Source organism: Trifolium pratense, linkage group LG2 (assembly GCF_020283565.1).
Source record: "Trifolium pratense cultivar HEN17-A07 linkage group LG2, ARS_RC_1.1, whole genome shotgun sequence".
NCBI classification, from domain to species: Eukaryota; Viridiplantae; Streptophyta; class Magnoliopsida; order Fabales; family Fabaceae; genus Trifolium; species Trifolium pratense.
The window spans coordinates 61,101,220-61,223,115 of record NC_060060.1 but is presented as its reverse complement, the minus strand read 5'-3'; the positions used below and the strand labels follow the sequence as shown (position 1 = coordinate 61,223,115).

The following is a 121,896-nucleotide window of genomic DNA, read 5'->3' as shown; positions in this document are numbered from 1 at the left end:
CTTTAGCTAGGGCGGCCAATTCTTGAACTAGTTTCCATAGATTTGATATTATTCCTTCATGTATTGAACTTTTGATAATTAATGAAATGCATGAAGTTTGTTTGGTTAAAAAAAAAATACCACCCTGTGTATGCTTTTTATTTTATGTGCAGTGTTTGTTTTAACTTCAAGTCCACATGTTCGAAGAGTGTGAATGTTGTTTATAAACTATTCTTAGTTTCCATTCATGAGCAACGTGAGACTTTTTTTGTGTGCCAAAATAGTAGTCTCCCATCGAAGCCAATGTTCCGACCTCGAGTTCGCAACATTGTTGGTATTGTATACTTTAGACCTCGTTAAGTTGAGGAGTATGATTGTTGTTTATAAATTACCTTTAACTTAACACGGCATATTGTTAATTATAGCTTTTGTCACCTTCATATATCGTATCTATTATTGTTGAGTGCCTGCAATGAGAAAGACGGTGTATTTTTTGTCTCTACTCTTATGTTAAAGTGTAAACTGGGAGTCTGGGACACTAAAGCAGACAGAGAAGTTTCCATGTTTAGTTGCGCGTGATTATGGTGCAAGGTAGCTCCATTCTCTCTAGGGCATAATTGGGTTAGCTTGAAAAATAATGCACTTGAATGTTACAGGAATTAGAATTGAGGATAAGACAATGAGATGCATGGGATGAACTTCATATTGTCCGGAGGTAGCAAGCAACCTAGATCATAGCTTCTTCCGTGATTACATCATTCTGAGTGAGAATGTAGAACAGCATAATCTTGGTCTGCAAATCTTGGGTTGAAAGATGCAACTGGTTATCTTCCATTAATCACTGACCGACAGTTGAGCCGCTTGCTACTCTTCGGCAAGAACAGCCATTCTAATTGGCTGATCAACACATTGGTCTAAGAAGCTGGACCATGGAGCTATGCAAGAGCTTCAAATTTCCCATGAATAATCATTCACTCCTTGTTTTGCAACCAGATTATTTGAATAAATCTCTGGCGCTTAAAAGAGATCTGACATTATTGAAAACACGAGTCAATGAAATTAATATGAACCATATACATATGGGTATATGCAATATATCTAACAGCATTTTAATCGAGAACTAAGTACACACATGGACATGTCCAAAGGTTTTCTAAACACAACCACAAAATGGACTCCTCAAGCTAAACCAGATGAACATTCATAATTCATAAACTCCACCAACATAAGCAATGGGGACAAGATATTTATCTCAATACGACCTATTATTGGGTTTGGAAGATGAAGAGGTTTTCGATTTTGCAAAATCGACCAGATCTTTGAAAAGGGCATCTTCTGGTTTCTGTTCTTTGGTTGGGGTGGATGAATTCAGAGAGAGATTTTGAGTTTGTCCCACCAAGCTGTCAGAAGACGAACTCGACCCATTACTTGAATGCGATGAAACTTTTTGGTCAAAAAACTGCTGTCTCTGATTATACTTTGAAGGGGGGGGTGGAATAACAACAGGAGCTTGTGTATCCCAAGGAGCTGGAGGCAGCTGTTCTGAAGACTTCATGGGAGATGGCTCATCATATATAGGCTGCTTGTCAAAAACTGGTGATGGGGTGGTAGTGGCATGAGGATAGGTTGAGGACTCTGTTGGAATAGTTGATGGGGCCGGATTAGGGCTAGAATGAATAGGAGCTGCATATGAAGTTGGTTCTGAGTTTCCAAAGGATCCTTCTGCCTTGTATGCATCACCACTAAGATAGTCAACCACGCCAGTGCCAGAGTAGACTGGCTTCTTTGATGCTGGTGGGGGAGGAATAAATGAGTTTACCCTCACTGGCTCTGGTTTCCGATTCTGTGCATGAGCATCTCGAGATGACCTGAAATTGAAGTATTTAAATCATTAGAACTATGAATCTAAGAAGAAAGAGAAAAAGACAATAAGAGGGAAGGGGAGGGGATCACGGGAATAGAAGTTTTTATTTTTATGGTTACAGGGGAATAATGGACATATAAACAATGAAGAGTATCAACTAGAGAGAAAATATATGCCAGCTATTGACAGAAAACCTATTTATATCCAAAATATATGTTTGCCCACTGCCCACTAAGAAAGATGAAGTAACTATCAACAGGATTTAACATAAAACAAGAACTTTTGGGGTTCACCTATGGGCTAATTGACCAAAATCATCGTCCGAGTCATCATCTTCATGGTTTACATTAACAAGCGGCAGAACTGGAGTTTCTACTTCTCTTGCACCTGAATTAGCAGTTCCTTTCGCAATATCGTCGTGTTGACGGAGTACTCGCTGAAGGCTGTCATTCAATGCCAGTCCCTGACCTAAAAGGTCCTCGTCCCTAAAATAAAGCAACCCAAGTAACCATTACTATTGTTCTTAATTACACAAAGAATATAGTTTAGTCATTATAAAACTTACACAGTATTGTTCACAAGAAGCATGACACGTTTCTGGTAAGAACGGCACTGGTCAACAAGATCAACAATCACTTCCTCCTTCACGCCCTGACATATTTTGTCCAGAATATTAAGAAACAACAACTTGAAGCAATATTGAATATCAAAGAAAACTAAATCATCAAGTTTGTATTCGGCATGTGCATATATTTATGTCTCTGGACACTACTACATACCCCATCTGATAATAAGGGAAAGATTGAAGGAACATAATTTTATTAGAGGATCTGGTATTAAGGGAAAGATTGGAGGAACATAACTTTATTAGAGAACTCCTTTGTATACAACACTCTGCAGATTCGACAGCGCTAACCTCTCGTACGTCCTAGCAAATTACGAGTTACTCACTGATTCCTTAATACCTAAATATAGACATCATCTCCTAACTCCTTTACTAACTAACTAACACTTAAACAAACAAACTAAAGGCATATCTATCTATTAAGAAACTTAAAGGAATCTCACCAAAAAGACACATTTCAGCAGGGCCAGCATTGAAAAAATGCATATTTTTTAAATTCTTAACTAGAATTTTCCAATCTCACAATGACAGCTTACTTTAATTTTGCTAAAATGGGATAAATCCCAGATCCAAAATTCCATAATGCAACACATCAACTAGCAGAACATGAAAATATGGATGCCAAAATATAGCAACTTTAAAGTTCAAACATATATTTCCCTTAACAAGAAAAACTAAACAGAGGTAACAGATTGAACAGAAATCGAGCAATAATGAAAACATAATATCACCTCGGGGTCTTTCGGATTCAAGGCACTGAGCATTTCTGTCAAAACATCGGCTAACCCTTGAGCATTTTTAATCTCTAGTACACTGATGATAAACAAAATTAGTAAGAGAGAGAGAGAGATAAAGTAAAACTAGTGGATTCTTTTTATAAAGGAATAACTTTGCCAGAAAGAAGAGTACAAAAAACAAACTGGAAAAAAAAAAGGACAGCATTAGCTCGAAGGAGTTTCAAAATTCTTGTGCAGATTTAGGTCCCCCAAAATTTATTTCAACACTTGCATATCTTAAACCTTGGCCCAACACCATGGGAAATTTAGACACCAAAATGCACCAGACCAATAGTGGGATGAACCTGGCCATTATGACTTATGAGGGATGAGCCTTTAAGGTTGCTAATGCAGAACTTAAATATCCTAATTGTTCCACCCATTAACAAAAACAAAAGGCAACAACCACCATCACATGCCTAAGGAATTAATATGGTGAACATATTTCTGGTTTGATCCCTACTTTGAATTGATTAAAAAAACCTTTGCTCCAAAATACTATTCTACCATTAAACAGGAGAAATATCCTATGGCAGACGCTCCCATATATGGACTAAATGAAACATGGACATCATAATCAATCTTAAATACTCTGTTAATTTCTTGCACAATGTATCTTGTACAATAACACTATTTCCCCACACAATAAACACAAGAATTAGAACACTAAGTGTATGATGGAGTTCAAAAAGCACCTAAGGTCAGATGCATCTGACTGAAGAGAAGCCTGAATAGCAGCATCATCAAATTCTACAGCAGAATGAACAATTGGCTGAGTTTGAGGAGGTGTGAAGAATGGTACACTATTTTCTTCTCTTGGTGGAAATTCAACTCCAGCAGACTGTTAATCCAAAAAGCAACAGCTCAATTAGATGTTAGTTTTGAGAAGTAAAATTTTAATATATTGTGTTTGACTATGAGGTGAAGGTTCAATTATTGTTTGCCAAAAACTCAACAATGCAAGTACACACAGTTGTTATGTAGCTTGTACAACAATGTAATTATTAACCAGCAAAAATACCGGATGGGCAGAAATAGAAAAATGCACAACGATGACCACAGACTAAGTTAGTCAGCCATGGATAAATGCACAAAGAGAAAAATTTGCTCCAGATGGGCAGAAAGTATTAGCATGTGTGTGTCGGTGTGTGTGTGTGTGTGTGTGTGTGTGTGTGTGGGTGTGGGTGTGTGTGTGTGTGTGTGTGTGTGTGTGTGAGAGAGAGAGAGAGAGAGAGAGAGAGAGAGAGAGAGAGAGAGATGTTAGTGCTTTGTAAGTTGTAAAGTAATCTTAGAAAAGAAACTAAAATCTAGATGTGCTCGAGCTATTCACCTTTAGTTCATTATATGCTGCATAGTATTGGGGGAAAACTCCACTTGGGCCTCCAAAAGCTTCTTGCCATGCATCAATTAAAATCAGTATCTTTTCCCTCACACTTAAGTCAGGCTGTAAAATTAGATTAAAATAATGCAGCAATGATTAAGAAATTCTTCCACTTCCAGAATACAGTTGCAGAAGGGCATTGGTGATAGATAAATAAATATCCAGTGTCGAAAATCAATAAATACCTTCTTCTTCACTATCTTAACCATTTCATGCAATATATCACGCTCAATGATCTGCTGAAATACACTTTCACCACAGTTTTTACTAAGGGTCTCCAGTACCTACATCAAATACAAAGTGCACATGTCAGGTAACCACTGCTTTTCATTACCTCCACAACATATATTTCCAAATGCACCTAATATCTTTTAACCACGAGGATTTTCAAATAACTTACATGTGATAATATAGAAATAATAACACATAATTTAATCCATGAGTAATGCTAGTAATACACCCTTTATTATTGGTTTGTTCTCTAAAAAATCATATTAGTTGTCTCGTAAAATTATCATTTTTTAAAGAGTGTGTTAGTTGACTTTGTAGAGAATGGATCAATAATGTGTGTTAAAGAGTATGTGTTGCTATTATTTCTCTTTAACTCATAATAATATCCAAGTAGATGAAATAATCAATAATTATCCAAGAATAGAAGAATATAACACTGACAAAAAGAGCCAGCAGCTGTGTTTTGGGATTTTTACTGCCCAAACGCTTCTTAAGTATCTTCAATGCATCCTTTGCTTGCCTGCAAACATAATTAGGTCAGCAGAGAAGATCAGAAAATTTGATAATATGAATATGAATACCGATGAGATAAATCAGAACACAGATAAATTACATCAATAAAATACTTGAGATCCAAAACTTCAAAGCAAGAACAAATTCAAAAATGGCTTTGTAAGTTTGTTTTATTTCTAGTCCTCCTATTTTCATAAAATGTTGGTTTAGTCCTACTATTTAGTATTTATGAATGCAACAATATTATGTCCATAGTATTAAAATTGATAGAACCAAATTCCTCATCAACTGCTGACGTTATTCTATTTGTATTCAAGTGACGTTGTTGTTTGTTGAATATGATACAACTACAAGTACAACAATCGAAGTCTTTTTCCAATAGGTGGAGTTGGTTGCATTGATTAAACACATCTTTTTCAAAGCCTTTGGCTTGACCCTTTTTCAATCTCCCTCTATCTAACTATTGGATTGCTCTCCACCTCATCTACCCTCCTAACCCATACTCCTATGTGTCTTCTCAGCACATATCCAAATCAAAGAAGATGAGTATTCTCTAAATGTCTTACGTTAATAGTGGTCCCATCAAATCGCCCACCTTTTGAAGAATGTTAACAAAGCCCCTATGGCCTGGGAAAACGGTATTATGATACTCCTTAAATGGGAAAGAAAGGGGATATCGACGGTAGAGATCGCTATTTTATTCACAAATAGTTCAGTCCTTAACATAACTAGCTTCTAAGTTAAGAAAACAATAAATGATGTACAGATACACATTTAAAGGATCATTCCGTCAAATATGACAGCCCAAGCAATAAACTATTTAAACAATCTAAGCAACCGAGAACTCTTTTATCGCAATGCCAAAGTGTAAAGTGACAGAAAATCAGAAACGCAAGTAAGCAGAACAATACCTCGGGTCCAAGTTAATTATATCACACAATTCTATGTTGATTGCCCAATCTGGTCCAATGAGCAAGTCACTAGTTGCTCTCTCAGCACACGCAGCAGCATTATTAGCCATGTCTCTAGGCCTCCAATGAGTCAAATCCTTTAGTATCAACCTTCTACAAATCCAAACCAAAAATAAAAAAATCAAAAAAATTAATCACAAAATCCTATGTTATCAATCTCAGATAGCGGCGCTGGCCACGTGGAAAACCCAAAAAATGGAGCTGTGGCGCCGAATACGTCTAATATATACTAATAAACACATAACATAGTTGCTGAATACTAAAATAAAAAAATCCACTCATAAACATCATAATTCATAAAGCAATATAGTACATCCTTTCAATTTTCATCGGCGTGCCTCGTACCAAAATAACCAAAATAAAAACATTTAATCTGATCAGTAATCTAGAATTTAAAATACAAAAATCAACAGAATCAATCAATTGAATAAACAGCATAATAAGAATTAACACTACAAAAAGTCGTTGATTCTACTACTAGCTGATCGAAATCATGCTTTATGATAACAATTGAAGAAAACTAAATAAAAATAAGAATCCAGAAATGTTGACATAAACCCCTAACTAGAAGAAAGAGGAAAGTAAAAATATAAATATAAAACAGTGAATGGTTGAAAAATGATCGTGATGAATAATAGATCGAATTGAAATGATCGATGAGAGAGTAAGTAACCTAAAACCACTGTATAATCATAGATAAGAACGATCGATGATAGAATTATGAATCAGAAGGGAACGAAGAGAAGAGAAGAGAAGAGGTTAATTTACCTTTGGTGTGAAAATAGAAGAATAAGATGAAGATGAAGAAGAATTTAGAATCAGAATTAAGAAGCGATTTTGGATTGAAGATGTGTATAGAGAAAGAGAGTGAGATTGAGAATTAGAAGAGAAGGAAGGAGAATATGAAGAAATGAGATTGAAGACCGACTACTACTACTTTTTTGTTTCTGCTTCTGGAAACATTAGCTTTTTTCTTGCAATCCCCCCTTCCCCTTTTTATTTATTTTTTTCCAATCACTACCCGTCAATTTTTGCTCACTTTTTAATATTTTTCCGCCTAAACTATACTTTATCTCTTTTATTTCCTTAAACAATAAAAAATATAAAACAAAAAATAATATTCCCTCTTGCCTTAAAATATAAAAAACAAAACACTTTTTAGATTGATTGAGAAAAAAAAATTTGTTTTGGCTTATTTAGAAAAATAGTCCCTTAAAGACATTTTTGGTTTTAGATTGATCCCTTAAAAAAAATCTGAATAGGTCCATTAAAGAAAAAAAAGGTCTGAATAGGTCTCTAAAGACATCTCCGTTAATCAGTTTGGTCCCTAAAAAAAGGTCTGAATAGGACCAAAATGATTAACGGAAATGTCTTTAAGGGACCTATTCGGATTTTTTTTAAGGGACTTATTCAGACCTTTTTTTTAAAGGACCAATGTGAAACCAAAAATGTATTTTAAGGGACATTTTATTAATTAAATCTTTTGTTTTTTAGTTTATGGTTACATACCAAATACATCCACTTTTTAAAGAATCTAAAAAGTATTTTGTTTTTTTTTTTAAAAAAAAATAATATTTTATTTTTTATATTTAAAATTGGGGGAGTACTAAACATTTTGTAAAATAAAAAAAATAAAAAATATTAGTATTTTGAGACTTGAATTATAGGTAAGAAGCATTAGTTTTTTTCTCCAGGAGTTTAACTAAATTGGTAAAGGACGTTGCATTTTATATATAAAAGTTATGATTTGAATCACACACTTATCCACTTTAAAAGTGGATTTTCTAGCCAGTTGAATTTCTAATGTATTGACTTCACACATTTTCATAAAAAATTGATAAAAACCTAGTTAAGATGCTTAAAAAGTACCTCAAAAATACTACTCCCTCCGGTCCTTTTTATAAGGAACAATTTGGAAAAAAAATTTGGTCCTTTTTATAAGAAACAATCATTAAATTTATTCTTACAATTCCATTTCTACCCTTATTAAATTATATCCATTCCAAAGTTATGTATTAATTAGAGTGCATATTCCCTAAGAATAAATTAATACACCAAGGTTAGTTTTGGAATAGATTGTAAAATTTTAGAATTTTTATTAAGAAAGATAAGGTTTCTTGGTATGTGTGTTTTTACCAAATTGTTCCTTATAATAAGGACCGGAGGGAGTAGTTAGCAATACCCATGACTTAAAATGGATAAAGTTAAAATCTACTTGTAAAAGATAAAATGCATCCGAAAGTAATATGAATGACTTAAATTATAAATTTAAAAGACATATTTCTTACTTAAAAATATTATTTTTAATACTCCGGGAAATCGATTAGCATCACCCTTAAAAAAATAGAAAAACTGATTGTTTGAAATATTTGGACAGGTTTCCTATTTTGACTTTGGTGAGGGACGGAATAAACTATCTAAACGCGAAAGCGCGTTTTTCACTCTTTGTTTTTTTTGTCTTCATACGACTTGGAATTTAGATTTTCTTTGGGGTCAATGACTCGATACGATTGGCCATTTGGAATCATGGGGGTGCAATTGGCATTTGAAAGGTCAATGACATTCATAGTACCTATAGTCGTCTCCAAGACTCCAGATTTTAGAAATGCACATGAACAATAATCAATCGTTTATGGCATCAGGGAAAGGGATTTACTAATCAACATACAGTACTTACTTTCATCATTTAAGAAAAATTGTTGCAAATTTGCAATGTTAAATTTGTTACTAGGCGGCCATGCTAGCTTTTGCATACTATTCTGATATATTTTCTTTTGTTAATAATAGGTCATCTGTTACATTGTTGTTAGTTGATAAGCTTCAACTAATTTGGATTGAAATTTCTTTGAATTTGACATTTTTAAATTTTTAGGGTTACTTTTGTAAAAAAAAAAAAATTGAGTAAAATCAATAACTATTTTGTTCCACCCTTAAGTACGTCACATTATGTTCGAGGTATTATCCACTTTGGGTTGGGTGTGAGTCCTTACAGTTTTGTCATTTGTAAAAAGTGTCTCGTTGGGTTTAGAAGTGAGTTTTGTATATAAACTACTCTTAGTTTTGATTCTAAAACAATGTGAAATTTTAAGGTGTACCGAAATAGTAGCTCCCCCGTGAAAATCGTCAATGTTCTTCTTCAGACCTGATATATGGATGGTAAGATTGTTTCGAGTCGTTGAATATGGATTGTTGAACGGTGAACCCCGTTGAGAGGGGTGGTACTTGCACACACTCTAACGATTAAATCAGTAGGTGTTGAATGTGAGACGTACTAGAGTTTATGTAACATATTTTGGTCTATACCATAAGTTAGACTTTTATAGATAGGGAATTAGGGTTTTAGAGGCATAGAAACTTCTCTTGGATTACATGCTGGATGAAATCTGGCGTTTCACGTGTCTTGGTGGATGTAATTTCATGCACTTTAGAGCGTGTTCACGATATGGTACGTGCAACTTTACTAAGTTTGGGTGATCAGGTCCAATTCGCAAGTGGACCTTGATAGTTAAGTGTTTGTATAAATAATTAAATGAGTTGTGTTACATGTGTGACAGTTTGAAATTAGAAATATAAATTTGGCAGATTAGATTAGCTCCATAACTTGCTATAACAAACTTGGTGTTGTGAATGTCTTGTGTCGACTATGACGTGTTTTATTTTAATATATTCATCTTTTGCCGTTTTGAGAAGAAAAAAAAACTCGATACGACAGAAGGCATAAGCTAAATATATTCAGCAATGAGACCCCAAAATTCCTCCACATTGTCCTCAAAAATATCAAAGGATGAATATGAAACATTTCAGTTGTCCAAGTTGATGAAAGATGGACTTCAATGGTTATAAGACAATGACAATTGGTGGGGCGATAAAGTAGGAAAGAGGGAGGAACATCCACTAATGTGCCCTATATAGATGACATTCTTATTCATTAAGTAGAAAGCCTTCTGCCAATTTTAACCTAGTTTTGGGAATTATGGCTGCCACTTCTATTCACCATTCCACTGTCAATTTCATACACTTCTTCTGAAGACCATTGAAGCTAAACTTTGGAGAAAAATAATCTGAATATATGAGCTACAAATAACCTGTGACAGAGTCTGCCCTTCAATTAAAAATGATATTTGTACAAGTTTTTTCCTTAAACATTTTTTAGTAACTTCCAAAACAAGCTTGTCTAATTCATTTGAAGTTACAATGAAACCAAGTGGTAGTTCACAGATGACTTGCAGCAGAGTTTGTGAGGAGTTGATATGAAAATAAAGTTTGCAAGTAACATAACTCTGAAATCACATAGTATACGTGTTTAGATTGACTGTGTCTTAAACGAAATTACAGTGACATTGTGATTTTCTTGAAACTATAAGTTGTAATTTTTATCAAAATTACAATGACACGCTGATATTTTGTCAAACTCACCGTCAATCTTAACATGCACACACGTACTTTGTATCATATGTACTTATTGTAAAAATTTATAGGACTACTTATGATAAGTTGATAAGTTATTTTCAGTTTATGAAAACAACTTATAGTTTATTAAAATTACTCAACTTTAATTGACCTTATATTATAGAAATAGAAATAACTTATAAAATTATGATAAGTGTTTATGCTATAAGCGGAAAAATAAATTATTTATCCAAATAGAAAATAAGCACTTAACCACATTTCAAATCTACACACCAAAGGTAACGATACAGGTCACTGCGCCAAAAAATTATTATTTAAAGAGACAACACAAACAAACAAACAAATAAACCAAAAATAGTAAACATTAACTACTGAAGGTACTGCATGAAATTTCTTGGTTTTGAAGTCATTAAGATTTTCAAAATAGTACAAAATTTTATTTGAAAGAAAATCTAGTTAAAATGCAGTCACATCCAAATCACAATGAAACTAGATTTTCAAAATCAATTCTTGTCTTTCCTTATGTACTAAATGAGGCTGATGTTTCAAAACTCAAAAGATATTTCATTTAGGTGTTCTTGTTCTACATGATTTGAAAAGAAAGAAAAATAAGAGAACTTGGTGAATAGTCTAAAACAATTCATCATTAGAAGAGGTAGAAAAATAGAGGTACACTGAAAAAAGTAGCAAACACAGAACCAACACCAAGTCACCAAAACATAGAAAACCAGATAACAAATCAAGAAAAAAGAATGTCAACAAAAACCAATGTTACAAAACTGAAGATGGATGCAGTGAAAGATTCAGGTAACAACAAGATTCTTAAATGCTCCAGACATTCTCAGCAGTGATACTGCATAAAACACTCAGACACAGCCTCCAACAAAAACATAAACATCATGGGTGTGGTTATGGTGCATAACCTTCTTTCTTATGCAACATGCATAAACAATGAAAAGTACTCCACACACCCCCATATGCCACCATGTTACTCGCGCGCCCCCCATATGCTACCCCAATTACTCGCGCGCCCCCATTTACTCATATGCCCCCCCATTTGCTTAGCACACCCCCCAATTTTTTTCCTTTTTCTCCCTTAGATTTCTTACGAGCCCCCCATTTTTTTCCTCCCCCAGATTTCTAGCGCGCCCCCCAATTTTTTTTTCCTCCTCCAGATTATTAGCGCATCCCCCAAATTTCTAACGCGCCCCCCATTTCCAATTAAATAATAACTTTTGTTCCTTTGAAGTACATATTATAAGAATGTATTTTCAATTAATTGTGTTGGATGATTATATAGTCATATTTTAATTTAAAATTACATATTAAAACATGTCCTGTAATTATGGTTTAATTTATTACAATTAACATAAATCATTAGACGAAACCATTGGTTTTTTGTTTTATTACAAAACCATTAGACAATTATTTTGGTTTCACGTAGAAAACTATCAAAACCATTAAACCATACTTATGGTTTCAGTAATAATCAATATTTAAAATCATTAAACCATTTAGTGTAAAACCATTTTACAATACAAATGGTTTCAGTGTATAACTATCTGAAACCATTTAACCAGCATAATGGTTTCTAGAATATTTAAAACCATAAAAACACAATATTGGTTTCAGTAAACACATAAAACCATTTTACAATACAAATGGTTTCACTGTTTAACACTTTGAAACCATTTAACCAGCATAATAGTTTCAAGAATAATATTGCATAAATAGTATTTATATATATATATATGCTTCTCTCACCTTAGTATTTATATAAAACCATTTAACAATAGTAATGGTTTCAGTGTATAATATCTTGAAACCATTTAACATACCAAATAGGATGAGATTCCGAAAATACCAAATAGGATTAATATTAGTTTGTCTAGCTTTATCTTTCGATTATTTGAGGGATGAGCGGATGTAAACCCGTCGGTCCCCTTTTTAATCCAATTTTATTTATTAATTTTATTTGCGGAAGACAAACAATCGGTAGACAAAGCGCATGACCAGCATTCGGTCATTCGAGGGATGAGCGGATGTAAACCCGCCGGTCCTCTTTTAATCCACATTTTATTTATTACAATTTATTTTTTAAGTTTTTATTATTTTATACTGTTTGGTTTAAATTAAACAAATTATATGAATAAATAAATTAAAATAAATAAATAACATCGCAGGGGTGCAAAAAGTAATCAGGAGGGGTGCAGCTAGCAGTGAAAGAATACAGACCGACCCACATCGCAGGGATGAAGAAAGTAAGCAAGCGGGGTGCAGCTAGCAGGAGGGGCGCAACAACAAACAAAAATCAGGGGATGATATGGGCCGTCTGATTGATCAGACAGTCTTGATGAGATCAGGATGCTGCAGAAACTTGGCTGTCTGATGGAAATTAACGGCCTGTAACAAGAGTTCCGCGGTATGCGCGCGCACTGGATTCGCGTCTGATTTATTAATTTTTTTTTTTGGCTTATGCACCATGCATAAGGAAATGCCTTATGCACCATAACTTTTGCCTCTATATATTATAGTAATTTGTGACTGATTAATTATGCATTAACTAGTAAAATTTTACAACTAAAGTCCGTAAAGTTTAGTTCAATTGACAGCGTCGCCTATATTGTTAGGCTGAACATTTTTATGCGGGTTCAAATCCGAAATTTCACAATTATATATATAAATTTCAAGTTGTATTTATCATTTTGTCTACTGAGCAAAAAATAATTCACAATTAAATAATTGACAATTAATATATAGTTAAATGATAGCTAGCCTCACAGGCAAACCATGAGAATGATGGTGGTTTATGTCACCATTCAAAAGTTGTGTACAAAAAGTTAGAATTCAATTTTTTTGCTTGTATGTGTCTCATGGTGTCTGCATCAAGTAACTGAAGGATTTGAAGAAAGTTAGGCCTCTTAAGTTATTTGTTAGTATCAATTAGTGGCGTAGGATTTGAAGTAGCTGAAAGTTTGCTTTAAAATTAAGTCGATGTTCCTCTTGTCTCTCTCTTTTTTATGGAAGATAAGGATTTCAACGAACTATCATATCACTTGAGATGATTCAGTCTCATGTTATTTGAAAAAGAGCACGAGGAAACAAAGTTGTAGTGCTAATAGTTGTGAAGCACCAACACAGATACGACATCTAACATGTAATCATAAGTGTCAGTGTCCAACATCAGGACAGTCCTAATATGAGGAGTATTCGTGCTTCATAGGCTGCGAGAGCTAAACACATTGCAGTATACTACTACATGAACAAATTGTTTACACGGCCTATTATATCATGCATAAATATAATTTATTTTGTTAGGACCTTCAAATAAACATATAAAAGAACATATGTCAAAAATTACAAAGCTGGGATTGGCAAAGGATCTCCCATGCCCTGCCATTAAACATGATGATATTTGTACAAGTTTAATCCTTAAACATTTTTTTGTAACTTCCAAAACAAACTTGTCTAATTCATTTGAAGTTACAATGAAACCAAGTAGTAGTTCTCAATGACTTGCAGCAGAGTTTCCGAGCTGTTTATATGAAAATAAAGCTTGCAAGTACCATAACTACGAAATCACACAGTACTATATGTTTAGATTGACAATGCCTTAAATGAAATTACAGTGATACCATGATTTTTTTTTTGTTGACAGAGATACCATGATATTTTTTTTTTTTTATCAAAATTACGACGATCCACTGTTATTCTGTCAAACTCACTGTCAATCAAACATCCATGTAGTACTTTCTTTCATCGGAGATGTCCATTGTTTACTTTTTCGTCTGGATTTTGGGTCTGCGAAACATAGCCCAGCAAAGACCTCCACCCTTCTCACGCCTGCATTTCATCCAAAAATTAATTAGTACCGTAATCCAATCTTAAATATAAACAAAAAGACACATCAATTTTGTTCAGATTTCTCAAACAACACAAATTATTTTCTTAAAATTCTCCAAATCCAACATGGGATTTGATTTGAAGTCCTTTAAAGAAACATTAAAATGTAACAAAGTAACAACCATAAACATGAAAATTTTATGATACAACTTAAAAATTTAAAAACGCATGTAGTATTTCCTAAGAAACAAATAGAATTGAAGCATAAACAATTGAATATTCTCATGTGATCTGACTAATAATTGGAACCCAACAACCAAAAGAAAATTCCACTAGCAAGAAACCAATCAACAACAAAACATGCTAATAAAATTTTCATAAAAACTAATCAAACCAGATGGTTGCTCTTCGCCCCTCCTGAATTGCTCACATCAGAAAATACACTACCGGAATATATCTTCCAGTAAGATTTGATTTAAATTACCGGGACATATTTCCCGATAAATTTGCACTACCAGGAGATATCTGCCTATAGCCGGGAACATGGTGGGATTCCGATCAATTTAGGTGCGAAGAGCAATCATCAAACCAAACATCACTAAAAACAAATCCAAAAGAAAAAAAAAAACTATATGATTTGAAATCGAAACATACCTTAGTATTATGCTATTACTTCTCAATCTTCTGCTTCTGCTTCTGATACTGCCATTGCTGCTACTACTAGTAGAGCTTTTGATGCTTCCATTACTAATCATACTTGATGCAGCACTATCATCACTCTCTTTATAATCTGAAGAACCCTTCTTACACCATTCTTTCTCCTTTACCTGTCCATCAGAAATTGATGGTCTAGGTGAAACTTTTGACTCTTTTTTCTTCTTCTTTTTATCCTTAGATCTCAAACTGAAAAAGGGTAACCCCATTTTCAGGTAGAAACCTTGATCATGATCAATTTTCCCATTTTTCTTTATCTCTACCGTCTTATTATCAATCTTCTTCCCACTCAAATTCTTCTTCATCATCTTCTTCTCTTCCTCTTCTGTATTTTCTTCTCTGGTATTAACAACCCTATGATGATGTTCCACAAGATCTTTCAATGAAAGTTCATAGTTTGTTTCCGGCATGTTCCGAACCATTTCCATTAATTCTTTCTGTCCTCTGACTATAGCCTCTTTTCTTGAAACAGGGGAGAGGCTTCTGTAATGTGGAGAATTCATACTCCATCGAGGTTCATCATCATCTAAACCCAATTGGGGTTTTTTTAAAGGCCAAATATTGTTATAATTTGTAGCTTCCGATGTTTCATGTCTTGTTTCATCGTACAAATCGAATGAATTGTTGGGTTGGTGATGTTTCTTTGTTGGATCAAACATAGTAGTTGTTGTTGTTCTGTGTTTGCTCTGTTTCTTTTGCTCTGTTTTGTTTGCTCTGTTTTTTGTGTGAAAGATGAGAAATGAAAAATGTGTGAAAGTTTGTGTGTTTTTGAAAACAGGGTTATGACTTATGGTGATGTGTTCACCGACGTCAAAAGAGTGTTAATTAGTAAATTGTTGGAAATAGAGATTTTTAAAATGGGCAATTAATTGATTGGGTTGGGAATTAAATAAGGCAATTTAATTTTTGAACTTTAAAGTCAATGTATTCTAGATGGGGGAGGTGGATATGAAATGACACCCTTTCACAATTCTTTGATTTTCTTTTCTTTTCTAATGTGTAATTGTACGTGGCTTTTTTTTAATGGTTAAATTTAGAGGAATTTATTAACTACTTAATTAAAAGATAATAATTTAAAAAACAAAAAAAATTATTGGGTTAAGGACTTTATGTTAATTATTATTATATATAGGGATTTAGCTCCTTCTGCTATGACTTTCTTGTGTCTACTTTATTCGACTATAAATCATTGATGATGAAATTAGAAGAATTAGAGATGTCAATTTGATTTGTAAATGCGAATTTTCGTAGGGATTATCCTGTTTGTTGAATCAAATACGAAAAAAAATTTCGCAGAGATGAGGATGGAGGAAATTTTATTTCCAGGACAATGAAGACTTTGTCCCCAACACTTTATTAAAATAATTTTTATGTGTATATTTAAATACTTTATATGTTATATTTATTTATATTTTCACACAATACGTGTGCATACATTTATTTTTATGTGAAGTTTATTATTGTTACAACTAACAAGACTTACAATAATATCTTAATTTTCTATTTGTTTTACGATTAAACTTTTATCCGAGCTAGTTTGATAAAAATTTGATAAATTTTTTTAATTTGATGGATCCCCACGAGAACTATAGGGATTCGTGGATATTGGGATGGAAGAAGAACACTCCCCAAAATGAAGAATGGAGACAAGGATGATGATGTTTTAAATGGTGGAAAATTACGTGGTAAAGTACTTCCCGCTCATTCTTCGCTCTTATGACATACATAGCTAACATATGTTCTTAAGTAGAGGCATTCTCATAAAGTTTGTGAAAATTTTAAAAAGTGAATTAAATGCATGAATTATGATAAAATATTTCTTTTTTTTTAATAATTATTAATTAACGCGTGTCCTTAGGACACACTTTAGCTTTTCCAATAGTTTTGAATAGTGTTCATTATTCCTCTCGAGTTGGAGTATATCTTAAATAATCGGACCCGCCAAATATCACATTATTACATTTATATTTTCAAAATATTAGTAATGACAAAAATGATGGTAGATACTTGGGTCCCTTAACCATTTCGTCCTGGGTTCGATCCCTGGCCGGTGCGTATGGAGAAGTATTTGTTGGGAGAGGTCAACCCCTTAAATGAATCTCAGTTACCTCGAGAGAATTAGTCTCTGCAGTTGCGCGCGGAGGATAACTTTGGTTTACAAAAAAGAAAAAAAAAAAGTAATGACAAAAATGAAGAGGATAAAAAATGAAGTATTTTGACTCAAGAAACGCGGACCAACTAATTAACTTCAAATGTTGCATTTCTTAACTCCTTTATAATGAAAATTTAACTTGAAATGTTTGATATTTTTTGTTATCATGATATTGGTATGAAGTTTCCACTACCATTAGCAATAACTAATCTCCGCCAAAAAACGTGTGACACATACAAGGTGAGTTCTCTCCTCCCAACGTAATTTTATCCACACCCTTATTATTTTTATTGTTATTTTTTAAAGACCTTTATATTTTTCTTCAAATTATTTTTTCCATGTTAGACTAAATGAACTTACTGGTATAAATTATGAGAGATTTTTTTCTTGGGTCATGCTAACCGGTGCCTCTGGTCTCCGGAGCACCGGTTAAGGAAACCAAAAAAATAATATTTTAAATTGAAAATACTCCATCCGTCCCAAAATAAATGACCTAGTTGACCACTGTCGCTTTTGTCAATGTACAACTTTAATCGTTAATATCTTAAATTATATTTTATTAAAAATTATAAAAATTATATATTTTGAAAATACTCATCTAGACAAATCAAACATCTCATATGCTAATATTTACATTTATATATTAGTAGAAAAATAGGGTCAAAGTAAATCATATGAATAGTACACAAAGTCAAAAATATGTCATTTATTTTGGGACGGAGAGAGTAACACTTTTTAGACTTTCGACGAGTTGACTGCACAAACTTCAATGTCATATTACTATATTTGTTTTCTTAAACCGTGCTCCCGGACACTTTTTAATATTTTCCTTTTTTTCTTTAATAACATTTTCTTACATTTTTCGGAGGTCTAAAACTCTTACCTTACCCTTGGACTCATATATGTAATGTGCCACTGATAATGTTGATGATAGCATCAATGACCCACATCAGGTGCTGCAACAGATAGATGAATAAATAGATTGATTAAGTGAATACACTTAGGCATGGCAATAAAACTCATATCCGTGGGTATCCGCCCAAACCCTACCCGTTTTGACGGGGAAAACCCGAGTTGACTGGGTTTGGGTTCGGGTTTGGGTTTTCCCCGATTTCAAAAGATGGGTTTGGGGCGGATAATGGGTATATTGATACCCGTCCCCGAACCCGCCCCGCTTATACTAAAATTATATTTTACCTATTTTACATTAGAAACCCTTCAACAATCTCTTAAATTACATTCATATGTTTATATTTATTTTTAATTTGAGTATTAAACAAATCATTTTCTCTATTTTTTCTTTATTTAAAAAAATATTCTTGAAACAAAATAATTTTGGACATTTAACCCTTTTTTTTTGATAAAAAAAAATACTAAAATACAATTCAAATTAATGTGGAAAAATGCGTAACGCGGATACCCGAATTCCGACGGGGATACCCGATCCCCGTTGGGTATGGGGTTATAAATTTTATCCCCGCTCGAAATTGGGATGGGTTTGGAGAAACCCAAACTTTTATGGATTTAAGTTTGGAAAGGGCAATATCCATCTCCGCCCCGCCTCATTGCCATGCCTAAATACACTCTCATGATTCATGAACCGAATATATTGTCATTCTTTTCATTGCACTATCTCAAACAATCATTGCCAATGATGATAACAAATATAATATTGAATGTACTCCAAGCAAGGAACGGTGGAGTGTAGGTAGCACTAGCACATGTCTCATAATAAAGAGATGAGATGAGAGTAGTTTGGTTGGTATATGTAAAAATCATTTTTCAATGAGTGTCAATTAAGTTCTCCAACCCATGGCATTGTATTGTACTTTGTCAAAAGAATGTTTTCACAACAAACACTACTAGTAAGTAGTTGTCCATCCTTTTTACCAAGTCAAGTTTAATTTATAGTTTTTTTCTTCTTCTATCTTTTATTAACCTTTCAAGATTTAGAATTTTGGTTTTTTGAAACGATTCCTTTGTAACTGAAAACCATTAATCATTAGAATGATTGATAAGTTTAGTTGAAAAACATATGTGACATATGTTTTTCACTTATTAAACTTTCATTCTACTATATATTTTCATTTACTTTTACTCAAATTGTTCATAAAGATACCACTAGACGCGCCCCTCAGTTTTCATTTTGCTTCACAAACTAACCAAACTATTTCCTTATGAGTATGAGTCAATTAAGCTTGTCTTGTCTCTAAAGTTTGTTAAACTTTTTCATCTATCTAAAAAAAGTTTGTTAAATTACATTCTATATGTGACATTCCATTTGATTCTATGATTTTGACACAAAAAAATATCACAACATTGACTCTTGAATGAGTTCTATAAGCACATCCAAGACCACTATAGAGCAAAAAAAGAAAAAGACTTATTGTTGACCTTTGATTAATTCGATCTTATAGTCATTGAAATTATTTATGAACAAGTTAATTTAAGGGTATTCGCAATTCAGTTAGGTTGATTTTGAAACAAAAATCATCGAATGCATTTTGAATTTGACCGTTTCTATAATTGTGGCGTGGCTTTGCGGTGACAATAAATCGTCAAACATATACATGATTACAGTCACCGAAAGAAGCTTGTCCTTCGACGGAGGTCAGACGCCATGGCCCATGAGATGTGAGGGCTAGTTTTAGAGACGAAGCAAATTGACCGGGGGCCGAAGAATAGCTCCGGATTATTTGAGTTTGAGGACTAAACATAGATCTATATAGTCTGAATTCTTGTACTACCATAGAACACACACACGTGAGAGGTGAGGTGAGACATAAATCTACCCTAAAAATAGACCTTTTCTAGGAAAAATGGGACATTAATTGATTGATATATACCTTGACAATGACATGTTCGATGAGATAATCAATCGTTGTACCAGCCTCGTGTAGTTGTTTTGTTCCAATTTTCCTGCTTTCTAGAAGTAACAACTGGCTTGTCACCACCTAGTATTAACCTTTACATTATTAATCCTGCAATTTTTAAGAGAAGGGGTTTTCATAATTTGTTTAGCCACGAGATAAATATAGTCTGACTAGCAATTATTTTTTTTATCAAGAATTAAATTCAAATTATCTTAAACGATTTGTTCTAGAATAATTTTATTAACCAGTTGAGACTAATATCTTAATTTATTCTATGATATTTTAAAAAGAAATAAATTACAATAAAAATAATCTGAATAAAAATAATTATATTACGTATGCCACAAGATATCATATATAGATGTATGCCCCAAGATATACATGATAGTGATGGAGATGAAAAATTGGCAAAAGATTATGGCTTATTCACCAAATTAATTATTTTTTATTAGTTGAGGGGAAGTACTTCCAAATGCTAAAAAACAAAACAAAACAAAACAAAACGATTATGAAGAAATGTAGCACCCACAATTACTAAAAAAAGCTAGAAAGAAAATGTTGCAATTAATCTAGAAGGCAATTTGTGTAATGTCAAAACGTCTTAATTAGTATCTACACCAGTGGCACATATAGCTTCTGGATAATAATTCAACAAGTACTACGTCACAGTGTGGATATGTACGAATATGTATCATGTATATTGTATACAAACCATGCAATTTCTGAGGAATTACTATTAAATGTTGTGGTACGTGTTTCTACACACGACTCTGCATATTTCGTTCTAGACGGGTGTTATGACTCTTGTTTCTTGTTCAAGGTTCATTTTCTAATGCACGCGTATTAAAATAGAACATATGTTTCCTTGTACCAAAAAAAAAAAAAAAAGAACATCTTTCCCATACCAAAAAATGAGAAAAGGGGACATGAAAATAATCAGAGTTCAAAATGAAAAACATACTCCCTCCGGTCCTTATTATAAGAAATAATTTGGAAAAAACACACATACCAAGAAACCTTATCTTTCTTAATAAAAATTCTAAAATTTTACAATCTATTCCAAAACTAACCTTGCTGTATTAATTTATCCTTAGGGAATATATCACTCTAATTAATGCATAACTTTGGAATGGATACAATTTAATAAGGGTAAAAATGGAATTATAAGAATAAATTTAATGATTGTTTCTTATAAAAAAGACCAAATTTTTTTTCCAAATTGTTCCTTATAAAAAGGACCGGAGGGAGTATTAACATATATTTGCATTGCCCCCTATTTGATAGCTACTTTTAAAAAAAAAAAAAAAATATGAGAAAATGAGAATCAAATATGAGAAAATGAGTATTAACATATATTTGCATTGCCCCCTATTTTACATTGGTGTCTAATAAGAATCAAATATTTGGTCATTATTTTTAAAAATCAATTATAATATAAGCTTACACGAAAGATGTGATAGATTTATTGAAGATTATATAAAATTATTTTATATTGTCTGCACATCTCTATTGAACTTTTATGTTCTAAATTTACATAAAAATACAATACAATAAATTCTTATTAAATGACGGTGTAATATTATTACGTAATACTGTATTTGACACCAGTGATGTATCTTTATTAAACTCTTAAAAAACACCGGTCATATAAAACAATTGTATCTATGGTGATTCTTATTATTACTTTGAAAAGAACGAATATATATATTGAACTCGGGATCCAAAAAATTAAGATATACTACTCCGGCCTTATTTATAAGCCAAATTCTCACATTTCACACTTATTAAGAAAATTGTTGTATTTACTAAACTAGCATTTGCAATATATTAAATTTACATTGGAAATATGCAATCATCTTAAAAAGTAGACAATTAATGAGAGATATTTTAGGAACAATAGCATTTAATATAGTCGAATTAAGTAACTTTTGCTTATAATTAAGGTCAAAAGATTTATTGATTTTTACTTATAAATAAAGCCGGAGGGAATAATATTGGAAGAAAGTCATTCTTTGATTGAGGTCTTCAAATGAAAATATGTCAAATTGACTAAGGGCCCGTTTGGTGCACAGGATAAGAGACAGGATAGGATAACTGTATCATATCCTGTTTCAGTCCAGTGTTTGGTGACACAACAAGATATGATAAGTTAATCCTGTAGTTTATCCTATCCTGTCTCTCTAGTTAAAATTCTTATCCTGAATTTGAGCTGGGTTACCAGCAGGATAGGATAATTTTTTTTTTTTACTGATTTATTCTATAAAATATATTTTAAAATAAAAAAAATGAAAATTAATAAAATATAAATAATAAAATAATTTGATAGTAAATTAATAATAAAATAATTAATTTTTAAATATACATGTGATTTTCTCACAAGGGTAATTTTGTAATTTACATAATATAAAAAAATAAAAATTATACTAAAATTACAATATTTTAAAGTAAACTAATTATTAAAAAATCGTAAAATATGGATATTAATTTAAATTTTATAAGAAATTAAATATAATTATTTTGCAATGGTATTTTTATTATTTACGTATGAGATATATCATATATTTATTTAGCTTATCTAACATGTATATATCATTGGGTTATTTATTTGATCATGATTCATAAAAAAAATTAAAATTTTTTATTTTCTCATATTTTTTTATTTAAAACTATATAAATTTATTTGATTACTTATTTATATTTTTTATTTAAAAAATTCAAAGTATTACAAAATAATTTTTAAAAAATAACAATTGATTTACAAGGGTAATTTTGTCATTTAAATATTTTATATATGAGCAAGTATGTATTAAAAACATGATATAATAGTTATCATGTTTGTTATCCTGTGTGCGCCAAACACAAGATAGGATAACTGAGGATAACTGTTATCCTGCTGATATCATATCCTATCCTTATCCTATTTTATATCCTATCATATCACTATCCTATCCTGCACACCAAACGGGCCCTAAAAGATTGACGGTTGAGTTGTCATTTTCAAGTTTCAACCCACATCATAAAGGCCAAAAAAAGAAAAATTTGGGATATTTCTTTTCGCATCCCACCTTTCTCATGTGCCCTTGGTTTGTCATAAATATCCTGCTCGCAACATAACATGTGAATTGTGAACGATGGAAAATCCAAAATTTGGAAAAACATGGCGTGCAACGTAACATGTGAACATTTTCAGCATAGTATGGAACGAACATATATGTTACATGAACTAGTGCATAAAACATGATCTTTTCAATAAAAATAAAATAGTACATTGTTTTTTTGAACAGCAAATTAGTACATTGTAATGAAGACTAATAACATAAAAATAAATTTAAAATACAAACCAGACCATGAGAGAGTTAAATTAATTACTTCATCTCTATTAGGTTCAACCATGAGAGGGAAGAGATCAATTAAGCTAATCTCACTAGGTAAACCTACTAATATTTTAGTCTATTTAAATATGTTAATATGTCTCTTGTAAAAAAAAAAAAAAAATCAAAACAAAAGGTTGAAATAGCACCGCATATGTTTGGTTCTATAGGCTCGTTCTCAAACTTGAGAACGTTCGTAAAGCATGATGCTTTGCAAAATGGTGACTATATTATTTGATTTAGTGGGACTCATTTTAAAATTTTTAGGTCTAAATGCGGTTTTATCTTCTATTTTAAATAAATCAGAATTTTGCCCTCTTATTTTACTAAAACAGTAATTAATCTCTCTATGTAACTTCAAATTTAGTGGAGTTTGATTCTGTGAAAAACTAACTTGATTACAATATTTTGGTACCAGTTTGGTGAATTATTGATCAAAATTGAGTTCGGTGCAAAACTTTGAAGCTAAGGCTCGGAAGCAAACTGATACCTCAATTTTGGTAACTCAATTTTGGCAAATATCTACGGATAAAATCCGCCACGGATACGGGGCGGATAACTTAATGGATATACACAGATGAAATAAATGAATATTTTAATTACCCAATACTTAATGAATATGGATACGGATTTAGTGGTATCCACGCCCGCGAATATTAATACCCGCTAATAAATAAGAAAATTACTTAAATATCCTTAGTTATTAAATAAAAAAGAGGTTTTTATATTTCGCATAACTTTATGATAGAATTTTGTTTAAGTTAGAAATGTATGTATATATTTTTTTTTAAAGAGAAATATATGAATATTATATTAAGTTTTGGTAAAAAGAAGAAAAATGAATGCGGTGACATTGTTGTAAATTGAAAGTGAAACCTATGAATATTATTATGTGTTAATATTTTTTTTACTTCTTTTAAGAAATTTCAGGTATAATTAGAAAAAATATTTCTTTAAAAAAATTATCATCCATGGATATCTGTTAATATCTGTGGATACCTCAAAAACCGCGAATTACCCGTTTAGTGGATACCCGCACGGATATGGATATCATATTTATCTAATGGAGTGGACATGGATATCATACTATATGCGGCCATGTATATCCATCGACATCCCTATCAATAATTCATCAAACTGGTACCAAAATGACGGTAATCGAGTTAACTTTCCACATAATGAAACTCCACTAAATTTGGAGTTACAAAGAGAGATTAATTACCGTTTTAGTGAAATAGTGGGATAAAATTCCGATTTATTCAAAATAGGGGGTAAAACTGCATTTAAGCCAAATATGATAGATACTTGGGTCCTTTACCATTTGGTCCGGAGTTCGATCCTCGGCCGGTGTGTATGGAGAAACATTTGTTGAGAGAGGTCAACCCCTTAAATGAATCTCAGTTACCTCGAGAGGTTTAGTCTATGCATTTTCGTGTGGAGGATACTTTTAGTTTACCAAAAAAATATATATAAAAAAAGTGAAATAATAATATTAAAAATTAAGTGAAATCTATTTAAAAGTGGAATATTTTTTTTTGGGAAATGATACTTATAGCGAGAAAGTATATCACGAATGGATCACGAAGTTATTTTGTTTGTACCCTGCCCCACCTCTTTATATTTGACCACCCATGTATGGTAATAAAGCTGAAGGATCCAATGGCTGAAAACAATTCGTGAAGAATTCGGGACGTTTTTCCTCGCGAGAAATAGCACCTCTCTTTTTTTTTTTACGGAATCCATCGTAATGATGTGTATTCTCTTGGTGGACATCAAAATAAAAAAACAGTAACAAGCTCCGATTCTTCTTCCTCTCATTGCCGCCGTCACCCTCTTCATCAGTCACAGCGCCGATTTCCGACATAAGTCTCTCCTCTTTGTGTACAAGTTTCCTTTTTCTTAACTAACATCACATTGCTTTGATCAGTCCAATGACAGAGAAAGAGAGAATGAAGAACGAATAATGACTATGGACTTGTATGGCGTGTGCCGCACGCTTAGTGAAGTGAGGCAACTCCACCGGTCACTCCTCAAAACTGGTACGCTGCATTCATTCGTCACCACCACCAACCGCCTCCTTCAACTTTACACCCGCAGTGGCTCTCTTCATGATGCATCCAAACTGTTCGACGAAATGCCGCAACCAAATCCTTTTTCCTGGAACACCCTCATTGAAGCACACATCAACTCAGGCAACAGAAATAAGTCACTACAATTGTTCCACGCCATGCCTCACAAAACCCATGATTCTTGGAACCTCCTTGTTTCTTCGTTTTCCAAATCCGGTGACCTTCAACAAGCTCACAATCTCTTTAATGTCATGCCTATGAAGAATCCCCGTGTCTGGAATTCCATCATTCGTGGTTATTCTCGACACGGGCATCCCAGAAAAGCGCTTTTACTCTTTAAGGAGATGAATTTAGACCCTTCGGAAACTGTGCACCGTGACGCCTTTGTGTTGTCAACTGTTTTCGGTGTATGTGCTGACTTGTTTGCTCTTGATTGTGGGAAACAAGTTCATGCCCGTCTTTTCATTGAAGGTTTTGAACTTGACCTTGACAAGGTTTTGTGCAGTTCGATAGTTAATTTTTATGGGAAATGTGGTGATTTGGATAGTGCTGCTCGCGTGGTAGGTTTTGTGAAGGAAGTTGATGACTTTTCTTTATCTGCTTTGGTATCAGGTTATGCAAATGCTGGTAGAATGGATGTTGCAAGAAGGGTTTTTGATAAAAAGGTCGATCCTTGTGCTGTGCTGTGGAATTCGATTATTTCGGGTTATGTGTTCAATGGTGAGGAAATGGAAGCATTGGCTCTCTTCAACACAATGCGTAGACATGGGGTTTGGGGAGACTTCTCGGCTGTTACAAACATTTTGAGGGCTGCTAGAAGCTTGCTCAATGTTGAACTCGTTAAGCAAATGCATGATCATGCTTTTAAAATTGGGGCGACTCGTGATATTGTGGTTTCTAGTGCTCTGCTTGATGCATACTCGAAATGTGAACACCCTCATGAAGCTTGCAAGTTGTTTGATGAGCTGAAATCATATGATGCAATATTGCTTAATACTATGATTACTGTGTATTGTAATTGTGGTAGAATGGAAGATGCAAAATGGATTTTTAACATGATGCCTAATAAAACCCTGATTTCATGGAATTCAATCCTGGCTGGCCTCGCTCAGAATGCATCTCCAGGTGAGGTGTTGGATACTTTTTTTAGGATGAATAAGCTGGATGTCAAAATGGACAAGTTTAGCTTTGCCAGTGTTATCAGTGCTTGTGCTAGTAAATCATTCCTTCAACTTGGGGAGCAGGTATTTGGTAAAACTATCGCTTTGGGGCTTGAATGCGACCAAATCATTTCTACCTCACTTGTTGACTTTTATTGTAAATGCGGTCTTGTTGAGATGGGACGGAATGTTTTTGATGGATTGATAGAAACTGATGAAGTTTCATGGAATGCAATGCTGATGGGATATGCGACAAATGGGTATGGAAAAGAAGCACTAACCCTTTTTAATGAAATGAGGTATAGTGGTGTGAGACCTTCTGCTATTACTTTTACTGGGGTTCTTTCAGCTTGTGATCACTGTGGTCTGGTAGAAGAAGGAAGAAATATATTCCACACTATGAAACATGAGTATGATATAAATCCAGGGGTTGAACATTACTCTTGCATGGTTGACCTTTTTGCCAGAGCTGGTTGTTTTGGGGAAGCAATGTATCTTATTGACGAGATGCCTTTTCAGGCTGATGCAAACATGTGGTCATCAGTATTAAGAGGCTGCATATCGCATGGAAATAAGGCTGTTGGAAAGAAGGTGGCAGAGCAAATTATTCAGCTTGATCCTAAAAATTCAGGTGCTTATATACAATTATCTAACATACATGCAACTTCTGAAGACTGGGAAGGATCAGCAAAAGTAAGAGAGTTGATGAGATATAAGAATGTTCATAAGATTGATGGTTGCAGTTGGGCAGATTGTTGAATGAGAAACTGCTGAGCATTTCAGGCTTTCAGCTCCAAGGGAAGATTAATGAAACTGAGGAGGACCACTCATCAGTGAAATATGCTTGGAACTACCATTAAGCTTCCAAGTTTTCTGGACTATTTTTTGTGCTGACTAACCAATTTAAAGAGAATGAAGGCCTTAAGTGGCTTGAGACCGTTTCTTGCCAACAGTAATGTAATGCCAATGCTCTAGCAGGAGCTTGAACAAGTTGAAGTTGAACTAAAACCCCGAGATTTTACTCAAAACACATGCAGCGCCTTGAGTGTAGGACAATAGGCAACATAAGTTGGAAAAAGAAATTGGTGCATATGCATTACTTGAAAGAAATATAGGCAACATAAAAAAGAATGTTATGCTGTCTACGCTAAACCTGAAGTTTAGTGCATGTATAGAGATCAATTCCAAGTTTCATACTCCCTCCGTTTTAAATTAGTTGACTTTTTAGAAAATTTTATTTTTTTCAAATTACTTATCTTTTTGATAATTTATGTTATATTTTGTCTATTATACCCTCCTTATTTTAAATCTTCTTATTGTATTTTTTTTTACTAAACTTCTTTGTAGAATTTGTTTAAAAAAAAATTGATACATAACATATTAAATTTATTGGAAAGAAAGTGTGTGCAAAAAAAAAATATTGGTGAATTAAAATAAGGGTATAATAGGAAAATAAGGTGCAAAAATACACTTTCTTAATTTCTTGTTTTTTTTCTTTCTAAAAAGTAAGTAATTTGAAACGGAGGGAGTATTATGTAGTGCAGTTATTGACAGGAAGGTATTTTTAGGTTCAGAAATCTAGCCGATTGGAATTTGGCTCAAAGCCTGAAAGCCTTCAACTCGGATTCACATGGCACATATCTGTCAATTGGATCCTTGCAGGTTGTGTCGCTTAGTAGTTAGTACTACTGCTATCTATTCTGAGGCAAAAGTTTGTGGACATTAAGCCTCCCTAGGATTGCACCAGGAATTGGGAGAAAATTTTGAAATTGCATGACTGCTTTGATTTTTCTGTCCAATAATTGGTTTCATATTTCAACGCTTTTGAGCATGGATAGTTGGACCCAAGGGGTATCTGATAAAGAAGGGCAAAGACTCCACTAAGGGCATCTTCTCCCTTATAATGCCTACAGATTGTAAAAAATAGTAGAAAAATATGATATTAATTGGTCAGGTATTTATTCAGATACATCTCTTATTTTCTACTCAAATAAATAAGAGGAGGGACTGTTTTTACTTTTCTTTCATTCTTTTCTCATTATTTTTAACTTATTTTGTTCTTTTGTTTATTCATTCACTTGATGATAAAGTTATACAAAAAGTGTCCCCATGAGCTTAGCTCAATTGGTTGGGACATCAGCATTTTATATGCAGGAGCCAGGGTTCGAACCCTGGACACTCCACTTATCCATCTTTAAAGGTGGAATTTCAAGCCACTAGGCTACCTGACCAAAAAAAAAAAAAGTTATACAAAAAGTATTGCTCCCATATCTTTATTAGGAACTACTAATAATATGGTATTTTATAATTTGATCATAAGATAAGTAAAATCTTAGTCAAAGATTATTTCGGTTAGAATTTGAACTTGAGTCATGATGAAAGTTTATTAACCAACTGATAGTTATGACAGATTCTATAAAAGGAAACGTGGGCAAAAGGATAAGGATACAGCAAATCATTCCCTTGTAGTAGGAATGTTTCCTTATTCAGCGAAGGAGGAGAAAATAGATCTGGATCCAATTGATTAAATAGCAGAATGTTCTCTGTCATTGTTTTTATGCATAGTTTTCTGTAGTCACTACTACTAGGAGAGATTTGGCCTCTCGAAGTGCAATTCCCTTATTTCAGTACTATTTCTTTCAAAATTTCCCTTTGTACTATCAGCTAGATCCCGTTTGAACTCTAGTTGACAATATTATAATAATATTTCCTCAATTTCCCTCTGTTATTACTGTTGATTGCTTTTAATTGTTTTTGATACTGAATTGAACCTATCAATTTGGTATCAAGAGCCTTGGTTCACATATACATAGTGGCTGGCTTGACGACGAGAAGTATCATGGAGAATCGGGTTGACATTCTGGAACAGAGGATGAATAACATGGAGACGACGGTTGAACAGATCCGTCAGGCGGTTTCTGAAAGAGGGAGGAAGACATAGCTAAAACGGTCTTTCGGACTCATGAAGGTCACTATGAGTATTTGGTCATGCCTTTTGGCTTAACCAATGCTCCTTCAACCTTTCAGGCCTTAATGAATGAAGTATTGAGACCATATTTGAGGAAATTTTGTTTAGTGTTTTTTGACGACATACACTACAAGAAAATTGTCACTTTGCGACACTTGCATTGCGACGATTTGACCAAAACCGTTGCAATGTGCTAAATGTTAGAATTTTGAAACAGTTTATGCGACGGTTATATGAACCGTTGCAATGTTTGGACTTAATTTTGAAATTTTGCGACAGTTATATGAACTGTCCCAATGTTTTGGCTTTGCCGCCCCTTAAAATTTTGCCTCTTCCTCTAGTAAATCAAAAATTCAGTCAAATTGTTTTTTATTTGATTTTTCTATAGAAACAACATATAACCTTTTTATTGTTTATCTTTCCCCCAAATTTCCCAGAATCGCAAATCCTCCACCGAATCGCAAATATGGAACCACAAACCCCTCCGCCGAATCCCTAATCGAAGACTTAAACCCCTTCGCCCTTCTCCTTCGTTCAATTCGTCAATTTCTCCGCCGTTTTCCTTTACTCCTCCGCCTTTCTCCACCGTTCTCCGCGGTTCTGAGGTATCGAGTAACTCCATCTCTCTGTTGTTTTATTGTATTGATTGATTGATTGCTTGTTGTTTATCTTTAGCTTGTTGTTTTGTTGTTAGGTATCGATTCAATTGTTCTCTCTGTGAATCAAAGAAGCCCCTTTGTGAGTTGTTCTTATGGTCTCAAGTTATGCTTTGTGTTTTTGTTTCTTTTAATACGTTTTTTTATTTCCCCTTAGAAGCCCCTTTGTTTTTGTTTCACTCTCAATTTATGCTTTGTTTCTTTTGCTATACTGTACTATTTTTTATTTCCCTGGATATGAAGTTTTAATCTTTGTGCTGATTTTAATTTTTAATGATATATTGATGATGTATGGAACAAATGCATTTTGTAGTAGTAGTGACCGAGCCTTGAGGATTGTATATGGTTATTCCAATCATGAAAACATTGGTCACCTTAACCCAGTTAGACTTACAGGTATGTATCCATTCATTCCAGTTACATGTGCAGATTCGCCGACTTCCATTGCGTGTGTATGTAGCATTTCTGCTACTTATTGTTAGCTTTTTTTTTTGACACAGTTACTTATAATGTATCTAATACTTAGACGTTGAAGAAGATATTTCCAACTTCATGGTTTTTGTAATTATATTTTTAGTAAGTGGATTATTTGATTTACTGCTATGGTTGAATACTAAAGCAATTTGAGAGGATCACTTCTGCCAATGCTAGAGCCATTAGTATCAAGTGGACCATATCAAGTGGACCACTTCTCATGTTATACTCCAAAATTCCTTCAAGTGTATCCTTTTTCAATTCACCTTCATGCTTTTTTTCCCTAATTTTTCTATCATTTTGCATTTTCAATTGCCACATAGTATGCTTGTATTCTTGACACTTGAATTCTTAGAGTTATTGTTGCAATTAATTGGAAACGCTATCATATATTCTTGTACATACCCATTGCACATATGGATTAATTGTGGTCAGTAACTTCCTTTACTCCTCCTCCTATTTATTCATTTTTACTTTTTAAGATCGCTTAGGATTTTTATCTTCATTATTAATCCCTTGATGTTCTTCGGGTGGACTATACTGCCGTGTTTGTTTTCCGGCTCTTGATGTTTGTCGATAATGGGTTTGCTGCAAGAATGAGTTTGTAAGCCCTTCCATCCATTCACTTTTTATATATTTAGCTGGTTTTCTTCATTATTACTATGGTAGATGAGATGCGGAGTTACACTGTTCTGATGTGTTTCTTTTAATCTATCTAATTGAAGTTAAGCTATATCTAAATGTACAATAACCCACACTTTATAATCATCGGCAGTTAATCATCTGCAGCTGCCTGAAGAGGAGCAGAAATGGGGATTTCTTATCTGGTTACTTTTTAGCTACTATGGACTTCTTTGCATTGCTTGCATGTCAGTGGGGATGGTTTGTGCTGATGCTTTATTAACCATTAGATATTTCTTTGAGTTATTACCATGTCACAATCTCTTTTCACTCCATTTGATGTGCTATTCTTGTTCTTAACAACTTATAAACATAGAATATCTGCAAAAAAATATTATTCATCTTCATTATTTCATATCTAGATTGTTGCAGGAATCATTTTGGCTTAACCCCTTGCAGCGGTTGACTCGACGACAAGCACACCCAGTGTGTTCCCAACAGGGTATCCATGTGTCTGAATATGGGGTAAGTTTGACTTTATTGCAATATATTTAGAAGTTTTAGTAACATATGTCATGAAAATTGTAATCTTAGGACATGTTATTGAATCTTGCTTATCAGCTGATGCCATCATATTTGATAAGTGATAATACAATATTAGAGTATGAGTCTATGTTGCTCTGTTTTCATTTTAGTCTTGTTTTGATTTTGTCAACCTTGCCATGATAGTTTCCACTTAAATGCTCAAGACCAATTTGTTTTTTTCCTCGAAGTATTTTGATGAATACAAATGTGGTGCATACTCTAAGGATGAGTTAGATGAAGTGAAGGACGAATGGACGAAATATATGTTCACAAATGTTATCCCCATGGGAAGTTGGATAATGTAAGTATACTCTACTATGGTTTGGGTTTATTCCAATTTTTAGTCATTATGATTGTTATGTTGCTGCCATAGAGCCTATTATTTTAGATTGCAAATGGTTAATGTCTAAGTTTGAGTTTGTCTCAATTAAGTATGTTAGGAGAACTATATATGAAAGTTGTTGCTCTTGATAATTTATTTAGTTGGACCGTTGGCTCAAAGTTATGTATGGGATATCCCACATCAGCTGCAAATTGCTCAATGCAACAATGTTCAATTTCAATTTCACTAGTGTTAATTTTTTATCTACTTGCTAGTTCTTGTTCCCTTTATTTGTGTTGGGTGATGCTAGGAGGCGAAGCAAACTATATGGTGCTGTTTAACTTGGCATCTGTTAATGAGTTCATTTATTTGATCTTCTTGAAAAAGAGATGCATTATGCTATGTTTGAAAATACCATTATCTTGTGGAATTATGCCATGAACCAAGTCAATTTGTACATCTCAATTCGTTTTTTTAAGTATGCTAATATATACTTATATTTTTTCAGGTAACCGAATAAGAAGAGTCGAGCGATGGTAGGCGTTTCTGAGTCAAGTTAACACTAATTAAGGATTATGAAGCAACATCACATACTAGGGATATTTAGATATTTTATGAACTAATTTTGACGTAATGTTATGTTTAACCACTCTACTAATATTTATGTTTTAGTTTTTGAATGTTTGAACTACATTAGTTTCTTTCGTTTGGAACTTCAAGTACTTGAATTAAATTTTTGTTGTATGGATCTTGTCACTATTGAATGAATTATATAAATGAGAATAAGTTATTTATATTTATATATTTGTGCATTTTAATTTCTTTTACTCTGGCATGGATATCGTAATTGTTCTTTAATAAGCCATCAAAATGAATAAAATGTTTTTTTTTTTATAGTGAATAAAAAATGTTTTAAATCATTTTTTTTTTTAAAAAAAAACATGTTTGCGACGGTTTTGTAACCGTTGCAACAATATTTGCTATTAAATTTAGTATTATGTGGGGAAAAACATAGCGACGGTTTGAAACTGTTGTAACAACGGTTTTCAGAACTGTCGCAAAGTTCTCTTGCGACACACAAATCAGCAACGGTTTGCCAACCGTCGCAAATGTATAATTGCAACAGTTTCAACCGTTGCAAAGTGCAATTTTAACCGTCGCAAAGTACTTATTTTCTTGTAGTGATACTTATTTACAGTAAGAGTAAGGAAGATCATCAGACTCACTTGAGGGAAATTCTGTTGGTTTTAAGAAAACACCAGTTGTTTGCTAACAAAAAGAAATGTTCATTTGCCCAGGATGAAGTTGAATATCTGGGCCATCTCATATCAGGAAGAGGAGTGTCAGCTGATCCAAAGAAAATTGAGGACATGTTGAAATGGCCAGTTCCCAAGGATCTCAAAGGTTTGAGAGGTTTTTTGGGTTTGACTGGATATTATAGAAAGTTTGTTAAGGACTATGGAAAGAAAGCTTGGCCTTTAACTCAGTTGTTGAAGAAAGATGGGTTTAATTGGAATGATGAGGCTCAAAAGGCTTTTGAGTGTTTGAAGCAGGCTATGACAACACTCCCAGTGTTAGCTATGCCAGATTTTACTAAGGACTTTGTAGTGGAGACAGATGCTTCTGGTAAAGGTATAGGGGCAGTGCTTATGCAGGCAGGTAGACCTATATCTTTTATGAGTCAGACACTATCTGATAAGGCTCAACAGAAATCAGTTTATGAGAGAGAGTTGATGGCCATTGTAATAGCAATCCAAAAATGGAGACCCTATTTGATGGGAAGGCATTTTCAGGTACACACTGATCAAAAAAGTTTAAAGTTTATTACTGAGCAGAGGACTATGGGGGAGGATCAGCAGAAATGGGTTTCAAAATTACTTGGGTTTGATTTTGAAATTAAATATAAACCTGGGAAAGAAAATAATGTTGCAGATGCCTTGTCTAGGCAAATGCAATATAACGCCATCACCACTATTCAGTGTGAAGCTTGGGAGGGGCTAGAAGCTGAGGTACAAGCTGATGCTAAGTTAAAAGCTATGGTACAAGCTTTGATAAGTGATCCTTTGAGTTACCCAGGGTATCAATTGAAAGGAGGAAGATTATTTCATGAAGGTAGGGTGGTCATTCCAAAACAATCACCTAGGATTGCTTGGTTATTACATGAATTTCATGATACCTCCATTGGTGGGCATTCAGGGTCTCTCAGGACTTATAAAAAAATTTCAAAGTTGGTGTATTGGGAAGGTATGAGAAAACAGATACATGACTATGTGCAAGCCTGCGAAGTATGTCAAAGGAATAAGTATCAAACCTTAAGCCCAGGTGGACTATTACAGCCTTTACCAGTACCTACACAAACATGGAGTGATATTTCTATGGATTTTATAGGGGGTTTACCCCTGGTTCAAGGAATTGATACAATTATGGTAGTGGTTGATAGGTTGACCAAGTATGCCCATTTTTTACCGGTGAAACACCCTTATACTGCCCGAGATATTGCAGAATTGTTTATCAGAGAAGTGGTAAGGTTGCATGGGTTTCCAAGCTCCATAGTGTCGGATAGGGATAAGGTCTTCTTGAGTCATTTTTGGTCAGAATTATTCAAACAGGCAGGAACGCGGCTGAAGTACAGTAGTGCTTATCATCCTCAGACAGATGGCCAAACTGAGGTAGTGAATAGGTGCTTAGAGACTTATTTGAGATGTTTGACAGGGTTGAAACCAAAGCAGTGGCCTAAGTGATTGGCTTGGGCAGAGTACTGGTACAATACCAACTACCATGCGTCACTAAAAACTACTCCATTTGAAGCCTTGTATGGAAGGTCACCACCAATCTTAGTGAAGGGAGATGTAAGTCTGTCAGCAGTGGAAGAAGTGAATAGATTGACAGTTGAAAGGAATGTAATGCTGAAGGAGATGCAAGAGCAGTTATTGAAGGCCCAAGACGTTATGAGAGCTCAAGCAAATAAGCATAGAAGGGAGGTGGAATATACCGAAGGTGATATGATTTATTTGAAAATTCAACCATATAAATTGAAGAAATTAGCTAAGAGGTTTAATCAGAAGCTAAGTCCTAGATACTATGGACCCTATGAAGTGATACAGAAGATAGGACCTGTAGCCTATAAGTTGAAGTTGCCTGAAGACACTAAGGTGCATCCAGTTTTTCATGCATCATTATTGAAGAAAGCTTTAACTCCTAACATTGAGCCTCAACCCTTGCCTGCTTGCATGAACGAAGATTGGCACTTAGAACCTGGTCCAGAAGAGGCTTTAGATACTCGAAGGAATGACCAAGGAGAAGTGGAAGTTTTAATCAAATGGGAAGGATTGCCGGAATTTGAGAACTCTTGGGAGTTAGCTGACAAAATGAGAAAAGAGTTTCCTGGATTCCTCCTTGAGGTCAAGGAGAATTTTGAAGGGGGAGGTATTGATAGTTATGACAGATTCTATAAAAGGAAACGTGGGCAAAAGGATAAGGATACAACAAATCATTCCCTTGTAGTAGGAATGTTTCCTTATTCAGCGAAGGAGGAAAAAATAGATCTGGATCCAATTGATTAAATAGCAGCATGTTCTCTGTCATTGTTTTTATGCATAGTTTTCTGTAGTCACTACTACTAGGAGAGATTTCGCCTCTCGAAGTGCCATTCCCTTATTTCAGTACTGTTTCTTTCAAAATTTCCCTTTGTACTATCAGCTAGATCCCGTTTGAACTCTAGTTGACAATATTATAATAATATTTCCTCAATTTCCCTCTGTTATTACTGTTGATTGCTTTTAATTGTTTTTGATACTGAATTGAACCTATCACCAACATAATGTGACATGATAGATAATTGAATCCTTGAAGCATTTACATAGGTTTGAGGTTGAGTGCAATCAAGATTTGATGTATTCCTGCACTATAAGATCCACCAACCATTTGATCTGTTTCCACTCACTCGTGGCCTTTAAATTGTTTTGTCAAAGAATTATATTAAGAAAACCCCTGTGGATAGAAATAGAAAAACTAAAGAATAGAGTACTATTATGTGATTGAATTAAGGGAGGGTATGTTACCTAAAGAGACAGTGTAGTCTTATATATGATTCAAATTCTTAATTTGCACTGTTTTTGTGTGAAGGGTGAGAAATGAAAAATGTTTATATTTTGCTCTGTTTTTGCTTCAAGAAACAGATACATCCCACATGTCCATCCCCTTCTCCTCCACCTCTATACTCTGAAATCTGAACCACCGCAACGCTGCAAACCGACCTTCACTCAGATCGAAGTTGTTCAAGCTTGAAGTTGTAACAAGACACGCCGCACGCCGATTTGTAATGCCGCAAGCTCGAAGTTGTTGGTATTCATTCCTGATTTGTGAGTTTGAAGTAGTTTCATTCATTAATTTTTAGGTTTGTATATTCGAATTTATTAGTTTGATCTAATGTATGAGTTTTAGGTTTTAGATTCCTTTCATTCTTATTCAGTTGAAATCGATGATGAATTCTATTATGAAATTTTCCTATCGTAACTGAAATTGAAATTATCAATTTGTTGATTGGGAAAAATATTATGAAATTAGAATTTGAAATAGTATCAACAATTTGATCATGGAGAGCATGTTACGGTTGCAGAGTTTATTTCATCCTTTAGTATCAACATAATTTTTTGTAGTGATTCTGATAGAGACCAAGTATGAGTAATATAGGAAAAGGACTATTATTGTAATAAAGAGTATAATGAGGTTTTATGAGTAATTAATGAGGATTTATGAGTAATTAGTAAGTGAGATAGGGTGCTGAGTTGGCAAGTTTGTTATGCCTCTTAGTAGTAGTATATATAGGAGGTAAGGGGAGTGCGAGGGATTATGGAAGATTATTGTTAGGACCATTATGGTTAGGCAAGGAAAGAGTCTTCTCTTTCTTTAAAGGAGCTTTGCTCTGTGGGCATTAGGATATTCATCCTCTTGCATTTATCATTCATTTCCAGATAATAATACACTGTTTTCATTATTCCTGCTTTTTTAATCCTTTTCTTCAATATTTTATAAGTTGCGAAATTTTCGGTTCGTAACAATGGTCCGACCTGCCGGATTTACGATGGTTGAGCCAATGAAGACAATGGAAGCTAGGGTCGAAGCTCTCGAAGGAGAAATTTCTGAGGTCCGATCAACAATTGTTGATGTTCAGAAAGCGATGAAGGAGAGCCACGCGAGTTTAATCGCGATGATGGAAAAGTGTTTTGGTAAGTCTATGGTGGAGGAAGAAGGTGCCAGTATGGTCGCTAACACTACGGCGGTGCTTCAGATCTCGCCGGAGAAGACGAAAGGGTCGAGTTCTGGAGGATTATGAGGTGAGACGTTGACGGAGTTTCGCCATTCCGTTAAGGTGAAACTTCCATCGTTTACCGGGACATATCCGATTGCTTGGATGGTGAGAGCCGAAAAATCGGAAACAATTAACAGCAAATTGAGTGTGAAGATGTGTGAGATGCACAGAAGAGCAGAGCAAGTGTTTCCTCTTGAACCACCGGCGGAGCCGCCGGACCTGTCGGTCTCCGATCAACCATTGGTGGTCCTCCCACGGCGACGTCCGCAACCTAAGCCACCAGAGGCGAACAAGTATGTGGATGTGAATGGGTCGTTGGTCAAGATACCACCACCATCGGTGTCACCGGTCCTCGATTCATGTGTGAGCATCGTTGGGTCGGCGATGAAGATATCCTCAATGACTCGTACGAAATTGATGGAGAAGGAAGATAGATGGGTAGAACCGGTATTTGGAAATTTGAGTCCAATTGTAAGCCTAATGGGCCTGACCCAAACAAATTTTAACTTACCGGGACAAAAGAAAAGAGTCCATGTCAACCTTATTCATGGGCTAAACCCTATGGGTCCGATCCAAGTCGCGTTTTCCGTCAAACTCGAGTCGCAGACGAGATGCTTTCTGCGGCAATCTATTGCATGCACCCTCCGGTCAGGTTCGCCGGAATCGCTAGACGGAAAACAGTTTGCAACAGTTCCGCCAAAACCGCCTGACCCGAATTTGTTCATCACAGTAAGCTATATCCAAAAGATACTTAATCTAGTTGCGACTACACAACTGCGAGAAATCATTCAACGTGTGGTGGCATCACCAATTCCGGGGTCGTCGACCTTCGTTTTACCTGTAAAGACTGTGGCATGGCTGTCAAAGGAGAAGGGAGAGAATCGTAACTATTGCCCTTTTGATATTGAAGTTCTCATTACTAAGGCTTTGTTGGTGGGTGAAAGATTTTTTCCAAAGTCAATAAGGTGGAATTCTTTTCTCAGTGGGTGTCCACAACAAGAGAGGAGAGATGTTGGATTGGCAAGTTGGTTCCCCTCAATGACAAATCAGGCTAAGGAGAGTGATGCACACAATAAAACAAACCTTGCTAGTGGATATTCTTCAATATTGCATGCCGAACATAATGATGAGGGTAACTGGAGACAAAGCAGTGAGGGAAATGGTTTAAGAGCTTGGAGGATTTCTCCTAACCATCATAGGATACTATCCTGCAGTTTCACAAATGTGGAAGAAATTCTACAAACTGAAATATGTGTTTTGGTTTTTGGAATATGGCCCTTCACTCAATCGATCAGTGATAATACAACCCTTTGCAAGAGATCTATGCTAGTAGGTGATCTATATGTACCGATATTAATGATTGGCGGGAATCATTCAATTCTTCTAGTTGTGATTGGTGACCTATTAATCTCTCTGAATTCAGAAGAAGGGTGCTGCAGTTGTAAAATGGTGCATGTGACTTGGTTGTTTGAAGGGGGCTTGTCAAGCTTCCAACAAGGGGATTCGAGAGGCAATGATCTGATTCTCAACTACTACTGCACCCAGAAGGTTCTTATGCAAATTGTTGCAAAGGGAGTTTTACTTGTGATCAAATTTCTTGAGAGGAAAAAGGAATATACTACCTCTAATGCTCCTATGTTTGTAATTACAGTATTAAATTCATCAACAATGGCAATACCATGGGATCCAGGGAAGTTCAATACCTTTATGACCGGAGTTGCTTATCAATGTTTGAGAAATTTCCTTTCAATCTATGGTTTCCTTAATTTAGTATTTGACAGAAGAAAGATTTGGCTCAAAAGCATTTTGGTACTGCTTATGTTGGTATATGATAGAGGGAAGTTTTGGTCCTCGAGCATTTGGGTGCAAGTGATGACCGACCTCATTGTCTTCCATGGCTTGATTCCTATGTGTTTCTCAAGTGAATTGAAGGGTCGCCTAGCAGCAAGAAGAGTAATAGGAATCATGTCCAACCTTGAGGACAAGGTTGTTTTGAAGGGGTGGGTATTGATAGAGACCAAGCATGAGTAATATAGGAAAAGGACTATTATTGTAATAAAGAGTATAATGAGGTTTTATGAGTAATTAATGAGGTTTTATGAGTAATTAGTAAGTGAGATAGGGTGCTGAGTTGGCAAGTTTGTTATGCCTCTTAGTAGTAGTATATATAGGAGGTAAGGGGAGTGCGAGGGATTATGGAAGATTATTGTTAGGACCATTATGGTTAGGCAAGGGAAGAGTCTTCTCTTTCTTTGAAGGAGCTTTGCTCTGTGGGCATTAGGATATTCATCCTCTTGCATTTATCATTCATTTTCAGATAATAATACACTGTTTTCATTATTCCTGCTTTTTTAATCCTTTTCTTCAATATTTTATAAGTTGCGAAATTTTCGGTTCGTAACAGATTCCTATTGTTGTAGTGATTCCTATTTTTAACAAGTGATTATTCGTCTACTATTCATATTTTTCATATTCATATTTAATAGCACTTGCTTTATTATAACTAATTTGATGATTTGCCCTCGGTTTATGTAGTAAGTACTGTGAGCAACCTTAGTTGAATACTCTTCAAGATAAATGGCACTTCATTGACGACTCTAATATAGAGGGAAGTCGTGTTGGTTCTCTCCTCTCTTGTAGTAGTACAAGTCAAAGCTCAAGTAAAGGCAAGTATAGTTTTGGCCTCATACTTAATTTTTTTACTGATTTGATATATATTTTATGTTTCTGATTTGATTTGGCCTCTTACCTCCGTTGAATGAGTTAAGTCATATGAAATCTAACGTGCAATACTATTAGACTTTTACACTTTTGCAATTTGTTTTTAAGACCTTTATATTTTTGGTGCTGACATATCAAAAGATATGTCATTACTATCAGGTACTCTTATGTTGTGTATGCATGATTTCGTTACATTTCTATTCACTTTCCAACAGTTCTGATTTCCTTTCAGTTGTAATGCAAAGTTCCGTCACTAGTGTCACACCAAACTTGGATTCTGAGGTGCTTTTCCATTATAATACACTAATTCCCTTTCCTATTAATATTACTAAAGTTAGCTTGAGTTGATTCAATACTTCAGGTAGTTTGTTCAAGCTAACTTAACTTTATCTACTTGATTTTGAGATTTCTACATTGTTAGCCTATGAATATACTTCATAGCAATGTAATTGTCATTCAATTTTGAGTATTGGAATGTTATTCAATTGTTAGCCTATGAATTTTAGATTTTCATGTATTAAGAGTATTGGGCTGTACAATCAAAATATGAATGATGTGTTACTTTGTGATCTCTTTCTTGTAATTCTATTCATTTCTTTCGATTTTTTTAGGCTCTCCTATCATACAATTTGAACACAAACTGTTTTTCTTAATTGGTAGCAATTCACATCTTGGAAACCGGTTGACAGGTCCATTCACAGAAGAACTCAGAAATATCACCAATCACCCATCCTAACAAAGTTTGTAAGTCATCCACTTAGAAATGTCCCCTTATCAATTTTAAGAAAGTTTCTCTAGTAACATATGAAATCAATACATCGAAATGCTTTGGCTTTGGTAATGGCAAGGTATTAGAATTTGAGAGGCCTATACTCAACCACAAAAGCTAGCTTGAGGGTTGAGGTTTGCACTACACTTATAAAGGCTATTTTTGTCATATCTCTAGCCAATGTGGGACTTCTAACACACCCCCTCACGTCTAGGACTGAACAAGCTGGAACGTGGAATCAACAACAACGGGTGGCCCAAATTTGGGAGGTCTCCACAACAAACAACAAATAGATCTACGATAGACTCTGATACCATATTAAATAATCGATTATCTCAAAAGCTTAAGCTGTTAGGATGGGGCACATCAATGGTTTTATATTATTTCTAAAACGCCCCTCACACAAGAGCCTACTTGGACTTGAAGCGTGGATAATGCATAGGCCCGCCCACCTACCATATGCTTAAATTCCACTTTTTAATTAGAAAGTGAGGATGGTTTTCAAAAAAAAATAATTAGAAAGTGAGGAGAGCAGAGATCGAACTCTAGACCACTTAGTCATAGAGGCTCTGATACCATATTAAAATTTGAGAGGCCAATACTCAAAGGTTTGCACTACACTTATAAAAAAGTTATCTTTGTCATATCTCTAGCCAATGTGGGACCTCTAACACACCCCTTCACGTCCAGGACTGAACAAACTGGAACGTGGAATCAACAACAACGGGTGACCCAAATTTGGGAGGTCTCCACAACAAACAACAAATGGATCTACGATAGGCTCTGATACCATGTGAAAACTGAATATTATTATATTTCAAGTTATGAATAATGTACAATCACTAATGTGTTTATACAGACTATTCTAACATAATGGGCTCATGGGCCGAATACAAATTACTAAGATTACTCCTAATAATAGAATATTTACTATTTATTAACAACACAAGGTCTACTCATTAGACCAGAATATGTATAGATAAGGCTAGCAAAACACTCCTCCTATGATATAATGCCTTTAATTATCTCAGATTTACACACTCCTCCCATGAGAAATATTGCATCATCATTTTCAAGTTCACAATCTGCATTTTTATGATTGACTAGGACAAAATTTAATAACAGCCAAACATGAATAAAAAGAAAGATTACTAAATTTAATAGTTAACAATAATGGAAGACTATAAACACAGTATAGCCAGAAAGAAGTAGAGAGATGTTGTCAAGATTCTCTACTGTGAAAGGCATAACTACCTCAAAGCGATAGCAAGTCGAATGATCACTTGTTGGCATTCATTTCTAGAAATAAATCAACACTCTAATATTGTGAAGCTGAAGCATGTTATTGAGGAAGTAACATTTTGTACTATGTTTGAATGCATGGTGGGAAGCTAAGCTAATATTTTCTTCTGTCAATAATTTTTTTTTGGCTTTCACCACCAGTTTAATCTGGTTCGGGAGTCAGTTCTGGCATCAAGTGGTTTCAGCCCCCTCCCGATCGCAGTTGCGGGGATCAAACCGTGGTCCTGGCGATGCAAGAATGCAACTTGTACCAAGTTAGTTGAGAGCTCTTCGACCTGAACTTACTTGAGAGTTTGCATTTCAAACCCCCTTTTTGTATGTATGTTGTATAGTGGTTTTGTACCTGTATGAGCACATAATTGTAGTATGCTGATTTAATTTGTAGTCTGGCTGATTTCATTTATTTTATCAAGTGAAAACAGGGGAATCCAGTTGAATGTTGTTGCAATCAAGGCTAGTTTTCACCTTGTTGTTGATCATGATCTGCTTGTTCAAAATTTTACTGCTGAGGTAGTAATTGGTTACTAAACATCCACATTACAATTGGTTATTTATTTGTGTAATTATATTTGAACACCCTAGCTCTCAACACACACTCTCTCTCTCCCTCCCTCTCTCTCTCTCTCTCTCTCTCTCTCTCTCTCTCACACTCTACTTATTCACCTTTAAGGTGAATTTTCTAGCCACTAAGCTACTTGACAAAAAAAAATGTAAAAATAATATAATGCATTAATTTATTTATTTATAACATATCTAGTTTGTAAAGTATAATATATTTTGAATACAAAAAAAAAAGTATAATATATTTTATTTTTATTAAAATTGTTTTACCAGCTTTTTAGACTAAATTTAAATTTTATCAATAACAATGACCGATTAAAATGGAAATATGAACCAATCATTAGTTGATTTAGTAGTGATTGATGCTGAACTTGGTAGGGAGGATCATGGTTCGATTTCCCACAACTGCGATCAGGAGGGGGCTTGAACCACTTGATGCCAGAATTGACCCCCGAACCAGATTAAACTGATGGTGAAAAAAAAAGGAAATATGAAGTTTTAAATCTGGAGACACCAAACATGTGAAAATTGAATAAAAAAAAAGAAATGGGTGATGAATTTCTTATAGAAAATTTGGTCAAACATAGAATTAGAAGTTTTTAGTTTTTTATGACTTACTGCGAGACTTTTTCGTCATCATAAATTTCTTTTGGGAGTTTAAACTATTGTGCTTATCACTCGTGTGAGATTTTTTTTCTCTTGTTAAGTTTTTTTCCGAGGGCCTAAGGTCCTTACTCGAGTCGCTTGACCTCTAGACCGGCTCTGACTTTGTAAGTTTAGAATCTAGATTGTCGAGAATTATAATAATCTAACACGGTGATACGGATCTATGTAGTATAATGTGAGGGCTTGTGCCTAACTAAGGGTCTACTTGATTGGAATGAAAGAAAGTGGGAACACGTACGAAAACACGGAAACCGATGAATAAATTTAAACTAAATCTTAGTCTAAGTTTATTCTTCAGTTTTTGTATTTTTATTTTTTCCCACTTTCTTTCCCTCCAACCAAACGGATCATATGTCATTTTGACCAACATTGCCCATATGGCCACACTCGCCGCACAAACTTCCACTTACAAGTTGCTTATCCAACATTAGAAAAAAATACAAGTCTATTCAAAAGAAAGAAAGAAAAAGCAAATAATAGTTTAGTTGCTCATATAAAGAGAAATATATTTTTTTTTTTAATTTCTCAAGTTTATCTTCCATCGACGACAGTTCTATTTGAAGTGTGTCAAACTCTAAATGTGAATACCTCCTTAAGTTGAGATTCAAACTTTTTTACGTCAAGTTGTGAGAATTTAGCCTCTTCCTCTAAACTCAACCTCTGTTAATATAATATCATATTTTTTAATAATTTTAAAAATGAAAAAAAATCATTTTTTTATAGAGAATGAAAAAAATCATTTATTTATATATGTTTATATATATGATATTCCACTATTCAAAATTTATAAATTCCTATTTGCTAAAAATTTAAGGGAAATAAATTGGATGTTTAGGGTTAGAACTGTGATTTACTCCGAAAATATTAGTTGAAGATTTAGGGCGGGAGCTAATGTAAAGACCCTAGAGCCAGATAATGCACATTGCCTTGTGGAGCAATATTTGATATTCTGAGACTGAATATGTGAAATTGAGAACAATAGAAGCAGAGATGAAGATTCATGGAATCGCAAAAAACTCTTTTTTTGATTTTTGAATACTCCAATTACTTACTTACTCTGCCTCTGTGCCCTGTGTGTATGTAATCAGCATTTGCATGTACCCATTTTTTAAGCAAACAAAGTGTCTTCACTCTTCACTTTCTCATTCGTCTATTCTCCTAGACCACTGTTTATCTCATAATAAATCCGCAAACTTTCTCAAAATTGTTCATGCCCACTTCCTCAAATTAGGTCTTAATACCTATACCTATTTGGGTAATCGCTGTATCAATCTTTATACTGAATTCGGTTACATTAATGATGCCTTGAAGGTGTTTGATGATATTTCTTACAAGAATTCAACGTCCTGGAACATTTGCTTAAAAGGGTTGTTCAAAAGTGCTCAATTTGGTAAGGCACGCTACATGTTTGATAGAATGCCTGTTAGAGATGTTGTTAGTTGGAACACCATGATTTCGGGTTATGCTTCATGTGGGTTTTCTAGTCATGCATTGGAGCTTTTTGTTGAAATGCAAGGTACTGGTGTGAGACCGAGTGGGTTTACTTTTTCGATTTTAACATCGCTTGTGTCGAGTGCTTGTCATGCTAAGCAGGTTCATGGTAGGATGATTAGAAGTGGGATGGATTTGTTTAATGTGGTGCTTGGAAATTCGTTGATAACTATGTATGGGAAGTTTGGTCTTGTTGATTATTGTTTTGCCGTGATTTTGACTATGAAGCAGCTTGATGTTATATCTTGGAACTCTCTGATATGGGCCTGTCATAAAGCTGGGCGTCAAGAGCTTGCTCTAGAGCAGTTCTGTTCAACGAGAGCTGCGGAGTTGTTAGCTGATGAGTTTTCGTGTTCAACATTGATGAGTGTTTGTACATACTTGCGAGATTTGGAAAAGGGTAAGGAGGTTTTTGCCTTTTGTTTCAAGGTGGGATTTGTTTATAATAGCATTGTGTCAAGTGCTGCTATTGATCTCTTTTCCAAATGCAACAGATTGGAGGACGCTGTGCGGCTATTTAAAGAACAAGAACAATGGGATTCAGCTCTATGCAATTCCATGATTTCATGTTATGCTAGACACGATTTGGGGGAAGATGCTATGCGGCTCTTTGTGCTGACCTTGAGAAAGAATATCAGACCAACGGAATACACGGTTAGCTGTCTTCTGAATTCTGTTTCCATTTTCTTGCCAGTAGAAGTGGGTAATCAAATCCATGCTTTGATTCCTAAATTGGGTTTCGAGTCAGATGCAGTTGTTGCCAATTCACTTGTTGATATGTATGGTAAATTTGGATTTATTGATGAAGCCTTGAATATATTCAACAAAATAAAAACAAAAGATTTGGTGTCATGGAACACTATAATGATGGGACTGTCTTACAATGGCAAAGTGTCTGCGACCATGGAACTCTTCAAGGAATTGATAAGAGTTGGAATGCCACCTGATCGAATAACATTTGCTGCTGTTCTACTAGCATGCAACAATGGGAGCTTGGTTGATGAAGGAATTGAAATATTTTCCCTAATGGAGATGGAATTTGGAGTAAAAGCAGAGGAAGAACATTATTCATATATCGTGGAGATGTTATGTAGAGCTGGTAAGCTTGAAGAAGCCATCATAATTGTGGAAAATATGCCGTATAGACCTACCCCTGACATTTGGAGGTCAATTCTTTCTGCTTGTGCAATGTATGCAGACTTGCAAGCTATTGAAATAGTTGCGACGAAAATAATGGAGAGGTCGCCACAGACAACCTTACCTTACTTGGTGTTGGCTCATATATATCAGATGAGTGACAGATGGGAGAGCACGGTTCGAGTGAGGAAGGCTATGGAAAATAGAGGTACTAAAGAGTTGATCGGATGCAGTTGGGTAGGAATAAGAAACCATGTATATACTTTTGAATCAGATCAATTACAGCATTACGGTGGCAAAGATATTTATCTGCTACTGAATTTACTGGTCTGGGAGATCGAGACTGAATATAATGATGTCTAAAAATTGTATAGCAGTTGGTAGGAATATGAATATTGAATTGAAGTGGGTTACAACTTACAAACTCTGATTGTATATTTAAACATGTTAGACACTACATATCAATATTTTTACCGGTCAGTAAAAAAAAATCAATATTTTTATCAGTTGAAATTTAAACTTTGATTCATCACGTTGTAGTGCGTGTTAAATTCCAACCCCTGGTAAATCGTGAATAAATCTTATATTGTGCACATGTTAAGCAATGAAATGAAAATTTTGACATCCTTAAAAATTGGGTTTTTTGTTGTTAATTTAACTTTGCTCGAACCTCAAATCTCATTTGATCGTTTCTTATCATACAATCTATTCATTTATAACGTGAACACGTTTATTAGCCTCAAAATATCTTTTGCAGGTACATCTCCTCACTTGAAAAAGGAGCGTAAGATCAAAGACTTGGAATAGATTCAGGCATTAGGCGCGAAGATTACACCACCGATTCCGATGATCAGTCTCGTATGCTCATACAAGAACAACAGGTAACCAATAAATACCGAAAAAATATTCATTTATTATTATTAACAAATTTTCATAGTAATTTCAATACATGTGCGAGCGAGATCACAATCAACAATGAATTAGTTAAAATGATAAGAGTTTTGATTGTGTTAAGTAGGTAAGTAGTTAGAAGTTTGATTTCTAACTTTTATATATGTATAGAAATAAGGGTCATGCTAACTAGTGCCCCCGGGCACTAGTTAAGGATACAAAAAAAAACAATTTTTGCATTGGAAATGACATTTTTTATATTTTACAAACATTGACTACACAAGTTTCAATGTAATTTTACTATAATTAGTATCCTTAACTAATGCCCCGGGGGCACTAGTTAGCATTTTCCTAGAAATAATTCGCTAATGACGGTGAAAATTTCGTAAAACGTATCATGGTAGGCCACATGTTTGATAAGATAGTGAATTGTGGTTAGGTGTGTTTCGATAATATAGGTTGAAAGGTTAAGATAACAACAATACATGGATCTGACGTGGTCCTACTCCCATGAGATGATAATAACGGACACCTATCTTAGAAAGAAAAGGTTTTCTATAGACTCACGACACATCTCCACGTCCTTGCTGTCACTGAGACAACCTACTAAGATAAGCAGACATAATGGGGAGTACTATAGAGCTTGTCTTTTTCACCCATCTATCCCATTCTCAATCTCATCATCATTAATATCTTCATTTCTTCTATCTAGTTTCTTCATTTCTCTGTGATTATTTGTTCATTGTTCAATCATATATATGTTGATGGCAGCTGCTTTGTTATTTAAAAGGTCTAGGAGCTTAGTTCAGAATAAGGTATCCTTGTTGTTAGGAATAGGAGGATCAAGATCAACAACAACTCCGCCACCATTGATTAACCATCATCGGTTTCGATATTCTTCTTCTCAGCCATTTGTTGCATCATCAACGCGTTATGAATCCAGCAAAGCACAGGCACAGTTGGAAGATTTTCAGCAACATGATGATCAGGTACGTATGTCTATTATATTTTCACCGGTTGAGTTGAGACATTGAATGAATAAAGTAGAGAAGGAGATGCATGAATCAAACTCTCCAAATATAAATGTTTATCTATGTCAAAACAAAATATGTTTATAAAAAAACAAAAACAAAAATCTGTCCAAAAAATATAACCTTACTAAAACTTCGATAATTTAAAGTTTGGACGCGAGATAAGTAAAATTTAGTCAATCAAACTCGGATTTCCTTAAACGATTAATTCTAGAGAGAACTCGTTAATTACTTGAGCCAATGTCTTGAGCCAATGTCTTGGTTAATAATTAGTTTTTTTAAGCAAAATAAAATAATTAATAGTAAAATTAATATCATTTATTAAATAGAGTGAAATTCATTATAAAAAAAAATGTGAAATTCAATAAATAAGAATTTTTTGGTAAATACACAAAATGATAATAGTCATTGGAGTAGTCTGTAGTCCTACAACTTACTATCTCTATTCTATATAATGAGTGACTTATTTGATTATTTCACATGGATTAACAAAAAAATTATTAACGAAAGTGAGATTTTTTTTTAATCCTTACCAAATTTTGGTGAATTCACAATTATCATAAATATAAAGTGAAAAATCTATGTTATAAAAAAAATGAAAAAATTAATTAATATTACATTAAAAATTAGAAAGAGTTTTTCTTTGTGAAAATTAATTTTACGGATGGATCACATTAAGGATTTGATATTTTCAAAATATTAACCGTAGAAGTTCTAAAATATTATTACTATATTTAATTTACTAGTATTCCGATACACCAATTAACATTTTCTTTAAAATAATCACTGAAAAGATTTTACAGTTTTTTAGTCAAACTTTGTACACCAAAATAATAAAGGTTAGAGTACTCGAAAAATTAAATGAGTCGTCGAATATGAATTTTACATATTTTACATATCTATCCTTTACAGAAAATATGGTATGAATTTTATTTTTGCATCTATCCTTTTTTTTTTTTTTTGACGCAATCCTTTCTTTTCTTTTTTTAATAATATTGCAAATGATGGATGGATGGCGGCTAAGGGATGCCAACTTAGTTGGCATTTCTTGGTTTGTGATACTTTTGCTCTCTTTTTATTTTTAAAAAATAAAATAATTTGCATCTATATCCTTGAGATAAAATTAGTTAATGTTTATAGTAATATATTTATTACATATTCATAAAAATAGCTAAAATCATTACAAACATGTTTGTAAGAAAATAACTAATATTATCTTTTAATATAGGACAAAAAGAAACTCAAAAAAATACTATATACTCTCTCCGGTCCTTTATATAAAAAAATTTTATTTTTTAGATTCATTGTAAAATTGATGAATCTAGATAATAATATAGTCTACATTCATCAATTTTACAATGAATTAAAAAAACAAATTTTTTCTTATATATAGAATTGGATGGATATATTTAAAATTGGAGGTAGTGATAATAATACATATGACATGTGTTATGCTTTGGTCCGCATATAGCATGCATGTCCAATGCCCATGTTTTTTATGCAGTATTTGTTTTTTTTAGTTTTTTTATGCATGGGCCACATGTCTTTTACTTCTTTTTCTAATGATACGGAATATCACGTGGGGGTGTTTAATATTAGACCATCTTAAACATGAAATCAATTTAATAAAAGGTAACGGTGACTCCGGGGCACTCTTTAAGTCCTTAAATAGTAAGTTTTTTTATAGAATTTTTATCGGAATACGTAAAGTCAACGCATTGGAAATTGTAGTGTTTAACTTTTTAAATAAAAAGTTTTTTTAAATGAAATGCTTAAAGAGTGCCCCGGGGGCACTCATTAGCAAGACCCTTAATAAAAAGTTGACTCATAAATAAATAGTTTATTTTCAATTTCAATTTCAGTTTTTTTTTTTTTTTTCTTTCTTTCTAATTGTACTAAATAAATTATAGCAGTTTGTTCATTTTTCAATGGTTGAGATTGACTGTTGTGAAGCAACCTCAGTCGATCAAAAACCTGCTAACAATAAAAAGTCAAGAGTTTGAATGTAAAAAACAGAAAATGGGAAAAAAGCAAGGAATGGTGATGCATTCGGTTTTGAGAAATATTATTTAAACATAACTTTTGAGGCAAAAATACAACATCAAGATAATTATGTCATTTTCCTAATAAAATGTACAAATTGGTAGAGAAGAAATGATGACGATGGAAGAGAGAAAGATATGAAATGACATAATTGTCTCTAGATGTTGTATTTTTGTTTAAAAAATTATGTCTAAATAACATTTCTCTTCGATTTTATATTCCGATGGTCATGATTGTTTACACTTAATCAGTCCTCTTATAGTCTTATTCTTATAAAAATGAGTATAGTAATTTAAAGTTCGACGATAAGATAAATAAAATTTAATTAAAATTATTTTCATTAAAAATTAAGCATGAATTCTTTCGAACGATTCTAAACTAACTCCTTAACCACATGAGTCATGGATAAACTAATTAACCCAATAGTGTTTTTTATATATTAACTAAGTTGCTCCCCAATTAATCACGGATATCTGTTATAGTATTATAAAATAAAATTAGAAACTTATCCAATTCTTAGTGTCTTTTGGTTTCAATTTATAGCCTTCTTTTTGGACAATAGAAAAATAGATTTTGCCTCAAGATATAAGATTCGTTCTAATCCTTTTCGTTAACCTTAATTCGCATCATTGTATATATTCAATAATTCTCGAGAAGGGACTCTGATACCTAATACAAGATTTTTTTGGTAATAAAGATTTTATTGCTAAATCATATAAAGAAAATTTGGATACGATATCACCGTAAAAATTTTTTTTGGATACGATATCAAAATTAATTCAACAATATTATCTTTCAAATATTTATTTTTTAAATAGGATTTTATAATTTGAATTATTAATAATCAAGACATCAAAAGCAAATGGTTAATGAGTTTCACTAAAGAAACCCAAGTTCGATTACTGGACGGTACAATTTCTAGCCAGATTTTACTTATCTTGCGGCCGAACTCCAGATTACTAGAGTCCTCTTCCCTTCCCTAAGAGGCTGAGAGTTAAAAAAAAAAAAAACTTATTCAAAAAAGTTAACACTATAGCATCCGCAATAATATTTAATAGTAAACACTAAATCTCTCCACTACAACACCTCTAAAAAAAACTAATTATCTCATCAATAATTCTACATCATTATATTTCGACATAAAAAAATTATTTTAATATTAAAAACGGGTGGGTTCCGCGGATGTCCTTATTGTTTTTTGAACAAGCGCGGATGTCCTTATTGTAACACCTCTCCTCCACAAGTACCGTTTATTTTTTCTCCCTAATAATGGTACCTATGGCCAACCAATATTTTTTCTCCCCGATGATGGTACCTATGACCAACCAATGAATATAGGATAAACTCCCCCATTGAAAATGGTCTAAGGATTTTGTTAAAAGCTTTTAAACAAGACCTTTTTTAAATAAATGGGGGAGGAGAAACATTGTTAATTATTTAGGAAGAGAGAAATCACTAGGCCATAATTTTTTCCTGTGAGGATTCATATTTTACTCCTTTGAATTATAAATCTAAACAACTACCGTCCCCGTGAGCATAATTCAATAGATACATTGCAATATGCAGGGGTTGAGATTTGAACCGGAGATTCTCCACTTATTCACTTCTGGCCACTAAACTACTTAATAGAAAAAAACTAAACAATCACTACTAATACACACATATTCCTTTTAATGTTGTATTATTCCCCCAACATTATTTAAATTTTCCTCTCACTGTTTCAGGTCATTGATTTTCCTGGAGGAAAAGTTGCATTCACTTCTGAAATGAGATTCATTTCTGATACATCTCACAAGAGGGTTCCGTGCTATCGAGTCCTTGATGACAATGGTGAACTCATGACACACACCAATCATGTTCAGGTATGTCATATCTCCGTATCAATGTCGTATCGTACTATGCATCCGTGCTTCGTAGAATATTGATGAAGAACCTCTTGATAATATTTCAAACAGGTTAGCAAAGAATTGGCTGTGAGGATGTATTCTGAGATGGTCACTCTTCAAACAATGGACAGCATATTCTATGAGGTGCAGAGGCAAGGAAGAATTTCCTTCTACCTCACCTCGATGGGAGAAGAAGCTGTTAACATTGCATCAGCAGCTGCGCTTTCTTCTGATGATATTATCTTGCCTCAGGTTTGCTTCTGCCCCAAGGCATTGTCTAGCAAAAACTAATGTGATCGAGAATTTTTAAATTCATGATTTGTTATGAAATTTCATTGGTTTCACGAGCCAAGTTGGTACCACCCTGCAAATCTTTTCTGAACACTTATATTTGATTAATTGTTGATAATAAAATATGCATAACATTGTGACTGCTAGTACCGGGAGCCTGGAGTTCTGTTATGGCGTGGTTTTACGCTGCAACAAATTGCTCATCAATGCTTTGGAAACACAAATGATTTAGGTAAAGGAAGGCAAATGCCTATACACTACGGCTCTAACAAGCACAATTACTTCACAGTCTCATCTCCCATTGCGTAAGTTACCATATATTATTATAACATGTTATAATAATTGCAATTGTTGATTTGTGATTGTGACATTCATTCTGAATATGTTAATGTTGTTTGGCAAGAAATTCAGAACACAACTTCCTCAAGCTGTAGGCGCTGCTTATTCGCTTAAAATGGATGGCAAAAATGCATGTGCGGTCACTTTTTGTGGGGATGGTGCTACTAGTGAGGTCTGTGATGATGAATATGAACCAACCATATCTTTTAAGAAAGTAATAATAGAATAACACATCACTATGGTTATTGCTGATATTTGAAATATTTGTAGGGAGATTTTCATGCTGGTATGAATTTTGCAGCAGTAATGGAAGCACCAGTTATTTTTATCATTCGTAACAATGGATGGGCTATCAGTACCCCTGTCGAAGACCAATTTCGGAGTACTCTTTATAAATTCTCTCGACTTCTTTTTTGTCTGAAAAATTATATAAGCATTTAATTAAGTTGTATATCCAAACATGGTCTATATCATTTTCAAGTCTATGTGATTAACTTCAGATATTAGAAAAACTAGAAACTTATATTTTTGATGTTTGGTTAGGTGATGGTATTGTGGTGAAAGGTCAAGCTTATGGCATATGGAGTATAAGAGTAGATGGAAATGATGCTCTTGCTGTTTATAGTGCAGTTCATACTGCACGCGAAATTGCTATAAAAGAACAAAGACCAGTTTTAATTGAGGTATAATTGAGCTTCTAATTTCATGCTAAGATGAGATAATCATTAACTTTTGAGTGTTTATTCTCATATGCTGAATGAATGATGTTTAGGCTCTCAGTTATAGAGTAGGACACCACTCTACATCCGATGATTCGACCAAGTACCGACCAATTGATGAGATTGAATATTGGAAAATGGAAAGAAGTCCTGTGAATAGATTCAAAAGATGGGTGGAAAGGAATGGTTGGTGGAGTGACAAGGATGAATTAGAGCTTAGAAGCAGTGTCAGGAAGCAGGTGAGTTCAAATTTGTTCATTTATTGCACTTTAGTCCATAGACACGCACATAGACACGACAATGACGTCAACACATAGACACTGATAATAATTTTACAAAATAGAAGTGATTATATATAATTATATGTGTCAGTATCGTTTTGGTGTCAGACACGTCTTCAATTATGAAGTGTCGGTGCTACACTAGTATGCAGCAACCTGTTTTAAATTTTGACATTTTTTCGGATTTGTATTACTTTGATACAGTTAATGCATGCGATTCAAGTGGCTGAGAAAGCACAAAAACCTCCACTTGAGGACTTATTTACTGATGTATATGACCAACTTTCATCAAACCTTGAGGAGCAAGAAAAACTACTTAGAAAAGCCATTGAGAAGCATCCCAAAGATTACCCTTCTGATGTTCCTTTGTAGATATATTGCTAATTAAAATAACCATTCACTGTCAGAATGTAAAATAAAGTTGGCAGTTACATTGCATATTCTTCTGATTTATTTTTATTTCAACACTTCTTGTGTTAATCATACCATTAATTTAATGTGTTAAGATTAGTTCTACAATAACATACCATAAAAGTGACATTTCAAATTCAATAACATAGAACTAAACTATAAAAACGCTAGAATCAGAGATAAATTCACAAATCAATAGAAAATGCATACAATGTTATGGCAGGACCATCCAATTTGGTTATAGGACAATCACCATTATTCAAGATAAAATTTTCATTCATGAATAAAATGATTAAATGGGCTACATTATGTGATCTATCTCATAAATTTAATCTAATAATCTCATTAGGATTAGGACTGCAAAATTAATCCAGGGATATCAAGATGCATAAAATATTGTTCTGTAGCTTCTATTGCTTTTCTTCAAACCAAGGAAACCACTTATATAATTTTAACTTTACATAGAACTTTAAGGGTTGAAAAGCTTTTCCTAAAACATCAAATAGTTAATTCATTTTTTTTTTATTTAAATTTTTTGTTTGGAGAGTGACAAATAGAGCCGTAAAAAATGGACTAGGCCTAATGAACCAGCCCATTAGCCCATATTGTTTTTTTATGATTCGGGCTGGGCTTCAAAAAGCTATTCCAAATACAATCGACCGAGGATCAAACAAATGAATATGCTTTATTCTTTGGCTATGCTTGGAAGACAAGTAAGGTTAGCCAATTCCTAAGAGTGTTGTTATATAAGGATAAGGATATAAAGATAAGGATTCATAAACCCTAAAGCTCAGAAGTTTAAACCCTAGAAAGAAAGATTTGACAGCCTCTATCTCCTTCTCAACTCCATTCTTCCACTATTGTTGTCAAGTGCAGAGTGCAGACTGGCCCGAGGAGTTGCATCACCTCGAAGCACATGATGATTGACAAATTATTAGTACTCCCTTTGAGTTTTCACTTAGGTTATTATCTTTTACTTTATTATTGTTGTAATGGATGTGTATCTAAGCTTCTTGCCTCTGATTCCATCTTTGTTCACCATGAGCTAAAACTTTTGTGGTTGGGAAATGTGAAATTCACCGATAACCTAGTATTGTTTATGAATATTTGTGGTGTTTATTGCATTTTTAATTCTTATGCTTTTATACCATATGCTTGATTCAAGGTCTGACCAACTTAGGATTAAATGTAAGTTTATTAAATTGAGACATCGTTTAGTAAATGGATCTTAAGAACTAATATGGTTAAGTAGATGATTGATACATTTCTTACTTAATAGCTTAGACATAAAAATGAAGGTCATATTGAGATACATAATAAGTTATAACTTGAGTGAAATGAATTAAGAGAACTTAGACATGAGAACATCGACCCGCAACAGACACAAAGACAATATTCTTGTTTCTTATGTTAAGAGAAATTGTCATTCACAACTCTCATTGTGTCTTATTTGTCCACCTTATCTTTTGTGTAGCACTTTTCTCAGTGAGTAGCAAGCAAATCACACTTTAGGGTGCCCACACTTTAATTGTTACAACCTCACACATATAGGAGCAAGGGTTGCTCACATTGTACTTGCATTAATTTTCGCATTTTTTTCTTGATAAAGTGTTGTACTTGCATTTTATGCCTATGTACCTACCTCATCATCGTATAAAGAAACATTGGGCTTTATTAGTGCACTAAAGTATGAATAAATTTGTGCTTCCTTTGTTTTGGTGTTTCGGGTGTTAGCTGTGCTCCTATTCCTTGTACATATTGCTGTATTTTTCATTCAACCACTTTTTTTTAATGGGTCATGCTAAACAGTGCCCCCGGGACACTTGTTAAGCATACCTAAAAAGGAAATAAAAAATAAAATTTATATTGAAAAGACAATTTTTTATACTTTTGAGACATTGAATGCACGCATTTCGAGACATAATTTTATTTTAACATGTTTAACTAGTGCCCCGGGGGCACCGTTTAGCATTTTCCTTTTTTAATAAGGTCAAGCTTTCTGATAATATTTGCCTTATTAAAAATAAGTGGTTCATGTGGTGTACGATGCACAAGTCTCGAATAACATTATGACGAATATCAATTTTACAAAATCGACCATTGGATTGAAAGATTATATCATATTGATCATCCATAGAAATTTTTAGAAAAATTGAAAATCATTTGATATGTTATTGAGACCCACAAAATTAACGGTATTTAATAACCGTTCTTTTCTTTATTGTCTTTGTAATTTATTTTTCCTAGGTTAGGTGGAGTCGATGAACTCCCTTACGAATGCTTGATATTGTATAATTTGGTGTTAAATTCAATTGTTCTTATATAAACTCTTTTATTGTCCGATTTTTATTCTTTATTTTAATACTGATCACATTATAATAAACTCTAAGGAAATTAGCAGGTATCAGATAGAAAACGAAGCTAATTGTCCCGACCGAATGACGTACACCAGGATTCTCCATGAGACCATTAAATTCAGTGTTTGAGGTTTTAGTGTAGGATTAAAGCTAAGTCAAGAACGATAAATTCTACTTGAAGTTAGGGTGATGACTAGTTTAAGCACACATGACAACTTGCGACACCATTGAGCCTTAAGGGTAAGGATACCTAAGTATAACTAACTACGAAGAAGTGGAACCGACTGGGGCGAGGATACATATAAGCAGTAAAGACAACCTAAACTAGGCTCTATCCAGTTTGTAATAGAAATAGGGAAAGAGTGCTTCTGAACCTATTTTATAAAGACTAATCCTAATAGAGGGGAACAAAGAAAATTAACCACCAAACAGAAGTAAGGGAGGGATTCGAAAACACTTAACCACCTCGCGTGGACACACACGCACAATTTTACTTTTATAGTCATTTACTTTCCTGCTATTTATTTTTACCCGCACAACTATTTCTAAACAAACAAAGCGAATCCAAACTATCTAAATTCCTAAGCGAAACTAGTAATTTTGGCACAATCCCTGTGGAGAACGATAACTTATCACTTTATTACTTGGTTGCGATTCTGTGCACTTGTAAAGCCACCATCAATACGACAAGTTCTAAGACAAAATTTTCTTATTTTAATATGTTTCACTAGTGTCTCAGACGGTTTAACATTTTTCTTAGAACAAATGTATATTTGAAACATATAATTTTATAGTATTAAGATACATATCAATATTAGCCAATAAAATAAAGTGCGTTGAGATGTGACATCTTATCACTCTTATTGATTTAGAAAAAAACTCAAATGATTTGGCTAACTAAAACTATCAAATTTCACCATAAGAAATAGTAATTTATTTCAATTTGAATCTAGAGAAGATATTACATAGAAAATATTTCAAATACAAGATTTCCAGAATCCAGCCAACTCAATAACATTTTTCAATTGAAACCACAAACAATTAATTTTATTTTGTAGAAATAATCTTCCAAAATTATAATAGCTTTCCAAATTCCAATTGAAGCTTCATTCATCATCATAATCCGACGAGGTAACATCATCCTCTTTTGCCAGCTTTGAGCTTGTCACTGGCTTCAGTCCCTAACACAACCAAAACACATTATATGCATATTGTATAGTTTTTTTTGGTCCAAATAATGCATATAACAATTTACAAACTTTTTTAGGTTGAGTATACTAATTCTAATTTGACAATACTTTGAATACAATAAAAATCATGCATTTACAAATGTTGAAATAATAAGGGATCCAAGTGAAATTAAAAAAAAAATGGAATTAATTCAACAAAGAATTCATGTTTACCGCTAAGAATATTTCAAGAGCTTCTTCTTTTGAGTGGGTGTTGATGATTTTGAGTGCTTCATCCTGCAACAAGAATTTCAATTTAATAATATACGGTAAAAAGATTGGAAAAAAAAATGTAACAAGTAAAACGAATAGGAAAAATAAAAAGTCGAACCCTTGCTAACTTTAATTCATCTTTTGATAAAGTTTTAGGTTCAGCATCAAGAGAAGAGTTTCTTTCAAGCTTAGGAGGAAGAGGCATTGGTGTTAATACTGACTTCTCAGTTGTGTCATTATTCTTTTTCTCTATAGCACGATCCTTCATTTTCAGATGCAGAAATACTCTATCTCGCACACACAAAGCTATAAACACAAATACACCTGACTTAAAGTGTTGAAGACCTATAAATAAATAAATAAATAAATAAAACAAAATAAATATTAAATAAATAAAAGAAACTAAATAGCTAGAGGGAATAAGGGATATTAAGACACAAGTTAGTGTTTTTATTATTTTTACAAAGTTGGACGCAAAGTGTGTAATATGGAAAAATAGCAAAAAACGGGGCATCTTTGACTAGAATTATGAAGAGGGCGGTGAAGAGTGTGTGAGATGGCTGAATGAACAGCTGTGATAAGAATAAAACAAATAACGTGACAGTCATGATGAGAAAGAAATAAAAATGAATATACTAACAACAGAGATAACATGTGAATATAGGCTTCATGGACTCTAATATCGCATGAAACCACATGCCCTAGTATAGGACAAAGAAAAGGTTGCCTTTTTTTATGACAGTTATACCATTATCATTAAACATTTAAACGTACGTACTTCACAGAAAATAAGAAAGACAAATTACTCTTTTTGAAGTTTGAATTTACTTCATTTATCTATTCTTTAATTCTTACATGTTACTCCCTCTAGTCCTTATTATAAGAGAAGTTTGACTTTTTAGATTCATTGTAAAACTAATGTATCTAGACTATAATATTGTCCAGATACATTAATTTTACATAGAATCTGAAAACGAAAACTTCTCTTATAATAAGGACTGAATGGAGTAATCCGTCCCATTTTATAAGAGTTACTTTGACTAAATGACACTATTCATTTATCTTCCTTTGACCATATTTTTTTTAATAATATATAGATATGAATATTAGCATATAAGATCTTGTTTGATTTGTTTTAATGAGTATTTTCAAAATATCGAGTTTTTATAATTTTTACTTATAGAGAATTAAATATATTAGTGATTCAAATTGTGTGATGGCATACGTGCATTAGTCAAACTAGCTCTTATATTTTGGGACGGATGTAGTACAATGATAAATGATCTATTTTTTTAAAAAAATTGTCCTAAAATAAATGGCTGTTTTCAATTTTCAATGCAACTAGTTAAAAACCCATGCGTATGCACGAGACGCGCCTTCGGCGAGTTATATTGCGTGGGGGCGTTAGGTCGTAATGGGTGTTCGGCGTGTTGAACGCGCCTTCGGGGTGTTAATAAGTTGGTTTAAAAAAAAAAGTGAATTTGTAAAATACATACAATGAGTTGAATGAAATTATAGTATTATATTTAAGCGAGACAATAATGAATGTTATATTTTATAAAAAAGTTTATAAATAATATAAAAATGTTAATTTTTAACTCAAATAAAATTGGGGATTGAATAAGAGCAATTAAATATATATCAAATATCGGATAAACATAGTTTTCTGAAAAAATGATGGATTCAAATTTAGTTTCATCGATTGGTATCAAGATAAACCAACAACACTAATAAGTACTTGGGCAAAAATTTGAATAATTTTACTGTTTTGAAGAAGATGGTTACTTGGGCAAAATTTTTTAAGTAATAAGTACTGCAGCAATAAAAAAAGTACTGTTACATTAAATTTATGCATATACACCAAAAAATCTTATATTTAGGCCAATGCATAGTGATTTTTTTTGTCGACAGTCATAACATATCGTATAATATAAAGCGATAAGATAGTATATCACACAGTCACGAAACATAGCTTATCATACAACATATCATCATATTAGCTCGTCGGAGTACAAATTCGGATAACTTAATAAGTTGCAAAATGAAATTAAACAGGGTAAATACTAAACATACATATTGATCATAAAGTTGGTTCACTTATAAAATGCAGAACAACAAAATTATAACCTCCAATTCCTCCTCACATTGTCCCTCTAATTGTGACGTTGAAGAGTGACAATGAGTTCAAATGTATCTGGAAATAGCTGAAATATCAAGTTGTCACCGGCTCCTGGCCTTTGAGTAAGCATGTAAGCATACCAGCCGTCGCCAATATGTTTTTCGAATGCTCCAACATCCTGTGATCTGGTAGAAGTATGAACAACACATCGATGATGAAAATCCATATCTTCCGAGATTAAGTCAACATGGGTTGCTCTTGAAAGGACACCTCTTGAAAAAGCATTTGGAAAGTGCTGCGATATTCAAAGTACTTCATAAGACTTAGTAGAAAGTTATTTTCAATAGTCATGATTAAATAACAACAAACATTAAATAACTTGTAGGTATTACCAAAACTTGTTTCTTGGAAAGATTTGTCATTGCTCTGGAAACAGTTTTATTCCATTCAATTGGTTGTTGACCAACATCTACAGGCTCTGGAGCAGGTTCATTTTGACCAACTTCTTGAGACTCATCAGCATGTTCACCTTCTTCAACTCCATCCTTAAAATAAATAGTATGTAACAGAATATTAATTTTGGAAAACATATTGAAATTTCTCACCAAGTTAAATGAAATATTAATAGTGTACATTACCAATACTACGGTTCTCTCATCAGCTTCATCATCATTTAAGCCTTCTTCAAAAATTTCAGTGGATGCATGGGATTGATCATCAAATGATTCAATGAAAGTCAATGAAAACTTATTGTTTGTAATTTTATATTCTAGACGCACTTTCGTTGGTCTTTCAAATCCAAATGTATAGGAAACCTCATTTCCATACATAACTTTATCAGTATCGTTGAATCGAAAATACACAGGTACTGATCTATCATTCCACACAATCCTACCATAGTCAAGGCGATGCAATTCCCTTTCCCATTGTTGATAGAAATCAATTGGGATGTGAATGTATCTCTAAATTCGAAAAAAACCTTAGTTATTAATTTTTTTTTTTGCATAACATCAATTAATATATATACAGTTTATAATCAAGTGGGATGTACCTGAAAGGGATTGATGATAGTTTCGAATGTTGTCGGCCTATTATGATTATCGATAGTTCCAATCACTGTCATTTGGAACTCATTGTTGACAATTTTATAATCCAAAATAACTTTAGTGGGTTTTTCAAAACCAAACATTTGAGCTACCATATGCGCATAATACATGAAACTTTCCTCATCGGTTAAACATAAACGTACTGTTGATGACTTATGAGTTGTGGTTATCCTGGCATCTTGTTTTTTGAGCAGTTCATATTTCCATTCATCAAAGAAACTCCTTGGTATTTCAATTTTTCCCTAAATTTGATAGGAGTTATTGATTTTAAAATGATGGTTTAAAAATATATGAAACAATATAAAAAGTAAAGTACATAAATTGAATGGTATACCTCATCAGGGGAAATAAGTGTTTCAAATTTGTTGTTCCTTTGGTTTTCATTTCTGATATAAAGAGTTCATCATCGTCAGTTAAAATTGTTTGACGGCAACATATATTAAACTAATTTAATGGTAACCATAAGATACAATCTCTCCACAATTGATACAACATATCAACCAGTTACATATGAGAAACATATTTTGAAGATTTTCATATAGAACATATAAAACCATAGCTTGAAAACAGATTTCATTGAAAAAGACCACAAATTTTGAAGTTTTTGAAGCATGCAAGTTTATATTTTGATGCGTGAAAAAGGTAAATTAGTTGAGAAAGTTTAGGTTTTTACCTGTTTGAAGAAGGTTCCATGGCAGATCTGAACGGTTGGGTGAATCCTCGAAGGCGATGGTCGCAGATCGAATGGCTGGAGATGAAGGAAGACAGTGGTTTTTTCGTTTACAGAGGAAGACAGCGGTTTTTTCATGAAAAAGTTGACTTAATGAAGTTGGTAGTATATTCTTGTTGTCCTTTTCGTTAAAAGAGCATATCTATAGGAAGATATTGTTTTATTGAAAAAAGATAATTTTGTATTGTATATGTTTATGGTAAAGTGAGAAAGTAAGAAGGATTGAGAAGTATAAATTTGGCCAATAAGAGATTGGTCCCACAGGTTGGTCTAAATGTTTATATACTTTATCCATTTGTAATTAGAAGTAAAATTCAATTTTTCAGATTAATTGAAAAACTAATGTATTTGGTCTATATTATAGACCAAATACATCAATTATTGAATGAATCTCAAAAGTAGAATTTTTCTTATAAATCAGGATATAGAGGGAGTATGAGCGAAAATATTTTGGATATCAGAGCAAAATATGTTTGATTCTTTCTTCGGTCTTATATACAATAAAAGTTTTAGTTTTTACGGTTATGGGATAAATAAAAGAAACTAAATAGCTAGAGGAAATAAGGGATATTAAGACACAAGTTAGTGTTTTTATTATTTTTACCAAAGTTGGACGCAAAGTGTGTAATATGGAAAAATAGCAAAAAATGGGGCATCTTTGGCTAGAATTATGAAGAGGGCGGTGAAGAGTGTGTGAGAAGGCTGAATGAACAGCTGTGATAAGAATAAAACAAATAACGTGACAGTCATGATGAGAAAGAAATAGAAACGAAAATACTAACAACAGAGATAACATGTGAATATAGGCTAGAATTATGAAGAGGGCGGTGAAGAGTGTGTGAGATGGCTGAATGAACAGCTCTGATAAGAATAAAACAAATAACGTGACAGTCATGATGAGAAAGAAATAGAAACGAAAATACTAACAACAGAGATAACATGTGAATATAGGCTTCATAGACTCTAATATCGCATGAAATCACATGCCCTAGTATAGGACAAATAAAAGGTTGCCTTTTTTTATGACAGTTATACCATTATCATTAAACATTTAAACGTACGTACTTCACAGAAAATAAGAAAGACAAGTTACTCTTTTTGAAGTTTGAATTTACTTCATTTATCTATTCTTTAATTATATTCTTACATGTTACTCCCTCTAGTCCTTATTATAAGAGAAGTTTGACTTTTTAGATTCATTGTAAAACTAATGTATCTAGACTATAATATTGTCCAGATACATTAATTTTACAATGAATCTGAAAACGAAAACTTCTCTTATAATAAGGACTGAAGGGAGTACTCTGTCCTATTTTATAAGAGTTACTTTGACTAAATGACATTATTCATTTATCTTCCTTTGACCATATTTTTTTTTAATAATATATAGATATAAATATTAGAATATAAGATCTTGTTTGATTTGTTTTGATGAGTATTTTCAAAATATCAAGTTTTTATAATTTTTACTAATAGAGAATTAAAGATATTGTGATTCAAATTGTGTGTTGTCATACGTGCATTAGTCAAAATAACTCTTATATTTTGGGACGGAGGTAGTACAATGATAAATGATCTATTTTTTAAAAAAAATTGTCCTAAAATAAATCACTGTTTGCAATTTCCAATGCATTATTAATTATTATTTTTAATTCTACCCTCTAATACTGTTACTTTGCATCATTTCCAATTCAATATATTCAACTTGCACTTATTGTAATCGAAAATCCACATTAATACTCTTTCTGCCCCAAATTATATGAAAAAAAAAAACAAAAATCATATTTTTTAAGAAAAAGTAAAATATGATAATTTGAAGGCTTAAATATGCAAAAGGTCCTTGCACTTATGGGTCATTTGAGTTTTAGTCCCTACATTTTAAAATCCTTTCATTTTGCCACTGCACTTTCATTTTACTTTAAAAAATGGTCCCTGAACCCATTTTTTTGTTGAAGTGGCACATTTTTTTTATGATGTGTCAATTTTATTTTACTTTTAAAAAATTACTTATTTAAGGGTATTTTGATCGATTCACTGCAAAATTAAATGAGTCATCAACTCTAAAGTCCAGTCAACAGTGACAGATCAGCAAAAATGTGTCATTTCAACAAAAAAAAAAAGGCCTGGGGACCATTTTTAAATTAAATGAAAGTGCAGTGGCAAAATGAAATGTTTTTAAAATGCAGGGACTAAAACTCAAATGATTCGTAAGTGCATGGACCTTTTGCATATTTAACCCTAATTTGAAATATGTTTTTGTGGGTTTTTCTTGAAATAAGTTGCATAAGAAGATGTAAAAGCAAGTCTTATTGGTTGTTATTGAGAAAAGAGGAGAGAGAGAAAAATTAAATTCAATTTGCATATAATTTTATGAGATTAAGGAAAAATATTATTCTTGAAAATGATTTTTTCCTTATAATTTGGGATAAAAAAATGAGATTTTTTCTTTTATAATTTGGGACAGAGGGAGTGTAATTGACAAGGGTACTTAGTAAAAACATCTCTCTCTCTTTCTCTCTCTCTCTCTCTCTCTCTCTCTCTCTCTCTCTCTCCTCTCTCTCTCTCTCTCTCTCTCTCTCTCTCTCTCTCTCTCTCTCTCTCTCTCTCTCTCTCTCTCTCTCTCTCTCTCTCTCTCTCTCTCTCTCTCTCTCTCTCTCTCTCTCTCTCTCTCTCTCTCTCTCTCTCTCTCATCTATACTTTTTTCTTAATCCGTGTGAAATAGTCAAATGGGTTGTGGGATGGAGATATAAGAGGAATTGATGTTAAATATTGGTTTATCAGCTGTGTCATTGTTCTTCTCTACAACTTGATCCATCATATTAAGATGCAGAGAGAAGTTATCTCTCTCTCTCACACACAAAAAGTCACAAATACATTTGACTTAAAGTTTTGAAGGCCTATAAATAAATAAATAAAACAAAATAAATAAATAAATAAAAGAAAATACTCAATTATTAGTGTTTTTATTTTTTTGACCAAAATTGGACGCAAAGTGTGTAATATGGAAAAATAGCAAAAAATGGGGCATTTTTAATCTGACTAGAATTATGAAGAGGGTGGTGAAGAGCGTGCGATATGGATGGATGAACAATTGTGATAAGAAGAAAACAAACAACGTGGCAAACATGTAGAAGAAGAAACAAAAAATGGGTACAAATGACATAGGCAATAAGTGAATATAAGCTCCATAGACGCTAATATAACATGAAACAACATGCACAATAGAAGATAAACAAAAGGTTACCGATTTTTTTATGGCACTTACACTATTATAAAAGTTTAAAAACCGCTTCCAAGATAAAAGTTTTCTTAATGTCTTACTAAGTTCCTAAAACGGTACTTTAAATTTAGTTTCCAAAAACTAAGAATCCCTAGATATAAAATTAAATGCATACTTAGATTCGTGGTGAAAATGACAAAATCATGGATGAGCCATTGCAATTTTTGTGAAAGATATTCTTTCTTTCTTTGGTGGATACAACATTATTAACGTGAGTACTTGACATAAAATAAGAAACGAAGTTAAGTTTGGAATTTCTTAAGAAAGACTAATTTGATCATGTTAGTCTTTTTTGTTAGAACTTTTGTTGGGGTCTGCTACAAATACTTGAACAAGAAGAACATGAAGAACATGATGAGCATTGCACATAAATTCCAAAGCGTGTATCACACTAAACTTTAGGTTCGATTCGCCCCCACCAGTTTATGTAAACCGGATGCAAAAGGGTTAACCGGCGAATCCCCTTCAGGATACTTTGGAAACCTTGACATGGATTGCACATACATATCAAGCATATCGATCAATGATATTTTACGGAATAAAGTTCCCTCAATTACTCTCGTGCACTAGAGAAATGAAGAAATGATTTAGATATTTTAAGCAGAATTTCTAACTCATGGGAACATGATTTTCTGATGTGTTTTCTGCCTCCTAAGTGTCTCTATTTATAGAGAAACTTATGTCAAATGATGAAGGGATACAACCTTTGAAAGACTTTCAAAAAAGTAAATTTGAATTTCAAATTAACCATCGCAACCTTTCAAATATATTTTGGAAAATCTCAAACATTTTTGTCAATTTTTTATGCGATTTGATTTTTAGTGCTTTTTAACATTGACATGCTGGAGTTGTGTTACATTTTTGCCTTTTGAGTATAATTCAAATTGTATTTTTCAAACCAAATAATAACTGGAAAATATCTTCCATTCGGCTGGGTTCAGATTCAATTTTTCAAACCACTGGAAAGCAGAACACAAACCTGATAAATTAATCATGTTCCTTCTTAACCATGATAAAGATGTTTTTCATGTTACCAAAATCTAAGACAAATTTAGATTTCATGTAAAATTAATTGGTATTTACATTTAAACTAAATGATACTAATTAATTTTAGTTAGCTTTAAAAAACATTAATTTTGCAATTGTAAAAGTTCAAAACTAAATGACACTCTCTCCACTTTTATCAATAAACAATAACTAATAAAAATTATTTGTACATCTTCCCATAAAACTTATTTCCAGAAAAATACAGAAACACAAACAGTACTTCAAATTATTATTATTTGGTTTTTCATAAGTGTGATTTTTGTTTTTTCCCTTATAATTTAGTACGGATGGAGTATAATGATTTATCTAGTTGATATATTCCATAAAGAAAAACACATAATTAACGAACATATGGAAAAATGTTCGTGCAAGCCTGAGAGATTAAAGAAAAATGTTAGCAATAGATTTTTTAATTTACATTTTAACACATTTACTTTATGTTGATTAAAATTTATATGGGTTAAAGAAACTTTCATGCTAAACAAGGCTAATGTTACGGTGGACCACCTTCACAAATCGAATATGAATTTTACAAAATTTACTATTGGATTGAAAGTTTATATCGTATAGATCATCCATAAATTTTTTAATTTTTTTTAAAATCATTTGATATGTTATTGAGACCCATCAAGATTTACGTTATTTAATAAACCGTTAATCTTGATGTGTCTCAATAACATATCAAATGATTTCAATTTTTCAAAATTTTTCTATGGATGATTTATATGATCTAAATTTTCAATCCAACGGTAGATTTTATAAAATTCGTATTCGTTATAATGTTATTCATGACTGGTCCACCATAGACCACTTGATGAAGTGGTCCATATTAGAATTTACCGGCTAAACAATGTCCTCAGGGTATTTCTTCAACATACAAAAAAAAAATAATAATATTGGAAATATAACTTTTTACAGTTTTAAGGTATTAACAAGAGTTTTGAGACAAAATTTCCTTATTAATATTCTTAACTAGTGTCTCGGGAGCACTGTTTAACATTTTTCTTAGAACAAATGTATATTTGAAACATATAATTTTATAGTATTAAGATACATATGAATGGACCAAGATTTGCAGTAAATAAACAATGCGGTAATACGCAATAATGATTCCTGTCCATTGGTTTTACATCAAACGGTTAAAATACATTTACATCAAAATGATCATAATCGTTCATTTAAATCGGAAGGTTGCTGCTGTAAGCAGGTAATCTGTTTCCCATATGAATGTTAGTCAATAAAATAAAGTGTGTTGAGATGTGATTATTTTTTTTAAAGCAATGAGATGTGACATCTTAAAGAATGTGTTTCTATCACTTTTATAGGTTTGGAATAAAACTCAATTGATTTAGCTAGCTAAAACTTTCAAATTTCAATTTAAATCTAGCAAAGGCAAGAAGATATTACATAGAAAATATGTCAAATATAAGATTTCCAGAATCCAGCCAACTCAATAACATTTTTCAATTGAAACCACAAATAATTAATTTTATTTTGTATTAGTAATCTTCCAAATTATAATAGCTTTCCAAATTCCAATTGAAGCTTCATTCATCATCATAATCCGACGAGGTAACATCATCCTCTTTTGCCAACTTTGAGCTTGTCACTGGCTTCAATCCCTAACACAACCAAAACACAATATATGCGTATATATTGTATAGTTTTTTTTTTTTTTGGTTGAAAGAATGCATATAACAATTCACCAACTTTTTTAGGTTGAGTATACTAATTCTAATTTGACAATACATTGAATACAATAAAAATAATGCATTTACAAATGTTGAAATAATGCAATGTTTGTTAGATCTTGTTGCATTTGGAAAACTTTTGAAAAATTAAACATAAGGGATCCAAGTGGAATTAAAAATAAAATGGAATTAATTAAACAAAGAATTCATGTTTACCACTAAGAATATTTCGAGAGCTTCTTCTTTTGAGTGAGAGTTAATGATTTTCAGTGCTTCCGTCTACAGCAAGATTTCCAATTTAATTATCAATATATTGAAAAAAAAAATGTAACAAGTAAAAGGAATTGGAAAAATAAAAATAAAAAATCAAACCCTTGCTAAGTTTAATTCATCTTCTGATAAAGTTTTGGGTTGAGCATCAAGAGAATAATTTCTTTCAAGCTTAGGAGGAAGAGGCATTGGTGTTAATATTAGTTTCTCAGTTGTGTCATTGTTCTTCTTCTGCAGCATGATCCTTCATTTTCAGATGCAGATATAATCTATCTCTCTCACACACACAAAGCTAGAAACACAAATACACCTGACTTAAAGTGTTGAGCACCTATAAATAAATAAAACAAAATAAATAATAAATAAATAAGAGAAACTAAATAGCTAGAGGGAATAAGGGATATTAAGACACAAGTTAGTGTTTTTATTTTTTTTACCAAAATTGGATGCAAAGTGTGTAATATGGAAAAATAGCAAAAAATGTGGCATCTTTGACTAGAATTATGAAGAGGGTGGTGAAGAATATGTGAGATGGATGAATGAACAGCTGTGATAAGAATAAACAAATAGCGTGGCAGACATGATGAGAAAGACGTAGAAACGAATTTACTAATAGCAGAGGTAACATATGAATATAGGCGTTATAAACTCTAATATCGCATGAAACCATAGGCCTTATAGTATAGGACAAACAAAAGGTTACATTTTTTATGGCAGTTATACCAATTATTAGACGTAAGTACTTCACATAAAATAAGGAAGATAAGTTACTCTTTTAGAAGTTTGAATTTGCTTCATTTATTTGTTCAATTTGTCTTACAATGAGTGATTTATTTTTTTAAAAAAAAATTGTCCTAAATTAAATGACTGTTTTCAATTTCCAATGCAATATTAATAATTATTTTTTCAATTCTACCCTCTAATTAATATTACTTGCATCATATTTTCAATTCAATATATTCCACTTTGCACTTATTGTAATCGCAAATTCACCAATACTTGACAAGGATACTTTAGTAAAAACATCTCTCTCTCTCTCTCTCTCTCTCTCTCTCTCTCTCTCTCTCTTATTTATACATTTTTCTTAATCCTCGTGAAATAGTCAAATGGGTCGTGAGATGGAGGTAAAATATTGGTTTATGTGTTGTATCATTTTTCTTCTATATAACGTGATCCATCATATCCAGATGCAGAGAGAAGCTATCTCTCTCACACACAGTCACAAATATATTTGACTTAAAGTTTTGAAGCCCTATAAATAGAAGAAAATATTCCATAATTAGTGTTTATTTTTTTATTAAAATTGAACGCAAAGTGTGTAATATGAAAAAATAGCAAAAATTGGGGTATCTTAATCTAACTAGAATTATGAAGAGGGTGGTGAATATTGTGTAAGATGGATGAATAGTTGTGATAAGAAGAAAACAAATAACGTGGCAGACATGAAGAAGAAAAAACAAAAATGGATATACAAATGGCAGAGGCAACAATTGAATATAGGCTCCATAAACTCTAATATCGCATGAATTGAAACAACATGCACAACACAAAGACAAACAAAAAGGTTACCGTTTTTCTAATGACACTTACACCATTATTATTAGACGTAAGTACTTCAAAGAAAATAAGGAAGAAAGTTATTCTTTTAGAAGTTTGAATTTGTTCCATTTATCTACTTTTTCTGTTCTATAATAAGTGATCTATTTATGAAACTATTGTTTTAAAATAAGTGACAGTTTTCAATTTCCAATGCAATATTAATTTTTTTCTTTCAATTTTTTTCTCTAATTAAATACTCTCTCCGGTCATTTTTATAAGAAACACTTTGAAAAAATCGCACAGACTATATAAGCTAAGTTTTCTCATTAATAATTCTAAAATTTTATGTTTTATTCCAAAACTCACCCTGAACTAGCATGAGAAATAGGTTTTCTCATTATTTGATTTTATTTAACAAGGATACAAATCAAATTGTGTATTTAATAAAGAATAAATTTAAAGAGTGTTTCTTATAAAAATGACCTTTTTTTTTTAAAGTGTTCCTTATGAAAATGACCAATTTAACTAAATTTTGTTTTATGTGAACATCTATTTTAATAAATTATTAAAGAAAAATATATCTGAAAATATACTTAATAAAAAAAGGATACATATAACTAAAATTTAGGAGGAGAACACATCCCTTTTTATTTTTAGACACAAAAATTCAAATTTACTATATTTCTAGGGACGAAAAACTTATATTTAATTATAAATTTAATTTTATAATATATTTCAGGTATGTGAAGATGCAATTCAAACTAAGGAAACCACTTCTATATTTAAAGACAACACTTGTTGGTTAAAAAAACATTATTAAAAAAAAAAACACTTTAGACAACTGTTGAAAAGCTTTTCCTAAAACATCAAATTATAGGTTAAATTATACTTTTGACATCCTAACTTTCATAAATTTGCGATTTTGACTTCTAAATTTTTTAAATTGCACTTTTGCCTCCTAACTTTAGCCTCCTTTTTTGAAAAAAGGCTTTATTATTTTACGACCGTCTTCGAGAGAAATTGAATTCTACCACTTGAGGTTAGATAGTCAAATTTTTGGCACTAAGTTTATACTCTCTCTGGCAGATATTAATTGATCTGTTTGACCATGTCACACTGTTTAAGAAAAATGTAATAATTTTGTCAAAAAAAAAAAAGAAAAATGTAATAATTAAATAGAGAGAATACGACTTTTATTTACTTGTTCTTAAAAAGTCGTAAAAATAGCAATAATTAGAGAATTTTTTTTTTTATTAGAGAATACTCCATTTGTAATATATTACATTGAAAGTTGAGTATGTCGAATATTTTGAGACAAATTTTTATTCTATTTCCGTCACTTATTTTGAGACGGATAGAGTAACTTAATAAGAATAGCTTTAAAAGGAATATTTAATTAAATTTCTTAAACGTATATAATAAAAATAATGCTTAATTAAATTATTTATTTACTCAAATAAGTCCTGCAGTTTACTATTGAATTTTTTTGTTTACATTTGTTGTTTTTCTGGAATTAATGTTGACTTATCCTAACAGAAGAATAGAATCTAGTATATTGGAAAGCATGTTCGTGCAAGCCTGACCAAAAACATGTCTTCAAGTCCTCGTACTCTTCCCTTGTTGCCACTGCCCAAGGCGGCAAATTTATATTCCAAGAATATTCTAAGAATATTTTCTTCATTTCTTGATATTGTCACTGTTGTGATTTGTGAATAGGAGGGAAGAGAAAGCTTCTATCATTGAACCATTGGTTCATAATTTCATTGATTAATGGCTTAATGCTACTGTCACTTATCATAACAACAGTATGTATTGGATCACCCCATTTTGTGTAAACCGTTCAACCTTTTTAAACTTCATCATAGTGTGGTTCAAGAGTTTCATTGGAACATTGATATATTGATTTGAACATATATGGAGAGTCCTCCTTCTCCTTCTTGTGTCATTGTTGCTTGTGATGCGACAAGGGACCGCAATGAGCACGATATCAAGCTCGTTATTGATCATGTTCGTGCAAGGGGTATCATTCTCTCTTCTGGTGATAGGTTGCTCGTCCTCTGCATCTTGCATAAGGTGTCTCACCCAAGTAGGTGTTATATATTACTACTCTGTCTAGTATTATATATTTAGAAATAGGACAAATTTTTACCGAAGTATCTTATTTATCGATAACTTAATCAATTGATCGATAATGAATATATGGTGCATACATGAAGCATGGACACAGACAATGACACGTCGATACCTATAATAATTTGAAAAAATGACATAATTCAATGTAATTATAAGTGTCGGTGTCCGACACCACCGCGTATCCGACACTGGGACATGCCTAATATGAAGAGTGTTTGTGCTTCATATACTAGTCCATATAAAAATGAAGATAACAAAGATAACTAATCTGACTTACTCTTAACTAACTATTAACAAATTTTATATGTAACACAAATTAATAGCAGCATTACTACAGATACTGCTACATTCTTTGATTAACTAAATTTCGGTTATGTAGCTAGTTTGGTTCATAATTAGAAGGTATTCGACGAAAAAGGCAGAAGAAAAATGAAAAGTAGATAAATTTTCACTTCAATATGATGTCGATTAGATAATTCTCATTACATGTCTGTTTTCTGTAACTTGCTTTGGATTAACAGTGGGATACCAGACATTAGCATCTCCTGAATATTTTGCCGGCACCAACTTTCGTGCAATGGAGGAAGAAGTCAGAAAAAAAGTGCATGTTTATGCAAATGAGCTTTTATCAAGTCTTGAAGATTTTGAAACTCAAGGGGTATATATTATGCTTAATCATGCAGATGACAAACATATGTAAAATGTGAGGATTATTTTAAATCTTTTGACACTAATATTACAGTTATACTTGTATGTTCAGGTTACTGTCGACATTCAAGTCACCGCAGGTTTTCCAATTAGACAGATTATTTTACAAGAGGTTAAAAATTATAATGCATCTTGGATTGTACTAGATAGGTATTAGTAATTATATGATTTTGTTTTCTTCTTCTGACTTTCCTTCTATGAAGCACGGACACAGACACGAACATCGAACATTACATGGACGCTACCGCGTGTTAGACACCGGGACACGCCTAATCCGAGGAGTCTCCGTGTTTCATAGGTTTCCTTATTGTTTGTCTGATGATTTTCAATTTTATTGGACAAATTTGAACAGACACCTTCGGCGCGACATGAGGTACCACCTTAACAAGATACCATGTAAGGTAGCACTGGTTAAAGATGATTTGTCTGTGGATATATGGAGATCTCAAAATGCACCTGACATAAAGATCACAGAAACAAAACCTGTATTTTCTTTGTCCAAGTTTGTATCATTATCAGATTGCCATAGCATGCAAGACATTGAGCATTCAATTATATCTTGCAAAAGTTATCCACATTCTATAGCCTCTTCTGATAGCTCTGGCACTATTAAGAGCTATTCAATGCATTCATATGCCAACAGTTCATTACATTCTGGATCATCTTCTAAACATGAAAGATCAGGTCAGGATCTCCTGTCTTGATTTTTTAACCTTATATAAGCATTTCACGTGCACTATATATCCGCATTCATTCTTTTGCGGTGTTATAAAAATTTAAGGCTTAAAAGCAATTTTGGTCACTGTATTTTGTTTCATATTCGATTTTGGTTCCCTAATTTAGTAATTTATACAAATTCAGCCTCAAAATACATAGGTGGAGAAAATATCAGACATTTTAAAAATCGCGGGACTAAAAGTGCATTGAAGACAAAATTTAATTATTGTGCACATTGTAAAAGTTATTATGCATATGTTTAATCATATCTCTATATAGTTTGGTATTGAAGTTAGTTCATTCATTGTAATGAATGTGAGCAGTGTTTTAAAAACTGGACCGGACTGGTTGGTCGAATTGGTCCGACCGGGAACCGGAGGGGTAGCCGGTTTGATTGACTATTGAATCGGTTATGCAGTTGAACAACAAGACTCGAACACGCGCGCTGAAGTTATAGGAAAAGCTATTTCTCCACTACACCAAAGCTTCACTTGTGATATTAAACGCCTTTTAATTAATATATTTAAAAGTAAATTTTTTTCCCTCTTCAACTCAAACTCGGTGTGATTTATTAGGTGTCATAGTTTTGTTATATAGACAGATATATTCAACTGAGTTATCCGGTTTAGTCATGTGGTTCGACCAGTGACCCAGTTGTTCGACCAATGAACTAGTGACCTAGTACCCTCACTGGTTCGATATCCGATCCAGTTTTTAAAACACTTAATGTGAGTTCTAATTGTCATCCAGGTACAATAAGCACCAAAGGAGAATATAGAAATCTCACAACATCTCAGATTGGTCAAAAGCAAAACCAATGTGTCTTTCTACCAAAATCGTCAGGTGCACCGATTCTATGTGTTGGTTGTGGAATAAGGACAGAGTTATCAATCAAGGAGTCAAATAGGTTTACCTATTCTGAAATACAGCTTGCAACAAATGAATTTTCAAAGGATAACTTAATAGGTGAAGGTGGATATGGTCATGTATATAAGGGTGTGCTTAAAGATGGACAACAAATTGCTGCAAAAGTAAGGAAACAAGAAAGTGCACAAGGGTTTTCTGAATTTCATTCAGAAGTTTATGTCTTGAGTTTTGCTAGACACAAGAATATAGTGATGCTGTTAGGTTACTGTTGCAAAGAAAATAAAAATATTCTTATATATGAATATATTTGTAATAAGTCTCTTCATTGGCATTTATTTGGTAAGTGCCATATATATGTTTTTTTTTATCTTATGCTTTAAGTCTAACAAATGAATTTTAAATCTTACTATAAAGTTTTTTTTTTTAATAATTTGTTTTGTAGAAAATAGTGAAACAGTTCTTGATTGGCCTCAAAGATATGGTATTGCACTTGGGACTGCAAAGGGATTGCGTTTTCTACATGAGGAATGTAGAGGTGGTCCTGTTATTCATAGGGACATGCGACCAAGCAATATACTTCTCACTCATGATTTTGTTCCCATGGTACGGTAGAAAATATATACTATAGTATATGCCTGCTTCATTCTCCTTTAGTTCTATATATTTCATACAATGATTTACTTAGATATATAATGCTAATCTAAGGCAGAAAATAATGGATGGTAGACTTCATTTCTCCGTGCACAACTGTGGAGACTAATCTCCTTAGAGATCAATCTCTGAACCAAATGATTAAGGGATTCAAAATAAGTATACACATATTGAAAAATTCATACAAAAAAATTGGAAACAATGAGTATATTTAGCTAAAACAAACCAAGTTAAGAGATTAATGAGTTTCGAGATAACCCGAGTTCAAATTCTAACCAGAACAATTTGTGGCCAAGTTTTATTACTTATCTCTCTACATAACTCTGAATTATTATGACCTGTTCCCCCTAGGTTAAAGTCTTAAAGACCAAAAACTAGTTGTAATTATCTAGAACAATTAAATAGTAGGGGAATATCTAATTAAGTGATGCATTGTGAATTCATGATGTAGTTGGGTGACTTTGGCCTTGCCAAATGGAATACTGGTGATGATACTCTTCAAACAAGGATAATGGGAACATTTGGGTAAGAAATTATTTGTTCAAGCTTTTAATTATTACCAACAATTGGTTCTGATTATATCCTTAATGATGTTGTTGTTTATGTAGATACCTTGCTCCTGAGTATGCTGAAGATGGCATTGTTTCTGAAGGAACAGATGTGTATTCTTATGGGGTCACTTTGTTACAATTGATATCAGGACGCCAAGTAGGCAATTTCAATAATCCAGATCAGCAACAACAATCTCTCCGACAATGGGTAATATAAATATTAATTTAATGTGTAAACACTACGATTTGATTACATGTATGTGTAAAAATAGATGGATATTGTCGGTGTATAGCAATTAATTTGTATAGATAATTTAATCGTTTATATACATGGACACACATTTAGGCTGAACCAATCATTGAGAAGTTGGCTTTACAAGAACTGATCGATCCTCGTTTGGGAGAATCATATGATACATATGAATTATACCTTATGGCTAAAGCAGCTTATTTCTGTATGCAAAGGAAGCCTGAGATGCGTCCATCAATGAGAGAGGTAATTAATTATCTTCATTTCATTAGCTAACTTTGCATCATTCATTTCATTCTAAGTGAGATTTTTAATAATTATTACTAATTTGTTGGTTCAGGTTGTGCGGTTTCTTGAGGGAGAAAGTTATCAATTCCAGACCCTGGAATTGGAAGGTCAATTTGTACCAAACCATAACATTTGATCAGAGTTTTCATCTGGTCATCAATATATATGTTGATGTTGGTTAATTTTGTCAATGCTATAGCTTATTTGTTTGTAGTCATTCATGAACCATTTTTATGTTTCTCCCTTTCAGAGATTTTAGTTTTTGTTTCTCCCTTGTTTGTGCTTGGGAGATTATTAGCTTGTAAGTTGTAAATTAAGACTTATAAGATAGATATGAGAAATAATAGATAAACTGTCAATTTACTCTTTTATTTAACAATAATCTTATTATGTTTAAGATCATGCCACATTTTGTATGTTGTAAGTTGTAGACCATTTGTGGGATTGTTGTGGTTCCTAAGGTGTCAGTTTAGGGACAGGGAAAAACACGTGACGAATTTCAAAATTCATTATAATACATTCTTTCATATCGTGTGTTTGATTGTTTAGGGTGCCATCATAGTTAAGATGTCAGACATCGTAGTGAATTAGTGATGCCAAGTGATCACTATTGCACTTACTATCCAAATAAAGAGAAGAATTATAGTATACTAGAACATGTCAATAATTTAACAAAAACATTCGAGACTGGTGGTACAGTCATACCTATCAGACTACCAAAAAACATGGGAACGAGACTTCACCTCGAATCCTTGATCTGACCTTAAACAAGTAAAACAGCATTAATACAGCCATCATTTTCCGGGTTGTTGGTAACTTGGGCATATTTACCTGCATTCATGGCAAGCAAAAATCCAATGCATCAATATCAGTTAAAATTTCAACCATAACAGCGAAAATACAAGTAAAAAATAATCTTACCCCACACAACTTTCCCTGCAGGTGTAACCAAACCAAGCTTGCTAACATTCACCTGAAATTACAGTAAGCACAGGAAAATATCAGTTAATGATAATGATTCATAGTGAACCGCATTCCAGTAGGACGAATAAACCGCTCATACTTTGGAGGTTTTCTGGTAAAACCAGGACCAACAAATGTAGCTTTGGTAACCATTCTCTTCCTACTAACAAGTACTTGAAACTAACAATAACTGATTTCAATAAATGATTTCAAGTACTTGAAACTAACAATAACTGATTTCAATCATGTGGCATCAAGATCATATTAGCAGAAACAATAAATGTAATACTTACTCTTTCTTTTACCAGTATGGACCACTTTAAACATTTCATCTTCAGCCACAGGACGTACTTAAGGAAATGAAAAGTCACACATACACTTCATAACTCAAAAGAGGAAGATGTCTCCTGAATTACTCACACTAGAAAACACAACACAATTGGAAGATATCTCCTGGTAAAATTTGCGCTACCTGGAGATATCTCCCGATAAATGGGGGGATTCTGATCAAATTAGAGGGGGCGAAGAGCAACCATCATCGAACACCGATTTCTAAAGGGGAAAAAAACATACATAATGGGAATCAGAACCAAATTAAAGTATTGAATGCAATCTCACCTTATTTTGAAGAAGCTAAATTAGCCCACCCAAATTGGCACCAGAGAGAATCGAACCTCAAACCTCAAGAGGAGCACACTCCCAGGTCCCAAGCCAATACCAATGCATCAACCCAAGTGGGTTAATGCAATCTCACCTTAGGTAGAGGAACATCCCATTTACCAGCTTTCTCCTTCTTCTTTTGCTTAATGGTGTTGCTGAGAATCTAAAAATAGAAAATACCCCCACATTACTTCTTCAAAGAGCATGCAAGAGAATCAAAGGCCAAAATCGTATTTCAATGTTGCACGATGACATACCTTTGCTCGGGTTGTGTTTTCACGGTCCAGAAGATATGCAGGAACAGCTCCTTCCTGAACATTATCATCAGCCTTGCGTCGAGATGCTGATTATTCATGAATGGCCAAACTGTTGACAGACAAAGATAGAAATTATTCTCTCTTACATTTGACGGAACCAACAAATCCACATCGATGAAAACCTACTGTACTAATTATTATCTAACATCAACCAAAAACTCTAAACAAAAATATTCCAGATTAAAGAAATCAAACACAAACTTTTATATTGACATAAACAGTACACACATGCAATGTAACAAGAAGATAAAGTGACAGCAAAAAAACTCACGTCTTCTTCATCTGCGCCTTTTCAGCATAATTTTTCTTGGCAATGATCTTACCCCTAATGCCCAAAGTCTGTTTCACTCAATTAAACAGAATAAACAGCTTCAAATTAGAGTAATCAAATTAGTGATTTATAATGAAATCTTAAACAAATAATTAAAGGGAAATCAAACTCACCATTGTGTTTCTTGAAACTCAACTTCAATTCAATAGCATTAAAAGAATATAATTTTAATCATTGATCGATAAAAGCATAACACTAGAAAATTCTAAAAATAATGAATGAAAATTTCTTACACGGTTTGTAGCGGACGAGGAACAACTCCGCCTGCCTTTGGCGGCAAGCTTTTGGGTTTTACGGTGAATGCGAGTTGTTTCTGTTACCGGCAGTGAATGATGGTCGGGCCTACCAGCTTATTTTAGCTTATATAAGTTAAAAGCTCTTTTTGTTAACAGTTTTTAAAGAAGAGTTTATAGTTTATTTTACTAGCTTATAGCTTATTTTTCAAAAGTTATTTCAAGTTATAGCTTATAGCTTATATTTTTTCTTCCAATTTTACCCCTATCATCTTACTTGAAACCAAATATAAGCTATAAGCTAATAAGCTACTTGAAATAGCTTTGAAAAATAAGATATAAACTAGTAAAATAAGTTTTAAGTTCATTTTTAAAAACTGTTATTAAATAGTTTTTAAAATAAGCTATGACTCTCTTTGGAAAGGTCAATAAACTAACTTATAGCTTTTAGCTGTGGTGGGATTCTTTCTTAACATATAGATGAAATCTGTGGGCGGAACCACATCTGTGTCCTCATTCACTTAGTTTACTTGCTTCACTTAGTGTACTTGCTGCCATCTTTTGTTTGGTGGAGCTCTCCAATTGGTGCAAGGAGAGGTCCAATAAAATTGATGCAGACTGAATCATTGCAACCATATGGAAGCTTCTAGTTGCCAACATTCAAATATGTCAAGGGCTAATTGGATGAAGACTAACATGTTGGCAAAATACAATTGGAGATGATTCAAATATGGTGAGTAGCAATTGGCCAAATGGATTAGGGTTTTGCAACTCTTTGCTAATTACTCCCTCCGGTCCTTTTTATAAGGAACAATTTGGAAAAAAAATTTGGTCCTTTTTATAAGAAACAATCATTAAATTTATTCTTACAATTCCATTTTTACCCTTATTAAATTGTATCCATTCCAAAGTTATGCATTAATTAGAGTGATATATTCCCTAAGGATAAATTAATACACCAAGGTTAGTTTTGGAATAGATTGTAAAATTTTAGAATTTTTATTAAGAAAGATAAGGTTTCTTGGTATGTGTGTTTTTTCCAAATTGTTCCTTATAATAAGGACCGGAGGGAGTATTTAAAATATTTCATTACATTTATAAAAAATAAAAAAAAAATAAAAAAAATAAAAAAACTCTACAAAAATAAGAGTTGCAATGGTAATTATTTAAAAATGTAACCATAGTATAAGTATATACGATAATATAGCAATGTGCTTGAACATATAATAATTAGCTCTCATTAGTCATTCCTAATTTAACGTTGAACCAGAAGCTATAGTGTTCTCAATCTTTTGGAATCCTTTACTTTCTCTCTCTTTGGTCTCCATGAATTTTGCAGCAACCATGAACATTGAGGTGAAATTGCACATTTTCCGGTGATTATAGACATGTAGGTATAGTAATCAACAAAATAATTAAAAAAAAAATAAAAAAATTATGATGAATAGATCAGATTTACAACAATTTGCAGCATCATCTTCATCTCATTTTCGTAACCGTTTTCCAAAATCATTTTCTCTTCGTAAGAAAGTACCATGGTGGTACCAAATACTTCATCCACGTTCAAAGTTCATTGCACAATGGAACCTTACATTCCTCTATGCATGTCTATTTGCTCTTTTTTTGGATCCTCTTTATTTCTATATTCCGATTACCGGAGACAAAGCTTGTATGCAGACGGATTTGGTTCTCGGTGTGGTTGTCACGTTCTTGCGTACCGTGGCTGATCTATTCTTCTTGTTTCATGTGGTTCTTAAGTTTCGTACCGCGTTCAATTCTCCTACCTCTCATGTTTATGGTCGGAAAGAACTTATTAGTGATCCGACTGAGATTGCCCGGAGATATCTCAAGCATGATTTTGTTATTGATCTTCTCGCCACCCTTCCTTTACCTCAGGTTAGTTCGGGGAAAATCGTCAAAATAATACATGTTAATTATGATTTACAATTTGTTGTGTTTACTTATAAGTAAATTGACCAGTTAGTCCTTAAATTTGTTAGCACCTCTATCAAAAGAGTTCAAGACTGTCGCAAATTGCAAATACATTCTTGAAATTGTAAATTATCTTTCAAAATAATCACTCAGTTTCTATCGTTAGAAGTTATGATGTGACACATTAATTGCATTGCGGTCCCTCTGCATTGATACTACATCGATGTATGCAATGTGACTCGTTTGGTACATAATCTCTAACGAAAAATTAACGAAGTTACTATTGTGAATGACATTTTAAAATTTCGGCAACATTTTTGTCGATTCAAAAATTTGAGATATATTTGAATATGATGTTTACAATTTGGAAGGCTAATTTGCATATTCACTCGTTTAGTTATTGAGGAGCAATAACCTTTAACCTTAAATTAGTTGCATGACAGTAATATTATTACATATGATTTATTTTGTCTGCAACCTTCATTTTCAGATCGTTATTTGGTTTATAGTTCCGGCTACAAAAAATTCAACGGCAGCTCATGTAAACCACACATTGTCGCTAATCGTTCTCATTCAGTACATTCCTAGATTGTTTCAGATTTTTCCTTTACAACGCCGAATCTTGAAGACTAGCGGGCTTATAGCAAAAACTGCTTTGGCAGGAGCATTATACAATCTCGGTTTCTACATGCTCGCCAGCCATGTAATTAATCAATAGTTTCAAAACCAAATTAACAAAATTTAATTACTATAATGTTTATGATAATAATTAACTTGTGTTTTGTGATTTATTATGTTTGTCAGTGCAGGTTTTAGGAGCAACATGGTATGTGACTTCTATTCAAAGACAATATGAATGTTGGAGAATAATGTGCAAGAAGGAAATGAATAGAACACATTCTCCTACTTGTAATCCTGATTTTCTTGATTGTACTTCTCTTACTAACCAAGCAAGACAAGCTTGGTTTCGACGAACTCGAGTCCTAACTAATTGTGATGCACTCAATGATAAAAACATATTTCAGTTTGGAATGTTTGCTGATGCTTTTACTGATCATGTTTCTTCCTCAAAATTCATACAAAAATATTTTTACTGCCTTTGGTGGGGTTTGAAAAATCTAAGGTTTATTCTACTCTCATGTTTTTACCTATTTTGCTTATATTTGATTTCCTTAAATTATTTGAAGAATCACCTCATAACTTATTCTAAACTATGTGTTTGATAATGTGCAGTTCCTATGGACAAAACATTCAAACTAGTACTTATAGTGGTGAAACATTATTTTGTAGTTTCATTTGCATAGCAGGACTTATTCTGTTTGCACATCTCATTGGTAACATGCAGGTATTGTAATTTTACCAAACACTACAAATTCAATCAGCTAGCTTATTCGATATAAGCTAAAAGTTAGCTTATAAGTCATTCGCTATAAGCTAGTTTATCAGCTATCCACTATTTCTTTTTTACCAAGCAGAGCCTGTAGTCTTTTCTGATAAAATATTAACAATGTTTCTTGATTTGATATTTACATAAAATTAAAGAATTATCTGCAATCTTCGACCGCAAGACTTGAAGAGTGGAGACTTAGGCAAAAAGATACAGAAGAATGGATGAATCATCGTCAACTTCCTCCAGAACTGCAGGAACGCGTTCGTCGCTTTGTTCAGTACAAATGGCTTGCCACTAGAGGTGTTGACGAAGAAGCCATTTTGAAATCCTTGCCTGTTGACCTTCGCCGCCAGATTCAAAGGCATCTCTGTCTTGATATTGTTCGCCGAGTATGTCTCTTGTTATTAGTTCAAAATGTGTATATATTCATCTTAAAAAACAGTTAAGCTAACTATTAACTTGTGAAGCAAGTAACCACAATTATACATTGATATCTTTAATCTTCACAAGAATACTGCTACTAGTCTTGATATCGAGAATGTTAATTGCGTCAAGGGGTACAATGAGACTTATATAGCCGATGCGAACGACTAACTAGTGTAACTAACTTTTACATCAAATTAATAATTGTTGTCATGTTCAGGTACCTTTTTTCGGGCAAATGGATGATCAACTTCTAGATGCTATATGCGAACGGCTAGTTTCATCATTGAACACGAAAGACTCATATATAGTTAGAGAAGGTGATCCAGTTAGAGAGATGCTTTTTATCATCAGAGGAAGTATAGAAAGTTCTACAACAGATGGTGGTAGAACAGGATTCTACAATTCAATCACACTAAAACCGGGCGATTTTTGTGGCGAAGAATTGCTAACATGGGCTTTAATGCCAGCATCTAGTCTTAGCCTTCCATCTTCTACAAGAACTGTAAAGTCAATAACTGAAGTTGAAGCATTTGCACTTAGAGCAGAAGATCTCAAATTTGTGTCGAGCCAATTTAAGCGCCTTCATAGCAAGAAACTTCAACATGCTTTCAGATACTATTCTCATCAGTGGAGAGCTTGGGGGGCTTCTTTTATACAAGCGGCGTGGAGGCGTCACCGCAAGCGACAATTGGCAATGGAGTTGTTGGAAAAAGAGAACTTGCTTTATGATGAGAGTGGTGGAGGAGAAAGTTCCATGGGAATGGAAGAGGATAGTGCTAGCCATGGACAAAATTTTGGGGCTACATTTTTGGCTTCAAAATTTGCTGCTAACACTAGGAAAGGAGCAGTTAAAAAGGTTGCAATAATTCCTGATAGTAGCAGTTTGAAGATGCCTAAGATGTTTAAGCCAACAGAGCCTGATTTCTCAACATTTCACGAAGATTAATTAGTTCAAGTCTCATGATGACCCAATTAAGACTTGAGATAAAAGCTTAATTTGTATCTAACTAGTTGTACAAAAGGTATAATTTTTAGTTCAGTAGTTTTTCAAAGTTATACTACATGTAATTAAGATCAAGTTTTTTTTTTTGACAAAATTAAGATCAAGTTATTGATATTGATGTTGTAGAAGTGGCCATATTAGAATTTTCCAATTAAAAATTTCATAACATGCAATGGGATGGATAGAAATAGAGGTAAATTTTAATATGGGACACTTCACAAGTAGTCTATTGTATTTAAAAATATTACAAATTTTAACAATACGTTGTTGTTTGAAAGTATAAGATAATGATCATCTTTATTTTTACGATAGAGATAATGATATAATTCGTATTGAACGGATGTCAATCATGCCACTGTTTTAGCAGTAAAGATGAAAATACTCATCAACTTTTATTTCTAAAGAGTACTATATATTATCCATCATTAAAATTTCTAATGATTTAATTATCAAAAAAAATTCTAATGATTTGAGCACCGGGTTCATAGTGGATCACTTATGAAATGGTCGCACAACCATGATTGAGTGATTAACTTTAGATCAGATGTTATGCAGCATAATCTATAAGCATGATCAGATTGGATGATTGAGATTTAGATATCAAAATTTTTAGAATGAATGGATATCATTTATTTTTAGTCAAAAAAAAAAACACATGATTATTATTCATTTATTTTCTCTTTTAGATTGTCAGCTCCAAATTCGTACGAAGCATATGTTTCGATGGGCGACAAATAGGTTTAGAATCACGGTGGAAATCACGGCAAGGCAGAAAACACTATAAGTTTTTTTTTTTTTGATTAGTAGTCTACTCTAATGACTATAAATTTTACAGGGGTAAATAAGTGAAGTGTCCCTACTAACTGAGCATAATATATGCGATATCCTACTAACTTAAGTGAAGTGTCACAGGGGTTCAAATGTCGGCTCCTATATGCGATATCCCTACTAACTGAATTAAACTTATACGAACTATTACTAGCTTTTCTTTTTCACGGCCAAAGGTTCCCTAAATGCACCGTACAACCAAATATGCTATAAATCATGCTTGCAGGAATCACATTCAATATTCAAGAAAAAAGTTGTTAAATAAAATAGGAAATCCATCACATTCTTATTAAGTTCGTAGAAAGCTAATCTGGACAGAACAACTTCTTACTTAATGCATCTATATCTATACCAGTTGTTAAGATATTAACATCTAATTCAATTCCATTGAAAGGGCTTAAGCTTAATGGCTTATGAATGCATCACAGTGATATTTGCGTTCAAACCCCAAATTTTTTGTTATAACGCGAGCGAGACATCACAATTATAGTCCCACACTTACCTTCAATTAAAGAAATGATTAAAATCGAACGTCTGACCTGACCATATACTTAAAGGACTAAGACTCTTACCATTTGGATCAATTTATTAATATTTTGTTGATATTTTGGTACACCTCTAATCTATATATATTCCTAGATAGTTATCTTAATGTTTATCTAAACCCTAATCCACTTAAACCAATCAAATTTTTTCATTTAGCCATGTCATCCAATACATCCAATTAAATCATTCTATTATGCCATGGTTGAAGTGTTTTCGCAACTTTTATGCAACTTTTCATTCAATTACCTTCATTCATGCAACTTTTATGCTTCTTTTTATTTGTCTAAATTATGTGATTATTTGTTACCATTGTTTTGTAATATTTCCTTTTTGCAGATGATGGGTGACCATCATTCTTCTTCTTCTTCTTCATAATTTTTGTTTTAATCTCTTTCTTTTAATGGTTTTGGTATTTTTGTGATGAATACACCCATGGATTTTTTATTTCAAAACTAAATACTTCACATTAATTTGTGTTATTTCTCTGTTCATATGATTCATCCTCTTTTACGAATCCATAGGTTTTTTGTGAGGAGTAATTCAAATTAGCATTCCTATGGTAATTCTAAACCGACATAATTATCTATTATCTATGCATCATTTAAATGTGTCATTTTAATTTTCATTTTTTTGTCAATTAAGTGATCTTCTATACTAACTCCAAATAATTCAAGGCATGAGTCAGATTATCGATCTCGTTGTTGTTTCGTTAGCCGATGATTTAATGCAGACACAAAGAATGACTATGGAGGAGTTCATCAAATCCCCTATTTATAGATTTATAAAACTAGTTGCTCTAATTAATTATAAATTTGATATTTTTATCTGTAAACTAATTAAGCGAAAATACTTCAACCATGCTATGATTGGAGTTTGAATCTCGGATTCTCTATTTTATTATTTTAATAATATTCATTGTTTCAATTCCTCCAATTATAATAAAACAACACATTACACCCGTGCATCGCACAAGTAAGGGTCTGGTATTATTAATAATGCATTCGGTACACATAAGACAAATCATGTATGAGGTTCATATATCTAGTTATCAAATACTCTCTCCGTCCCTAATTATAAACACTCTTTCAAACATAAAATTGTCCCTAAATATAAGCCCATTTTTAATTTCTTAGACACATTTATTATTACTTTTTCAAACATAACCTTACTTTGCATTGGAATCTGTAATGTCAACTACAAAAATATATCTTTTCATCAAGGACAATTTAATAATTGTAACATCTAAACAATACACATTAATTACATTGCAAGTTTTCTTAGTATGCGTGAAAAACATGTGATATATGAGAATGTTTCCAAGTGGATTTGTGCGATTAATGTAAGCTGCCAGCCACACGTTCAATTGCTTCGAAACGGAAGCAAAGAGTACATAAGACTAGGACGTACGCATTTCCAGCCAAACGTATCATAGCTGTAACTTAAGCAATTGAGAAACAAAAATAATGATCCGACGTATACTACATCAAAGTATGTCTTCATTTAAGGCAAAATATATAAAAGTTATAATTAGAAAAAAAAAATGCTTTGCAAACAAAACATTTTTTTTACTAATAATATATGACAAGGAAGACGATTGTTTGCTTCGGGGTTAACTTGTCACGGTTTTGTCTTTACCCGTAGTCTTGGTGGTTTGAAAGATATGAATGTTGTATGTAAATTACTCATATAGTCTCGATTACCAAGCGATGTGAGACTATTTTGGTGTATCCGGAACAGTAGCCCTTAGTAGGGGCTAAAGGGTGTCGACCCACAAGCATGAGCGGGTTCGTTTTCCATAGACAGTTTCAATGTTCCGATCCAGCCTCAAGTCCACATCTCCGAGAGATTGTCCGCTTTAGGGTTTATCCGTCACAGTTTTGTTGTTCGTAGAAAAGATGTCTCAGTGGTTTGAAAAGTGTGAGCGTTGTATATAACCATATGTAGCCTCGATTACCAAGCGATCTGAGATTATTTTGATATATATCTGGAACAGGAACCAAATACACATTTAATTTAGATCAGTACTTACTCAGATCGGTACTTAATTGATTCAAAAAAATGTGTGTCACTTAAGAACCAAATACACCTTTAAGGCCAAGTCTAGCATCGGAAATACATGTAGGTCTCTCATGGCGGGAAACAAATTTTCACCTTTAGATCACAAAGGTCTACCATAGACTATAATAAAGTGTCCACATCATATTTTATCCTCTTTCATTAAAATTATTTTTAAATTTATATATTACTATTATTATTAAATTAATTATATGTTATTATTAAATTAATTTTTCTATGCCAAAATTTTATTTTAATGTAATATATTTCACGTCAAAGTGTACATGTACAATAACAAAGGTGAAAAAAAATCTAAAAATCGAACTTAAAAATAGAGAAGGTTGATAGATTAAACACACATAAGAGGAAGTCTCGTTGTATTAAATATCTCATTTTATTAATTTAATATCTCATTTTTAAGTTGATTTGTTTTTTTCTATATAATAGTGATTTTTCCCACTAGTATCTGGCCAACTGGATCACCTAATGGTTCGGTGGTCAGTTCTGACATCAAGTGGTTTCAGCCCTTTCCGATAGCAATTGCAGGGAATCGAACTTCCTAATAGTGACTTTTTTAAATATTCGCTCTCATTTACAATAATTATTAAAATAATGAACTAATTTCTATTCTAATGAGTAAAATTAAATTTTTAGACTAGAAATTGTTTCAAAGCCTAAAGAAACACAAATAAAACTATTAAAAATGTTGATTTTTCTCTCAAATAATATGCAACAAACATACTATAAAAATGTTAATTTAGTGAATTGAGAAGATAAAAAATAAATTAACATGGAGAATTCCATTTTTCCCTTACTCTTGATATTTGGTCATACATAAAAAATGAAGGTAACAACAAATACAATTACTAATAAAATAAAGAAGGATTAAGAAATGAAAATAATATCGACAAAGATTAAAAATTGCATACACAATATATAAACTTTGAAAGATAAAGAAAGATCAATTTTGGCATATAAAAATTAATTTAATAATAACATATAATTAATTTAATAATAATAATATATAAATTAAAAAATAATTTTGATGAAAGATAGAATATGGTGTGGACATTTTATTATAGTATATGGTAGATCTTTGTAATCTAAAGGTGAAAATTTGTTTCCTACCATGGGAGACCTACATGCCTTTCCCATGCTAGACTTAGTCCACATTTAATTTAGATCAATATATATTTACTCAGATCAATTTTTTCCATTCAATTTATTTATATAAAAAAATACTAACATTTCTAAAGACACATATTAAGAAACACAATATAAAAATTGTCGGAAAAATAAAAAATTTATCTTAAAAATCATGCATTCAATATTTTAAACATTAAAAATTTATTTTCTTTAATATAAAAAATTTATTTTAAATTTTCTTAAATATACTCTTAAAACGCATGTAAATATAATTTTTTTTCTCTATGTTGTGGCAAGTGTTAAGTCTCACATTGTTTAGAAAAGTGGAGGTTGAATATTTTATAAGTGGAAGAACTCATAAATCTAACACCTTAAAGTTTTGAGTTAAAATGTGATGTTTACCTCACTTGTAAAATTGTTCTTGAGTTCAATATGGATGATCCCTGGCTGAACCTCGTGATGACCAACACTCTATTTTAAAACTAGTAATATCCAAACATTATTACTCCACATTCCATTTGCATTTGGCATTTATTCAATTTTATTCTCCATTACAATAATAAAAGAACTATTGTCTCTTATAAGAGTTAATTATTTCTAACATTTTATCTTTTCCACTATCATGTGGTATAGATCCTTCCAAGATTGTTTATGGTACATCGATGGGATGGGATGCACCGAGACACAAACTAGTGCAAGATTCAATAATGTATAGTATATGTAGAATTAGAATTCCCTCTCGCATAGTCCATGTTTTTCCTTGATCAAACCACAAAGACATGTGGAAAACGGATATACTAAATCCCGAGGGATTTTTTAGGCTTAACTACATATTTGGTCTCTTACGTTTATTTTAGGTTTCAATTTGGTCCCTTACGTTTAAAACGTATCAATTTGGTCTCTTACGTTTATTTTAGGTTTCAATTTGGTCCTTTCCGTCAATTTTGTCACTAACACCGTTTGAACAGTACACGTGTCAGTGTGTCCAAGTGCCACGTGTCAGTCCACATGTGCAAATTGACTGCCACATGTGACAAAATTGACGGAAAGGACTAACTTGAAACCTAAAATAAACGTAAGGGACCAAATTGATACTTTTTAAACGTAAGGGACCAAATGTGTAGTTAAGCCGATTTTTTATTACATTTTTATGATAATTCAATTAAAATAGTAAAAAAATATTTAAACTTCATTTTTTTTTTGGGTAAATAGGGTTTTACCACCCTGCAAAATAGGCGAATTTTGCATTACCCCCTGCAAAAAAAAATTTTGTGATTACCCCCTGTAATATAAAGATTCATTCAATTACCCCCCTAATTCGCCAACTAGACATGGAATCTTTTTTTTTATGATGTGGCATGCATATGTGGATTTTCTTAGAATTTTTATTTATTTTTATTATTATAATTATTCCAAATCATTGTTATTTAAAATAAAAAAAAATAAAAAAATTTTCATCTCAAATCCCACAAATTTTTTTTCCAAAAAACAACCTTCATATCAAATCTTAGGAAGCAACTTTCATCTTAAATCCCTAATAAATCGAAAAAAAAAAATCATCATCTCCACAATTCCTCCAATTCAAACTCTTCCTCCACCTCCTTCATAACCACCACCACCACCACCACCGCCAACAACAACCCTAGCATAATCAACTCCTTCATCCCTCCCCTTCCTGATCTCTACCTCTCACGTGTTCATTCATATGATCTTGGTGAAGGATATGGGTTGGGTTAGCAATTACAAGTTCAAGAAAAATAACAACAACACATGTTCTCCAAACATCATTAATTCTGATTTAATTTTAATTTTTTGGAAAATCAACAAACAACAAAATTTAGATCTGAAAATCGGCGGAAATTAGTGAGAGTGATGCTGCAAGGAAGAGAGATGCAATTGGTGGGAAAGAGAGATGGACGACGACGGTGGTGGTGGCTGGTGGTGGAGAATGAACTGTGAGATTTTATGTTTTGAGAAACTTATGAGTTTTTTATGGTTTTGGATTTATGGGTTTGAGATTGAATTGATGAGATGAAATTTAAGATTGAAGATGAAGTTTGTTGTTGTTTTGATTTTTTTTTTAATTGAATGAAAGAATGAGTTATTGTTGTTTGTTCTTCCCATGAGAGTGGTGAAGATTGTTGATGTTTCTTGCCGTTTATTTTTCCCCTTTTTTGTTTTTTATTTTTTATTTTTTTTAAATGACATAGCTCAATATGTGGTAAAATAAAAATTAAATAAATAAAAATAGTAAAAAAAAAGCCATGTGTAAAAAAAAAGCCACGTATGGTTGTCATGTCAGCAAAATGAAGATTTCAAATCCATGTTGTCAATTCAGGGGGGTAAAACAAAGAATCTTAATATTACGAAGGGGGAATCACAACTTTTTATTTTACAGGGGGTAATGCAAAATTCTCCTATTTTGCAGGGGGGTAAAACCCTATTTACCCTTTTTTTTTTATAAATTAAAATAGTGTTTTCGATAAAAAAATATATCTCTCAAAAAAATAATTATGAAAATCTATATAAAATAGCTTTTTTTTAGATATTTTTTAAAAAAATTATGATAAAAAAATTATAACAAAATGTTGAAGGCGCACGAAACACTGAATTGAGACAAAATATGATACAATTATCCTATCACATCTCTTATTCTGCGCACCAAATGAGCCCAATAATCTATCGTCATAAACTCAATGAGATAAAATTTGTTATAAATTTATAATACACATATCACTAGATAGTAGTTTGGTCTTTCTTCCAAGAAGATCAAAGCAACTAAATTTTATGTTACTCCTACCGATCTTATATATAAAAAAACTTCTATTTTCTAGATTTATCGTAAAATAGATGTATCTAAACTATAATATAGTCTAGATACACCAATTCTATGATTAATCTAAAAAGTAAAAATTTTGTTATATATAGAATTGAATCAAAGAGGTGTTAATCAAGGAGTCTAGCTACACTACAAGAAAATAGCAATATATTAGGGGAAAAAAACCCTCTATAACAAGCAAAAACCGCCAGTAACTTTAAATTTATTGGCGGCCAAAATCTGCCAATAAATTACTCATTGGTAAGTTTATTGACGGCCAAAACCCCCCAAAAAGTATATGTCGAAACTTATCCACGGCCTGAACCACCAAAAACTTTTAACTCTGACACATGGTAATAAGTTGGCGAGTTAAACAAGGAAAAGGTGGTACTACTAGCCGTCAAAGAAGGGACATTAGCTTGAATCATGAAATGTTATTACTCCTTCCGATCCTTTTTATAAGAAACATTTAAAAAAAAAACACATAGACCAAGGAAGCTATTTTTCTCATTAATAATTTTAAAGTTTTATGTTTTATTCCAAAAGTAACATTGGAGTAACATGGAGAATGTGTCTCTCTAATTAATTCACTAGCATTAGAATGAATAATTTGATTTCATTCAATAAGGGTACAAATGGAATTGTGTATTTAATAAAAAATAAATTTAAAGAGTGTTTCTTATAAAAAGGACCAAATAAAAATTCCAAAGTGTTCCTTATAAAAATGACCGGAGAGGATATTAATTTATTGGCATTAAACTAGTAGTTTTTAACTAAGATGTAATATTATTGATCATGATTACACATGCTATCATCAAATGAGTTTAGAATTTATTATCATCTTCTTTAGGCCGATCCAGAAGCTTAGGTTGCAACATCCTTTTGCTTATAAACTGTTGTGAATTCTTTAAAACCACACCAATAATACTTTTGATGTGTGGGACATATAAATTGAAGCAACCAAATCAAAATGGATGAGCAATAATCAATAAATCAACAATAAACTATGAAAGCGATAAAGAACACGATGAACATTGTTTACCCAGTTCAGTCAAAACCGACCTACTCTGGGGGAGAGAGAGACCCTCCAATCCACTATCAAACTTCCTTCTTGATTACAAAGATTCACTACAAAAGAGTTGCAAGAATTAGACTTCAACCCTAATTCTACCCTTTTCCCAAATCTCTTCCCGTGACCAAGAGATTTCAATGATAAGTGATTACAAGGTGTTAGAAACACTTCCCCAACCCTAGAATATACCCAAAAGGAACCCCTTTTGATCCTAGATTGATGTTGGATGAAGAAACCCTAAAAACCTCACATTTTCTCTCACTTACGCCTGCCAAAACGTGACATATATATATTACTGTGCAGTTTTCGCCCGAGGCACCACTTTTTTCGCCTGGGGCGAAAATTTTCGCCTGAGGCACCAGTTTTTTCGCCTGAGGCACGAAAACAGAATCTTGTCCCTTTTCTGCTGCACAATTTCGCCCGGGGCACCAGAATTTCGCCCGGGACACCAAAACAACAGCTTTTGCTGTTTTTCCACGTTTTCAAGGCAATTCCCAACAATCTCCACCTTGCCTTTAAAACAATGGTGATGTCAACTTCCCATCAACCACCGTGCTGCTCTCTCCACTTGTTTACACCACACTCTCTTCGGCCCCCGGAGTCTACCTCTCCGTACTCCCGAAAAATGCTTGCCTCCAATTGCCCTTGGATTTTTAGGACAATACACAAGCTAAACCATACCCTCTTCAAACCCCGGACTGTAGCTTTCCGTACTCTTGAAGATATGCTTGCCTCCAACCAACCTTGGAATTTTTAGGTGGTTTCACAAGCTGCAACCTCAAACTCTCCTTGTGTCCAACTACCTCCAACAGTCTAGCAAGTTACCAAGCTTGATCACCGTTGCTTCCACACAAGGTCTTCATAGCCATACCACTTTGGTGTACCTCCACCTCAAACCGAGATTCCTCCACCAAAGCCTTAAACCGGTATATCCACTATGTCTTCCACCTTGTAACTGAGTATTCTTACCACCGCCTCTCCAGGCTGATGTTGAGTATTATTCCACCGCCTCTCCAGGCCGATGTTGAGTATTATTACCACCGCCTCTCCAGGCTGATCTTCATCGCAATCTCCATTAGCTTTTTACCTCCGATGAACCGGATAACAACACGCTATGTGTTTATCCATCATCCTGAACCTTAAAATTGCTCTTGATCCCATCTTCACTTTCCATAATTCCCAATTGTTTCCGGAAAGTCCCTCGATAACCCATTTTGAATCCATGGTACTTAATCCAATTAACCCTTTGCCCCACGGTGGGCGCCAATTGTTGTGAATTCTTTAAAACCACACCAATAATACTTTTGATGTGTGGGACAAATAAATTGAAGCAACCAAATCAAAATGGATGAGCAATAATCAATAAATCAACAATAAACTATGAAAGCGATAAAGAACACGATGAACATTGTTTACCCAGTTCAGTCAAAACCGACCTACTCTGGGGGAGAGAGAGACCCTCCAATCCACTATCAAACTTCCTTCTTGATTACAAAGATTCACTACAAAAGAGTTGCAAGAATTAGACTTCAACCCTAATTCTACCCTTTTCCCAAATCTCTTCCCGTGACCAAGAGATTTCAATGATAAGTGATTACAAGGTGTTAGAAACACTTTCCCAACCCTAGAATATACCCAAAAGGAACCCCTTTTGATCCTAGATTGATGTTGGATGAAGAAACCCTAAAAACCTCACATTTTCTCTCACTTACGGCTGCCAAAACGTGACATATATATATTACTGTGCAGTTTTCGCCCGAGGCACCACTTTTTTCGCCTGGGGCGAAAATTTTCGCCTGAGGCACCAGTTTTTTCGCCTGAGGCACGAAAACAGAATCTTGTCCCTTTTCTGCTGCACAATTTCGCCCGGGGCACCAGAATTTCGCCCGGGACACCAAAACAATAGCTTTTGCTGTTTTTCCACGTTTTCAAGGCAATTCCCAACATAAACACCTCTATAGATTCTACTATGTCTTCCAGAAGCAAATTTAATTAGATTCAATAAACAACTAAGACATTCAGGACTCCATTCATCTTCTTCAACCTTTATTTTGCAGCTCCAGGAGACACCTTAGACCAAGAGACTACTCTTTTGTACTCTCCAGGTGAAAGCCTCCTCCCAAATTTTCCACTGTTAGAAATTTGTTTATACCAGTTCAAATTCTCCATTTGGGTCACGATTATTTCTTCCCAAAATCATAAAAATTCAACCTTTGTAAAAAGTTGTTCAACCCCAAAAGCAGATCCAAAAAGTTTCAAACAAATTATTGAGGACCAAAACCGCCGATAAGTGAAATTTAAATCTGTCGGTAAATTGAAGTATTCTTGTAGTGCTAGCTCATTCATGACTTATATAGTAGGATTACTTGTAGTACAAGTAATCAAGTTAGTTAGTCTAAGTTTGTTACTATATCTTTCTAATAAAAAAATCTCTTTCACAAAAGTATAAGGATTAAGAAAAATAGTTTTTCCATTAAATTTGTTAATAATATATTTTTCTCTTTCTAAAATTAATCTTGTATTAGTAAGAAAGAGAAATATTAATCTTTTACTTCTCTTCATTTAATTAGGGGCATTTTTGTAAAACTTAATTAATGTATCTTACTTAGAAAAGAGTCTTATAATTAATGAAACAACAAAATTTTATAAAAGTATTTTATATATTGGAACGAAGTAGTTAATCATTGTAAACTATTTTTGTATGGAGAATGTTAACTTGTGCTCTTAAGGCACATGTTAAGAAGATAAATGTGGAAAATATTTATTGAACTTGTGTTGTATTTAATTGTCTAAGCATTAAATTTTTTGTATCATTAAATGCTATATATTTCTATTTTTAGGTAGCTTAACATGTGCCCTTAGAGCACAAGATAACATGACCCTTTTTGTATTGATCCTTGACTTTGTGTGTATATATATTGCATACACACTAAATAGAATCATATACACTAAATCAATTTTATAAAGTTGAATTAAACTCAACTCTTGCTTCTAAGAGTGTTAGCTAGGCCAAGCATTTTACTCTCTCCGTCCCTAATTATAAGTACTTTTTCAAGGATAAAATTTGTCCCTAAATATAAGCCCTTTTACAATTTCCTAAACATATTTATTATTATTTTTCCAAACATAACCTTACTTTACATCGAAATCCGAAAAGTCAACTATAAATACATCTTTTCACCAAAGACAGTTTAGTAATTGTAATACCAAAAAGTACACATATATTACACTATTAATTTTTCTTAATATATGTGAAAAACTCCGATGGGAACTTATATTAAAGGGGGAGCGAGTAGCATTTCATTCATTTCATATATGCTTTCATTTCATATGTGACTTGATCATCATGAGCATGGAGCTGATCCCACCCACACCATGTAACTTTTATGGATGATGTGACCCTACATCATGCACTAGTTTTGGACGAAATTATAAAGAAGCACTAGTTTTGGACGAAATAAAGAAATGAGGGTCAAGAATTGTCCACCAGTTGCATAAAAGAAAGTCATTTATTTATTTATTTTCACAAAAAAAATACTTATAGTATATCACTAATTAAGATGCATTCAATGTAATATGATATCTATCAATTATATATATTTTTTACGATATTGACAATGTGATTGGATTATGTGGCATGGCAGAAATCACAGTTTGTTCAGGAATATGGTTTTTTCTTTGCATCAAATATTGGACAACGCCAAATTGTTTTTTTATTGGTGGTTAAAGTCGATAAATGTTGCTTTAGTCTCAAATTTTCATGGTTAGTGGTCGACTCCATTGTTATGTATGAGTTTCGATTGATTGTATTTCATTGATGTTTTTGTAAACCTTTGTGGTTTCTATTGGTACACCTTGTGCTGAGGAAATCACTTATCGTTTCTCTTATATATATATATATATATATATATATATATATATATATATATATATGAGGAGGGATCCATTGACTCCAGGAGTAAGTCTCCATTGACTTACTCCGCTTAATAACTCGATATCGGCATTATATTTCTTCAATCTAACCGTTGAATTCAAATATCTCATTTAGTAGATCAACTTCACAAATTTTTATAAAAATTCAAAACCGTTTAATACTTTTTTTGACAACTTCAATTGAACGTACGACAAACTTTTAAAAAAATCGTTGAACTTCAATAGTCTGAATACATAACTACATTTTGTGAATTTTTATAAAAATTTGTGGAGTTGATCTACTCAATAAGATCTTTGAATTCAACGGTTGGATTAAAGAAATATAATGCCGATATCGAGTTATTAAGCGGAGTAAGTCAATGGAGACTTACTCCTAGAGTCAACGGATCCATCCTATATATATATATATATATATATATATATATATACTAGTCATTCCACCCGTGCGATGCACGGGTAAATTATGGATAATCATTTTTTTGGGTACATTATGCATAATCATATTTCACTGTATAAATAACAATAATAATGATCTTGATTAATGTTTTTTATTAGAATAATTATCAAAATTTGAAACGCTTATTTACGATGAAATGCTTATTATTTTTTACTAAAAATAATTATATTCATTTATTAAAATTGATAGAATAAATTGATGTAATATAAATTTAAAGAAGGGTCCAATCAATTATTGGAGAACTCTGGATTTATATTTCAAAACTTAAATAAAAAAATTGGCAAAAGTCAAATTTCATATTCATAACTTATAAGGTTAAAATATATACAAATACTCCAACCGTTCCAAATTACCAGAAAACAATTTTTATTGGTTATTGATCATGGAAAAGATAAGAGATAGAGAGTAAATTAAAAGTAGTTTGGATTTAATTTCATGAGAATAAGTAAAAAGAAATCCTGAAAAATATAAATATTTGTGTTTTTCTTTTATAATTTACGACAATTTTTTTTCCTTATATTTTAGGACGGAGGGAGTACTACTCATAATTAACAACATCTTCTTAAACATATTAGTTAAAAAATGGTTTAAATTAAAAAGTATTCCGGGTATAAGCATTCTTATGTACAATATATAAGTTAACCCAATGGTAGAAAATCCAATCATTATTAATAGAAGAAAAGGATAAATAAATTTTTCATCCATATAAAATTAACAAATTTTGATCGTTGTTCTTACAAAAAAAAAAAGAAATAATTTGTTTTCATCTTTAAAATAATTTCTAATGGATAAAATTTTGACATATTTTTTATATATTTTTGAACATAGTATGAAATTATATATGTTTAATATAATATATTGACATATCTTGAATAAAAAAGGTCAAAACATTGACATTAAGATGAACATAAATTTGGTGATTAGAAACTAAAAATTAAAATGCACCAAAAAAAATAAATTTAGAGGATGAAAACATATGATTTTGTTTTATAGGGAGAAAAACTAAAATTTACTAATTTTATAAGGATGAAAAATATATTTAACTTTAAAAAAAAAATTAGAATTTTTTTTTTTTAAAAGAACTGGAAAATATCGATTTGTTTCATGGGATCTAAAAGGTGGCTATTAATTGTATTGGAAAGATTAATACTACAAAGGGGGAATATTAATTATTTGCCATTAAAAAAATACTACAATGTATCAAAAATATAAAAAATACTACAAAAGGGGAATGAATGTGTATGAGAGATATGAAGTAGAAGATATGAGAAGAAGTTTAGACGGAATTAATTGTAATATTGAAATTTGAAATTTTGCAAGGTGTTAATATTGTCAATTAATTAGTTATTAATTAATTAGAAAAATATGGGCTGAAGATTTAGGCGGACTATTATGGAAGTTTAGGAGGGAAAACATGTTTTGTGTTTTAATATATATATATATATATATATATATATATATATATATATATATATATATATATATATATATATATATATATATATATATATATATATATATATATATATATATATATATATATATATATATATATATATATATATAAAATTCATTTTGGCCTCTTCAAAAAAAAATATCTAGGACCTCATGCATACAATTAGTTTTATTATTGACCATATAAAAATGGAAAATACTAAACGATGAATCTTTGATATTATGAGTCAATTTGATCTACAAAATATAAAGTACTGGATACAACAATACTGGACAAACAAGACTAAACATCATAGAATAAACATTTAAGTTATTGAACAAACTTTGTGTTCTATGATGTTTTGTAGACAAAAAGTTATTTTGGTATTTTAAACAACTTGTGCATAAAACAAAAAGTGTTCTCATGGTTCTGTGGGGAACAAGAATTTCAGTTTTTGTCATATCCCTTGGCCCCTATATATTTGTCCAATACCAAAAATAATTTTAAAATCAAACACACTACAACAAATTTTTTCATATCCAACCTCTTTTTTTTTGTTTGTAGGAGATCAAACGCACTCTATAAGACTCATGCTAGTAGAGGTGAAACATCTAATTGCTCATAAACTAACTATAAAATATGAATTGAATTTTCAACCATAACTACAACTCTCAATCATCTGACCTAAATTAACAGTTGAGATTATTTTACCGTAGAGTAATTTAAATCATCCAATTTCAAATTAACGATATACATTAATTATCATATAAAACTGCATGAATATTCAGGAGCATGCAATCCTAACTCCTAAGTTTAGAACTATATCCAACATACTCCCTCCGTTCCAAAATATAAGAACTAGTTGATCACTATACGCACATCAATTCATAACTTTGATTACGAATATCTTTAATTGTGCATTAGTAAAAATTATAGAAATTTGATATTTTGAAAATACTCGTCAAAATAAATCAAACAAGATCTTATATAGTAATATTTACATTTATATACTTTTAAAAAAATACGTTATAATTGTAAATGTTGCTGTATGATGTGACTTTTATCCATATCCGGTTAAAGAAGTGGTTAATTAGAGCTAATGATGATGGCATTGGCAAGACTCATAATCGTAGCATCTCAATGATTTGTGATTTGATTTGTGGGATAAATGACACTATTCACTTATTCCTTTGGTCCCATTTTATAAGAGTCATTTTGACTAAATAACATTATTTACTTATCTTGTTTTGATCATATTTTTTTAATAGTATATAAATTTAAATATTAATATAGAAGATCTTGTTTGATTTGTTTTGATGAGTATTTTCAAAATATTAAGTTTTTATAATTTTTACTAATAGAGAATTAAAAATATCAATGATCAAAATTGTGCGTTGACATACGTACAGTAGTCAAATTAGTTCTTATATTTTGGGACGGAGGAAGTACTACTACTAGTTAAGAAGATACTCATTAAAGGCACAAAAACCAAAATCAAACTCAACCAAATGCTTTACAGCATGCAACCCACTTGTTTTTGTTTGAATCTTTTGATGCTCAGCACAAGAATCCCAACATTTTTTTTCTTTCTTTATTAAGCGGTTTCGATTTTGAACAACTAGAAACTTCTACACACATCATTTTCTTTTTATTTAACAAGACCTTCTATCGGAGAACGTTAACATATGTCCTTAACGCACATTTTAAGCAAGGAAAAATAAAAATTATTAAATGTTAATTTGTGTATTTTAATTTTTAAAACATTAAATTTTTTGTATCAATAAATATTGAGTTTTTATATTAGAATATCTTAACATGACCCTCAAGAATCACAAAATTTTGATAGCTAAATTATTTGACAAAAAATTATCAATCGATAACGTTATAAAATGCTACAAATTAAACTAATTAATTAGTTTAATCATTTAATTTTTTTTTTGAATTTTTTTAATCATTTATTATAAGTCCATTCTCTATGCAGTACCGGTGTATATCAACTACAACCACCAATAATTTACTAAAACTTAAAAGATGAAAGGCTACCTACATATTTTCTAACACAATCTCTTTGATCAATTACATATAAATTTAGCAAACTAATAGAGATATTAACAAAAATAATAATTATGTTAGAAAAAACCTCATATGGCCTTAATTATAAACAAAAAATCGCATATTTAATATTTTTTTTATATAAATACATAAATTTTTATTCACCTACTTTTACTTAAATAAGGTTGGAGACAATTAGGTCGGAGTCTGTATAAAAAAAAAGTCGCAGAAAGTTATTGGAAAATTAATTTATCATAATCCTAATACTTCATCCATTCCAAAATATAAGAACTCATTGACTACTGTCTTAGAATTGAGTATTGAGCCTAACTCATCATTACAAAACCGGTTTTTAAGGTAAGGACTGTCACTTGCTTATAAGCACTTGTCCAGGTCATCTCGCAACCGATGTGAGACTTAACATACTGCACATATGTCAATACATAATTTTGATTACAAATATTTTTAATTATCTATTAATAAAAATTATAGAAATTTGATATTTTAAAAATATTCATCAAAACAAATCAAACAAGATTTTATATAATAATATTTACATTTATATATTTTTAGAAAAATATAATCTAAATAAAACATACTAATAATGCATTTTGAAATTATTCAAAATATATCTTATATCACGGGACAAAGAGACTATTGATATTTACACCCCTAACCCTAACATAAGAAACAAAAATAGGTTTGCTTTATTTCCCTCATTTTCATTTTCTTTTCCCTCTTTTTGGGTGCTAATCTCCATACTAATCAAAGTAGAATACTTTACTTGGGACCCAGTTAACCTGTCAATTCACAATTCATCACATGTACACGTGGCAGGGTAACGTTTCTTCCCATCTTTCCCCTCTTTTCACAGAGTTCACCCTATTTAGTCTTCTTTTTCTTCACAACTTCAATTTCAGAGAAGCATAAACACGCTTCTCTATTACAAATTCCCAAAACTTTTGGCTTTAGCAAGACCCTATCTTTTATACTGGTAAGTATTTATCACTTCCTTAATTTTGTTTTATTTTATATTTTTTCAATTAATTATTTCATGTCATCATCATCATCATCATCATCATGCATGCCCTGATTATTTAACCAGAAAAATTAAATAAAGTTTTGATTTTTATTTGGCCCAGATGAATTTCTTCAGGATTCTTCCTTGCCCACTTACGATTTCTGTTTTGTGATTTTTAAAAAAAGTGTTCTTTTGATCATAATTCTCATAAACCTGTGATGGGTATTTAACTAATGTGTGAAATTTTTAATTTTTTTTGAAGTATTGTAATTATCCACATGTTGCTTTCATGCAAATTGCTCGGTCACATCGTGTTCTTTGGTTTGTGGTGATTATTTCATTAATCATCAATAGATTGATTATCGTTTAGCTAATTTCTGAAAGCAAAAGTTTTGGAATTTTGCTATGGCTAATTAGTAGTTATCTTTATTTTTGACAGCTAGGAAAATTGATGATTTTTATTGAGGTGAAACTGAAATGGTTGGAAAGGATAATCTAAAAACTGAGGATTTGAATTTGTGCTTTGAGAATCTTATGATGGTTGCTGGTGGTGGGAATGGAGGGAACATGAAAGTTGGTATGATTACTGAATGGAAGGATATTCCTGTTGAGCTTTTGATGCAAATTCTGTCTCTTGTGGATGATAAGACAGTGATTAGAGCTTCTGGAGTTTGTCGTGGATGGAGAGATTCTATTTACTTTGGTCTTGCTCGGTTATCACTCTCTTGGTATATATGTTTTTCTCTCTTAAAGGCCATATATGTTTGTGTAATTGTTTTTCTCCAATTGATGATTCTATTGAAGTGAAGTTTTGTTGGTATGTTGTTTTCTGTTTAATTCCTGATCTAGGTTCATGTTTTTTTTTTTTCAATTCATTCATTAACTAGTGTGTAACTAAAATATTGTTAAGCATTCAAAATAGTCCTAGCTCAGCTGGCAAAAAAAAAAAAGCCGAAATTGTTAGTCCGGACCCATGACCGGTGTTTGAACCCCGACTCTTCACTTATGTGTGTAAGTTTATGATGGCATATGATTGCTTTGTCATTTCGTCTATGTACCCAAAAAAAATAAGCTGGTATTTTCTTATGTACCCAAAAAAATAAGCTGGTATTTTCTTATGAGAATTAGTGGATTTGTCATTTCGTCTATGTACCAAAAATAATAAGCTGGTATTTTCTGATGAGAATCAGAAAATGCATGTGGTATAATATTTGGTTAAACAAGGGCCTTTAACCAGACATTTTTTTTTGTTTGCGCTTATGCCATGTTAATAAGTTGTTTTCAGCTCATTTTGTTTTCATAAGTTCTAAACTATTTGACTTTATTTTACCTTCTGTTATAAAAACAGCTTATACATGAGCAGAAATGTTTAATTATGTTGTTTATTCAAACAGGGCTAATTATGTTGTTCATTAAAAAATTTAAGTTTGTTGAAGTTGTAATGTTTCATAGAGATCATAGTTTGCAGGTTTCAATTATGAATTTAATTTCTTAAAATCCATTTTTTTCTCAATCTTTTGCATTTTTCTTAGAAATCTTCATAAAACTGATTTTGAAGAATACTTGTTGTGAGTTCATTGGATGTAGCATTAACAGAATTATGTAATTCCTCTCTTCAGGTGTAACAAGAACATGAACAACTTGGTCCTATCTCTTGTTCCAAAATTTGCAAAATTGCAAACACTAATCCTTCGTCAAGACAAGCCACAGCTAGACGATAATGCTGTTGGGACTATTGCAAATTTCTGTCATGACCTACAGATTCTTGACCTCAGCAAAAGTTTCAAGCTCACCGATCGTTCACTGTATGCTATAGCTCATGGTTGTCGTGATCTCACAAAACTAAACATCAGTGGATGCTCAGCATTTAGTGACGATGCTCTCGCCTACCTTGCTGGTTTCTGTAGAAAACTGAAAGTTCTTAATCTTTGTGGATGTGTTAGAGCAGCCTCGGATACTGCACTTCAGGTATTATTATGGTATACTTATCGGCATTTTTCACAATCATATTAAAACTATGATGGATTTGAATTATAACCCTCATGAGTCATAACTGAATGAACAATAGGCTATTGGACACTACTGCAATCAGTTACAGTCTTTGAACCTTGGATGGTGTGATACAATTAGTGATGTTGGAGTGATGAGCTTAGCTGATGGATGTCCTGATCTAAGAACAGTTGACTTGTGTGGCTGTGTCCATATAACAGGTATTTTACCAATATTTAATTTGGAAAATGTTAGTTTTTGCTCTGAAACACAGATACGAGTATGATTGTTCATAGTTTGGTTCCGAAAGTAAAAACAAACCGAACTGTTATAAAGGTTCATTGCTCCGGTTCTTCTCCAGTACTGAACCGGAACTACCTTTACTGTAAACTGAAATGTACTTTTTTGAACCAAATTTATTATTTGTTATCCAAACTAATCCAAATTGATATTATTAACTGATAATTAGGATTGTTATCATAAAAGTATAAAACCAAACCAATATCTGAACCAGATCGAATATTAGGACTGTTTTAAAAAACGAAAAACTGGACCAAACTGTTAAACTGAACCGAACTATTCAGTTCAGATATTTTTTCGGTACTTTTTTTTCTACTTGGTTTGTATGCTTTTATTGTTATGTCTTAATCATGAATGAAATTTGGCTTTGATTGCAGATGATAGTGTGATTGCTTTGGCAAACAGATGCCCTCACCTGAGGTCCCTTGGACTGTATTTCTGCAAGAACATCACAGACAATGCAATGTATTCCTTGGCACAAAGCAAAGTAAAAAACAGGATGTGGGGATCTGTGAAAGGAGGAAACGATGAGGATGGCTTAAGGACTTTGAACATTAGCCAATGCACTGCACTCACTCCTTCAGCTGTTCAGGCGGTTTGCGACTCATCCCCCGCCCTCCACACATGCTCAGGGAGACATTCACTCATCATGAGTGGTTGCCTCAACTTGACTTCTGTTCATTGCGCTTGTGCTGGTCACGCACACCGCGCAATCAACACTGTCCCTCATTCTGCTCATTGATCATGCTTCACATGACTTCAAGGAAGTGCCCTTGAAGGGCTCAGAGAAGTGATGCTGTTATCCTTTCTTTCTCTTTCCATGGTGTAGATATATGTTTGTGTTGGAGACTTGAGCTACAAATGAACAGTCATTTGTTGTTGTGCTCGTACTCTTTGTTTTTGTTTTAATCCCTTAACTATGGAGTTTCTTAAGATATTTTGGATGCAAAAAACTAGCTTGTTCTTGGTTAGCTGTAATAATTTATTGAATGACATGGACTTCTAAATGTGTATGGTTATAATGCATTTGTTTATCATTTTAGTCTCTAAAGATCTATAAGCATGACATTCTTTACGTTAGCCGTGTTTCGGTCTGACACAATACTGATATTTATCTAATCTATATAAGAAAGTTGATTGTTCTGGAAAACTCTCAATTGCCCTTACTTAAAATGCTACTATGTGTTCAAAGTAAGGGTAATTGGTCTCCAAAAAATTGATAACTAAACTAAAAGTACACTACTACTAACCAAGCCATCTAAGTCATATGACATTTTGTGAATAGAAAGGAAATGTATCATTGAGATTGATCTAAGCCATCTAAGCCATATGACATTTTGTGAGTAGAAAGGAAATGTATCATTGAGATTGAACCAAGCCATCTAAGCCAATCACATGAAAAAGACCCTTCAAGTTACAAATAAACAATGTGACAGTGACATCATTGGTTTGACTATTTTTTCTTCTTCCAATTTTGGTTCCCAATGTATGACACCAAATTTCAAATTCATTTTTTCCCTCTCTTCACTTATTCAAAATTCTATTATATCTTCTACACAAATTTTCATATCATTTCCTCTTTCCTCACATCTTCTTTCTCTGTATTCATTCTTTCTTTCTCTGTTCATGTTAAACTACATTTTTTTCTAATAGTTTGATTATGTAATTTAAAGATATTTTTTTCTATCTAACAAACAACAACATGAAGAACTTCATCACAGCCAAATTACATCAAGATCATGGGGTATGCAAAAAAAACTTTCATAATTCTTTTTCAAATTAACATCCAAACAGTAAACATAAATGATATACAAAATTTTTTGAATAAAAAATATACCAGAACCAAAATAAATAAATCAAATTAACCCAAGAAAACACAAAAATAGTAGTTATAAACACATCCAAAGAAATTTATTCATTAAAATTGTACTTTATAAAATAAATCTAAAAAAACCAAATTGAAAGATGTGAGTTTATGATAAAATATTGAAAGAAGTTGGAAAAATGAAAGGAAGGAGCGGCTGTTCATAAAATGGAAGAGGAAAAGAGAATAAATTTAGGGTTTGAGATAGACTAATGATAAGAGGTTTGAGCTACGTCAAGTATTTTGGGCATGGATCAAAAAAATATTGGTTTGAATTTTGGATTTTTGGCAAAACAAAAATGACATTGGATATATGAAAAAAAAGTCGATATTTTTTTATTTACAAATATAGTCCGTAAAAAAAAATCAGTATGTAAAATATTTTTTAAAACTGATCATTCTTACTAATATAAATTTTAACCATCATATATGGGACAAATTATCACCGATAAAATTTTTAAAATAATTATTATATGTGTGACATGTTCTTACTAATAAAAATTTCAAAAAAACTATTTTACACGGGATAAATTTTAACTAATATATAAATTTTAACTATCATATACATGACAAATTATCACCGACAAAAATTTCAAATAATTATCATATGTGAGACAAGTTCTAACTAATAAAAATTTAAAAAAAATCTATTTTACACGGGGTTAATTCTAATATATAAATTTTAACTATCATATACGGTATAAATTTTAACTGATAATAAATTCAAAATAATTATCATATGTGACACAAGTTTTTACTAATAAAAATTTCAAAAAAAACTATTTTACACGGGGTTAATTCTAACTCATATATAAATTTTAACTATCATATACGGGATAAATTTTCACTGATAAAAATTCAAAATAATTATCATATGTGACACATGTTCTTACTAATAAAAATTTCAAAAAATATACGGGGTAAATTTTAACTGATATATAAATTTTAACTATCATATACGGGATAAATTATCACTGATTAAAAACGCAAAATAATTATCACATGCGAGACAAGTTTTTACTAATAAAAATATTAAAAAAAACTATTTTACACGGAATAAATTCTAACTGGTATATAAATATGTTATATGTAATTGTTTATTTCAATTTAAATATTTATAATTGCAACTAATTTTGATTACTAAACTATAACTTAAAAAAATATCATCGTAACGTTACGACCCATGCAATAACACAGGTCTATTACTAGTAATTATATTAAATTATGTTATTTTTTAACATTATTATTGGTGTTTACATGTGCTGTGTTCCATGTCTGTGCTTCATAACTTTAAAAATTAAATTTAAATAACAGAAAAGTTCTGTACAGGTAAAGAAGAGGATAAGAAGGATGTCCAGTTAAGAACAGTTAAGAACTGTTGAATTACAGTGTTAGTTAATCATGATTTTACAATTCTATTGAGTTTTATGGTTATTAAGCTCATAGGACCCATCTAGATAATCAATTGTGCAATATGCACTACTCATTTTTCAATAATCCAAGTTGCTGATAGGATACTCGTCCAAGTTAGGGGACTGTCCCACAACTTTGAAAAATTGATGATTTTATATATTTGGCTTCAAGTTCTATAACCTGCTAAGGAATCTGGTTGTTTGATTAATCCATCCATTTGTCGAATGGAATTTGTTTTTTTGGCCATCATGATTCATTGTAACATTGATGTATTTAGACAACATTATAGTTTAGATATATCAACTTTACAATGAATCTAAAAAATAAATTTTTTCTTATATATAGAATCGGATGAAATATATAAAAAAGATTTTTTCTTCGACGATTCACCAATCATTATCTATAGAAATGATTTCCATGATTTCCTTATGGTAATTCTAGTCATTCTACTCACGAGACTGATTTTTGATATCGGTGGGAAATTGGTGCATTTTTTTTTTTTTTTATATATATAGGGATAGAAATAGATAATCTTGATCTCGAAATGGAGATGTCTGTTATTATAGTTTTAAAGTAAATCAATAATATAAATGTATGTTTTTTAAAAATTGTTGATATTATATGAGTATGTATATACCAAAACTTTGATAATTATAGTGTTCATTTATTTTAAGAAATGGAGAAAATCTCCATTACTCACATGTTTTCAGAAAAGCCACTAGGTTTGGTCTAATGATGAAGGATTTGGGTAGTAAATTATAGGTCCTGGATTCGATCCCCAATTTATCGTAAACCAAAAACATGTTTTCAGAAGTTCTTAAATTGAACTTTGGATAGAATGAAAGATTGAGTGTAGAAAAGTTTGATAGTATTAAAACTGCAACTTGATAAAAAAAAAAAAATTGCTAACGTTAAGAATCATGTGGATCAACGAGTATTGGCCATTCACATTTTTATTGTTTAAATAATAACAAAAAAAAGGTCCTACCGGGAGTCGAACCCAGGTCGCTGGATTCAAAGTCCAGAGTGCTAACCACTACACCATAGAACCAATTGATGTTAATTTATTGACTGTAAAATATACGTTCTATAACTGATAACTTATTTTACAGTTCTACAGCATATCATTTATCTCCACCTAAAACTTATGTAATTCGAAAGAACTTCAACTTTTTATTAATTTTTTAAAATTCGTATATTTTAATCAAAATTTAAAATTAAGCTATTTTTAGCGAAAATATTTTCACGGATAATTTCTTTTCAGCGATACAGACAAATACTATAGACTAGTTTCAAAAGTATTAAACACACTACTCAAAGTAATATTTGATTATTTTTGGTGTAAATAAATAGATAGAATAGTCTTTGTCAAAAAAATAAAAATAGACAGAATCGTCTTGCCATTAAACTATATGATAAATAAATTTAAACGTCAAACAACAATATAGTTTTTTTTGGCGCCCTGTAAATTTCTCAAATATCACCTGCCATTTAAATAGCAAATGGTTTTTTCTTCTCAAATTTTTTACTGATCCACTACTTAAATAATGAGTAAATAAAAATAGAGTAATAGAGTGCATCGTCGGTGTAAATTTTTTTTATACATACATCCAATGACGCGTTGCCACTGTTAGATAATAAAATAATAGGTTATGTTATTGGGCCTGTTAGTTTATAGTCCATTAGGTTTTATATATATTCTCTAGTAACTCTTTTGTAATGTCAAGCTATTGGTATTCTATGAAACCCTAGCCGTCGTTTATCTTTCTCTTTTCCTATTTGTGTATCTCTGATTCTAACATGGTATCGAGAGCTTGTTTCGATCCGCCTTGAACTATTGATAGCTTCCGCTGTTGAGTTCCCAAAAATTTGGGAATATGTTTGTTCTGTTGTTGAGTCGTGTTGTGTATATGCCTTCCGATACGATGAATGATGTTGCGATTGAAATTGTTGAGAGTAGGGAACCTATAGTCGTATGACCAGGTATGGTGTAATAAATCCATTCCATTATGGTATTGATTTGCAAACGGTGATCATGTGGCACATGATAGTTTTGGTGATTGTGTTGACACCAGTGAGTTATTGTCTTGGAAAATCTTGTTTTGTTTGAATTTTGGTTCTGATTGATTTGATTCTTCTTATTGCATTGCACTTCTCCCCCTATTGCACTTTTTTTTGATTGTATTGCAGTTCTCTCTGTTGCACTTCTGATTGCATTGCACTTCTCCCTATTGCACTTCTTCTGATTGTATTGCACTTCTCCTTATTGCACTTCTGATTGCATTGCACTTCTCTCTGTTGCACTTCTTCTGATCGTATTGCACTTTTCCCCCTATTGCACTTCTCTTATGATTGCATTGCACTTCTCCCTATTGCACTTCTTCTGATTGTATTGCACTTCTCCCCCTATTGCACTTCTTTTCTGATTGTATTGCACTTCTCCCCCTATTGCACATCTTCTGATCGCATTGCACTTCTCCCCCTATTGCACTTCTCTTCTGATTGCATTGCACTTCTCCCTATTGCACTTCTTCTGATTGATTGCACTTCTCCCTATTGATTCTTATGATTGGTTTAGTTTGAGTTTGTTCGATTGATTTGGTTTTTTGGTTAGCTTGGACTGCATTGGATTGAATGTTGGATTAATTTGATTTGGTTCCCCCTCTTTGATGGTTAATGGCTGCTCTTAGTTGATCGTGATCTTAATTGGGTTGATTTGTTGTCAGGGCTAATTTGTAACAAGCTTAAAGCTTAGTAAGCTTTAGCTTGAGGGGTGATGTTAGAAGTTTATTTTATTTTCGTATTTTGTTTGACAAACTCATAATGCTTCTTGTTGATGCATCATGAGTTTGAGAGTAGGTGTTAGATAATAAAATAATAGGTTATGTTATTGGGCCTGTTAGTTTATAGTCCATTAGGTTTTATATATATTCTCTAGTAACTCTTTTGTAATGTCAAGCTATTGGTATTCTATGAAACCCTAGCCGTCGTTTATCTTTCTCTTTTCCTATTTGTGTATCTCTGATTCTAACAGCCACATCATTTAATGAATATGACACATCATGTATTTTTAATTACCATACAAAATGTGTCGGTATATTATGGAACGCATGTGCAAAATAACTTTACACCTACGATACATATAAATTAAATTCATAATAATAAGAGAAAATTGCTTTTTAGGCCCTCCTATAATACTCTCAGGCCCCCCATCTTGACCAGTTTGCCCTTGAGACCATTTTGGTAACTACAATACGAAACAAAATCAATTTGGTACGTAACTACCGAAATGCACTGCAGCAAATTTGACGTATAGTGACGGCTGAATTCCGTAGGTAAAGACCAAAAAACCGTGGGTATTGATTTGATCTACCCACACATTATGAAATTCGTAGGTAAAGACCGAAAAACCGTGGGTGTAGGGATTGATTTGAAAAAATAGCAAGTCTTACAAGTATGTTAAACTACAAATGGTGAAAAATATGAACTTAAGAACATCATAATTTATTTAAAAATATACAAGTTCATAACAATTTCAAAAGTTACGAAAGAAAAAACAAATCATATCATGTCTACTAAGTTTTCAAATTTACTCTCTTCACATCTTCATCTCTTTTATCTTCTATCTTCAATCTTCATCGGTGTCTCCACTTGTAGAGTTCATTTGGTGAGGGGCACTATAAGCATCTGAAATTTATTAAAAACAAATAAATATAAGTTACACAAACTCAAATTCCACCACCGTTTCTTAAAAAAAAATCTCAAATCAACAATTTTCACCGTAATTTGATTCATTTTTTGGCAGTTTATTTTAATTTTATTTGTAATATACAAAAAAAGTAAGATTTATTCATTTTTCATTAATAAATATCGAATAATTACATATAAATAAAAGACAAACCAGCAAAGCTACGTTTTTTAAATGGCAAAATCAATTATCTTAAAAATAACATTCATAGTTTTAGGGGACACAATATTGTCATTTTTAACCTTTTGAACTATTTGTAGAAGACTCACAACCTCTAGTGCTAAGAAGCCACAATTGTCAAATGCAAATGATATGAAAACATGTTGATTGTCGGAATATGTTTTCTCATGTTTGACCATTTTACTTAAAACATATTTGAGGATTGTCTGTCCCACAGTAAAAGTCTTAGTCCTCAATAAAATAAGTGACGAAACTTCAAACAAACTAGTTGTAAAAAAAAGTTTAATCATAAAACAAAAACAAAAATTAAGACATTATTGTGAGTCTTGCGACAATAATAAACATCATATATAAACAAATTTATATCATATTATATGAAAATATAATTAAAAATAATATATAAATTACTTAAATATACATTTATAAATATTATTTTAATTTCGTCTCCATCTCCAAACCTCTCGCGACAACTTTCTCCAAATGAGGCTATTCCCATAATAATCCCAATTTTATTAATTTATCTATAACTTCAAGTAAAGATTAAATTATTAAACGAAAGACCGAATAAAAACTATACAACAATATAAAACCAAAAAAAAAGGTAATTGTTACGAAACCAACTAAAAGTAATAATATAAAATTATACTTTTTGACAAAAGAAAAACAATAAACAAAACATTTTTTTTCTAGATATACCATATATAGCTCTCCTTGTTGTATTGATGCTTGACAATGGAAAATCCTTTATTTTCAACCAAAAAATTGATATTTTAATTTTTTTTATTACTAATAATACTTGATGACCTTCCATCAAAACAAAAATACTTGTTAACCAAACTAAAACATCTGGATGGCAACTCACTAACATGCTAACTAATTAAAGCATACGTAGGTGATTATAAATACATGCAAGTTCTCATGATCATGAACACAAACTAACAAATAGAAAAACAATATGGAAAACCAAACCATGGAAATTGAAATGCCTGTTGTAATTGTAGGTGCAGGGCCTGCTGGCTTAGCAACTTCAGCATGTCTTAACAAATTTTCAATCCCAAACATTGTCTTAGAAAAAGATGATTGTCATTCATCTCTTTGGAGAAAAAGAGCTTATGATCGTATAAAACTCCACTTGGCTAAAGAATTTTGTAACCTACCTCACATGCCTTTATCGTCTAGTTTACCAAAATTTGTTCCTAGGACTGATTTTCTCCGTTATTTGGACGATTATGTAATTAATTTAAAGATCCCTATTCGGTATAACCGGTATGTCAATGATGCATCTTATGATGTTAATAGTGAGAAATGGAGGGTTATTGTGAAGCATAGTACATTAAATGTCGATGAGATTTATGTTGCTGATTATCTTGTGGTTGCAACTGGAGAAAATTGTGATGCTTATATTCCGATGGTAAATGGGCTTGAAAACTTTGAAGGTGAATACCTTCATTGTAGCAAATATAAGAATGGAAGATCATGGTACCAGAAGAATGTGTTGGTTGTTGGAAGTGGAAATTCGGGCATGGAGATTGCTTATGATCTCTCAAATTGGGGTGCAAATACGTCCATGGTTATAAGAAGTCCTGTAAGTTCTCTCTCCCTTAGAAAATTCATCGTTCCTAGAAAAAATTGAATTAACGAGATAAAAATTACATACAAAAATAATGAATTTTAATCTTCAATTTTGTCATCTCTAAAATTTTATCACTAATTTTATTTAGTAGTTCAATTTTTTTAGTAAAGATAAGTTCTTCTTTGTACTCACTCGATTAGTTCAATTTTAATAGTTGTCTTGGATTTGAACTCCACAACTCGAGTTTATTTTTTTATTTTATTTTATAAAGTTCTATAAAAATTGTTAAATGTCTTAAAGTAAATTAAGAATCATTGACGTTTGGAAATCCAGGTCTCTCCTCGTAATTTATTTGCATTTTTTTCATCACTAGAAAAGATCTCGTATGAACAAATAAAATTTCCCTTTCGCTTTGATAAGTGTAAGAAACAACATTATCGACACAATTTTTTTTTTAATCTCTAGTTTGTTGTAAGTAATTCAATATTTTCTAATGGTGTAAACAAATTCTTTGATGGTTATATTTGAATACACCAAATCATATGATTTTGTATGTTGGCCTTCTAACATAAAAATCTATATGATATATATGTACATGCAGGTACATTATTTCTCAAAAGAAATGGTGTATGTGGGAATGTCTATGCTGAAATACATGAGCATTGATAAGGTGGACAAGCTGATGTTGGCTATGAGCAAAATGAAGTATGGAGATATGTCTAAGTATGGCGTCGTCCGACCAAAAGAAGGACCGTTTGCCATGAAAGTGAGTGGTGGTCGTACCCCTACCATTGATGTTGGTTGCATGAAGAGGATTAAGAAAGCCAAAGTAAAGGTAAATATTAAATAAAACCAATTTTATTATTATGTACTCTGAGTCGTCTGATGTTAAATTAATCTATCGATGTTTTTATCGTGTTTAAATGTGTGCTTCTGTTACGGCAGGTATACCCCGCCATTGCAAGCATAAAAAAGGACAAGATCGTTGAGTTTGAGGATGGAAAAAGTGGTGAATTTGATGTCATAGTCTTTGCTACTGGATACAAAACCAATGTGAAACAGTGGCTTAAGGTGCATTATAAAAAAATAATACATATATAATCTATCTATAGTGTAATATTAGTTACACCAAATGTAGATTTGACACAATAATTCATAGTACTTATTATGTGAGTTGAAAATATAATGCAGGATTATAAAGAATTGTTCAATGAGAAAGGAATGCCAAAATCAAGTTATCCAAATCACTGGAAAGGAGGAAATGGAATTTATTGTGCTGGATTCTCAAAAAATGGATTACAAGGCATTGCTAATGATGCTCGGAAAATAGCAGATGATATATGCAGTGTCACTATTAATGCAAGGAAACTACCTACAGCTGCTGAGGCCAATGCTCAAATCAAGTCATTCGATGAACGATTTTAGTATAGTACATGCGCACAGCTGCTGAGACTAATGCTTAAATTAAGCTACCTTATGTTTTGCTTTTTGTTTAAATGTCACTGTTTTTACAATTTTAGTTTGTTTCTTCCACTAATCATAGTATAATGAACTAACCAACTACATAAAAATTATTTGTAATACTAAATCAAATTCTATGAGTTTATAATATTGGATTATTTAGAACTTTGCACTCAAGTATTTTTATTGTAAAATTATTATTCAAAGTTTGTGCACTTGTTCAATATATTATAATTGGCCATCCATAAATGTGTCTGGAGGAATAATAGGTCAAATAAACCTGTATTAGGCTCAACTTCTAGAATTGGATGAAATGGTAACTCACTCTTGCATTAATTTGTTGGGTTAGCATTGATTTGATTCAATGGATATTTTAAATCTTAATACCAGAGATTCAAATTTAATTAGAGTTGCAACTTGTGATATAAAGATTCCGGTTAAGGTGTAGGTAGAGCAGATGAATTAATAACTTGTTTCATAAATATAGTTGGTATATTTTTTGGCACTGGTTAAGAATATAAAATAAAAAATTTGTATTGAAAAAAATATTCTCTATATTTTAAAAATATTAATTAACAGGTCCGGTTTTGAGGGTGGGCAACCAGGCCCACAGCTCAGGGCCTCAATTTTTTTTAGGCCCACAACACAAATAATTGGTTAAGTATTTGTCTAGAAATAATTTTACATGAAACACTCCTTGGCATAGTGGTGCGTGCATAGGCTTAAAGTACCAACATATTGGGGTTCCGAGTTTAATCCTTGCCTGTGTCATTTTGTTTTTTCTTTTATTTCATTTTAAGAAATCTAAAAATTTAAAGAAATGCAGTTGGAAGAAAGAATTGAAAGTTGAAACCATCCATTTACAACCAACAAATAAATATTAGAGAATTTTAATAATATATGTCAAGGTCCGAACATTACACAAATTATTTCAATTTTTTTAAATATGATGAATTTTTCTATAAAAAAAATATCTCTATTAGTTTATAAATAACTTCGCTATTGTTCCAAAAAAAACTTCACTGTTTTATTTTTAGAAAACTACATTTTGTTATTTCTTTAAATAAAAGATTTACTCGTTTTTAATAATTATCGGTTCATTTTTATTTATCAGTTCAATTTCAACACTGTGTAATGACTTTTTCTTTATGTTAGTTACACAGATAAATGACTATTTTTAATGTTGTTGATACTATTTACAATTTAAATAAATAATGTTCTTGTTAATTTTTTACTTTATTAAGGATCCATTTTTATTATTTATCCTGGGCCTCCAAAATCTCGAAAGTGACCCTGTTAATTAACCCCATAAGTTCGAAAATAACTTTTCTACATTTGATTATTTTAAAAAAGTATTGGGAAAAATATATAGCAAATCTAATTTTTCACTAGAGACTAGAGTGCTTGTTACAAAGAAAAGAATGGATACCACAAAGGATCATGAAAGTGTTGTTACCTTAGATGTCCATGCTGCCAAAAATGTTACATTGAGAGCATCTCCAATGTTGATACCACTTCGGGTATCATACATTATTAATAAGTGGTCCCTATAATGTCATGTAATATTTATGCAACTCATACATATTTTGGTCTGATGGTGATACCAATTTTTTAGTATCATACATTAATAACAAACTAGACCCTTACCCGTGCGATGCACGGGTGTGATGCAATTATTTTTATTTTACAATTGCATAAAACTGAAACATTACATATTATCAAAATAATAATAATAATGATAATAAAATAGAGAATCCGAAATTCAAAAGATTTATTTTTTAAGGAGAAGTGGTGTGGCATTGTAAGTGAGTGGTTAAATGAAGAAATATTATTGGTTTAAGGATTATGGTTTACTTTACATGAGTAACAGAATGACTATATAAAATTTATATATTGTACCGGGCCATGGACCAGGGTGTGATTTGTTAAGGCCCAATACGAAAAAGCCCAATGGGAGCATCTAAAGGAGAAGCGTGAAAACAACAATGAAAAACACATGATAAGCATGATCCACCATGACTTGGAGAAGAAGGAAGAAACTTGGAGAAGAAGGAAGAAGCTTGGAGAAGAAGGAAAAGTAACCGCCCACTACCCATGAATTCCTCTCCAAGCAAGGCAGTTACTTAAGAAGCAAGGGAAGATTTTTTGCCTATAAATAGGGTCTGTTTCAAGAGAAGAGATATAGAACTTTTTCACTGATTCTACATAGACTGACTCTCATTCTGAGAAACCACCATTCTTTCATTATTGTAAAGTTTATCAATTTCTTCTCTAAGGAGAGCTTTGTATTTCTATCATTATCAAATAATACAAACCCCCTGTGTTCTTTACCAGAACATTTTGGCGCCCACCGTGGGGCTGCGGTAAAAACATTTGTCCCAGCCTACCACATCAAACTAGACAAAAATTAAACATCTCCACATCGTATATCGCAAAGAAAGAAGGCCAATCTGAGAAATCAATCACGTTGACAAACACTTCCAGTTAAGAGTTGTCTGATTCGCTCTTCGATTTACCAAAAGGTTTATCCATCTGCGTTTGGTATGGTCGCCGCTAGCCAAGCTTCAGGCGACAACAATGAAGTCGCCGTCGCCGCCGTCATATTCGTGAAGAACCGCCGTGTCGGCACCATGATTATGTGGGAACTGGTCTAGTGACTGGGTTCAGAAAATATATGACGATCGAAGCAAATCAGCATGGAAGAGTCACCATATTCGGTAGCATAACCCAGGTGATATCATTCTAAATCTCTTTGATGAAATTTATAATTTTATTTGGTTTTCTCAATAAAAGCCACCATGGATGAATTTATGTTATTGGAGAAAACACGCTGCGTATGAATCTATTACTGCATATGAATCTAATCATTCTTCTCTTGTCTGTGTTTTACTCTGATTCTTACTTCTGAATGTATCAGATAGTCTTTCAATATATTAATTTATAATCTTTGATCATTGTGTTTCAAAACAAAAATGAAGAAACCCATATATTTATTAATTCCCTGAATTGCTCTGTTTTTGACTTCCCCCAAAAAAGGCTTCTCACATTTAGTTTATTGATATCGCTTTAAAGAAAATTGGTATCATTAACTGCTAAAAGAAAATTTGGATATGAAGTTTTCACTCTTGTAGAAGAGATAAGAAATAATTGGAACAAAGTTATCTGATTATCTACATTTAAATTATGGAAACACACTTATTACCTTTGTCATTAATTATGTTATTCAAGCTCTATTGTTTAGGATTCTGAACATGAAAATTCTATGAGTCTTTCAAAACTTATCATGCTAACCTGAAAATGTCTTTTGAATAAAATACTTGCTGACTAAGTTGCAATTTTTTATGTGTTTCAAAGGTTTGTGTAAACCCTCTAACTATCAGGCTTACCTTATATTTATGCACGATCAATAGTGAACCTGTAATGAATTATAAGTGATGATAATGTTATAACGGTAATAGTAAGGCCTTTATCATTTAGTGTTTTCATTTTCATAGTTGAAAATTGTAGTCTTTCAAGCACAATCATGTTCAAGTGAAAGGTTATATAAAAATTGCATTATGCTTCTGCACTGATGTGGAAAAGGTATGAGTGTATCTAGTTTTGTAAAAGTAAAAGTAATAATAATTTATCCAGTTCTGTTCAGAAAAATGATGGATTTCCATGTCATATTTCGACTCTTTATTGCTCTAAGCGTGGAGATAATTTGCTATAAAATATATATCTGTGTTACTACTAGATAAAATCTGCATAACATGCATATCCTTCCTCCTGCAATTACTTTCTGTGCTTTTGCTCTCTAAACTCGCATTGTCTTGTCAAGCATTATGTTATTCTTTGTTTATAATTAAATGGCCTGATATATTGCCTTTTCATATTGATTCTTTCCAATATGTTATGCTCATGTTGGACATTGTTGAGTCTGTGGACAAAGTACTATTTGATTAAACTTGAAGTAAGAGAAGGTCAAATACAATTACTTCGAAGATCAGATCCGTCACGTTTGAATTGAAATGGTGTCGCCATAGTTGATGTGAATCTAAACTCTCCAACTAGCCGAACTGGCGCCACAACGACTTACCGTCCAACGTCGCCATCTCGCCGTAGAATCGTTTTTGTTGCTAGGCGACTCCCGCCAGGTGTTAACGTTCTTTTCCTCTAACTTAACATTTAATCATATAGTTCTCGCTCTCTCTATTGTGATAATATATTATTTGTGCATATATACGTTATCGGTTTTATTAACATGGTTAATTTATAGTTCATGAATCACATTCTATCGCCATCTATAATAATAATAATAATAATAATAATAATAATAATAATAATAATAATAATAATAATAATAATAATAATAATCTCATCAATGAGGAAAAGAAAAGAACATCGGTACTTATGTATTTCAAGGTTAATCACTAGAATGAGACTTGTTTTTCTTTTAGTGTGCCACTTTACAAGATCTAAATTCAAGAATCGCTGTTCTGTTTGGTTCAAAACTGTTTGTGCTTATTTGATATGTGATATCTTTAACCCTGCTATAAATTATTCTAGCACACGATAAAATATTTTGTGTGATTGTATGAACTAACTTTCTTAAGACCTCATGTAAACATTTTAAACATGAAAGAACTTTTGCATGAAAGAACTTCAACTCTGATAAGTAGAATAAGTCAACACTTTAAATTAAAATGACCAAGACAAATATAACCAACAGAGAAAGTATAAAAATTTTCATATGTTTCTACATTTTTTCGGTTAAGAACTAAATTAGTATTCTTCTTACAAAGTATTTTGCTTTTTACTTATAACTAAGATGAATATGCTTTCTCTACGTATCACATTTTTATTTGTTTCGGTATCGATTAATTAAAATTAATCATACATGCAAAGTTTCAATAACTAATGGAGTATATGAGACTTATTATTAGCCGACGTGTTTTTTGCATATACTTGAAGCACTTGCTATAATGTCACCTTCTTTGAAATTTATCTTGATTAGGAAATTTAGTTTATTCATCTATGATTTCTATTTTGATTCATTGATGTTAATCATAGTGCAGGACAACGAACAAATGTGGAAAATTAACATGAAAATTCAATAATTATCACTCGACGAGATAGAAGCCGCCAACTAATATTTCAGGTTGAAGCATATTCCGCGATGACTACCGCAATGGAACTCAGTCTCGCCATGCCAAAACATAATTGTTTTTTCTTACTAGGCGAGGAGCGCCGCAACAAACCACCCATGGCGGTATCATTTTTGTTTGTTTTATGTTTCATATATTATTATTGTTGAACCTTTAATGTATCAAAGCTTATTTGCAGCAATCATGATTAAGTTGCGGGCTCTGAACCGTAATGAAGCCAGCCGGCTCTAGACCAATAAAGACTAACCAGTGATGGAATAAATATCAACTCATATGAAAGCTCTGAACCAAATGTAAGGTTGAAAAGCCTTGGCGCTACCTGTAAATCTTACGAGTAGGGGGCGTCAGAAAAAGAAAATATAAAGGTTGAAAGACCTTGGCGCTACCTATAAATCTTACGAGTTGGGGGCGTCAGAAAAAGCAAAATAAAACAAGGTTGAAAGGCCTTGGCGTCACCCGTAAGTCTTACGAGTTGGGGGCGTCAGAAAAAGCAAAATAAAACAAGGTTGAAAGGCCTTGGCGTCACCTGTAAGTCTTACGAGTTGGGGGCGTCAGAAAAAGAAAAGAAAACAAGGTTGAAAGGCCTTGGCGTCACCTACGAGTTGGGTACGTCAGAAAAAATTAAACAAGGGTTACAGTGCCTTGGCGCCACCTACGAGTTGGGTACGTCAGAAAAAATTAAACAAAGGGTTACAGTGCCTTGGCGTCACCTACGAGTTGGGTACGTCAGAAAAAATTAAACAAAGGGTTACAGTGCCTTGGCGTCACCTACGAGTTGGGTACGTCAGAAAAAATTAAACAAAGGGTTACAGTGCCTTGGCGTCACCTACGAGTTGGGTACGTCAGAAAAAATTAAACAAGGGTTACAGTGCCTTGGCGTCACCTACGAGTTGGGTACGTCAGAAAAAATTAAACAAAGGGTTACAGTGCCTTGGCGTCACCTACGAGTTGGGTACGTCAGAAAAAATTAAACAAGGGTTACAGTGCCTTGGCGTCACCTACGAGTTGGGTACGTCAGAAAAAATTAAACAAAGGGTTACAGTGCCTTGGCGTCACCTACGAGTTGGGTACGTCAGAAAAAATTAAACAAAGGGTTACAGTGCCTTGGCGTCACCTACGAGTTGGGTACGTCAGAAAAAATTAAACAAAGGGTTACAGTGCCTTGGCGTCACCTACGAGTTGGGTACGTCAGAAAAAATTAAACAAGGGTTACAGTGCCTTGGCGTTACCTGTAAGTCTTACGAGTTGGGTACGTCAGAAAAAGAAAAATTAAAAAAGGTTGCAAGGCCTTGGCGTTACCTGTAAGTCTTACGAGTTGGGTACGTCAGAAAAAGAAAAATTAAAAAGGTTGCAAAGCCTTGGCGTTACCTGTAAGTCTTACGAGTTGGGTACGTCAGAAAATGAAAATAAAACAAGGTTGAAAGGCCTTGGCGTCACCCGTAAGTCTTACGAGTTGGGGGCGTCAGAAAAAGCAAAATAAAACAAGGTTGAAAGGCCTTGGCGTCACCTGTAAGTCTTACGAGTTGGGGGCGTCAGAAAAAGAAAAGAAAACAAGGTTGAAAGGCCTTGGCGTTACCTGTAAATCTTACGAGTAGGGGGCGTCAGAAAAAGACAAGTTGAAATGCTTTGGCGCTACCTGTAAATCTTACGAGTAGGGGGTGTCAGGAAAAGATACAGCGAAGAAAGGCGAGATTATTGACGCCGCCAGAAAAGGCTTATACATAACCAAAGCAAGGCGATTCATCACAACGCCAAATCATTTGCAACCGCCAAAAGGCAACAGGTATAAAGTCATTCATAAATGATATATAATTATATTTAAAGTGCTAAAGACATTGTAGGTGCAAAGTTAAAATTTTCAAAGGCGAGATTATTTTCAACACCAAACACAAAATACAGTGGAAGGGCGACTCCGAGCAGCGCCAATTCTTTCTAAATCTCCAAAGAAACAATAGTTACAAAATAAGGCGTGCAAGCCTGACAGTACGAAAATCAACTACAACGAGACAGATTACGCTAGACTACTTACAATCTTCAAATATAGAATGTCAAAAGAAAATAAGAAACTCATGTTGAATAGAAGAAGCAGAAGTACAGACCAACAAAGTTACTATCCTCAAAGTTTCAATTTGATTTCAAGAAGACAAGGAGGGACGAATCGCGAGAGATGAAGAGGCGAGATTGGTGACAACGCTAGCTTGAAAATGCAAATACAATGAAAAAAAGAGGAAGGGCGACTCGCCAACTTGCTCAAAATCGCCAAGAAACAATGACAACATAATATTCAAAGCCACAAATGGCGTACATCAAGATATTCAAAAGTCATAGAAGGGCGTACAAATTAGCTAAGAAATATCAACAACAAAAGGAAGGCAAAGGCGACAAGCAAACAAAGAATATGAGTCAGCAACAAATGGGCGACATAGAACAACATCGAGGCATAATAATTGCCAAGTAACTTCATTCAAAAGCACTTCGCCTTCTTGAAGCCTCGTGCTTGGGGGGCTGTGTACCGGGCCATGGACCAGGGTGTGATTTGTTAAGGCCCAATACGAAAAAGCCCAATGGGAGCATCTAAAGGAGAAGCGTGAAAACAACAATGAAAAACACATGATAAGCATGATCCACCATGACTTGGAGAAGAAGGAAGAAACTTGGAGAAGAAGGAAGAAGCTTGGAGAAGAAGGAAAAGTAACCGCCCACTACCCATGAATTCCTCTCCAAGCAAGGCAGTTACTTAAGAAGCAAGGGAAGATTTTTTGCCTATAAATAGGGTCTGTTTCCTTTCTCATATTAATTGGGCTAGTTTGATTTTGCCTTTAAGCCCATTGCCCAGTCCACAGCCCCCCAAGCATGAGAGCCGTAGGAATGAAATGCTTAAGTACAATTCGAATTTCCCTCCATAATTCTTGGCGCGAAGTTACATCCTCTCCCACTCCCTGGCGCACGTTCCTCTGTTCGTGTATAATCCTCCTCAACCGTCTCCCCACTAGCTATTGCCACGATGAGATTTCTTTGTCTATAAATGAAGCGTTCAATGCCCCGATTAACTCATTCCTTGTTGTTCGCTAACCTTTTAGACTTCTCTTCCACATTATGTCTCCCAAAAATCCTCCTTTTGAATGCGGTCAGTCTCCCGCCTCTCCGGTTATCAAGCGGCTCCGTCGCATGCTGACCATCAATACTGAAGACTTGATGGAAGATTTTGGCGAATTTTCTGAATTCGTCAAGGAGCTTAACGACTACTGCTGGAGGTTGACCAAAGAAGAGAAACGCTTTCTCGATAGTGTGCTTCGTCTGGAGAAGGAACTGAAGGATAGTGCATCCTTTGTGATCGCTGTGGAAAATGTGAAGGAGTGCCACGCCGAAGTCACTGAAGCTGTTGACAGCCAGATAGAGATTACGAAGGAGACTATGGGTGTGCAAGAGGAGATCTTGGGGATATGCTT

General features: G+C 32.6%; 9 protein-coding genes, 1 long non-coding RNA gene, 1 other non-coding gene and 2 pseudogenes across 13 annotated transcripts; 8 read left to right on the top strand and 5 right to left on the bottom strand.

Annotated features, from left to right (window-relative positions):
* Positions 1–1,013: 1,013 nt before the first annotated feature.
* Positions 1,014–7,380, bottom strand: LOC123909367 (TOM1-like protein 3). Its single transcript, XM_045960204.1, has 10 exons — positions 7,109–7,380; positions 6,281–6,433; positions 5,298–5,376; positions 4,811–4,909; positions 4,575–4,688; positions 3,940–4,085; positions 3,200–3,281; positions 2,409–2,494; positions 2,137–2,328; positions 1,014–1,847 (listed from the first exon to the last, which is right to left on the bottom strand). Exons 2-10 carry the CDS (start codon positions 6,388–6,390, stop codon positions 1,232–1,234), a joined length of 1,524 nt encoding a protein of 507 aa, XP_045816160.1. The 5' UTR covers positions 6,391–6,433; positions 7,109–7,380; the 3' UTR covers positions 1,014–1,231.
* Positions 7,381–14,039: 6,659 nt separating this feature from the next.
* Positions 14,040–16,165, bottom strand: LOC123909366. Its single transcript, XM_045960203.1, has 2 exons — positions 15,248–16,165; positions 14,040–14,593 (listed from the first exon to the last, which is right to left on the bottom strand). Exons 1-2 carry the CDS (start codon positions 15,964–15,966, stop codon positions 14,527–14,529), a joined length of 786 nt encoding a protein of 261 aa, XP_045816159.1. The 5' UTR covers positions 15,967–16,165; the 3' UTR covers positions 14,040–14,526.
* Positions 16,166–25,263: 9,098 nt separating this feature from the next.
* Positions 25,264–28,164, top strand: LOC123909363 (putative pentatricopeptide repeat-containing protein At1g77010, mitochondrial). Its single transcript, XM_045960201.1, has one exon. The coding sequence runs from the start codon at positions 25,667–25,669 to the stop codon at positions 27,689–27,691; it is 2,025 nt and encodes a 674-aa protein (XP_045816157.1). The 5' UTR covers positions 25,264–25,666; the 3' UTR covers positions 27,692–28,164.
* Positions 28,165–30,282: 2,118 nt separating this feature from the next.
* LOC123909365 lies at positions 30,283–31,378 on the top strand. Its single transcript, XR_006809868.1, has 3 exons — positions 30,283–30,505; positions 30,595–30,638; positions 30,870–31,378. It is a non-coding gene; the product is annotated as an uncharacterized LOC123909365 (long non-coding RNA).
* Positions 31,379–44,727: 13,349 nt separating this feature from the next.
* On the top strand, positions 44,728–47,385 carry LOC123909362 (pentatricopeptide repeat-containing protein At1g43980, mitochondrial). Of its 2 annotated transcripts, XM_045960200.1 has the most exons (2): positions 44,728–46,724; positions 47,274–47,385. In XM_045960200.1, the coding sequence occupies exons 1-2, from the start codon at positions 44,984–44,986 to the stop codon at positions 47,321–47,323; spliced, it is 1,791 nt and encodes a 596-aa protein (XP_045816156.1). In that variant the 5' UTR covers positions 44,728–44,983; the 3' UTR covers positions 47,324–47,385. The 2 variants fall into 2 exon arrangements, with proteins under 2 accessions (XP_045816156.1, XP_045816155.1); XM_045960199.1 differs by lacking the exon at positions 47,274–47,385 and having other exon boundaries at positions 44,729–47,035.
* A 547-nt stretch (positions 47,386–47,932) lies between these two features.
* Positions 47,933–54,464, top strand: LOC123909361 (2-oxoisovalerate dehydrogenase subunit alpha 1, mitochondrial-like). Of its 2 annotated transcripts, XM_045960197.1 has the most exons (10): positions 47,979–48,395; positions 49,752–49,757; positions 52,202–52,343; positions 52,437–52,619; positions 52,806–52,963; positions 53,070–53,169; positions 53,268–53,379; positions 53,541–53,680; positions 53,770–53,955; positions 54,202–54,464. In XM_045960197.1, the coding sequence occupies exons 1-10, from the start codon at positions 48,166–48,168 to the stop codon at positions 54,367–54,369; spliced, it is 1,425 nt and encodes a 474-aa protein (XP_045816153.1). In that variant the 5' UTR covers positions 47,979–48,165; the 3' UTR covers positions 54,370–54,464. The 2 variants fall into 2 exon arrangements, with proteins under 2 accessions (XP_045816154.1, XP_045816153.1); XM_045960198.1 differs by lacking the exon at positions 49,752–49,757 and having other exon boundaries at positions 47,933–48,396; positions 52,206–52,343.
* Positions 54,465–57,871: 3,407 nt separating this feature from the next.
* Positions 57,872–58,475, bottom strand: LOC123905158. Its single transcript, XM_045954792.1, has 3 exons — positions 58,326–58,475; positions 58,169–58,231; positions 57,872–57,946 (listed from the first exon to the last, which is right to left on the bottom strand). The coding sequence occupies exons 1-3, from the start codon at positions 58,473–58,475 to the stop codon at positions 57,872–57,874; spliced, it is 288 nt and encodes a 95-aa protein (XP_045810748.1).
* Positions 58,476–73,198: 14,723 nt separating this feature from the next.
* LOC123905157 (serine/threonine-protein kinase CDG1-like) lies at positions 73,199–76,562 on the top strand. The gene is made up of 7 exons (XM_045954791.1): positions 73,199–73,514; positions 74,298–74,753; positions 74,857–75,017; positions 75,517–75,590; positions 75,674–75,824; positions 75,963–76,112; positions 76,207–76,562. Exons 1-7 carry the CDS (start codon positions 73,199–73,201, stop codon positions 76,288–76,290), a joined length of 1,392 nt encoding a protein of 463 aa, XP_045810747.1. The 3' UTR covers positions 76,291–76,562.
* A 620-nt stretch (positions 76,563–77,182) lies between these two features.
* LOC123909360 lies at positions 77,183–78,733 on the bottom strand (annotated as a pseudogene).
* A 1,365-nt stretch (positions 78,734–80,098) lies between these two features.
* Positions 80,099–83,352, top strand: LOC123905156 (probable cyclic nucleotide-gated ion channel 16). Its single transcript, XM_045954790.1, has 6 exons — positions 80,099–80,554; positions 81,081–81,293; positions 81,400–81,713; positions 81,824–81,935; positions 82,133–82,369; positions 82,624–83,352. The coding sequence occupies exons 1-6, from the start codon at positions 80,099–80,101 to the stop codon at positions 83,350–83,352; spliced, it is 2,061 nt and encodes a 686-aa protein (XP_045810746.1).
* A 17,219-nt stretch (positions 83,353–100,571) lies between these two features.
* LOC123909359 lies at positions 100,572–104,098 on the top strand (annotated as a pseudogene).
* Positions 104,099–107,317: 3,219 nt separating this feature from the next.
* On the bottom strand, positions 107,318–107,389 carry TRNAQ-UUG. Its single transcript has one exon. It is a non-coding gene; the product is annotated as a tRNA-Gln (tRNA).
* Positions 107,390–111,221: 3,832 nt separating this feature from the next.
* Positions 111,222–113,264, top strand: LOC123905155 (probable indole-3-pyruvate monooxygenase YUCCA10). Its single transcript, XM_045954789.1, has 4 exons — positions 111,222–111,851; positions 112,441–112,674; positions 112,785–112,910; positions 113,031–113,264. The coding sequence occupies exons 1-4, from the start codon at positions 111,222–111,224 to the stop codon at positions 113,262–113,264; spliced, it is 1,224 nt and encodes a 407-aa protein (XP_045810745.1).
* The last annotated feature ends 8,632 nt before the right edge of the window (positions 113,265–121,896 follow it).

Coding starts and splice junctions, on each gene's coding strand:
- LOC123909361 (XM_045960197.1), top strand. CDS start 48,166: ATGTTGATGGCAGCTGCTTTGTTATTTAAAAGGTCTAGGAGCTTAGTT. Junction 52,344..52,436: donor CACACACCAATCATGTTCAG/GTATGTCATATC, acceptor TATTTCAAACAG/GTTAGCAAAGAATTGGCTGT. Junction 53,956..54,201: donor GAAGCAGTGTCAGGAAGCAG/GTGAGTTCAAAT, acceptor ACTTTGATACAG/TTAATGCATGCGATTCAAGT.
- LOC123905156 (XM_045954790.1), top strand. CDS start 80,099: ATGAATAGATCAGATTTACAACAATTTGCAGCATCATCTTCATCTCAT. Junction 80,555..81,080: donor CCACCCTTCCTTTACCTCAG/GTTAGTTCGGGG, acceptor CTTCATTTTCAG/ATCGTTATTTGGTTTATAGT. Junction 81,294..81,399: donor TCTACATGCTCGCCAGCCAT/GTAATTAATCAA, acceptor TTGTCAGTGCAG/GTTTTAGGAGCAACATGGTA.
- LOC123909362 (XM_045960199.1), top strand. CDS start 44,984: ATGTACCCATTTTTTAAGCAAACAAAGTGTCTTCACTCTTCACTTTCT.
- LOC123905158 (XM_045954792.1), bottom strand. CDS start 58,475: ATGAAGGATCGTGCTATAGAGAAAAAGAATAATGACACAACTGAGAAG. Junction 58,232..58,325: donor ATGAATTAAAGTTAGCAAGG/GTTCGACTTTTT, acceptor TTCTTGTTGCAG/GATGAAGCACTCAAAATCAT. Junction 57,947..58,168: donor CTCTTGAAATATTCTTAGCG/GTAAACATGAAT, acceptor TGGTTGTGTTAG/GGACTGAAGCCAGTGACAAG.
- LOC123909367 (XM_045960204.1), bottom strand. CDS start 6,390: ATGGCTAATAATGCTGCTGCGTGTGCTGAGAGAGCAACTAGTGACTTG. Junction 5,377..6,280: donor ATAATTAACTTGGACCCGAG/GTATTGTTCTGC, acceptor TTATGTTTGCAG/GCAAGCAAAGGATGCATTGA. Junction 4,086..4,574: donor CAGCATATAATGAACTAAAG/GTGAATAGCTCG, acceptor TTGGATTAACAG/TCTGCTGGAGTTGAATTTCC.
- LOC123909366 (XM_045960203.1), bottom strand. CDS start 15,966: ATGTTTGATCCAACAAAGAAACATCACCAACCCAACAATTCATTCGAT. Junction 14,594..15,247: donor AGTAATAGCATAATACTAAG/GTATGTTTCGAT, acceptor GATGAAATGCAG/GCGTGAGAAGGGTGGAGGTC.
- LOC123909363 (XM_045960201.1), top strand. CDS start 25,667: ATGACTATGGACTTGTATGGCGTGTGCCGCACGCTTAGTGAAGTGAGG.
- LOC123905157 (XM_045954791.1), top strand. CDS start 73,199: ATGAGGTACCACCTTAACAAGATACCATGTAAGGTAGCACTGGTTAAA. Junction 75,825..75,962: donor AACAATCTCTCCGACAATGG/GTAATATAAATA, acceptor ACACACATTTAG/GCTGAACCAATCATTGAGAA. Junction 76,113..76,206: donor TGCGTCCATCAATGAGAGAG/GTAATTAATTAT, acceptor TTGTTGGTTCAG/GTTGTGCGGTTTCTTGAGGG.
- LOC123905155 (XM_045954789.1), top strand. CDS start 111,222: ATGGAAAACCAAACCATGGAAATTGAAATGCCTGTTGTAATTGTAGGT. Junction 111,852..112,440: donor CCATGGTTATAAGAAGTCCT/GTAAGTTCTCTC, acceptor ATGTACATGCAG/GTACATTATTTCTCAAAAGA. Junction 112,911..113,030: donor ATGTGAAACAGTGGCTTAAG/GTGCATTATAAA, acceptor AATATAATGCAG/GATTATAAAGAATTGTTCAA.